The sequence below is a fragment of the Pocillopora verrucosa genome, chromosome 2 (genome assembly GCF_036669915.1).
Source record: "Pocillopora verrucosa isolate sample1 chromosome 2, ASM3666991v2, whole genome shotgun sequence".
Classification (NCBI taxonomy): domain Eukaryota; kingdom Metazoa; phylum Cnidaria; class Anthozoa; order Scleractinia; family Pocilloporidae; genus Pocillopora; species Pocillopora verrucosa.
The window spans coordinates 399,085-506,222 of record NC_089313.1 but is presented as its reverse complement, the minus strand read 5'-3'; the positions used below and the strand labels follow the sequence as shown (position 1 = coordinate 506,222).

The following is a 107,138-nucleotide window of genomic DNA, read 5'->3' as shown; positions in this document are numbered from 1 at the left end:
TGCATAATTTTTTTTATGCCATGTGGTATCGAAGAAGTCAAATTCATCCCTGCATCATCACTTAAGATTCTTCGTCAATGGAAGGGATATGCAAATCAAAATCAAGTGGGTTTTAAAATATTTGAATTGACCAGAGATGCAAGTTCTTTTTAAATAATTAAAAAGTGATCGATAAACGTCAAGTATTTGTCAAAAATCCAAAGTGTTTGAACCCATATTGCAATTTTGTCACACACTTTAAGAGCTATTAGTCTTGAAAGTCGAGGGTGAAAGATTTTTATCCCGCCTTAATCAAACTAGCGAAGAACAAAACAGAATTTACTTGTTTGTTGAGTTAGTAATTTGCATATACGACAGATAACAGGTGAAACTCTCGTTTAGGAGTAAAAAATCCTTTCGACTTGATCTTGCATTGGGTTACAGAGAGAGAGAGACGAGCGAAAACAACCATCGTAGAGCGAAGAGATTGATTAAACACCATGTCGAATACTGTGGAACCTGGATTGGCGAAGTCGACAGGAATTATCAGTGTCGCAGCCGGTGTATGTGGCTTTGGAAATTGTATCTGTGGATTTATTTGGCTTGGATACAAGGGCTATGGAGGCCATGGTCTGTGGTCAGGCTTTGGCGTAAGTTTAAGTTATAATTTTTCTTATTCTTCAATATTGTGTTCTGTTGGCAACGTTGGTATTAGCAAGACTTAATAAAATCACAGCGAGTACGTGCACAAATACAAGGTCTAAGAAATCTTATCGCCTCCATTTTATGCCAACCCGTCAAGCTATTGTTGAAAGATGTAACGAAAAAAATGTTCCTCTCAGCAGACGAAGTTTGCGAAATATACTTTGAACGACATTTTAATTCACCTTCGCGTGAAACTTGACTTTGTATTCTCTTCAACAAAGCCCGAAAATAAATACGAACTTCTCAACCATTCAACTTTGAATAGCAGTTCATTTTTAATATACTCGAGCACGCGGCTGAGCCTGTATTCAATCTAATCTATTTTCAGCTTTTTATCCCTTAGAATCCAAGACGCTTATGTACAACAAAGTCATCACTTAAGTCCGGCAAAATTCAGTTCGCAATGGAGAAGTATATCGCCTCCATTTCGTACTCCTAGCGCAAAAGTGCGGATGCAACAATTAATTCAGCCTGTACATAATTCAAGCGTCGATGACACGTTTATAGATAAACACTGACAAAAGTGATTGAGACCTCCATAAATTTCCCAGACGTGCACATATGATTTTCGGGGCATCAAGGCATTCTAAAAGGGGTAATTTATATTGCTCGGGCGGTCAATTTTCAGACTGAGAGGATAAAGCGAACTTGCGTAAAAGGACAGCTTTGTAAACAATCGTTTAATCTATAGTATATCAAAAATATTTTTCCAAGTTAACTTATATTTGACAAAATTTCATCCTCGCGAGAGATCTGATGAAATGCATCCTCTGAGAAGATTCGGAGGGTTGACGTCATCAGGCAGAGAATGCCGCCGTTCAACGCCCTGTTTCAGATTTGGCACGCTACCAAAATGTTTTTAATGTATTCATTGCATGGATACGTTCTCTTACTCGTTTGCACAGGTGACATAACGCTCTCTCATTACTGACATTTCTACGTACATGAACAAAATGACGAGGTCTCTACCGGCAAGTTAACCCTTTAACTCCTACATCAAAATTGTCATTCTCCTTACTGTCAACCATACATTTCTTATAATGTTAGTTCAGAGAATATAGTATTTGATCGACTTATCCACAAATTGATATTTTTCTTTATTTTCATCACTTATCTGGTTGATATTTTATTGATATTGTAAGGAGAAATTCTGTTTTGGTCTCTCATGGGAGTTAATAATAATAAGGTTAATAATTTACATCAAGATATCAATTCTAATGTAGACATCCCGTTTTGAATTAAACCAAGTTTGTTTTTATCATCCGACACTTCGCTCGATTTTCATGTGCTGGTTTCATGCGCAGAGATAAGTGAGAGAACTTGAGTAGAAAAAACAGAATTAAACATAACTACTGATTCTCACTCTAAAAATAGCATCCATGTATTCTTAATACTGTTCTATGTACATTTCCGCTGGTGCCAGTCAGGACATGAGGAGCTCGTTTAGCAATCGCTGAGTAGATCTTCTTTTGAAATTGTCGACCATTTCCTTTATTCTCATGACCTTGATGTTTGATTCAAGGATGCTAACGTAAGGAGAAATGACTTGCTAACTTCCATAAGGGTTTACAGGGCTTATGGAACGAAATCACAAATGACAACCTCCCCAGTGATACGAGTTCCCCAAGGGTGGGGGGATGTTTCAGTTCGATCTTCCTTAGCAGGACAGTGAGGGGATTACGATGGCTAATACACCTTAAAGGATAGGATAAAGGATAAAGACGATTAAGGAGAATTGACAAATTAAAGCGAAGTTTGACTTCAGAAGAGCGCGACGTTTGACTTCAGAAGGGCGCTCATTGTTCATTTGTCTTTTTTTACAGTTACTCTTGGCCGCTGCAATGGGATTGTTCATATGGCGATATAGAAACAAGGGTATCGTAAGTGTCATTAATGTTTTTATTTTCGTAATATGTAACAGGAGATTGTTTACATTTTATCAAATACGATGACTGTTTCTTGTTTCTTTGATCTTTATGACTGCTAGACTGCAAGAGAGAAGAATGGTACTGAATGAAAAGAATTTCTTACTTTTCCAGTTTCATCAAAATACATTTAATATCAATTAAATTATTTTCAGTAGAAGTGTAGAAATCGATACAAACTACACAAAAAGCAGTTTTGAAAGTAATCAATGTAAGCCCAAATAAAAAAATTTTGAGAAAGAGTACATTAAAACTGAAAAGTAGCTTAAATGTCGACTTACATTGTTACAAGAATTACTCTCTTTCTTTATTCAAATTTAATGTATCTCTTTATTGTCGTCGAGATCCTTAAAGTTGTCCACATAGGCCTCTGTTCTTTTGACGATTCGTTTTGCATCCCGGCTGTGCTTATTTGGTTTCCAGTAAAGGTTTTTGCCATTTGGAGCATTAGGACCGCCATAGAACGCCACATCACTGTCTAACAAATTTAGCCGTTTTTTAACAAAACTGCGTTCTAAACTATCTTGAATTTAGCTGAATCTTTAACTGAACCGGTATTAATTTTTGTGAACATTGGCGGGAGGACCGAAAGCTAGAAGTGCAAGGACATTTATTTACTGAAACAACGCTCTTATAGAAAATACGTAAGGTTCACTATTCGTGTAAAACCGCGGTTTGGGGCAGACCTCGTGTAAATAATCGGCCCTGAGTGTTGAAGTAAAGGCAAACTTTGATCATAGGATCAACTTAAAAAAGATGAATTGATCCACTACAAAGAAACAAAAAACATGCTGATTTTGTCTTTTGTTCTACAAACTGTTTGAGTCGTGTTCAACTCAGCAGTTAGCACATCAAACTGTTTCAACAGGCAGAAAGTGAAACATTGTAGAATTATTTCGAAGCCTACGAATGCTCTAGTATCAGCACGAACCAGCGTTCCTCTCCTCTTCACCATTTGATATTAAAAATGTTAGAAAGCCAAGGCAAAAAACAGGGGAGAAATATCACGTACTCATCTATGCACTTTCAATAATTTTGTTACTTTGTTGTTGTTCTTGTTGTTGTTATTTTTTTTAAGGACTGTCTGTTGTTTTCTTTGCAGATGGTAGCTTTCCTTGTGACGTGTATAATCTTGGTGATTGTTGTGGGGATCCAGACCATTATTGCCGCCTTGGGATATATTTTATGGCGTCTGTTCAGGGACGCTACAGGCTGTCATATCGTTGCTGGAAGATGTCACTGTCGAGCCACCGACGGACAAAGGATTCCCATGGATCGTAAGTACCGCACAATTCAGTACTTAACAACAGTTAAGGACGCTCAAGGACGTTCTCGAATGCGGAAAGCTCGACTCTATCAGCGGCCTCTTCGTGAGAATCCTTGACGTGACGGGTGACATTTTTGCGAGGCAAGCGCGAGGTGAGACACGCGCGACAGGAGCTCTTTCCTCGCGAATCTCACCCCTCACGCTCGCTTCGCGATGTTCTCCCTTCCGCTGAAAAACAAAAATTGATGCACATTCTATAAGTTAGAAAAGACTTCCTTATAAAGTCTTACACGATCTCCCGTATGCCACAACCTCCATTTACGGACGATATCCCTCTAAATTCATGTCTACCCACAACGGCTGAGGGTGAGTTGCCTGGGCGTGGAGGGGAAGCGGTTAAGACTTTGAAGAAGCTTGGGTATGGGTGTGTCGCTTAGACCTTCAAACCTTGACCCGTTTTAAAGTCTTCAAAAGAAAAGACAAGACCTCATCCTTTCTTAGAATAAGTTTGTTCATTCCTAACCATTTCTACGGCAACAATTGTGGAACATCATCCTTAGAGAGCATCTATTAGCATTCCGAGACGGAAGTTTTAAAATTAGAGTTAAGGAGCAAATATTTAGTAGCACCGCGCAAGTAATTAAACTGTGGTACATACAGTCAAGTTAAGGACCTTGTTTGAAGCTTCCGATCAAGAAGTACACTCTATTCAGGATGATAAACAGCAAAATGCAATTAAACATGACGAAAATGTTCTCCTGGGGGAGGAGGGGGGATATGGACAGTGGGACAGTGTCAAATTATTTAAAAAAGAAACGTAAGACTGGGGTACACTTCAGAGTAACAAAAAAGTTAATGCAGATCCCTTGTTTGCCAAAAATTATACGTGAAATTCATTTATCGGTTGATTTCTTTGGTTGAGGCAATTATTTAATATACATTTCTATAAAATTAAGCCCAGCAGAACCTCCAACCTGATCACTAGCCTTTAAAAGACTGTAACTGTTTCATAGAGACTTACTAGATCCTTTGCTAGCAATTTTCGCTGCTGTCTTTTGTCAGTGGAAACATGTGACCCGATCACCGCCATCGACAGCCTCTTCCTGTCAATGACAATTTTTTCCGCCTTTGGTACCGTCATCTCACTTGCTGGCTCTGTTCTGGGATGTATGGGAACATGTTGCGCAAGAACTCAGGTAGTAAAGTTTGATCGTTATATTTGTTTATCTTTAATCATTTTCTCTTGCCCAGTAATTTCATTCCCCGCTGACTTAGCCTGCGAACTACCCTCATCATTAGCACTACAGGACAAGTTTCTTCACTCACGAGAAATCGTGTGCCGCGGTGAGGGTTCTGCAAGGGATCGTACAATGAAAATGTCAGGCTTCTGGCAAACCTTTACCTGTCTCATCTCTCGTGCGGAGAACGCACGTCCTGCAGACTACAAGTGACTTTGGGCGTTTGTGCATCAAAAGAATTGCGGCCGCACCGCATGCACCCATGAATACAAGCCATGGCAATTTGAGGGATTGTGGGTATCACAAGCACGACAGAAGAAAAGAATGAAGGGGTTAAGTTTCTAAGGAAACTGTGGTGCTGCGTTGGTGGGGAAGCATAACAAAATAATCTGGTTTTATTAACTGAGTTGATAATGTAAATTGGCCACTGTAAAGAGTTTCAAAGCTGACATTTCAGGCGTTGGCCCTTCGTAAGAGCGAATGAGCGAATACTATTAATCAGTTTACTTCATGCTTTAATGACTGTTTTTGTTAGTAATGGTTTAATGGAGTTCTTATCTCATGAGCATCTCCGTTGAAACTACAATGTCCAGTTCCCTATTTCATTTCTATTCATTATAGCAGCCTGGAGCAGTCGTTGTAGTCCAGCAGCCATCCGGTACCCAGTCTACTGTGGTCTACACTGCCCCTCAGTACACTGGAGAGGGCTACCCAGTCCAGTACCCTATGGCTCAACCTGGACAATATCCTGCACAGAATGCTGCAGCCCCAATGGGCCACTATCCTCCACCCCAGTACTCTGCCACTGCACCAGGTGGAGTACAGCATGGAGCTGAGGCAATACCACCCAAGGCATAGTGGGACATTTGAAGTCTAAGCCAGTGTCTGGAAAGGACAGTACCTTTTGCTTTTGCCATAAACGTATGGCATTAATTTGTAGAACAATAGAACAAGTTTCCAACAAAACAAGACATAAATACTTTTCCTTTAGAAATGTGATGTTTGAAGATTTATGCCAATTTTGTGCACACAGGTTCATTTGGATGAGATCATTCCATTTGTTACATTTTTTCTAGATAAAAATTTCCTAAAAAGTATCTGTGTACTGAATTTAAGGAGAAAATTTACCATGTCAATGGCTTCACTGTTGAAATAACAAAAGGCTTCTCTTGTCCAAGTTTCATCAAGAACTTCTCAAACTGCAATCAAACTATGCTAATATTCAACGTACTTTCCTTTTTAACCTTTTGCTGCAAACCTTTTGAAGAATTAGAACTATATGTTATGCTGTTTGTAGTTAAAACATATTGGATATAGTTTGTCATAGAAACACTTTGAAAATAGCTGTTGATTGTAATTAGATATTATAACAAATTGTCTTGTCTACCCATTAAAGTTATTACACTCTACACAGTGAGGATGTTAACTTGTTCTTTCTTGTGACATATTGGTAGCATTCAGGCTATTCCTTCTGATCAAATGTGTTTTACTTGCATGAAGCACAGCATCATTGCTGAACAATTATTTCATCATTTGATTTTGATAGAAATCATCATGCTACCTATTAGCCCGCTCATAGAAAAGCATGTAAGCACAACTTGATAAAGCTTGATCTCGTGAAGTCACCTCCACTAGTTCATCAGATGTGTAAAGCCATTTTGAACCCTGCTCATTGCCCTGTGGCAATTCAAATCTGCGATAAGTAATATAATGGCCATCATCAACAGTTCCCATATGAACAATAACTGCCATCAGCTTGAAAACTGCCTGGCTTGTACTGTAAGAAAAAAGAAATTCTTATTAGCAAAGCTATTACAGTTCTTGACCTTTGCAATGAGAACAGGGTTTTCCAAGCTCTCTCAGCATTATTACTTTCATAATAAGTGCTCGTAAACATCACATACATCTCATTTCACCCTCTTTGACCCTAATTTGTCCCCCAAGAGAGACTAGCATCTAAGTTCTCCTTGCAAGATAGCAAGAATAAATAAAATGATCACCAACTAATGAAGCTGTTGATTTTGAACAAATTCTCCTTGTCAGCACACTATGAAATGTATGGAGAACAGTATTGAGAATAAGGATACTGTTGTTTGGGTGTTAAAGGTTAAAACTCTGTGTTTCATAGATCAATTCTACTGAGTTGTCAAAAGTGCATTATGAATGAGATAACCTGGGACAGCCTTATAGCCTGAGAATATAAATGCTTTTGCCCTTTCAATCTGTTCTGAGTGTCAAAAGTACATACACCTGGACTACGAATTTTATTGTAATGAAATACACTCAGTGCAAGTGGATTATTAAAAAGAAGTATTAAAATATTATTCAGCTAGTGTCCTAAACAAAGAAAAAGCAAACAATTGATGATGAAAAATGGACAGTAAAGAGCACAAACTTTCTTTCACTCTCTACACCCTCCCTAGACATTTCCTAAGGTGCTGACAAAGAGAAATAATGTAGAAATCAAGAGCTTCTTAGTGGGTGATCATTCCCTTTATTCTCTTTACCTTGATTTTTTTTTCAGGGGTGAAATTGTTAGGAGAAATTAGATGCTAATCACTCTTAGGAGTTAAATGGTTAACAAAAGAAAAAAAAATCAGTTGAAAAGAGCTAATGGAATTTTTTAAAAAAATTATTTTCAATTTACCTCTTTTTGCCTGCATTTGCAAAGGATGTAACCAGTTCATCCAAATAATCATTAAAATCTCCTCCATTGGCTGCCGAAAGTTGAAGGCCTCCATTTGTCAGGGAACCCAACTTCTTACTGGGATGTTCCTTCCCTTGGTCTTTTTTGGGAAAGTTGTCTGAGTCTAAGGGCTCATATAAAAAGGGCTTCATGTTAAGGAACTCTGGAAACTTGATGAATGAGTTATTTTTGAATGGAATCCCATTAGAATGCCAATATGTCCTCTGAATGTGGAAGCAGAGACATTGTGGTAGCTTAAAAATTGACAAGAAAAAAAGTGTCAGAAGAAGGCATCAAAAAAGCTGCTTTAGCTGATTTTGCCATTCCCAGCGAGACAAAATCGATATTTGTAAGTTAGTACTTAACCCTCTGCATCCTACTTATCAGTGTGCATATTCTCTACAGTGTTCACAATTAATTTCCTATGATAATGACAAGGAGAATTTGTCAAGCTAATGATCATTCACTTTCTTCTCATGACTTTAATGTTTGATTCAGTGGTGATACTGTGGGGAGAAACTAATAGTTGGTCACTCTTTTGGGTTGAAGGGTTAATAATCAAAAGCAAAATGATGCAAAGTTACTTTTCCAAGAGTAAGTCGCTTAATAAAAGTCGTGCGAATAGAGCTGGTCGAGTCATCTGTGTTTTGTCGCTGTTGACATCCATGACATTCCACAGCATCCACTGTCTCTGAACACACAAATCTGCGCAGAAGATCCTCTAATCTCAAGCCCTTCTGTAACAGAATTACAGAGCAATAGTAAGACTGTGTAGTTTAAAGAATGAACGACACAGAAGTGCTTTTGGTCGGCAGTGAGAGAGGAAAAGATCATTTGCTTCACTGCTCATAAATACTGCTACTAATTTGTTTTGAGGCAAAAAAATGATCACAATAAAGTGGACATGTAGATATGATAATAATGAATGTCAACAAACTGGGATGTGCAAATGAAGAGTGGAGATGAAGCAAAACTAACAAGCTAGAAAAAAGAATGCAGGCAGAAGTTGTTATCTTGGTCTAACGCCAAATCATCATAAATACTGTGGCAGCTAAAGGCTGGGGAGAACTGACAATCAGACAATCAGACAATCAGATCTTGAGAGTTGAAGGGTTAAGCTACAATACCTGGAAAGTTGTTGGTAGACTAAGTGACAGGCTGTCATAACTGTCAAACTTGACGGGACACTGTAAAAACACAGAACAATTATTAAAATACAAAGAAGTAGGGAATAGTCCATTGATTGTCAACATCTAGTAAAGTTTTAGAGGTGACTCAGAGCATGGTTAACAAAACGTAAGTCACAGAACACCTTTTAAACAAGGTTACCATAGTATAAAGTGACAATGAGCATCACATTGGAAAATAAAAGAAAATATATTAACGGCTACATAAGTGAAAATATCAATAGCACAGTAGTTATCAAACAATTGCTACCTCAGTTTGGTGGGGAAAATTATAAATGAGTCATTTACCTTGGTAGCACACTGCTTACACACCAACTGACTTGCCAACAAGCCATGAAATGGTAAATGAAGTTTTTTACATTTTCTACTGAGAGGGACTAAAAGCAAATAAACATCAGAGTTCAGGAGAGATTTTAAATACATGCATCTACATTTAGAGAGGAAAATGAGAAAATTCATGCTGATGAATCATCCTTGGGCCCACCAACATTTACACAGCATTATTGTTTTCAAAACACCAAATAGCACAAAACTCTTTAATTGAGTGAAACAAAAACATAAAATTAAATACCTTTGTTTCTGTGTACCATGGATTTGTTGTCGTCAATGGAATCATCAGTTTTCTGCACAGGAAGAGTGGTAGGCACTTACTACACAAAACAATAGCAAGAATTGCAGTGGCCTAATATGTAGAATACTTTACTCCAAGTCAAAAGAAAAAGGTTCACGACCTTGCTAGGTCATCAAGTTTTATTCTAAGGTGAGACACTCTACCCTCACAGCACCCCCCCACCCCCCTTTGCCTGGGAGTATAAATAGGTACTGAGAACTGTTAGGGAAACCTGATGATAAAATAAAAGGGGGGGAGGAAGGGGGGTTAACTTGTAATGGACTGGCATCCCACTCTGAGAAAGAGATGGCTTTCTATGTAAACCTAGCTTTATGCTACAGAAAATAAGGTTAGCTCTGGTCAAGAAGGCCATAAGGGTTGTTGTGTATTCATTTAGTTCAGACATTCACTCTCTAATTGCTTTCTGTATTCTGTCTTTATTTATCAGTCAAGCATCTAATAAGCTGGTACAATCATGTTACTCGATTAAAGAACATTTACAGCATTCCAGGGTGTGAAATTGTGCCTAATACAGGCGCCAATGCAACTAAATTTTTCACTTTGGCAACCAAATCCTGAAAATTAGTCACCAAATTGGCGACTAGAATGTTTCATCATAGCCTTACCTAGAGATATAGTAAATTAAAAAGATTTGCAAAGACAAATCCGCGGCAAACTTCCTCGTTAAGTTTGTTTCCAAAACGCAGCAGATGCATCTCGATCAATAACTAGACGCCATCTTGGATATAGGTGAGCTTAAACATTGCATATCATCCATCCTAGTGTCCCCTTTGTAGCACGTTAAAGATCTTTTCCCTTACTTAATTTCTAGAATGATGACAGCGTAAAAAAAAGGTTTTGTTTGTCTTTCAAAATGGCGACCAACTTTTTTAAATTGGCTACCACTTTGATGAATTTAGGAGCCAAGTGGCTATCAGAAAAAAAAAATTAATTTCACGCCCTGCATTCGGTAGTCCCACAGTGATATCAATAATATCAGTGCAGAGTACTTTTACTTTATGCTCAATATACTACGAGGTTGGAGTGAAGAGGGTGCACACCTTCAATCTGGAAAAAACATGTTTTGCTAGCAATAACCAATTTCAACATCTATGACAAAGTTATAGAGCAGAGCACTTCAAAAAGCTGACAAACAGCATCAAGTTTCAAAATTCACTCATCACTTACTTCTATAATCGCAATATCACTGAGGTCCATCACATTGGGAAGATCTCCCTGTGAAATGAATGCTCAATACTGAAAATTGACTGTCTAATTATAAAGAGAGTACCTTGGATAATCATTTATACAATAATTAAAATTAATATGACAGAGCAATGACTACTTAACAAAACACAATTACAATTTGTGAAATAATTCATAGCTGGTACAAGAGGATGTTATTCTCACCATTTCATCATTAAGAGTTGAAGAAAGTACATGGAAGAACTCATGGGCATCCTAATAAAGGAAAGAGTATCATGTGGTGTCAATTTAAAAAAAAAAATTAAACAACAAAAAAAGAATCTCTGTGGAACACCCATAGTACTGTTTAAGAATTTTTTTAAAAGGTGGAATTCAGGTGAGTAGTAAGATGCAATCCTGTCACTGCAAGAATGTTTTCATTAGACAAATAGTGAAAAAGCCTCACAGGTCTAATGAGAGGGAGGGGGATGGGAGATCCTCTCTCTGGATAAGGCACTGTGGTTTATTTGCTTACCTGCTGGTCTGTAGGTATGACCCAACCATGTGACCCAAGAGCATTTAATACAAAATCAGGATTAATGACATCATCTCCTTCAAAACAACCAGTGTTTAGAGCTACAAATAAAATATACATATTATGAGGACTGATCATAAAGATATAAAAAAAAGTTATACAACAACTAACAATAAAAAGCTGTACAAACCAGTAACTAGTGTTCTCAACTCTTTTCCTAAACTTGAGAAAGTTTTTCCATCATCATCAACAGAAAAATCTTCTAACCATGCCACAAATGATGGTAAGAATGCAATTCCCTTGAGATAAAAAGAACCATAAGTTGAATAGGAGACTACTGAGTAATATTTAAATAGAACTTTTAAATTAGCAATGCAAGTTCTCCACCATAAAAAGATGGCAGTCCACACCCTCTTTATAAAAAAATATCCCCTTTATAACTAGATGTCACTCCACCTGATATCTGTCTAGGCTTGAAATCCAGATTTATAAATACAAACCTGTAATATAGAATTCATAAAACAAGTATTGCCAAGATTGACAAGACCTGGAGGGCGATCTGTTGATATAACAGCAAAGTTACAATTATGGACCGCACTACAACATATACATCAAAATTCTGGTAAGATGTTTACCTCTTTTATATCAAGATTTTTGAGGCATGTAGTTTACACTTTAAAATAAAAGCAGTTCTAATATTGCTTTTTCTCTATTCATATAATTATTTTGGACAAATGTCATATTAGTTATAACGCCAGTCATTGATCACGTTTCTTAACTGAAGCTCATTCTCAAACTGAATTTACGAGCAAAGTAGCTCAAACATCGAGGTAATTTGACATCAAAAGCTTCTTTACTCTTGGTACACACGTTTTTTAAAGAAAGGGGCATCCCATCTTTCTCAAAAAATTATCACAAAGTTACAAAGATCAATCGACTGATCGACTGGATCAACTAATTTCAACTCAGCTGATGTTTGATATAGATGCTTTGTGGCGTGTTTTTGATCTCGGTTAAATGGTTAAGGAAGTAACTAGTATTTACCCCGCCTGGATTTTTTCTTTTCCTTGCCATCAGGAGCCAAAAATACGTAAAAACTTGCTCCTATTGCCGCAGCGGCTGCAAAAACTGTCGCACATCGCCCGTCCATGCTTTTCACCCTGTCAAGTTTGAGGACCATTACACAAAGTAGTTTTGGTTTGAGAGCACAGCGCTGTACAGCAGTGCATGCAAGAAGAAACAGAGATGGCGGACGAGAGTGGTTCAAAAGTAAAGAAAATTACATCTACTGAGAAACCAGTTGTTCCTCGTAATCCGACCGAAATACAGAGGATGAAGTTAGAGAAGCTTTTGAAAGATCCTGTGAGTTGTAGTTTTTTAAAGCGAGGCCATAAAGGTTAGAAACACTAGATAAGTTTCTATAATGGTATTACCGAGTTAAACTGTGAACTCACGTCATGCTTTGCAGGATAAAACAGTTTCAATTCCTGATCGACCAAAGGAATGGAAACCATCAGATGCACCTGAATTTATTCGATTTGTAATGGGTAAGGTTTAATCACTAATTTTAAAACTGATTATCAGTTTACGTATCATGATCAATGATACAAAAAGACTGCAGACAAGTTGTCTTTTCCGTTCTTTGGGATTTCACACCAAGCTTTCCCCAAGACTGGAACGTGCCGTTTTCTTGCCTTCCTCCTCTAAAGGAGTTATGTTCTTATCAAAGTGGTTGGAGGCCAATGACATGTAGTTCCTTAGGAGTTTCCGAAAGTCCCAAACAAAAAATGAATGCCTAAGGATTTCATTTTTACTCATTTACTTTATGAGTTTCAGATTAATGTATTTTTCTCAGGAAGGGTTAGGAATTATAAGGTATTTCTTTATTTTTAAAATATTCATTGAAAATCTTCATAGATCATTGAGGTTTTATTTAGCTACCAACAGAACTTTTTCTGGTATTTAGCAGTTCTTAAAGGATCAGTGAGTGTGCTTGGATTTTTTTTAATGTTTTAAAAAGTAAGAGAAAGTTGCTCTTTCATTTTGTTATGCAAGGTTCAAGTGCTGGGGCTGGTAGTGGAGAATTTCATGTTTATCGTGCAACAAGAAGAAGAGAATACAACCGAACAGCATACATTGAAAAGAAAGCAGAAGAGGTACAAGAAGACATTAATCCTTTACACCCTAACATCAACATGCACATTCTCCATACTGTTCTCTACAAATACCCTAAGGTGCTGATAAGGAGAATTTGTGTAACAATCTACAGCTTCTTTGGCTGGTGATCATTTCCTTTATTCTTGTGACCTTAATGTGTGATTCAGGGGTGATATTGTAAGGAGAAATTATGTGTTAGTCACATTTAGGGGTTAAAGGGTTAAATAGTTGCAGTTTTTCATATTGGTGAAATAGATCAAATTAATCAAGAAAATTGCACATTTCTTAATTAATGTGGTTAATTTTGTTGAAGATTGTCTTTTCTCTGGTATGCTGTTTGTCATCTTAAACTGATGATAATTTCAACTTGTTTGCAGTGTATATTTAGTCCTTGACAGATGTTATTATTTTTAGCATGAACTTGATGAAAGTTTTCATAAAAAGCTTGAAGAAAACCAAAACAAGGCAGATGAAAAAACAGCAAAGAAAAGAGCCAAGAGGTGAACAGTTCTCCCCTTTCACAGACACACACTTTTATTTTCTTTAAGAAAACATAATTGATTTCCTGCTTCAAATATGAATGTGCACATTTTAATCTTGATCAACAAAACAGTAGCAAGTATGACAATTTGTATCTTACTGTTAGTAGGCACAACAGCCCCTCAGTCACTTGTATTTTATTCTATCTTAACAACATTTCCTGATGGATATGCATTCAATGCTATAGAAAAAAAAAATTTTTTAGAAACTTAGACCAGCATTAAAATGTAACTATGTTTAATCAATGGGGCTGCTGAGACAAGCTGTGCTCGATAAGCTTAAGTGCATCACCAGCCACAGATATTTGTGCATTTTGTTTTCCTACAGGCAAAAAAAGAAGCAGAAAAAGTTAAATGCAAAAAGGAAAAAAGAAGATGTGAAAGAAAAGGATGGTAAGTGACTTGATGGCAAATTAGTACAGTCTCAGCACTAAAAAGCACAAAAGAGCTGATTAGAGTGCTTTTTATCAATTGTTATTTCATTTTTCAGGCCATGATAGTAAAAATCGTGCCAGTAGCAGTGATGATGATGATGATGATGATGATCAGGAGGAAGGGAATGAGCCACACTTTGTTATAGGAGGAAAGTAACTTTAGAAGTTGACAAATGGCAAAGATCAAAGAGTGATTTCCTTTAGCTGCCATCTCCTTTTCCAAGCTATTCATTCACTGACAGTAGACAGGCTTTGAAAAGTGGAAACTACAACAGTTTAAGTGAACTGTTATGCAAGATGCATGAATACTATACAAGAGTCATGTTTTTAGTGTGACTTTAATTTGTTTCAAATGGATGACAGACCACAGAAAAAAAGATTGACTATTAAAACAAATTTATGGCTGGTGGTTTCTGAAATAGCTAATGTACTTATTACCAGCAATCATGCTGTTGGCAAAACTTCAGGTAATGCCCTTGGAAAAACAAGCTAGTGGGAACTTTATTACTGCCATGAATACAGGAGTTTAGGTTTAAAGATGAGCTTCTTAAATGTAAACTGAATTGCAATGTTACTCGACTGTATGTAACCAAAAGTAAGCGCTGGAACTTTATTCAAATATGCCACGATAACACCCTCTCAAGGTGAGAGAGATTTGTCTTTTTTTAAATCACATAGCATCGAGGGTGAATTTTTACCTGTTATTTTAAGTCCTTGAACATTTCTTACATGACAGATATTTATAGATATCCAATAAACAACACCTACATCAACTCACTAAAAACACCACAGAATTTTGTTTGTTAAAACAGTGTTCCTATTTGAAAAAGTCAGTATGCTGCTACCACAATGGTTAGAAGTCTAGGTTGCAGCATTTTTGTTATGCAAGGTGCGGCATGGTTTCTTTTTTCCCAACTAGTCCTGCTGATGTAAATGCAAGCTTGAAATCATCCAAATCTTAGCATCTTGTAATAACAATAGCACACAGCCTGCCTGTGAATAGTTTTACCAAATTTGACAAAGGATCCATCAGCAGGAGAAGTAGTTGAGGAGATCTTTCATTTTAAAACTATTTCTGGTTCTCATTACTGAAGTTTGACAAATCCTTGCAAATCTTCAAGAAACTTGATATAATGTTGTTGTTCCATAGCTGTGCTATAGTCACGCAGCCATGCAGCAAAGTGGTTGTCAATTCCTCTTTCAGCCAACATCTTAAGTAGCATGCCATAAAGATCCTGTTCAAAACAAAATTGAGTGCATATTGGAAGAAATACCATGAATTGCACTTCAGCTTGTAAGAAAACAGATTTACCAAATGGATAGACCAAGAGCATACACTAAATTTACCAGATTTTCTACACTCAAGCAATCATTCCCTGCCATGTACCATTCATGGCCTATGTTACAAATTTAAAACTTAAATTAAAAAATTCCTTACACCATCCATGTTTTCAGTTTCTGCACAATAGGAAGTCTTCCCTTTGCTGGTACCATCTACGACAGCGACATTGACGATATAAAACAAATCAGGGCCCTCATCTTCCTCAGAGTGTTCCTCTTCAAGTTGGGTGTTAAACTCACAGTAGAACTGTAGTGTTTTACCCTAAAATCAAAAAATAAATAAATAAATAAATTGACTACATCTATAGGGAAAGTTTGAATTCTTACACCAACTAAAAATTTTTCTAGTTTTCAGTGGCCTACAAGAGTATCCAAAAATTTATCCATTTCACTACACTGGAGGATTCAGAGCAGAGATCTGGTGTTTCCTGTCAATTGGTGTAAAGTTGATTTTAATAACAATAATTCACTTATAAATTAATCTGCTGAAGAATGGAAGATTAAAAAATTATGCTTGTTATCAAATGAAAGAGTATACCACAGAGGATAAGATGACAGGAGATGCAAGCAGGAGAAGGTATGGTTTATTAAGGGCAAGCATTTGAGAGAATTTTGGCAAAGGACTGGTTGAATCAAGGCTTAATTTGACATTTCAATTCATCTGCTGTATAACTTGTTTCAATGGAATGCTCATAGTTTGTATGTGGGTTAAATAACAACACTACTGTAAAGTAACAACCCTTCTGTAAAAAACAAGAAATACAATCATTGTTCTCTCAACTTACAGCTTTCTTTACGATTTCCACAGTAAATAAAGGATATGAAACAATCTGCAAAATACAAATAATTACAGAGTAAGTTTTTCAAAAGAGAACAGGAAAATATCAGATTTAAGTTCACAATTACCTTTCCAGCCACTTCACCTTCATCATCTGAGTCATTAAAACTTGCTTCATCATGGTTTGTATTTTCATTAATGTCAAATGACACTACAATCCTGAAATAAAGTATTAAATATATAAGTATAAATCAATGCTGACATCTGAGTTTTCAAGTATTCAAATTTTTTCAACTCTGACCCATCTGGAGTGAAGAAGATAATCATGGAACATGTTTGGACTGTTTTACATACTTGAGCTTTTGAGAACTCTTTACAACTGCATGTGAAGATTCTTTATTTGCACCCCTTTAATAATTTGCCAATACAAGTTACTGTGGGAGGTCCTTTATTATATGAATTAATTAAGAATCTTAACAACACAGGTCATTTTCAATTTGATTAGTTATAAAAATGAAGTCCAGCAGACCTTTCTGCATTGTGTTCCCTCTCTAATTTAACATGTGTTCCATCCAATGCAGCCTATTTGAAGAGAAAAAAAAAATAGACAGTTATCAAAAATCAAATAGACTACTGCAAGACAGATTTGCAATACCACCAACTAGAGATTGCTTCAAACATAAAAGTTTGGGCAGCATAATTGTTCATTTTCTTTTGGTCCAGAATATTGTTACCAGAATTAGTTCTCATTGCAAACAAAAATACAATTCAAAGACAGGACCTCACCTTAAACAATTCTGACATTGGAACCTTGGGGGCAGCATCTCTTTCACTCTGTATCTCACCTTTCAGGAATTTGATTATTTCACTGTCAGCTGGCAGAGAAAGAACAATAAAAAATAATCAGCTAAAGATGTTTTGCAATTAGTAACCAGTGTCAGATTTTGCGCTCTATTGTTCTATCTTTTACTACGTTAATATTTGAGAAGCATCCAGCATACTGCTACTACTGAATGATATCCAAATATCAAATATCTTACAAACCTTGTTTTAGATAGAAATAAGAGAAATGATAGGTTTTACAAGGTCTATCATGAAGTTCGTATGACATGCATCCTGCATACTGCTAGGATCAGCAATGTCCACAGCCTAAGGTTTGTAGACAAAAATAAGAGGGATGGTAAGCTTTGAGCTCGGTAAAAAAATAGAGAAAGATGTTTTTCCGTCTTTTCACAAGCGTGGGACAAAGAAAAAATTCCGAGTCCCCATGAGGAATTGAACCTCAAACCTTCAGATTCCGTGCTGCGATGCTCTACAAATGAGCCACAAGAGACTACATTGTCAGCAAAGTCTATCAGGAAGTTCATATGACATGTGTCTTGCATACTGCTAGGATTAGCAATGTCCATAAGCATAATGTTTGTAAATAGAAATAAGGGAGATGGTAGGTTTTGAGCTCAGTAAAGAAATGGAGAAAGATGTTTTTTCATCTTGCCACCAGCGTGGGACAAAAAAATTCTGAATCCTCATGAGGAACCACACCTCAGACCTTCAGATTTCGCACTCTGATGCTCTACCACTGAGCCACAGAGACTCCACAGTGGGTTAGGTCTATCACGAAGTTCATTTTACATGCATCCTGCATACTGCTAGGATCAGCAATGTTGATAGCGTAATGTTTGTAGATAGAAATAAAAGAGATGGTAAACCAAGAAAACCTTGTTTTCTTGGTCTGCACTGTAAGCCCCTCTTACCTAGAACAATGCCGTAGTTCCTTAGCTTGGAGAACTGTTAGCATAATAAATTATGGCATCATAGGTAAATCTACTCCTTGTGAGTATCATTATCAAATATCCAGTGTTTCATAAAAGTGTAAATCTACTTACAGTTAACATTAGTCATCTGAGCTTACACATTGATCAGACACATGTCTTGTTCAATTAATTAAACGAACGCCCATGGACTTGTCATTTACTTCTTTAGTGAAGTTCTAGATTCTTACCTTGAGTGTGTTTGTGCATCTGACAAACGCAAACTTGCGAGCAAGCACATGAAACAGGGAGGATTCTTGGTTTCTGAGAGGCACCACGTGTAGTTGCTGCAAATATAGACCTGGATCTACAAGAGACTACAGGGCTATTCGCTACATTCCTACCCGCAAGTAGTCGTGTGGACCTTGAAATGAACAGTCTGGCCAGTCCTCCAACAGTCGACATCTTAACAGAGCAGCAAAACGTACTTTTTTGTCGAGAACGAGAAAACGACGAAGATTTAAAACCGGTGAAGTTTTGAAAAGGCTCGGCAGCACAGTGTGACTGTGCTGCCGAGCCTTCAACAGAAATATGTATCGATAAATAGCTTACCAAAGAATCACACTTTTTTTTTTTATTTTTTTTTTTATTTCGAGGTGAACTTATAAAATTAGACTGAAATAGAGTTTGTATTCGTTTCCAACAAGGCCGTCTCTTTCTTCACTCATCCGGAAGACTTCAGCCTACTATCGGCACGACGTAGCTGTTTAACTATTTTCTCGTTTTCGAACCTTATACGAGGAAGAGATAGAAGTGTTACTGTTTCCTTTCGAAAAAATTGTTTAACGTCGTCATTTTAGGGGTGTTGTTTCTTGAAAACGGTGTTAATATCGTGTATTTACGTTTACTGCGTGGGGATAGATATTGTCCACCATGTGACCACAATTGATGGCAATACTTTTAAGTGGCACAATTTGGATATTTTAGCGAATTGGGTTGTTATTTATACATCGAAAATAAAGAAAATTATCGAGGGATTCCGAATTGACGCCAGACAAAACATTGGCAATGAGAAACTCTTCTTTTCGTAGTGAATATTTGATTACTTTTGTTTGTCTTTTTTTCCTATATTTCTGTGAAATCTTACTGTAAATTACTAATCCATCGTTTCTGGCTCTAAATTTGCCAGATAACGATCTTTCACTTCAAAATATGCACAATGGTTGGCTTTTGAGCATAACACCTGTTTTTGTTGTTGGTTTTACCTATCTGGGCATTTTCCCAAGTCCAGTCCATAGTTACTTTGTACAATAAATAGCGCCCTCCTTTTCAATACCGCCTTTGACGTCATACCAGAAGAAACCGCCAGCGGAGTCTCTTTGGGCGCCATCTTGATATTGAATTGTGTAGTTTGTAGAATCTAGATCCATCGAGCTTTCTATCCACTTGTTAACTAAACATTTTTGCTAAAATAAGTTATTTTAAAGATAGAAAAAGCTCTATAGGTTATGGCTGATGGTGAAAAGCTTAATGTCGACAGTATTATTCAGCGACTTTTGGAAGGTTTGCTCCTTCGAGATGTTACAATCGGTATTCATTCTAAAATTTGCAGGGTCTAAATTTCTCTCTTGAATTTCAGTGCGTGGCTCAAGACCAGGAAAGAATGTACAGCTTACAGAGGGAGAAATCCGAGGGTTGTGCATCAAATCAAGAGAAATCTTTTTGAGTCAGCCAATTCTTCTAGAACTCGAAGCTCCTCTCAAGATTTGTGGTGAGTGACTGTCGGCGGTGCCGTTGAAATGTTCTACGCCCAAACTTTCCGCATCTGTGTTTAGTTCTACTAAACTTAAACTACGATTCTTATTTATTGCAGGAGACATTCATGGACAGTACTATGATCTCCTTAGACTGTTTGAGTACGGCGGTTTTCCACCAGAATCAAATTATCTCTTTTTGGGAGATTACGTTGATCGAGGAAAACAGTCGTTGGAGACGATATGTTTGCTTCTAGCTTATAAAATCAAGTATCCGGAAAACTTCTTTCTCCTTCGTGGAAATCACGAATGTGCGAGTATAAACCGCATTTATGGCTTTTATGACGAATGTAAGTAAACAGGTTATGCATTTTCGAGTGTGACTGTCGGTCGTTAAAGTTTGAAAGTTAGGATTTCTTCAATGTCATTACGCCTGTTTTGAACTCCGAGTTCAGTGATTGAATTACGAAGCTTTCGTCTCGCGTGTATGAATAATAGAATTTAGCTTCGCGTCTTCTTTGTTGCAGGTAAAAGAAGATACAACATTAAGTTGTGGAAAACTTTTACGGATTGCTTCAACTGCCTTCCTGTTGCTGCGATTTTGGACGAGAAGATATTTTGCTGTCACGGAGGTATGCTTTCTCTCTTACGTTCTGAATTCTGTTCAAAGTTTCGCCGATTACGAGTTACAGATTTCTTCTTGATGTTTGTTTGGTGGCTACTATAATTTGAATATGTACAGACAAAGGCAAAAGATATATAAATGTTTTCATGGTTTCGATCCAGGTTTATCGCCCGATCTGCAATCGATGGAACAAATTCGCCGCATTATGAGGCCGACCGATGTCCCTGACCAAGGTAAAGCGAAATGCAAATCTCAATGTGCGCCATTTATGGAGTAATTTGTGACTAATTTAATGGCTGGAGATTAACCCGTCGTACCTTTAAGCCATATTTTTAAAATGGAACTTTTTGTTTCGATGGTTGTCAGAAACGGAAAAGACAGGAACTTTCTCGTTACTATCCGATTAGTTCTTGTTGAAAGGGTACCTCAACCGTGAAGGTCTCTACATTGATAAAGGAAATTCATAGAATTGTTTCGAAGCTGTCATCACGTTTTAGTATTAACGTCTAGCATAGAAACTGTGTAAATTGTGAAGGATTGTTTCGCTTCGACTCGCTCTGTCTTAAACAATTTGAATTATTGATAAGAAGTTTGACATCTTTCACTTTTAAAAATGTAGTAAAAACAATAGCGAGATTCCTTCTCCTGCGTGTGAAAAAAATTTCACAATTCAAGAAATTTAAGGTAGTCATGTAAAAGTTTCCTTACACTTATGAATTCATGTTATTGTGGATAAAATTATTTTGTAATCTTTTTGTTAATCTTATCCTGCATTTCTTGGTTTTTAGATTTTTTAAATTTAGAAGTTTTTATAAAGATTTTAAGGGATTACACCTCAGGGCTCTGTCTCTAAAGAGCACCATTATTTTATATTAGTATATATTATTTTTCCAATGATAACAAAGTGATTTCATGGGTTAGATTGGATTACACCTCAGGACTCTTTCTCTATAGTGTGACATTATTTTACATTAGTACATATTGTTTTTCCAATGATTACAAAGTGATTTCATGCGTTAGATTGGTTGAGTGTATTTATCACATCTTACCACAATCATCTGATATGACGTGATTGTAATACTGAAAAACTGTTTTGAGATGGTGTCTTTGCAATTTTTTTGATATTTGTGAAGACAAAACAAATAAGATGTAGTTGCTGATGTAATCATTTGCTAAGTTATTTGGCAGGTGATTGTATGGTAAACTGCATTGTATTGTTATATTGAGATCAATGTTCGTGCAGTCCTTGAAAATTCTGATAAAAGTCAACATTTTTCACCTTTCTGGAGTAAGTAATTGTTAAATCTTCATCAATTTACTCATCAAATTTATCGCCCAGAAATGTCTTCCTCGTTGCCAGAATGATTACTTAGTTTATTTAGCACATCCATAACTGTGTATCCACTTCTTGTTTGTAATGTTTGACTGGAAAAAAAAGATGAAGCAATCACACAGCTCATCTAAAAAACAAAAAGGAAAATTCAAGATGGTGAATAATTTTCACTGGATAACAAAAACAAATTTTGTAGGTTTTTGGTCGTGTATCTGACAACTAATGTACAAGTCTTTACTAGGCCCTCATAAGTTAAATTATAAGCGGTTTCATTATTTTTGCTATGTACGGTAGTATTCAGTGAAGTACTGTAACTTAGGAATCACTGAGTTTGTCCTCATAGCATTTGTAATCTGATGTAAGACATACACAGTACATCCTTGGGGCATTGAAAGGGTTCGATCATTGTAGTGTTGTCTAAAAAAGTTATTTAAGATTGAAAGATAGATTGTTCACCAAACACCTTTAGAATGAGAAACCTACTTAATTTTGAGTGGACTTATCCAATTTGAAGTAACATTAAGTAATGGGTCAAATCTTCTCATTTTTTAGGATTATTATGTGACCTGCTGTGGTCAGATCCAGACAAGGATGTCCAAGGATGGGGTGAAAATGACAGAGGGGTTTCCTTTACCTTTGGTCCAGATATTGTATCCAAATTCCTTGCCAAACATGATCTGGATCTTATTTGTCGAGCTCACCAGGTGTGTACAGAATAGTGATAAATTAAATAGAATAATAAAGATGGTAAATTTGATAAAGAAAAGAGAGATGTTTTTGGTCTTGCCATCAGAGTGGAACACCAAAAAAATTCTGAGTCTTCATGAGGAATCAAAACCTCAAACCTACCAACTCAGTGCTCCAACAGTATACAGGGCACTTATTATGTATGAACTTTGTAATGACCTTGCTCACCATATAGTCTCTGTGCTCAGCAGAAGAGCGTTGGATTGCATAATCAGAAGGCCTGAGGTTTGATTCCTCATAGGAACTCAGAATTTTTTCTTTGCTGCTCATTACAAGATGAAAACCATCTTCCCTTAAGATACAGTAGGGTGGATTGTGTAGTAATGAGACAACTTGCCTCTTACCACAGTGTGTTGGTTCAATCCCTGATCCAAGGTCACTTGTGGGTTGGGTTTGTTGTTGATTTTTATCCTTGCCCCCCCTTTTTTTCCCTCCTGGTCTTCTGGTTCTGCTCCCTTTTTAGAAACCAACCCTTCAAATTGACCAGGAAATAGTGGACCAAAGCAACTGCAAGGATGTCTTGCTAAAATCCAATTACTGTTATTGTTATCTTTATAATTATGAATTATATTTAGCATTTATCTTGTACTATGTACATCTTGAAATGTAGCATTGATTTTGAAAGTTGTTTGTGTGCAATTAATTTCAGTTTTCTTCATCTTTACCTGTACTTATTAGTGTTAGCTAATTCCTTCCATTTTGGTGATGGTTAACCCTTTAACTACCATGAGTGACCAAGACAAAAATTCTCCATAAAATATTAATGCAAGCAGAAACATGATGAGAGCAAAGCAAAATATTAATAAGGGTATTGAAAGTCAATCCATTGCCAAATTCTCTGAACCAACATCACAAAAATTGCATGGCAGGACAGTAAGGAGAACTATTAACGAGATCTGGGAGTGAATGGGATAGAGTTAACTCAAGTGTAGTAGGTTATTGTAGAAGCCATTGGTTTCATATATTATGGGAAGGTTGGAGGATTTTTAACAAGTCCTGTTTGATGGCAGCCACTTCATCCTCTGAAAAGTTCCTCAAGGAATTCCTTCTGCATAAACCTTTGGCAGTGCCTGAGTAATTATTTCTGCATTGTTACTCGAAATTTTACAATCATTGCAAGTGTATGATTAAGTTTGTGTAACACTTCATTTCATGTCATTTTTTTTTAATTATAACAGGTTGTGGAAGATGGATATGAGTTCTTTGCTAAGCGGCAGTTGGTAACCTTGTTTTCAGCTCCAAATTACTGTGGAGAATTTGATAATGCTGGAGCCATGATGAGTGTGGACGAAACCCTTATGTGTTCATTTCAGGTGAAGATTTTTCTTTTGTTGGTGTCTTTGTTTATGTTTAATTTTTTACACTGTGCTTTATCAGATAGCCTAATAATAATATTTTCATTACACAGTTTTTAAGCCCTCTTATCATTTGTTATTCATCATATAAAGACATTACAGCAGATTTGCACACTGACATGTGATATCTGCTATTTACATATTTTGGCTAATTTTAACTTGACAGATTCTAAAACCTGCCGACAAGAAGAAGTTCCCCTATGGAGGGTTGAACTCTGGCCGACCAGTAACCCCACCACGTGGAGGACAACAAGGAAAAGGGAAAAAGAAATGATACTTGTACCATAAGATATTTGTTCTGAACTGTATTATAATATTGTTATACAACCTAGTTATTTTCTAGAGTAGCATGGATAGAAGTTATGATAGTATACACAATTGAAATGTCGTGTAATAAAACAGAACAGGATGCAGAGAAGAGATTATTTCAATGCATACGATGTGAGCAAGCTTGTCCATATGATTATATTCTTTTTTCCTTTGCCGTTGATATTTTTTATTTGTAGGATAGAAATTTAGTTCTTTGTCAAACTATTGCTGTAAGTGCATCACTGAAATTTTCAGTGAGACATTTGTCGAAGTTGGAATGTTAGGAAATTATGACTTCAATATAGGCACAGGTTTGAGGCAAGACCTCATAACTGAGGAAGTTTTGGTATCTCCACAAGACAATTATGCAAAGATTCATGTAAGTTCTGGCAGATAGCTATGTATATACAACAGAATGGAAATCAAGTCATTATTTGAGTTAACCACAGCCCTAGAAATTCTAGAACTTCTGCTTAACAGATATAATACTTTCACACTTTCAAAGCATACTATTGTGAAATATTTTCTCCACACTCACTCACCCCTCCCCCCCTTACTAGAATATACTTTAAGCCATGTTAGGCTGAACTTTGTATCCATACTACAGAAAGCCAAATCATTGGAGAAGTGTAAAATAGTAGCAAGGGAATTTTGCTATCTTTTTGTAACAAATTGAAGATAGGTTTTGGGTTTAATGGGAAAGTATTACATGTAGTTTATTTTATGTATATGATTTATACCTATAATTGTGTGAAATTTCCATCAACCTTTCCTGCAGTACTTGATCATTGCATAGAACTATTATGAATAGTAAAAGATAAGAACATTGATTTATCCAAGATCTTGTTGCTGCCTTAGAGGAATTAATCCAAACAAGAGTATTGTTGATGAAAACTGACTTCAACTTCAATTCATTTTACGATCCTGTAGTAATTTTCAATAGATGTTAATGCATGGTTACTACCCCTTATAAACAAATGGTCCTGGATTTGGGAAAATATTCTCATGCAAAAAAAACAGATGAAGCTACAGTTTTTCTCTAAGGATCATATAGTTGCAATGTTTTGAAATTAATAGTTTTAACTCCTGTATGTGTTAGTGTAGGATTTGTAGAAGGGAAGTGACTAATTATTTTTTTGCCTGGGTTGATGATTATTTGATCATCATGGTTGCATTCTGTGTAACCTAGTTATTCTATACTTGTGTCAAAAGTACACTACACATTTCACTTTACAATATTTTCCCAACTCAGTCTTTTGTAATAAAAGTTACCATTGTTGTTACTTCAATGCAAACTTGTGATTGTGATTGTTATTTCTCTAAGTTTAAGTTATGATTACTTCAAGAGAATATTTTAGTGTTGTTTTAATATCAATGAATTTATATTTATATGATGAGCTGAATTATGAAAGGAATTTGATTGGTACTCATGATCTATTGCAGGACAGATGTACAGATAATGCCATCGATAACAACATTCTGCCTTTATATCTTGTAAAACAAATAGATTTCATGTTGTTGTGGGTCTCAGAATAATCTAAGAACATCAGTGACTTACTTGGCTGCACTTTGTGTGCTATTTTTTTTCTGGCCACATTTTGACTTCATCTGTGATCTATCAATGAATAGACACACACAACATGGAATCTACAAGCGAAAGTGACGATTGGCCATAATTGTGACTGTCAGTAAATTTGTCAATGGTTTCAATACAACAATGAAATGTTTCTCCTATTTTAATCCATCACTACCAGTTATTTTAATTATGTACATATAAGGGAATAAAATTTGTATAGATTACATCATTGTCTTCTATTTCCTTTGCTTTCTGTGTGAGGAGATTTAAAGGATTGGACAGTTCTTTAAGAATTCTTCCTTTAAAAAATATTTAATGAAATTCTTTAACTTTTGAAACATACCCTCTGATTGCGTTGAGATTTTTTCCAATATCTTTGCTTCAGTGATATGGATGAAACAGGATCCTGAAACCACATTTATTTAATGGAGTACCCAACTTCAAATATGCACCTAGCCTGTAGGTAGGAAAATGTGATATGTACCCACTCATCCCCCCCTCCCCCCAAGTTAATTACCTGGTGCATGAAAGCATGGCAATGGCAAACAAACCAGACTGAATCTTTTCAGTATTTTTAATTAATATAACTACATCTAGAGAGGTTTTTAGGAGTGTTAAGTATTTATACTTGACACTAATATTTGTTTAGGAGCAATGTCAATTAAAAAAATTTGGCCTTACTTCTCTAATATTCCCTGTCTTGAAACATACTTGGATCAGAGTTCGTATCCGAGTTAATGCACATCTACCCCTCCCCAAATCCATAATTTGCCCTAAATTCATATTGGTTGAATTTTGTTGGTTTAGTTAGGGAAGGTGGGAGCATAGTTGCCTAGATACTGACATTGATCCTTTAACTTGATATGTTGACCTCAAGGTTTCACTTCAAGCTGAAAGTAAGTTATTCCTATAAAAAATTGGCTCAAAATTTTACAAAAAAGCTCCTCAATTGTGTTTACTTTCCTTGAGGTAAGAAAAAAAGAGAAAATAAGGTAAAAATTGTTTGAATGCCTACCATTAATCCTAACTTTTCAAATGAATAGAAAAGATAATCACTTTCTCCGAATGTGATTTTTGTACATTTCTAGTTTGACCTAAACAATATGTCTAACAAAATGATTGCATTTATACAGATGTGTGTTTATATTTACATTATGCCATGTAGGGGACTGTAAGATAACAAAATATTTTTTACAATGTAAATATGATAAATAAAGTTTCACCTTGATATTTTAAATACTTAATAACTTAGAACAAGCTGATGGTATCTAGAACTGAATAGTCCTCACTCAAATAAATAACTAGTGATATTCTGAAACTGTTATTTTCTTAAAGAAACCAAAATATTTTTGAAATGGAAATAAATAGTTCTACCTGAATTTGGAGTTTGACTCAAGAAAACCAAACCATCAGAGATTAAACATTCATCAAAAACTGGTTCTCAGTTTATTTTCTACCTGTCAGCATTGATTCGTTTGTGAAAGGTAACACCACATTGACCATTTAAAATCTCATTCTCACTGAAACAAGAAACCATTTTGAAGCCAAATCTACAGAAAATTAGCTTAAACTGCACCATAGCTTACAAACAATAGTTTATGCACTATAGTTCTCTTCTTTAACCTTTTCACTTATAAGAATAACAAGTATCTAAAGTCTCTTTACATTAGGACTGTTCAATCACACATCATGGCCATGAGAATAAAGGAAAAGAAAGAAAACTAAAAAGTTAAAAAATTTGCCTTGCCACTATCATAAGAAATGCATGGAGAATAGGAGAATATGCTGATGTTAGGTTGTAAAAGTTTATGTCCTGTTACTCAGGCTTCTAATTAATGCTGTGGAGGATGTGGAATGGGCCCATGCAGAGAATAAGTCTGCTGTCCAGGGGGTCCATGGTGTATGACTCCACCCATGTTCAAGTCTGCACCAGATTCCATCTTTGGACCTCTGCCCATTATGTCCTAAAATTATTCCAAGGAAATGTGGTCAATGAAACAAGACAAAAGCAAGCTTACCTGGAGAAAATTTACTCAGTAGATACAAACCTATCAATACAAAACTTTTCACAATACACTAGTTCTGTTTAGCTTTATCAGTGGTCATTCAATGATAACCATACATCCCTCTCATTGCAGACTTCTTAGCAAATGTTCTTAAAAGTGCTTGTGACCAAGATTATTGTTATTGACCTCAGAGGCTTCAAAGACAGAAGTCTATTGCTTTTACTCACCATGTTTCTGAGAGGTGCTTGACCATTAGTACGTGCCAGAGGTCCAAACAATGGACCAGGAGGGCCGTAGTTCATTTCCCTCTCATGTAACACTCCCTCCAAGGACCCTCTCAAGGGAGCATCTTGATTTCCTCGCATAGACCCAGGAGGATATGGTTGAGGTACATGATGTGGTGTCGTGTCACGTGGACTTTGAGGTGGCTCAGGTGTTCTTGGTCTTTCAAAAGCACTTTCAAGAGCTTGGCTCTCTGGACATCTTCCCATCCGGGGGCTGGTTGTAGATACCTCAGGAGGAGCATGCCTCCAAGGCCCTAAGCTTACATGCTCCCAAGGAACTGGCCTTTTCCCATGAAGATCTAAAGCACCTAATTTGGTGACACCAAGGGGTCCCAAACTAGCAGGATTAAGGGGTGGAACATTGGCTCTAGGAGGAGGGAGGGGTGATGACAGCTCTAATTGTCCTTTCTGTTTCTTCTTTTTAGCTTTGTCCTTTTTTTTCTTCAAACATACAGCACGATTTTCTTGATCACCTTCAGTATTGTTGTGAGTGGTAATGATACGGGTGTTTTCTGCTTGAACATAATTTAGCTGCGCCAGTTTTGATGGATACTTTGGAGGTGTAACAGTTTTTTCTGTATTCTTGTGAGATTCTGCAAAGAACTGCCGAACAAACCTTAACATCAAATACACTATGTCATTAAAACTCCTTTTATTTGACTTACAGTCAGTGGTTGTCAAGCCACCACCCATAGTGATAAGGAAAATAGCAATGAACTACAGGACATAAATACAATCAAATCATTAACAATGTGTACCAATTTACCTGAGGTTGAGAATCACAAGTATCTTCCTGCCATTGTTTTTTCTCCTTGTCTCCATCTGGGTAGTCTGTTAAGTCATCACCATGAACTATGTCCTCATTATCACTGCCAAGACTTGACACACTAAGTCCAACACTAACACTGCAATTATCAGCATTATCAGGCTCACTGTGTACACTTGATGCACTGCCACGTCCTTGCTGCAAGCGTGCACTGGAATATTCCAACTTTTCCTCACAGTCAATCTCTATATCTCCATCTTCCATGTCAATAATTTCCTCTTGCTGATCTTCAGTGTCAAGGTTACTGACTACAACTAAAATATCTCCATCCCCAGTCCTCAGGTCAAAACTTGCAGCTTCATCCATTAAGTGTCTTGAATCACCATCATGATGAAATTTGCTTTGCCTTGTAAGTGTACTCTGACGCCGTTTTGGGTTTGATGGCCTACTCTGCTCTACCCTGTTGTCTGCTTTGTCTAAGGCCTTGGTATTATGATCTGAAAATTTTTCTTTTTCTTCATGACTTGCCTCATTCATTGCTGAATCCCCAAGGTGCCCTGACTCCCCCTGTACATCAAAACCATGAAGGTCAGACACATCACAGTTCTCCGCACCAACAGATGCCTTGTGAGGTTCTTCTGCTGTTGCAGCTGCTTCATCTGTAGACGGAGGCTGCCATGAGTTTACAGGATCCACATTTTGACTATAAAAGGAATAAGTTCTTATTTCATGAAATCTGGTTAACACCTTGTTCATTTGATGATTAATTTCTCTTACTAACTTTCTACTGAATAATTTCATTATTTTAATATTGATAGCTCATATGACAAATTTGCGTCCAGAACAACTGTAGATTTCCTGGTTTCAATGAAAAAGCATCTTGTTATATCACATACCTATAGTTTATATATGTTTAATCTTACTAAATAAATCATCCATTTCATTTGTAATATTTTCTAGAGTTAGTTACCAGGGATAACTTTCATTTTCAAAATTTCTTCAGTAACAGCTACTATAGGAGACATACTCCCATTGAAACACAAGGTGAAGTAAATATAGCATCAAAATTCACTTCAGTTTGTTTCACTTTTAGTTTGACTCATTCAGTCAATGAATCCTTTTTAATTAAGTAAGTTACCTGTCAGGACTTGATGGTGTTGATACAAATGCAGCCTTTCCTGTGTGCTTGTCATTGTGTTGAGAATGAGCTCTGATCACCATTCTACAATAATTGAGCTGTTTGTTATGGATGTAATCAACTGCAGTTGCACCAAAACAATCTCTTACCAGGAGGTCTCCTGCAAAATGAAATTTGAAGTGTTGTCAGTCTTGAGCTGACACAATTCTTTGTTCTTGTCTGCCATTCCAGCATTTCCCTTTCCTTTTATCAGCTTTAATATGAACTTATAATAACTTCAGTGACACTGCTAATGATACTGCCACTATCAAAACATGGCCATCACAATCAAAAGTACACAAGAAAGGCTAACAATGACCTTTGGAAGCACAGAGGGAGGGGAGGGACGAGAAGCGCTAAATAGTGAAATGGGGGCACTGCAAAAGTAGCAAGAGAAGCCTTGGGAGAGGATATATGACCTTATTTGGTTACTGCCATGATGGGTGATGACAATGTTGATGATAATTGACAGTCCTACAGATTTCCTTACCTCCTCTTTCAAGGAGAAAGTTCACAACTTCTGCTTGTCCACAGATAGCAGCAAGATGAGCTGCAGTTCTTTTTGAGTTATCTGTATCCTTTAGTCCTTCCAAGTTTCCTCTCACTTTAAGAATGATCTCACAAGCAGCTGCAATCCCTGCCAAGGAGTGTCAAATAATTTATATATTTTAATTATTAAACATAGCATCATCATGCAAGTCAACATTTTGAAAATAGTAAAGGATTAGATAGCTTTGTAGCTGCCTTAAATGCTAAAACTTGCACCATTTACTATACCAAATAGATCAACATTTTCCATATTAAAATCCAATAGTCCATTTTGCAGTTGTGTACTTCAGGTTGCCAGGCCTTTTAACAAGAGTGAAGCTAAGGATGACCTTGTTATTATACAAACCTTGCTACTTTCAAAGGTAAATTACCTTGTTGTTATGCTAACTAGGTACTGGTCTCTATCACAGCAAGACCACCTTTAGCCTCACTCCAAATCAAAGGCTTGACAACTAAGTACACAACTGTAAAATGACCCATTCATAAATATCTATATCATAAGCAATTATGTGACCAAGCAGAATGAAAAAAAACCATAGGGCTTTTCGTTCAGGTTACCTATTCAGTATTTTTTAAAAATATTATCATGAGAATTACTAGATTTTCATATAAAGTAAAGTAATTATAACTTATGGATATAGTCTGCTAAAGAATTATCAAAATGACAAAAATTAAAAAGGCAGGTTAATTAGAATGATGAAATTCAACTTATGAGAGTTGAGAGTCCTTTTCAGGCAGTAACCAGTAACATTTACCACCTGTAGTACCTCTTATTACCGTTTAAAATTGCTTGGAATTCTTGAAATTCAACAGGTAAAAGGATAGCTTTACCAGTTTGAAAATTTATTTAACCTGTCATGCTTAAAATAAGGGAGAACACTGTGAGAGTACATGACACAAGTCTCGTGTAATATTATTTCATTTCATACATTGACTCAAACAGGTGTAGTCCTTGCCTTTTTCTGCTGCTGTGTGTAATACTGTTTTGCCTTCATTGTCCCTTAGAACTGCAGACTGAGGGGTTAATAGAGCCTAGATATTTTATAAAAAAAATTATGGATCAATAAATTGAAGAACAACAACTAATGTAGGCAATTATTAAAGTGGCAATCAATGAGGGCTTTGGTTATCTATTACAATTAACTGACAGTCATTTGTGACAGCTAACATATGAAATGATTATCTCAGACTATAGATTGATGTAGAGAGCAATCCTCCTTGAGAGATTATAGGTCAAAGTTTTGTCAACAACTTAATAGTACAATGGTCTGAAATGCTGCCTAGCTCAAAATATACAGCAGTCTTTTATAGTGGTAAAGCCATCTGCATAATTAGATAACTGCCTTTTAAAACAACAAGTCAAACAATGAACACAGATACTTTCATTTACCTTTAGACACTCCAAAGATCCCACGCCTTTGACAGCCCAGTGAATCACAGACTGACCATAACAGTCTGTATCTCTGAAGATTGCATCTTCTTCAGGATCAGTTCTTGCCAGTGCATTTTGTAACATCTGAAGATTGCAAAGCTGGTCAAAGTAACATGCCCACATGGCTGGGGTTAAACCTTCACTGTCTGCAGCATCCAACTTCCCTCCAACCTGAAGTAATAACTGTAAAGAAATAAAAATGGATCATTCTCAAACATAAGCTCTTTATAGTTACATCCTACTCCCTAGCTAATCAAAGATCAGAAAATGAACTTTTTAAATTAAAGCCAACAGCCATCTTCACTTTTTTCTTTCTTCTGAATTTATTTCAAATGATGTTTGAATGAACTCCTCACAACTGAAATCACCTATTATGCCACCAGCAGCCAACTATAAAAAGGGTCATTTTAAACCTTTCAAATGATAGATATCACTTGTAGCTGCTAAACCTGTGTAGGGAGACAGCAAGTCATAACTCCAGTCTTATTAAGCCCTTATCTTTATTTTCAACTTTAAAAAAAAAGTGACCCTGTGCTCAAGTGGACCCTTTTCAGGTCTTAATGTGTCATTTTTTGGCCTGTCAACCTGGCCTAGGACAGGGATATCTGCCTGTCGAAGATACACACTGTTTTTGACTTCCTGAAGCCTGCATTATCATTTATAAATATTTTTTTTTCAGCCACAGCCAGACCAAGTACCTTGGGTGTGCTGAGAGAGGGAGACATTTCCATTTTTGAGATATAAATGTGTTTGTTATGTTACCTTTAAATTATCCTCTGATGGATTTGCTGCTGCCCAGTGAAGTGGTGTCCTGCCTTGATTGTCTTCAACATTATGAGAAGCCTATACAAAGAGGAGAACACCATCATTCCCATAGTGCTGGATTTGGGTGAATCAAAAATCAAATAGAAATGGTCAGAAATTCCAGCAGACCTGTGAGAAGAACATTATAGTCACCTTATTACGAAGCAAAAGAGGCAGGGCAGTTGTGTTATTGATGTATGCAGCCACATGAAGTGCTGTTGTGTTATCTGTGCAACAAAAAAAAATAATAGAAATAATAAACATCACTTCTTTTAATGAAATGTACTCCAAAATTGAACGATAGGAAATACAAAGTAGATATCAAGTTAAATTATACCCTACCCATTTCCCAATAACAAAAAAAAATACCCAAAACAAGTGGTGGTACCCCAACATATTCCTAAGGCAAACATCAAGGTCCTTGGAATCTCATTTATGTTTCACTGATCCCAAAAAAAATCCTCTCCCAAGAGTTACTAGATAGTATACTTGTACATGAAAATATGCTTTTCATATGCAAACAAGTTAATAGAGGGCAAAAAGACATTAAGCACTGGTGTGTACCTACTGTAGGTCAATTTAAGAATTACTTTAAATAGTGTAAAAGTTACATTTATAGTTACTGTAGTTTTTGTAATATATATAGTTTATATCTGATACCATTTGCTTTGAGATCCAGATCACAGTCAGCTCTTATCAGTACTTCCAAGCACTCTGTATGGGCAGGTGTGTTGCCATGAACACAGTACATTGCAGCATTACGTCCTAAGCCATCCACTTGATTGACAACTTCGGAATCTTAAATGTAACATATTTTAAGTAACATATGGTCAGTGACATACAGTCAGCTGGTTGTAGTTTTGTGTATCAGGTATGATCACTTTTGTTTGGAGAAAATAAACTTTCCTTCAACAGTGACCTAACTTTTTTGATGGAATGATCTGACTTTGGCTGGAGATATCTGACTAGGGCCCATATGACAATAGGGTGAAGCAAGAAGTTACGTAATTGTTGCTCGTGAAATTGTTATAAAAAAATATAGCTTAGGATGAGTCTAGAGCACCATGACCATAATCAACTTAACCGTCATTCAAAATGAGGAGAAACGTCACTAGAAGCCTAAGAGATCTTACAGTGGGAGTAAGCAAACAGCTTAGGGTGTGGAAAAACAGTTTTGTATCTAATTGGTCCAAGAGGCACAAGTTTGCCATGTCGGTCACAGAATTGGAGGAAAGTTAGGCACAACCAAATTGCAATCCTGGGGCTGTTTTGACACTGTAATGAAAACGGGTAGTCACGACAACCTGTCATTCATGAAAATATGACCAGTTTATCAATATCTCCGATCATTGAAACGCAAATTAGCTGAATTACAAGGCGAGGACTAAGAACTGTACGATACTAATGCACTTGACTTCTGTTTTTATTTCAAGATAATTTTATTTGATACTTCGAACATTTGTAATAAAAGTGTACTCGTTAAGTACTACGTAAACATGAAGTTTTCATTACTCTGCATAGAAGGTAAACAATGGCGAAATAATTTCTTGCTTAGCATTCAATTAGCAATTAGCGTTACCTTTCTCTATGAGTTCCTTTAAAAGCTGTGAATCTGCAGACTTTGTAGCTTGCAGGACGAGAGGCAATGAAGAAAATTCATTTGTACCGAGGCTAGCAGACAGCCTGGGTGATTCCAAATTGTACCACTTCCATTCGAACTGATCAGGTATTCCACAAGCTGGACTCACTGGGCTCACACCCCCATTAAAAACCAAGCTTCCACTCAGCGATTTGCCATTAAATCTTGGTGATGCACCATTTGAAAGACTTCTGCTACGAAGTTTTTTGTAGTATTTTTGCAAGTAGAACAGGACAAGATGCATAGAATCCCTAAGTTCAGCTGTCGATTCCTCGCACGAAAGTTTCGAAAGAAACTCCTGAATAAGCCCCGCTGTTTTCTGGAAGTCTGTGACAACAAAACATGGCAAACATGACCCAAAATTATCGGAAAACTGATTTGATCCAATTAACACAATATTGAAAAGCAGGAAGTCTTACCTCGTTTTTTTATAGCCATCGTTTGGAGGCTTCTAATTACGTCCTCGAGCGCTTTACGAATGTCTGATCGCGCGCGAAAATAAAATTATATTCAGCAATATTTTTACAGGCCACCATTTTGGACTTACTTTAATCGTGACCACGAAACACAATATCTGAATACAAGAACCCTTTGTCAAATCGACTAAAGGCAACAAAGTCAAATCTGCGCCAGACATGCAAAGAAAATAATGAATTGTGTAACTGATTACTTTCCCCCTTAAACGAGGAAGAAAACAACGTTGAGATCGCATTGAATTATGGGATAATTTTTATTTCTAAGATGGCGGCCCTACGCTCAAAATCAAGGTCATTTCTAGAAGCTATTCCACGCTGTTTTTGCGGTGGCAATTATTTGTTATCCACACTAAGGTATCGTCTGTACTCAAATTATCAAACACAAGAGAAAAGTACGCATTTTGGTTTTGAAGAAGTATCAGAGCAGGAGAAAACTCAGAAAGGTAGACAAGATCAGAGGTCTTGATTTTTTTTTGCTTCACAAATGTGCAAATTTCCCTCTTTCAGATGTCAAATCACCATCCCCACCCCCCTTAGGAGCCGCATGGACAGTCAGTCTCTATTTATCTGTAATACCTTACTTTTGGCTTATTATGTGGATAAACATGATTTTTTTAAGAATAAAACATGTATGCCTTATCATTCTTCAGAAATACTATGAAGCAGTTACAGTGACTTATATGAATACGTATCTGGGACTAGTTTGCAAAACTTGGCAACTACATGCATGATCTTTTACCCAAAGAGCTCAATATACATGCTAGAATTACAGCTTTGACAATGCAAAAAATAATTGTGGACATGCGAGTTCCAGACTTCTGGTTGTATTGCATACAAATACACGTGGCTCTTCATGCTTAACATCTCACTGAGTTATGTTGTCTTGTGCAGACTGACCTAGGACTTACCATTAACTTTAATAACACACAGAGGTCAAGTATTATCAAGTAATTAAACAAATTAAGTGGGATTATTCAGAATTTATAATTTGAATAAGTAGTCAACACTTTCTACACCTTGTACTACAAATATTTGTTTATCAGTTTACAAGGTGTTTGAGAGTGTAGCAAGTTCATATGACAAAATGAATGATGCCATGAGCTTCGGGATACACAGACTGTGGAAGGACAGGTTAATCACTATACTTAATCCTCCTGTTGGAACAAAACTGTTGGATGTTGCTGGAGGAACAGGTAAACAAAGTTGTTATTAGAGAGAGATGTGGTTCATAATAAATGGTTTGAATCAAGGAGTGAAATCATTCTCTTGTTGGATTGTCTTGATGAGAGTAACCCGAAATTGGATAATTACTCACAAGTGTGTTGTGTTTGCTGTGACTGCAGATTCTAAGTATCAAAACTAATGTAGTTTTAACCCAATATAGAAAATTGTTACTATGGCCAAGATCTAATGTGCTAAACATCTAAACATCTTGTAATCATACCAATTATTAAGTTTACTGTTTTAATCTGATAGGTTATTGCACTATGTTTTGAAATTTTACAGGTGACATTGCATTCAGATTCCTAGACCATGTTAACAAAAAATCAGCAAAAAGGAAACAAAGAGGAGAAAGTATTGACTCCCATGTGACAGTGTGCGATATCAACAGAGCAATGCTGCAAGTTGGCCAACAAAGGGCTGAAAGACTCCATCAATCCTCAGGTTTAAGAGCTGGGTACTTGATTGCTTCAACCTTAAGCTGCTGAGATCTGATTGTAAATCTCCTGTGTAGCTGTGTTATATTTCCTTGTAAAGTATCTGGGAAAATTTGGTATCATTTCAATATAAGCCTTGAGTTTACCCTCAGCATGTGAGTGTGTATTTCTCATTTCCTGTTTTCTTGATGATTTATCGAAAGGAAAATTTTCATGTTAATCACTTATCATATGAATTTGATTCAAGGGCTGAAATGACTTAGCAGATTTGCACAAAATTGTGAGAGGTAATGGATAACAATGCCAGGGATTTCACTTCCAAGTTACTGAATTTATTTTGTCTGTAGTAATGCATTTATGGCAAAATTATCCTGCATTTTCGAAGTGTTATCAGCTATTATACCACAGTGAAATATTGTTGCAGATCAGAGGGGAAAAAAAAGAAGAAAAAATTTTTTAGTCAGAGTTAACATTTTGCCTTACAACTTAGTACAAGAATAGGATGGAATCTTAGTTTGGAGCCTTTGATTTGATAATTCTTAAATGTTTTCTCATAGGAATTTCATGGATTGAAGGCAATGCAGAAGAGTTACCAATTGATACTGCATCAGTTGATGCCTACACCATAGCATTTGGAATCCGAAATGTTACAAGAATTCATAAGGTTACCATTAACTCTGTTCTTTTGTTCTTTTTTACTTTTTCTGGATTATAAGTAAACTGATATGTTTTCTATTCAGTATTTATTTTGAAAATTTGTAGAATAGTTGATGTATTTTGTTCTCATTGTTTGGTCAAAAAATCCAGGGCAAGGTAGCCTTGTAAAAGATAATTTGTTTTAATTAACTGAGTTAAGTGAATTGGCCATCATAAAAAGATTCTAAAGCCAACATTTTATGCTTAAGCCCTTCATTAGTGCTAACTGTTCTGGAAAAGAGTCTTGTTTGTGAGGTTGATGAAGTCATCACTTGACAGCAATGAAATTTCTGATCAGAAAGCAGAATCTTCATTCACAGTTTCCCATAGCAGTCTTCTTCAGGACCACTGTCACAAGGATCAACATTCTATATGATCAGCTGTTACTCGTTTAATAATTTTCTTTCTCTCTTTTTGTGCTTCTCATTAGGCTTTGAGTGAGGCCCACAGAGTTCTTGTTCCTGGTGGAAGATTCCTGTGTCTGGAATTCAGTGAAGTAAAAAATGAGCTTATCTCTAGGTACCATCAATTTATTGTCTTTGATTATTCTTTAGGGCTTCAATGGAAAACTACATGACCCCCAAAGAACTCCTATGGCAGACATTGGTCAACTTGTCATGTCAGTTGATGGGTTGTATTCTGTTGTGTCTCCCACCAGAAGGCTGACATTTTAAAACATTCCTTTTTTTTTTTAGCTTACCATGTTTTCCACATTTTCCTTCAAAACATTGTGATGCAATATTATCAGGCAAAGAGGAATTATGATGCCAGCCTTGTTTGTGGTTAAGTCTACCTAGATGCACATGTTATAGATTGTTTAGTCAAGTCTTATATTTCTTACTTGGATGTCTGATATAAATTATATTTCTAACAGTGCCTATGAGAAATATTCCTTTGATGTTATACCAGTTATGGGGCAGATCATAGCTGGAGATTGGAAATCTTACAAGTATCTAGTTGAAAGCATTAGACAATTTCCAAATCAGGTTTGTCCCATAAAGTTTGTTGAACATTTTACATGCATTACAAAGTAAAATTTTCAGTTTATCATCCCCTCATACACAGCCCTCTGTGGAAACTCATGTATATCTTCCGTTTCTTTGCATTAGTGGTTCCTTCCTCTCTTCCTCTGGGATGTGATTTAAAGAGAGCATTTGGAGCTTGCTTCCTTTGTGCTTGCATGCATTTCTGCTTGTTACTTTCTTTACTCAGCTGCCTTACCCCTCTCAGAAGTGAAGAGTTATTTGATGTGTCTGCAGCTCTTTAATGTGTTTATTGAAGAAATGTAATCATATGATTATTCAAAAGCAAATCTCAATATTTGGTCTCTGTTAGCAAGATCAGGTTTGAAAGCTCCACTGATGAGCAAGAAATGAGCTTTTCACAGAGGAATTTCAAACTGTTGACACTGTTGTTTATGTACATGGATTAGTAATGTTGGAATTTGTCTGACTAGTTACTTTTTTTTCCTTTAGGAAGAGTTTGCAAATTTGATTGAAGATGCAGGATTTAGTTATGTTACTCATGAAAACTTAACCTTTGGAATAGCAGCCATTCACTCAGGCTTTAAATTGTGAAAACATTTGGAATTTGTGAATAAATATTGTGATCTTTTATAATTGTCGACTTCATTTTTTATAACATGACCATCTTGAATGAGGCATAACTAAATGTGAAAGATTTTCAACATATGGCATTGCAGCAGGATTTGATCCAAAAAATTCAGATGGAGAGGGTTGAAAAAATTATTTTTAAAAGACAAACCATGACACAATTGGGGCAAACTTTAAAATAATTTATTAAATCGAAACTATATTTGAAATAATATAAAGCAAAGTCAATTTTAAAGTCCAGATTCTAAGCATAGCAACTACAGATGAACAGAAGATTTGCATTAAAAAAAAAAAGAAAATTGTTTCTGCTCTCTTAAAATAATATTCCAAGAGCTTGCATTGATAGTATGGTGTATAATAGCTAGTGTTAGGTACAACTTGCTTAGGTGTGTCTAACAAGACAGTGGGAATATATATTAGCTAACTATTATGGTGATAAGATTTAATACAACATAGCAACCTTCACTTTGTACAAACTCTTAAGTTGTAAGTCTCTACAAGGCATTTTATATGGAGATCCAGCGATCTTTAGAGTCAAATCAACCAGATTTGAACAGAAGAACAGCAACCTGTCCAAGGTAGAAGTAGATGAAATGCTTTGTTTCATGGGTGACATAGGAACCAAAGTTTCTCCCAACAATACAGTGCCATGTAGGGTTGTACTTCTTGTCAAACTCTTTCTTGATGTATGCTGCTATGTCTTTCTCAATGTTGAATTTTTCCATAGCCTGTGTGGCACACTCTACAGCGTCTGACTGCATGTCCTCAGACATGTCGGCATTTTTTATTACTGCTTTTCGATCGGTCATCTGCGGCAACCAAAAACGTTCTAATTAGTTTTTCTCTCCACGCGCTCATCACCCTTCCCGGTGACCACGCCTATGGGGTAATCGAGGAAAGAGGCGAAAAAGAAGAAATAGATAACTTACCCTGTCTAAAAACAGTTTTCCGCAACTATCACAGATCTTCGCCACCGAAATTCTCTTTATCAAACACCTTTCTCAAACAAATACAACATTGCTTCCTTGGTGTCTTAGACCCACGCCGTGGAACACCTAATTTACTATAATGCGTATTGTTCATTGGATAAATTCCGTAGCTTTTTTCGGTAGCCTATATCAACCCAGGGTACATTGCGAGAAATGCCTCTGTTTGCGTGATCAGGTCACACGCCTAGTTCACACTCTTCTCATGACGATTCAAGTCACGCAGTAAATAAGCTTTACTTTTTTTGTTAGATATCGGCAGACTGGGTAAGTCCTCAGCCTGGAAAAACTGATTTTAATCGAATTCGAATCAACGATCTTTACTACACATTTTTTCAATGCGTGACCTTTTTTTTTTAGTTTAAAAGATGGAAACAGTAAGTAACAGCCGAGAGGCAAAAGCCCAACCTTTCCACCCCTTTCCTAAATCTTGCAGAAGTTGTCTCCACATCTTTAGATTTGTAAAACTGCACATTAAAGCGTCTTTCACGACTGTCGATGTGTACCTTAGAGAACTATCTGTGGTAAAGCTGTGGCCCGTAATTACATTAAGAATGTAGTTTATCGTAAGGTAAAACTGAGAAGAGATTAATTCAATCTAGATCATGTGTAACATGCCCTTACAGATCCACAAGTCTGTCTTCTCTGCGTTATAAATCAGATCGGTAAGATTTTGTATAAATGTTACAAGAACTTACATGTGCTCTCTGGGTTTGACTCTGAAAGGTTTCGAGAGGAAATTGCTCCATTACCGAGCCACGAATCGAGGATAATTTTAAGGAATTTTCCACTGTATGATAAGTGTGGGGCCGGTGGCACCAGCTAATGCAGATTTCCCAATTTAACCTCCGGGATTTAGAAAGTATTATGTCAATAATAAAGTAGGTAAATAAGTAAATAAGGTTTGACAGTGTCAGTCACCTGATTGCATTCTTAAATAAAATTCTTAAGTCAAGTTTTGTAATTAAGAGTTGCGACGCTGAGAGGAAGTCGATGGAGATTTATTGAACTCCTCCATTATATATTGAGACATTTCAAGTGTTATTAGAATTTTAGAGCGGCAAGTTTCCTGAATTCCTGAATCGAGTTTCCTAGCACTTGAATGAAAAAAAAATTAATAAATCCCGGTTGAGTTTTGTAAATATTGCCCGCCATTTGCGGAACGGGTCTGTCTTCGAACTCTGAATTATGTTCTTAAAATTCACCCCATTTCCGGCCACTCTACGTGCACGGAATAAAGACAAAAATTCCAAAAAAAAAAAAATTGCAAGGGGAGAAGAAATTTTCAGAATTTAAAAATTTCGGGAAAATAAAGACAAGCTCGAAAGACAGGTATTCCTATAACTAAATGGGCTTGAGTCAGGTCTGAATACTACTATGGAAAATGGCATGTTTGGTCTGAATGATAGTAAGGATTTATGGAACAAGGCAGCACACTCACACTGAAAATTCTGGTGTATTCCCTGGGAGAGGGAGAGTACATCTTAATTATCATGGACTTCCTTTTCACTTGTTGAAATTATATGATGACATGCTTACCCATCAAATTGTTAGTATAACAGAAAACAGGGCATGGGAGCTATGTCCTTCACTCCAAGACAAATTTGTTCCATGGTTCACAAGTACAAGAAGGTTTGTGTTAATCCAGTTTTGATGTAAGGTCAGATTGTAAAAACACTACTCAACTCACCCAGAGTTAACTTTCATATTAAACTAAAATAACCTTGAAAAAATGTAAGGTTATGCTTATTGACATAGTCAAGAGAAATTAAAAAGCCCTCTTTGACTTCTTCCTTAGATGACCAAGGTCTGCTCACAAAACAGATTAAAAAGACAGAAATAATCAAAGAACATGAAATGTTACACACAGAATGATAAATAAGTTTATTTCTCATTTAAGTTAAGGACTCTCCACTTATAAATAAAAAATTATATTAGTTAAACCTTATATTTGGAAAAGGAATATCAAAAGTCATGTCTCACACCAAACATCCTTATATTAGTATTTGCAACACAAAAAAAAAATTAAATAAAAATGAAAATATATTTACACAACGGAGATTTAGGATATATATTTTAGTCCCTTTGTTCCTTAAAGGACAATCTCTCTTTTAGGTAGCTTCATATTCTCAGCCAGACTTGAACAGAAGAACAGCAACCTGTCCAAGGTAAAAGTAGATGAAATGCTTTGTTTCATGGGTGACATAGGAACCAAAGTTTCTCCCAACAATACAGTGCCATGTAGGGTTGTACTTCTTGTCAAACTCTTTCTTGATGTATGCTGCTATGTCTTTCTCGATGTTGAACTTTTCCATGGCTTGTGTGACACACTCTATGGCATCTGCCTGCATGTCCTCAGACATGTCCGCATTTTTAACCACTGCCTTCCTGTCCGACATCTGAAAATAGAACATAAATCAAACATTAACCCTAAGAGTAACTTGCATCTAATTTCTCTTTATAGCATCACCTTTCAATCACACATTTAGGTCACAAGAATAAAAGAAACCAACACCAACTAAACAAACTCTTGATTGTCAAAAAAATTCTCCTTGTCAGAACCTTTAATAAGAAAGATGTGGTGAACAGTATAGAGAATGATTCCTTTGCTTGCCAATATTCTTCAAAAAATCTGACTTCTAGTGAAGTTTGTTGACAAGACAAGACAACAACATTATAAGAATTCTAAATACCATAAGCACCAGAAAATAATAAAATTCCCTGGTCAATGCAAATTAAAAAATCAACAAAGTTAATTGTAGTTTCTGTTTCCATAGCAACCAAGAAAACAAAATTAGAAAATTAGCCTGTCTAGAAATGCAAGGTGGCTGTTTGCTTTATCAAGTGCTAATTAAAGAATAAACTGAACCATATTACATTAAGTCAAAACAATGTTCATAAAAACAGAATGTCTGCCTGCATACTGATCTACCTTTCACATTTACTGTCCAAATTCTTTTCATTTATCGATCATTTATGGTTAACACGTTAAAAAGCCTAAATACGAAAAAGACAGCGAGTCATCGATCGATAGGCAGCATCCAGCTGATGATTTTCCTTCGCTCAAAAATGTCATGAGGAAATATAATGAGATATAACTCACCTTGACTATTTTAAAAAATATTCTATGAAAATATTGAGGGAATTATCGAAGAAACAAAACTCTCCTTCTTTGATCAATTGCTGAAAAAACTCAAATATTAGAAGGATATCATCTGAAAAGTGGGTTGCTTCCTGCTTAATTTCGATTGGATACGAGCCTCAAAGCTGAAGATTTGATTCGTCAATAATTAGAATTATTTCCACAGCCTATATCAACCCAGAATCCTACGCGTTTCTTTGCGTCACATTAATAAAGCCCCTGCTATCTCGCAAGGACTCCCTTGATCATTGGACGCGTGGTCAGCCATTTTCGAAAGAGCTTAGGCGTCCTTCTTGTGTGGCTCTCGTTTTCGAGAAAAGTTACTTGCTTTACAAATGATGAACCGAAGTAATAACAACAGTAGGCGAATTTACGTCGGAAATTTACCATCTAATGTAGATGAGAGAGATCTGGAGGATATCTTTTACAAATACGGCGACATTTCTGATGTTGACTTGAAGATTCCTCGATACGGAACTGGTGGCACGCCGTTTGCCTTCGTCGAATTTAGTGATCCAAGGTATGGAGATCTGACATGATGTCTTCAGTGACCTAATACAACTTTTTTTATCGACAATTCTTGTCAGCACTCAAACTCTCACTTTGCATCAGTCCATTTTCGATGCTAAGATGGGTTTGACTTCCTTCCCGGAACCTTTCTTTTGTTCTGCAATAAGCTCTCATCTCTAAACTTTGTTTCTTTTTTTTTCCTTTTTCCTTGTTCTTCAACCTTCGCCATTCAGAAAAGATTATAAGTCTGGTATTTTCAACGTGGCTGTTTACACAGCTATGCTGTTTATAGTGGGTCAGTAAATGTGTTTAGTGTAAATGGCTTGGCAAAAATGAAGTTGGAGAATTTTTCGAATACACTCTTTCCTTGAATTATTTTGCGGGTTTTTTCTTTAAGATTTTCCGTTTTAATTTTTATTGTAGTTAGAACCATATAAAATTTCAGGAGGTAAAAAATCGTTGCTTTATTTTTATTTCTCTAATGTCACTTTGTACAGAGATGCAGAAGATGCAGTGAGAGGGAGAGACGGATATGAAGTTGATGGACAGAGGATCCGTGTAGAATTTCCTCGTGGTGGCCGTGGTGGAGGTCGCTCTGGAGGTGGAGGATTTGGAGGTGGAGGGGGAGGAGGAGGAGGCTATGGTGGTGGTGGTGGAGGAGGTGGAGGTGGTCGTGGTCCTCCTCCTAGGCGCTCTGATTACCGTGTTATGGTCTCTGGTTTGCCACCGACTGGTAGCTGGCAAGATCTCAAGGATCATATGCGGGATGCTGGTGATGTTCAGTTCACAGATGTTTTTAAAGATGGAACTGGCATTGTGGAGTTTTCTCGGTATGATGACATGAAATATGCCTTGAAACATCTGGATGATTCTAAGTTCCGCTCACATGAGGTACACAATTTTAATTGTTACAACTGCCAGTCTTGTACAGTACTTGGTTTGTCTTTTTCAGAGAAAAGTATGTATAATTGTTTTCATCATTTTTCTCTTTCTCTAGGGTGAAGTTGCATTCATCAGAGTCAAACCTGACAATCCAGGACGTGGTTCACGAAGTCGTAGCAGATCACTTTCAAGGAGCCGATCCCCAAGAAAAAGATCCCACTCTCGTTCCCACAGTCCACGTCGGTCTTATTCACCAAAGAAATCAAAGTCACCCTCAAGATCACCAAAGAAGAGGAAATCGGTCTCTCCAAGGCGTTCCAGATCCCGTTCTCGTTCCCGTTCATAGACATAAACTGTTTGCTGTGATGTATTATTTGTGTTGTATTACCACCAAGAAAAGGCTTTCACTTTAAACCCTTAGTTGTAGAAAAAGGACTCTTTTAATAATTCTATATTGTTGTGGCTAGTTAGATCTTTTACTTTTCCATGGTATTATTTTCAGGACAGCACAAGCACTTTCTGATATTGGAAAGGAAAGCTAGGAATGAAACATGTTTCAACAGTTATGTTGCTAAAGAAATCAAACTGGATAAGGAAACAGTGGAAATAAAATGACTCTTGGAACATTAGGACATGTTCTTTGGACATGGTATGCATGGTTTTAAGCTACAGTGATATTTCTTCAAGACCAAAAATACCCCTTTTTAAAAAGCAGACATTGTTTTGCACTTGTATTAGAAATACAACTTAGTTTTAAGTAACACCACAAGTTTGTTTTCTTTTCACCTATAGTTCACTTTGTATAGATTAGTTACTCTTTATGGCAACTTATGATTAAAAGATGAATAAGTTAATAGATTTGTTCAATTTTCCTAAAATTCATAGTCAATTAATTACAAGCCAGTAGCAATTTTCCTCCAGCACACTATTAAATGTTTGGGAAATTGAAGGGAAAAAGACTATTTTCAAGCGATTTTCATTGACAAGTTGACTTCTTTACAATCTTGTGACAGATAAAAAGCTGTCGTCCGGAGGAGTCCGGAACCTCTCATGTCAGTCAGTGATCACGGATCATTAGGATAGGAACTGGAGGTCAGCTCCAGTACAGTTTTGGGACAGAACACCGGAAACAATCAGGAAATCAAACAATCAGGAGTCAGTTTTTTGGAACTCTTTCAATCATCTGGATAAGGATTTGGATCTTAACTCATTTGGTAGTTGCCAACAATTTTGGAGGAAAATCACAGTTTGGAATGGAGGAATAGCAATCACTATCTTTCATACAAAATGGTCTTATACAGTATTCTTCTTTGGAGGGTAACCTAAATCTGGTATGAATTTTAAACATTCAGTTTTGTTTGAAAGACCTCAAATTTAGCGGAGTGAAAGCTGATCCCCAAAATTTCTTGATTCAAATTTGGACAAATTCACTAATTTTTGAAGTTTTCAATGAAGTTTTTCTGTTTTCCCCCAACCTTTCTGTCATAGTTATCTTGCTTGTTTTGTTTTTTACTACTGACTTTCTTGCTTCAGGTGCTGGGTATGCTATGCATTTGTTTCTAGCATAGAAATACAAGGGATTTTAGCAGACACAGCAAAAGTGTTTTACATTTATCATTTAGTTTTCCTTGCAAAGTGACAGCACATTGTGCTCTTCACTGAAATAAATTTCTTTCTGACTGAAGTAGTGGTTGATTGTGTGTGATCTTACTGCTAGTGTTGTTGTGGGACTAAGAAGCCTATTTATATTGCCAAGTGCATTGGTTAGGTAAGGATTAGATACCTATTGGGTGCATGTTGAAATTTCCAGGAAATAAGGCAATGCAAGGACATATTTCTTAACTAAAAGTGTGGCAAGGCAAGTTTGGCCTGAAATATTAGTGCTATGTCGCAATCCTCACCTGTTTAAATAGAAAGAGAGAATGGTGGATTTGATGGAATTTCATCCTCCAACTCAAGCAGACTAGAAATAAGCAGGTAATTTAGTGTTAACAACTGGGTTGAAAACGTAAATTAGCCACCGTAAAGAGTAAAAAAGCTGACGTTTTGAGCGTTAGCCTTTCGTCTGACGAAGGGCTAACGCTCGAAACGTCAGCTTTTTTACTCTTTACGGTGGCTAATTTACGTTTTCAACCCAGTTGTTAACACTAAATTACCTGCTATACTCTCCCACCAATGCAGCGCCACAGTTTCTTTAGAAACTTACCCCTTTATTCAGACTAGAAATAAGCATATATGCTCCAACCGTAGAGGGCAGCATCATAGTATTAAGTGGTCACCCTTTCCAAAGCAGTCACTTATCAAATTCACTTCCCTCATTCTCTACAATTAATTACACCTCTTTCCTATGCTCACCACCATGCAGAATTGCAAATGCAGAAGTCTACAGAAATGCAAATGAATGCCTAGATGTTGATATTGATCCTGTTTCCCTTTATTCCATGCCTTTCCCTCTGATAATAAATGGACCCTTCACACCCTGCTTTGACAACTTCAGTGGACCATTCTTCAAAGAAGAGATGGTCACCCTCTGGAATTCTCACTTTCAAGTTTGTTTTGATCCACCTACTAAACCCTGAGTAAACATGTCACTACGCAAAAATCTGAGTGTGGAGTAACAAAGTATCTTAATGCATCCTGCATGAGCACAACTTGAGTACATCTTGTACTTGTACAAGTCAAGTACAAGGAAAGAATCGTCCTAGCGCATATTAGGGGAAAGTGACAACAATAGGTAGTACTGGGGATGGACAAATTCCTTTCAACAGCTATGTCCAGACAAAAGTTGAAAACCCTTTCACGAGACTTTACACATACCATGCGAAAATTTACATCCAGAAGTCAACAAAACGCAAACAAATGCCTAGATGTTGATATTGATCCCGTTTACCCCTATTCCATGACTTTCCCTCCAGTGACGAACGAACCCCACCTTGTTCTGATAATTCCAGTAGCCATTTTAATGGTTATCAGCGGAAGACTGGGACTCGAGGCTTCGATGTTTCAAGATGGAGGTCGGCGACGAAATCCGCGAGAGACAGTATGAAAGCAGTTTGTTGCTGTTGGCGGACGAACTAATTGACATGGTGCTATCCTGCCCTTTAATAGATCATAAGGACTTATGCTGCTGTGCGCAAGTTTGCACACGTTTGAACACTATTGCAACTGGAAATGAACTGTGGAAGAGGAAGGCCCTCTCTAGGTAATTAGGCTTACGTAAGGTAAATGTGTACGTGTAATTGGAACAAAAATGAGAAACTTGGTTTGCGTGGAAAATCAAAGGTATTCTCCGACGTAAAGCTGTTATTTCTCAACCTAGATATGTCCCATGACTAAGTAAAGACTCGTATCTTCGTCTCTTTTTTTTTTTTTTTTTTTTTCTTTCGCTTGTCCCAGCTGTGTTATTCTACGCATGAGTTGACAATTTATTGAGTTTTGGTATAAGCTACTTGAGTATGGGATATAAGCCAGTGCTCCACACTTATTCCTTCTCTTTCCTGGGAGTATCACTCTGGACCAGACCATCTCGCTGACTCGGTGATCATGATTGAGTTCAGAGACCATCTCCTTGGGTACAGGAAGAGAGCCAGCGCAACTCCTGGCTCCTCCTGTCTCTGGGGAGAATCAAATACCAGGCAGGCTCAAGAAATTACCTTGAATTCTAGCCTGGCTCCATGAGTGGACGAGATGAAGTGAATTTTGTGTTTCGATTGGCTACTTGGTTGGTTAAGAAGGTTCCATTGCTTTACATATCAAATTTGAAAAAACACGATTGACTTTTAATACTTGTCTCCTACAGATGGCGGTTTTGGAAAAGCATGCCCAAAGAAAACTGGTGTGCAGTTTACAGAGACAGGCTGTTAACTGAACTTAAAATCCTTTCTGCTTTAGAGAGTATGTCAAAGAAATATTACAACAACCCTGAGGTTCACAGGAGAGAGTTTGACACATTTGTGTATTTAGGAAATGAAAATCCTGCCATGTCGTGTCATGTAAACAATACTCTGAGTGAACTTTTACAAGGAAATGATTGGTAAGAGACATAGTTATCACAATGTCGTGACAGCTTTAATTAACTTGCAGTTTTTTTTTTTATCAGTTAATACATATTGTATGAATGATATTTTCATGCTTACTGAACTGTATAAGAATTCGTTTCCCTCAAAGCTGTTTTTTTTTTGTTTTTTTTGTTTTTTTTTTTGATAGATATAAAATGTTTCAAAACAGATGAAACATTGGCTTAATTTGCACTTTTTAAAGAACATCATAACTACTGTGACACTTTAAATATTGGTATGGTTGACATGTCACTAAAGAGACTGATATTTTGCAGCTGTTTTTGCTTTATAGTGAAGTCAATTTGACACACAGACACTATGCCAGAAAAGTACAGTCCCAGCTGAAAATTTTTTCTATTAAGGACGAGTGGAAGAAATTTCTGGCATTACAAGAAGAAGAACAACATCTTGAGAAAGGTGCATAACCTTTTTTTTTTATTTGGTGAACTTTTCTTTTTATAATTTTCAATCATTAATCAATTGATATTAATTGATTCTTTAAATATTAATCACGATTGGGTGTTTATGGTTTGGTCTTAAGCAAGACATATACCTCTTACTGTGTCTCCTCTGACCTTCAATTAACCCTTTTACATCCAAGATCTCATCAGTAATCCTCCTTACTGTCTGCTATACAATTCTTATTATGTTACTTTAGAGAATGTGGTATTGAAGCAACTAATAATATTTTTCTTTACTGTTATTACTTGTGTGATTAATATTGTATTGATATTGTGAAGATAATTTATTTTTTTAATCACTAATGAGTGTTGAAAGGTCAAGGTAAAGGAACTGCAAGCTTTTAAGCTGCTTATCAAGTTGAAGAGATGAGCATCTTTTCCTAATGGTCTTATTGATGTTTCATGTGGTAGAATTTGGACTGAGCTGTAGCAGCAGTAACACTTACTAAACTTTCTCATGTTTTTATGTCAACCTTCACATTAAATTTTCTGGTTACAGGTGCTATGTTGGTTGTAAGATGGATTCTCAATGAAGAGGATATAAATGAGAATGAGACTTTCTCAGAACTTGATAGAATCGCACAGATGGTAAAGGAGAATCTGGATGGCTCCAACAGCAGTACACACACAGCACCCTTAATCCCGCTGGAGGAGCAAATGACACAGAGTAATGAGGGGCTCACCTCAGTTACACATCCTGCAGCTTGTTTGAGAATATTGGCTTGTCTGAAGCAAGTTTTGTATCATCAGCTTCAGTTTAAAGGCTGTGTGGATGAATATTATAAAAAGGAGAACTCGATGCTCTTTCAGGTATAGTTGTCAACTCAGGTGGAATAAAGCCAACCTCCATTAGGAGGAAAACTGCCATGGAATCTCTTCTCTTAACCCTTTAACTCCCAGAAGTGATAAACATGTCATTTCTCCCTATAATATCCCTTTATTATCCAGCAAATAGGTAATAAGAAACTCAAACTTATCAGTTAAAATTTGTTATCTTGATCAAATTTTCCTAACTAATTGATAAGGAAATGTGTTGCAGCTAGTAGGGAGAAATAGCTATCAGATCTTGTGTGTTAAAAGGTTAATAGACAGGTATTTCAAGATAAAGCAAAGCCATTGTGAAGCTGGATAATTTTCTTGGCCTATTTCCTTAAATTGTTTCTCTTTGTTGTTTATTTTTTACAGGTTGTTAAAAATAGAACTGGTAATCCCATCACTTTGTCAGTTTTGTTCACTGCTCTTGCAAGGAGACTTGGGGTTACATTAGAACCAGTGAGTACATAAAATTTCTCTTTTTCAAGATTATACTGGGTAATTTTGTCATCATTCTGAATGAACAAGTGAAAGCTATTGAAGTGCTTTGAGGTACAGACTGAGATGGAACACAACACCCTAGAACAAGTGTTCAACCTCTAGTAGCTATGACCAGAAGCCCTGTCCCTCTATTTCTTCATTTTTGAAAGTCAAAAACTGTGTTGCTAAATGCTGCTGTTTAAACTTACAAGAATGGAAATTGAGTAGTAGTGTATTGTTAAAAGCTTGGGATATTCTGGGGCAGAGCTACCTTCCATACATTCTCATAAATGAAATGGAAACAATGTTCTCGCAACTTGCAGAGCAGTCTCACTGGAAATTGTCAGGGGACAGCTCCATTGCAGAAGAGCACTACTTGTTTACAAGGAAAAACATGGCTGGTTATGTTGTAAAGATCTGAAGACGCTTTCCATTTTGTAACTAACTTCAGGCCAGGATCAATACTTTAAGGAAACTTTCCTTAAAAAAGGACAGGAAGAATGGTGGCAACTAAATATTTCCCACTTGTAAATAACTAGCTGAGGTATATGAAGGGTTTGACAGGTTATTTTTAATTACTTTCCTCAACAAACCCCTAATTTAAAGTGACCACAAGTGCACTTATATATATATATATATTCCCTTAGCTCCAGTTGGAGCATAGGCCATTAACCAGTTCCGTCCTCCTTCGGGTTCTGTCCTGGGCAAATCTTCCTAAAGTGGCCCAAGTGTGGCCCCAGTTTCTCATTTGGGACTCTACACCTCTTCTCCAGGAGTTCCTGGGACGACCCCTCTTTCTCTTGCCCTGGGGGTTCCAACGTAGTGCCTACCGGGTGATGTTGTTAGCCGGTTTCCTTAGGATGTGACCTATCCATCTCCACTTTCTCTTTGAGATCTGAGTTATGATTGGTTCCTCGCCTGCTAATTCCCACAGCATCTCGTTCGTTACCCTGTCAGTCCAACTGATTTTTAAGATTCGCCTAAGGCACTTATTGACGAAGGTCTGCAATTTCTGGGACGTTTGCTTAGTTGTTCTCCACGTTTCTGAGCCATAGAGGAGGACTGCTTTGACATTGGTGTTAAAAATTCTAAATTTGGTTCTCCGTGAGATGACATGGGAGGACCACACTTTCCTCAGCGTATTGAAAGCTACTCTGGCTTTGTTTATCCTGACCTTGAAATCTTCATCGGAACCTCCGTCAATGCTGACTACACTGCCTAGGTAGACAAAAGATGTTACTTCCTCCAAGATGGTATCCCTCACTTTAACTGGTCTGTTGTTGGTGCAGTTGACCTTCATAACCTTGGTCTTATTCACATTCGGATGCAGGCCTAACTTGATGGAATTAGCTGTTAGCCGTGCTGTTTTGTCCTGCATTTGTTGGTTGTTACTTGACACCAGGGCAATATCATCAGCAAACTCTAGATCTTCAAGTTGCTCCAATAAGTTCCACTGGATCCCATTTCGCTGTTCTCTAGTTGTTTCCTTCATGATCCAGTCCATAGCAAGTAGAAACAAAAACGGTGCCATCAAACAACCCTGCTTGACCCCAGTGTTGACCGTGAAGCTATCTGACAATCCACTTAGAAGTGCACTTAGTGGAGGTTTTTCTTTTGAGCTGCAACTTACACTTCCTGATGAACACACTTCCCACCTGAACTTGCATTTGCTTTTTGAAGTTACTGGCATCCTCAAACAGGCTTTGCCAAAGCAAAATCAACAAACAGGCAAAGGAATGAGCATATCCATAATATACAGTTTTATTAGGGAGGCCGCTGACAAGCCAGTGAATTGTCTATTGTACAAGTTGTGAGATCATTGTTCCTCAGTTCATAACCTTGTTGCTTCCTTCCCATCCTGGGATATTCATTTATTTTTATGGTATAAAATTTTTTTGTTGTAATATTTTAAATTATCGTAAATCTGATTTTACAGATAAATTTTCCAAATCATTTCTTGTTGCGGTGGAGATCTAACATGGACCCAAAGTATGTCTTATACAAGTTTTTTATTACTTCATACTGGTAGAATGATAAGTATAATAGAAGTTCCTTGGTGTGTCCTTTCTTTCCTCATAATTATCTACGTTTAGGACTTGATTTAACCCTTTAACTCCAGGAGGTGATAAACATGTAGCTTCTCCCTATGATATCTGCACATTCTCCAGTAAACAGGTGATGAGAACATTTAAACTTATCAGATAAAATCTGTTATCTTGATCTGACACTAAATTTCCATAACTAATTGACAAGGAAATGTTTAGCAGTTAGAGGGGAGAATGTTGACTACTAAATCTTGGGAGTTAAAGGGTTAAGTTCATCAGATATTACAATCAATGTAGTATCTCCCTTACCAAGCTCAAGTACTGAAACTTCTGTTTTGGATAAGAGAATTTCACTGCCTTGTATTTTTAAGGGCAGATCCTTCTACAGTATATAGGTACATTGACTGCTTCAATGGTGGAAATTTCTTAACTGAAGCTCAATGTGTGGATATGCTTTTATCACCCTTGGCAAATGTACGAAGTTTTGGTAATGCACTGTTTGTTAGGGCTTCGCCTACACAGGTACTTTTGATAGTTATTGTTACCACTGTAACAGTAGTTATTTTAACTTAAGACACTGTTAAGTTGATTTATAAAAACCCTTCAGTCTTAGCAATCATGTTATTTGAAAATTTTTTTAACTTTCTGGACAAGTATTGATAAAACCCAATATAGTACTTTACACATGTCAACATCTGACACATACCAAGTTTTCCTTATGTGTGTGTGTGTCATGTTTTTAGGTATTTATTCGCATGGTGGCCAATATCATAAATAGCTACAGAATGGAAGAACACCCAGGTGGTCGGTAAGACACATGTTATAATTAGTGTTTTCCCTTATTTTGAGCATGACATGTGAAAGCAATTTTAAAAAATTTTTAAAAAATTGTAGAGTCTGATTTTGGATACTAGTATTCTATTATGGCCACAAGTTTTCATATTTTAGATGCTAATACCTTATTTTAGACACTAGAATCAGATTTTAGACTCTAGTGTCCAATTTTAAATGCCAGTGTCTGATTTTGGACACTAATATCCCTTGTATTTGTGTCCCTTCAGGTCATTTCCTGTGTACTGGTTCTTTTTTACTCTGGGTAATTCAAATCATGTTTGTAAATTCAGGACATTAGTCACAAATCAAACAGTCATTGGTCCAAAAATCTAGTTGATCTTGAAATATCTGTGTATTTTGTGTGTTTTTCAGTCTGTTATGTTATCTTTGCTTATAACCCATCCAATTTTTGCTCATACTGCAACTCACACAGAAACAGATTCAATTTTTCAAATAATCAACCTATAATCTGGGGTGGTATACTTGACCTGGACTGCCTACAAGCTCTTCATTAAGAGAAACACGCCACAAGAAGACAACGATTCTTTAACCATAAGTTGAGCTCTTGGTCAGACTGATTATCACTCTAATTTCTACTTTAGATTGAGTGGTCTGCATTCTGCTCTTGACCTGATGCTATTTCTTGATCCTAATGATGAAGACAGTAGACTGCTGTTGGCCAGAATACAGGTTCATCTAGGTATTGACTTAGAAGAGGTTTGTTTTATTTCACAATTTCCTTGATTTTATAAATACTTTTAGAAGGCTTCTTGCTAATGGGTATCCATGTATAAGTGTTATTAACAAAATAGCATAAAGAAGTCTTAGGACACCTTAGCAGCGGCCAAGTTAAATGGCCCAAGAAAAACTACAAAGAAGTTTTTTGTGTGTGTGCTCAAAATAATTTGTTAATTTGGTGTTACAGCAACTTTTCAGTAACTTTATTTTTATTTAATAAAAACTCTACTAATAATTCTGAATTACAAAATGGTGAAAATTCTAGGATAAAAACAAGCTGGCTATGGTTTTATCTTAACCCAAAATTCATTTACAGGCAATTGACAGTCTTCAGATCCTACAAAGCAGTGCAAACCAAGTGCGTAAGGGAATATTGGATAATCTCCTTGAACGAGCCAATCAGAAAAGGAGAATGCAGGATTTGGGAGAAAATCTTCCCCCTCCAGTACGGCAAGAGATGTTAATTTACAGCAGTACATTATTGTCATGGCTTTTCATCCAAATCTTTTATATTTAAGAGTTGGAGAAGTTACATGATGGCTTCCACAACAGGATACTTAATGATCTGTAGGACCCAGCAGGCATAATGTTCAAGTTACCATCATTTTACCATACAAGCCAAACAGGGAAAATCATGGCTCTGAGATTCGAAGGGTGTTAAGTTATAAAACACTAAAATCACTGAGTTCCATTACACAGTTGGAGACTAAATTGGATATTATTTGACTTCACACTTTCTGTTAGCATTCACTTGAAGTATCTTGTGAAGTTGAGTAAATTTTTGTAACAGAGTTATTTACTTTCCTTGAGGTTTTCTTTCTTCTAACAGCATCCAATGTCTAAACTGTTGTAGGGTTGATAATATAGCTTCTTCCAGTAATGTTTTGTTGTTTCATTTTGCATAGAAACTAAGATCTGATCCAAGGAATTCTCAAGTTGGATTTAAAGTTGGAATGGTGATGAGGCACAAGCTGTAAGTTATGACTCAGCACAGTATGTATACTGGGTAGTTGTTCAACAATGCCGTTGACTAAAGACAAAGGGTCGCACTTGTGATACAAGTTGATGACATGACAAGGGAAACCAAAGGAACATCCAAGCAAAAGATGCTAGGTCACTAAAGAAGTTGACAAAAGAAGGGGGTGGGGGCTGAACCCTTATTCCAAACACCCTTTCCTCCCCCACATGTCTATGCAGGCTAACTTATTGTCATTCTTGAACATTCTCCTCAGGTATCATTATGGTTGTGTTATTTATGGATGGGATCCTGTTTGTGAAATGGATGAGTCCTGGATTCAGCGAATGGGTGTTGATCAATCACCTGGTGGCCGCAATCAGCCTTTTTATAATGTGCTGGGTGATGATGGCTCACAAAGATATGCTGCACACAGTAAGCTGAATCTCTGGTTAATCAACATAATTTTCAAAAAAAGTTAGTGGAATTTTTATAAAATGGAAGGAAAAAACAATGTATGATCTAGCTGGCCATTAGGTAGTAAGAAGAAATATCAGAAGAATTTCAATGATCTTCGTCGCATGGGTTGGTACACAGGTATTTTTTTTGGTCAAGTATGTGCCCCAACAGCTTAGAATTTAAAACTCATTTTAGAAATAATTATCATTCAAAATTATACCCTGTTTTGCAAAGAGGTCAATTTGTAAGAACTCTCACTAGAAAGTTAGTTGCATCTGAAATTGTGATGCTTTGTTCTTTTGAAATATTTCACCCAGTTTTTAGAATCACCTGTAAATGGAGACACCTTTATGGTGTCTCTCCCTTTCTCCAGATCAAGGCCATTACCTAAGCCATATGTCTTTCTGTTAAATATTGATGAAGTCTTAAACTAATGAAAATTTAAATTCTGTGACACTTTCCCTCTTCATGCATAACATAGTGGGATTGTTAATTACTTCAATTTCCTTGCAGTTAATCTGAAAGAAGATCCTAATCAGCCTTTGAACCCCCATCCTGAACTTGGAAAGTACTTCAAAGGTTTCACCAGAACCAGATACATTCCAAATGAATGTCTTCAATGCCAGTACCCTGAGGATGTTGACAATTGATCTAAACTTTACTATTCATTTCAACAAAACATATTTTCAATGAAATATCTGTGTACTTAAGGAAAACACTCTCACTGATATGATGTTATGTGCAATATTATATCCCTACACAGATTGGTTTTTATAAACCATAAATTCCAAGATTTTCTCTGGTGAAGGGCTAACACTCAAAATGTCAGCTTTCATATTCTTTATGGTGGCCAATTTATATTACCAGTACCCTATTATACTCTCCCACCAACACAGTACCACAGTTTCTTTAGAAACTTACCCCCTTTATTCATAAACTCTTATGTTTGGTTATACTCAAACTGTCCACTTTAACTGTAGCCGAAAGTTGCAATGTAACCACTGTATTATAAATGTGTAATATTTTTTATTGACTCAGGAATTAGAGTGCCATGGACTCAAATGTTATACAGTAATAGCCTATTTATTTCCTACATTTTGGAGTTAAGAAACTAAAACAGCTACTTCTTATCTACAGGAATGATATTTATTCTTGAAGGAATAAGTTTGAAGAGAACCCCTTTAGGCACTAAGCCCTTTAGGCACTAAGCCCTCTCACCTCTAGAACTGACCAACAAATAATTTCTTGTACCAAATCAAAAAGACAGCTGATTGGATAAGGAAAAAATGTCAATTTGATTAAAATTTCATCTGATAATTTAGGAGATCTATGCCAGAAAGTAAGAAGATTTGGCAGTAAAAGGGTGATTTCTACAACTTGTTGCTCTCTGTTTGGTGGAATCAAATATGTATTTTAATAGGTAATTTAGTGTTAACAACTGAGTTGAAAACGTAAATTAGCCACTGTAAGGGGTAAAAAAGCTGACGTTTCAAGCGTTAGCCCTTTGTCAGAGCGATTGGAGGAATTGTAGGTTGTGTGTGGGTTTATATGCAGAAAGTGGAGCTATGCCATTGGTGGGAATAGGGTGATGAGAAAATGTATGTATTTTATGTATGTATATGTATTTTAATACTCATCTTAAGAACAGAATTATAGCCTTTTGGACAGTTCCTTATTTCATCATCTTTAAATTAATTGTACTAGAAAAAGATAAGGAATATATAAGCAAAAGGATAATTTTGTATTGGAAATACTAAGAACCTCGCTATAGTGTGTGTTATGTAAGATACTGCATAACTGTCTACAACACCATTATTGTCTTTGATTAAGGAGTTCCTTGGCTTCCTATGTGATAGTTGTTGATTATTTCATTAACATTGGACAAGGCTGTTACAGACAACTATTTGAATTTCATTATCATGCAGTGTAAAGAATATGGTCACTTTGTACTGTATAGAACATACATGCATAAGAGATCATGTAAACTAGAAAATATTCATTTGGTTTAAAATGAATTTATGAGCAGAGAGAAATAAAGAAACACAACAAAGTTCTCTCTTGTTTGGATGAGAATGATGTATTGCATTGTACAAGCTATTTTTCTCATGTACTTAATATATTATTAGTCATGTTGGCAGATTTTCTATCAGCTAACAATTTAACAACCTTGTCCCCACCTCACTTTGCCCTTCAGCTGGTACTGAGAAATGTTCTACCCTTATTGGCAAAGCTAACCTCGCCCCTCTCCCCTTCAAATTTACTTTTTTAAGGTACACTTTTTGTTATCAGGTCTGCCTTAAGGGTGTGCAATTAATTCTTTTCTATCATATCTGGAGAAGCTCGCTGTCCCCACTCCACCCATGACCCATCATACACCATAGTGTCCCTCTTTCCACATAGATGTGCTCCTAAAGCTATGATGCAAGCTGTGATTCCTGACCCACAGGTTGTAACAAGTGGGTTTTGAAGATCAATTCCTGCTTCATCAAATACTTTTTTCAACTCCTCTGGATCTTTCATTAGCTTTGTTTCGGGTTCTAAGAATTTGGCATAATGGAGACTTTTTGAATGTGGAATATGACCAGATGGAAAGTTTGGGCGTGGCTCTGTTTCAGTTCCAAGGAACCTGCCAGGAGATCGTGCATCGGCTACTTGTATGTGTGGGTCTGAAAAATTGGCTTTCACAAAATCAAAGTCACAGAACATGCCTGGATTTAAGGTAGCTTTGAATGGTCCACCATCTGCTGAAAGGAAAGCGAATTTATTCATAAGTATAGTTTCCCAAGTTTTTTAGAGCGGATGATACCTGTGCAGCTTATTAACGAGAGTACACTTCCAGGAGAAGAAAGGAGAATTTACATACGAGTTACCTACAAACGAATTCACCTTCAATTTCGACTACATCCTCTGGACCTGATGAAATAGGGTAATCAGACTCGGCCTTCCACTTTAAAAATCCACCATCCAAAATCGATACCCGATCGTGCCCAAATGCACGGAACATCCACCAAACTCGAGGAGCCGAGAATAACCCAACTTTACTGTGATCATAAACAACAACATGGCTATCGTTGTTAATTCCTAGACTTCGAACGTAATTTGAGAAATCTTCGGTTTTCGGTAACGTGTGCTCATAAGGTGATGACTTGTCGACACATTCGTCTATGTCAAAAAACTTAGCCCCTGGGATCCGATGAGCTAAAAATTCGTCCTTTGGATTACGATTTTCTGATGGGAGATGCCAGGACGCATCCAAAAGCCGCATACATTTTGTGTTTTGAAGCATCAGTTGGCGAAGCCCCTGGGCTTTAAGAAGGGTCTGCACAGACATAGTGACGAAGAGAAAACAAGTACCCCAAATACAATAAAATTGATTCGAGATTTACACGGCGTTCCACGTTCTAAACGTTGGATAAGGAAAAGAAATACTGGTGACTAGTCCCCAGACTCTACGCTAAGAGACGTGTCAAAATGGCTGCTTTGGAAAAGGTTAAGATTTTAGTAGTTGGTGATTCCGGAGTCGGAAAAACGTCTTTGGTTCATCATATATGTCACGATGAATGTCTTTCAACTCCAGGATGGACAATAGGATGTACTGCAGAGGTAAAATTGTATGACTACAAAGAAGGAACGCCAGCAACGAAAAGTTTTTTCTTGGAGTTCTGGGATGTTGGAGGCTCTGCAAACCATGAAAACAGCCGGTCGATATTTTATAATGGCGTCAATGGATTGATCCTTGTTCATGATTTGACCAACAAGAAGTCATTCACAAATCTAAGGCGTTGGTTAGCAGAAGTGTTAGGGTCTGGGAAAGAAGGGAATGGCTCCTTTAGCGCTAAGCAGCCACAAAAACAGCCTTCAAACAGAGACAGTTGGTTTGAGTTCTCAATTGACATAGGAGAAGGTTATGACTCAGAGCAGTTTGCTGGAAACCAAATTCCTGTCATAATTGTGGGTACTAAACTAGATCAGGCAGGAACTGCAAGAATTCTTACCTCATCCAGGGGATTGAATCTTGCAGAGGAAATTGGAGCTGACATGATAAATCTGAACTCTACTGATATAAGACAACTTAAATCTGGATCTCTCAATGCCAGAAAGCTGAATGCTTTCTTTGATAAAGTAATTGAGAGGCGATTCTATTCCCGTGAAATGCCACAAGTCCAGCAGTCAACTGGTCTTGCCGAATCACCTAAATTTTATGATCGTTCAAGTAAACGTAAAATGGTTTAAACATTCTTTCAGGAAGAAGACTGCAGTGATTAGATCACATTTAATTGTAAATTCCTCTGGAAGAAGTTTCTTTCAACAAACCTAAAATTAGCCTCTTTTTTTTCCTTGCTTTGTCAAATATATTTAGCCCCTCAGCTGACTGCTTATCAAGGGCCACTGAATTTAATGTAACTTGTTGAGCTAGATGGATTTATTTTCAGTAAACTCTCGCTTTCACAGATTATGTTTTGAAAATTCACATAGATATATGACTGAGAATTGGGTTATACTGAAATTCTTTTATTTTGTCATTTGCAATTTCTGTGGTTTTCCTGACCTTCTGACTGTGTAAAAGGGTTGTTTATTTTACCACATTACAATGTACCTAACACCTTGATTAGGTGATATATATGAGGATTCCAGGAAATAAATTGTGGTTGAAATTGATTGCAAACCAATGGTTAAACAAAGACAAAAGTTTCATTCTTTTCGCTGGACATGTCATCTTATAAATAACCCAAGATCCTTTAATCCAATGGATATACCGAACCAATGACTATATTACATGGTATTTTCCTTTTTCAAAGAGAAGGTAAATATGACATGACTGGATGAACGAATCATTCATCATCTTCTGTTGATTTCCGTTCGCGCAATCCCCTGCGAACCTTGACCTTTCTTTTCAAAAATGATCCTTCTTGTTTTTCTACTGTTGCAGAATCAGATACATTTTCTGTCTTCTCTGTGGAATCGTCGGAAGCTTCCTGGTCTTGCAAGTGATCAAGTTCGACCGAATCCTCGGGAGACCGAAGTGGGTTCTCAGCTGAAGACAGCTGTGTTTTGGGAACTTTGGCCCGAGATCGTCCAACTACATATTCCGCCATAACGTTCACACCCTCCACAATCTGTGAGCGGGGAGGTGTCTCATCGACCTCCATTTTATGCTTAATGGCTGATTTCGAGAACACATGTTTTTCAGTCATCTCCACATCGGACTCTGAATTTTCTTTTGGAGCATTTTCTTTCCTATTGCGGATCTCATCCATAAAAGAGAGAGCAGCGTGTCTATTTAGTGCATCACCAGACATTCCAGGAATCTTATCACTCCCATCTTCCTCCAGACTGTATTTGGTCCATTTCTCAGGGTGCAAAATATGATCTGGCACACGTCTTGGCCGACTCGGCAGACGAGCGCCATGTGGTTTACGCTCGATTTCAATATCATCAGCTTTTTGTTCTGGTTCAAGCTTGTCTAGGCATCCAAATATGGAATTACTGCGACCCTGGAAATCACTATCCCCAGATATTCGTAGAAAATCCTCCTTTTTCTCCGCCATTACACTATCCTTGAGATCACCGATCGCACGTCCTTTCCGCCATATTGGATTCCAGACCTCCTCGTTTTCCCTCGCTTGGAAACAACCGCCTCGTTCTTGAGTGTTTAGATGGCAACCAAAATGGCGGACAGAATTTAAAAATAGTTATAACACTAACATGACCGAAAGCTTTCCCTCCTTTAACGTTACTGCTGCGTTTCACTCGCAGCTCAACACTTTATGCATCCGAGAATTTCCTTGTGGCTATGGAAGTTGGGTGAGCAGAAATTTGAAATTGTATTAGGCTTAAAAATAACATGACACTCTGTTTCTAAATTAATAGATTGCACATTTTGTAGAGAAACGTTTGCGTGAAGATATGATCTGAGACTAAACTATTTGTTTCATTTTGATATAAGAGAGCGCCTAATGTTAGCAGTAATATAAGTTTGAAGAGCACTGGTATACTGAAGGGCACAAGATCATCTGCAACAGTACCAGCCATTTTAGCAGGTAACTAGCTACGAAGTAAGTACGTGTAAGAGATTTTGCAAACTTGGTAGGGAAATTTGGGGCCGAGAAATCAACAATTTTTCTACTGGAAAGTTCCCTTGTCCCAAATCTTTACCATTGCCAGCATAATTCATATAGTTCATGTACTTCTTTTGAACAGAAGGATATTCTTTATACATGGCTGCTAAAATAGATCAACTGTCTACATAATTATGTACATGTACGTACCAAACTGTTGGTTTTCTTGACTCTCTCTTAAACGTGAACTTCTGAAATCCCTTTCCTCTTTTTAATACATATACCTCCAAAATACTTTTTCTTTCAAGCTACATTTTCATTAATTGCATCAATGTAAGGCACTGTAACGCGTACGTCAAAATCGTAATTGCAGAAACAACTTCAGTACATTTTTAACAATTCCAGCCAGTTTCACTATAAACTAAAATAGTTAGATTTTGTTTTTTTCTATGTATGATGAACTGTCCCCATTCGGAGATTTCATCACTGCTTTATAGTAGGCACATGCAATAAATGAAGGGGGCAAGTTTTTAGAGAAACTGTGGAGCTGCGTCAGTGGGAGATGTTACACAGGGTAATTTAGTGTTATCAACCCAGTTGATAATGCAAATTGGCCACCGTAAAGATTTCAAAAGCGGAGGCTTTGAGCATTAGCAATTCAATCGCTCTGACAAAGGGCTAATGCTTGAAACATCAACTTTTAAACTCTTTACAGTGGTTAATATATATTATCAACTCATTTGATAATACTAAATCACCCTGTTCTACAGGAAATAAATACTGACATTCATTCCTTAATTAATTTATATGCATATAAATGAAAAAATTCACTTATTCATTCATTCATTCAGAAAAAAAGTAGAGGTCCTGTATCTTGCAATTATTTCTTTTTTTTCCTGTTCCTTGATAGAAAACAGTGCTCAGTTGGAGACAGTTGAAAGTCTTCAAGAGCTGGCTGTAAAGAGTCCTTATGGTGTGGATTGTACATGGAGCAGTGAAGCTGAGAGTTTGCGTGAAATTGCTGTCAAGACACCAGATAAACTTACAGAAGCTTTTATTCTGAAATTCTTTAAGTCCCTTAGAATTGTTGATAAAAAGGTGGTTACATCATGTCTTGTCGTTTAATTTACCAATACTTGTCAACTTGATAATGAAAATTAAATTAAAACAATTTTTTGAATATCCAGTATAAGTACTGCCTGTTTTCTACTGATAATATACTGTTATTGAATGATCAAAGCTATTGCTAAGATCAGCTCTGTAGTAATAGACAATGTATGTGTTCTGTCTTACTAAAAAAAGTGAAATAAGTATCACATGAATTTTTAATGGAATTTCATGTATTGTTGATTGTTGTAACAAATGATATCTAATTTATGGGTTTTTTAGAGCAAATTTCATTTGATTACTAGTAATATTTTAGTAGTGTTTTTAAGCCAAAAATCATTGTTGGTCAATTTCCATTCATAAGTCATATTGTGTCTATTTAATCAGGTCACTGAAATTGATGATGGTCTTCTTCAACTGAGAAATCTAAAACAACTTACCTTGAGTGCAAATTTAATCAGGAATATTGATTCAAAGAGACTTCCAAAGGGATTAGAGGTATGTTCCTTATATTCACCTCATAATGATTAAGAAATATGGTTAAATAGAAGAAACCAAAAAATATTTATATTTTTTACAATTCTACTTTATCTCCTCTGTTTAAAATTGATGAAAAAATAAAGAACATCATGAAAGCTAAAGGTCTGTGGAAGTTGAGGATGTCCTAACGGTGTAATTTTTACTTAATAAATTGAAATCGAGAGCCTAAAATTCAAACTATTCACTGTTTTCTATTTCCAGGAGTTGGAACTTGCAGCCAATCAAATCTCAGACATCAGTCCTTTGTGTGTATCCCCCCCACCCCTTATCCATCTGGGAATCAGCTACAATCTGATTTCTTCTATCACAGGACGTATGAAAGCAAATTCATGGTACTTATCACAACATTTTCACATCTAACTATATTAGATGCTGGACAAACTCTTTACCCAATGGTTATCAATCTCTTTGCAAACTAATACTGGCTTCATGCTCTCGCTTGAAGCCATTCTCACTTTAAAAACAAGTAAATCACAACCTTGTCCACACCTGTCCTAATTATTAGTTTACTGAACTTAGGAATAAGGTACATGTTCATTCTCCAGCTGGATCATTGTGGTTCTTGGTTAGGAAACCTGACCCTGACAAGTGCCTTTTTTTCACCCAGGGGGAACACATCAATATATATTTAAAAAAAGAATTTTTGTACATGACTCTAGGAATTTTGAAAGTTACTTAATTCATATTTAGTCTATGTGGTCATCAGATGAAAACTACAGACAAACTGCTTTTAAAAGATTATTAAAACTTTTTTTTTCCTTGATTTCCTATTTAGGCCACAACTCTTATCTCTGGATTTAAGCTTCAATAATCTTGCAGATTTATACAACACCATCAATGTGCTCAAAACGCTACCAAAACTGAAGAACCTTGTTCTTCAAGGAAATCCTTTAGCAGTAAGTTTTCAAATATTTGCTATTCTACCTTCCCTGGGTATGACTCTTGTAGAACAGCATTTTGAGAAAAAAATTGGTGTATTTCATTGCTAGGTATATTTTTATAAAATTTTGCCATCAATTTGTTAACATTGGCACGTAAGAGGCATTTTGATTTTAAATCAGAAGGGTCCTTAGGAGAGACAAGCTTCAAGTTATCAGGAAGACACAGTTCTCTGGGTTGAACTTGCACAGCTGCTTAGCAGATGATAGTGTCATTTGATTTTCAATTGTTTCCTAAACTAAGTGTCTTGCATTAATTTTTGCAGCTTGTACCAGGTTACCGTGGTTACACAATTGACTCCATTCGTCAACTGACAATTCTGGATGATATCAGAATATCAGCTGATGAAAAGCATTTTTTTAAGGGGCTCTCAAAACTGAAAGGTAGGCCTCTGTTTCTCTCCATTTGAAAGGTATTGATCATTAAATTTTAGAAGTATTACCATAAGTGATAGTATTAAAAGTAAAGTAACATCAAGCATATGGCACTAGGTAAATCTTAAGAATACTCATTGATCTTTTTCAGATGTTCCAGTTGATGATGCTCAGATACTGGTGTCCATTAAGAACATTAAAGGTGTTAAAATACCTCCAGAGATTGAGGTCAGTTTAAACTGACTGCTATTACTACTGGTTGGAGAGGGTGTATTGAATAAGATTGCTCTATACTGAAAAGTTTAGGGTTTGAACTCAGACCCTCTCAACTTCAAGGCCAGCTCACTTATCACCCAATGATTTTACTTCCTCCAGATCAAAATACATTTTTAATCCTTTAACCCCCATTATCATAAAACTTCACCTTGTGGTTTGAATTTGTTATCTTGGAAAATGTTACAAAAACAGACAAGGTTATCAACTAGAGGGTGACCACAAAAATTTGTGATATTGAGCATCTTTTCTAAGTTGACATGCTGGTATTAATTTGTTATAAAATGGGGGTGTAGTGCAGGACACTCTATCAGTTAGGAACAGCTATTGTGTAACCAGTGCTACTACCATTACATTTCAAATGACTTTTGTTCTACAGGATCCTGAAATAAATACAGACTACCCCAAGACTGAACACAAATATCATGTAGAATTCCACTTCCTTAAAAGTGCACCCACAACTGGGTTGTGTGAATCACCTGCCCTGTCAGTACCAACCATCTCCATCACTGCAGATGATGCACAGAGCGAAGTCCAGGAAGAAGGCACAGTTGAAGAAAATGAACCTAATGAAAACTCTGGTAAGTTAGTTTGTTGATAATTATAGTTAAACTGGAATGTTTTTAATTTGGATCATAGCTCTAATGGTCTATGAGTGAATGACTTGCCAACATTGACAAGTCTTTTCTCCTTACTTGGCTGTATTATTAATTGCCTCTCTCTCTCCCCACCCTCAGTACAATATTGATTTTTCTCTATCTAATGTAACATTTGTGGCTGTTCAGTACTGTTTTTTTCCTCAGTGAGGGTACCCAGTTCTTTTGCCTCTGATGGTAAGATTAGGTTATTGATCTTGCATGGGAATTTATTTTACACAAAAATAGGCAACATAACTGATGATCCTTTGCAACCTAACCTATTACTGCTCCCTAAATATTAATCTCTCAAAATTAATTCACTTGGGTGTCAGAAGTTAGAAGCAGTTCTATGCCAGAGAATCATCCCATGGTTGATATATGGAGCAATGGGCAGAAATGCTGAATCTTAATGCAATTTACAGGCATTCTAATGATGTTTTTCTTTGCATTAATTCATTATCAATAATATATTATTCCTTACAGGTTTGTTCCAATCAGTAGCAACAAGAAGTTTACCATGGAATGAGGACTGTATAGAACTTGACTACAGCAAGAAGTTCCACACTCGTTTGTTGGTCCAATTGAGAGACTTCATTAAAGATGGAATAACTTTCACTGTTGTTAAAACCAAACACATGTATGTTGTGGAGGACCCTAATGCAACAGCACAGAGTGAAGAAACCAAGCTACCAGCTTCAGCTAAAAGTAAGATAACACACTTCTTTGTGGTGCTACTACCGTGAAAAAATTTGCACTTCTCAATCTCTCTTGATTTCCAATGCTATTTTCAGCTAAGAGGCAAAATGCAAATTATTACAACTCAATTTAAAAAAAGGAAGCCTGTTGAGACAGTGCTCTGGATGCTGGTGTGAGGTTTTCATGGCAATGTACTCTAATCTGCTGTTTTTTGTGAGTGGCATATATATAACTTCAAAATCAAGTTGTTGTTAGGAAGATTTATCACTCAAACCCATCAGTATTAAACAAACTTATTTATTTAGTAATGAATTATTGCAATGTATGAGTATTTTGGATAATAGTTGATTAAATATTTTCTCTTCTCTCTACCCAGGTCGACCAGGAAGTAAAATGCAGAAAGTTCCCAGCAAGGAGAAGAGAAAAGAGTCAGCAAAACCAAAAGAGAAGGTTTGTAATTGAATCAACTATTCCTCAGAAAAAATTTCATAACTAAGGAAAGAAGTTTTTTCTTCAAGGTTGTGTGTGCTTTCCATATTTAGTTTGATTATCCTCCACTGGAATATTGGTTATGTTCTGATGTGTGAACCTGAAAAGCTGACTTTCAATGGGAATTCAAAGCCTCTTTTTTAACCTTTTAACTCCTAAGATCTCAAGTAATTCTCCTTACTGCCTGCTTTACAATTCATATGGTGTTAGTTTGAAGAATTTGGAATTGGATCTACCAATAATCCCCTGATTGAAATTTTTCTTTATTCTCATAACTTGTCTGATTGATATTGTACTGATAGTGTAAGGAGAAATTCTCTCTGGGTCACTAGTGGGACTTAAAGGATTAACGCAAATGTGAATGTTTATGGGACGAGTGCCTGAATTAAATCTTCCAAACAACACAATGTAAATTTTTAATTTAAATTTCCAGGCCAAGGATGGAAAAGGCAAGAAAAATAAACAGGAAGATATGGAGTTATTCGAGCTTCCAAGAACTCACTACATACTGGGATCTTGTCAAGTTCCACTGAATTCTTTACTGGAAGGAGAACTGGAAGTGGAAACAGAGAGTGTATGTGAAGGGGGAGAGGAGACCGGAGATAGTGATAGAAAAGATGCAGGATCTGGTTCCAAGTCTGATGTTAGTGACAAGAAGAGGCAGAGCAAAGGTTAGTTAAAACTTGGTGTGTGGTGGTTTTCAGTGATATGTAGTGGCCTAGAGGTTAGTGTGCATGAGTCCAGATTAAGAACTCTAGGTAGAGCCCTGACATGGTCCCTTTGTTGTGTTCCTGGGCAAGACACTTCACCTTCATATTGCCTCTCTGCACTCAGGAGTGTACATGGGTAAAACTTCTCTATCCAAAAAATGTGACAAGTACTAAGAGGCTAGCGGTGATGAACTAACATCCAGCCTGGGGCAGAGTAGGAGAGTAGCATTACTCTATCACATTATGCTGCACACAATCATTAACAGTACATGGGCCATGTAGCCTCTGGTTTTGTTATAAATAAGACTTGTGAGAAAGTGAGTTTATTTTTCTCTTTAGATTCTACTGATAAGCCATTGAAAGGGAACCAACGTGCAGGTACTCCAGGAAAAGCAAAAGGCGGCCAAGGAAGGTCAAGCAAAGATGATAAAAAAACAAAAGAAAAAGATAAACAGGAGGAAATTGTGGAAGGTGAGGAAGAATCAACTTCTCCACCACCATTGACAATACAAGTGCAGATCAAACTTCATTACTGGAAATCTGCCAGGGAAGCTGCACAAGAGTTTTTACCACAAGGCATCCCCTCTCACACAGAACAAAACTAAGGTCACCTCCTTGTACCCCACCAAAGGAAAGAATCATTAACAATTAATTTAATTAAAAATGTATTTAATTTTTTACACCCAACTGTTCAATAGTTGTATTTTTCATTATATCAACACAGAATTGTGAAGCACATGTCTAAAAGTGTAGGTTTTGTACATAAAACTATCTCAACTTCGTTTTGTTTTATAGATAAATTACTGCCCTCCATGTTATCAGATGCTACTCCATCACTTTCATGAGCCTTGTTTACCAGAGTCAAGAATAGAAAAGAATGAAAAAATTAAAATTCTGAAAAGTACAAGTAAAGTACAGTAAAAATACTTACTTTGGGAAACATTTTGTGAAGTTTGAGAAGTGTTATGTACAGTTCTGATTGCTGGCCAATGATTATTGCAGTGCTTATCAAACAAAGACTTGCACAACTCATCAGCACCATCACCAGATTGAATGGGCTAATAATGTTTCTGAAAATCCTTGGTCTATTCCAGTTCATTGATGTTAACTGCCAGAATACTATTGTTATCAACCATCAAATCTCTATTTAATATTCTATTTTACTTTATCATTGCTCATATTCTTTTAAAAGTCTTGCAGCAATGACAATTCTTTGCACTTCACTTGTTCCTTCATAAATCTCTGTGATTCTTGCATCGCGATAATGCCTCTCAGCAGGCATATCAGTAACATAACCCATACCGCCAAGGACTTGAATGCTCTGGAGACAAAAACATCAAATGATCATCTTTGCTTCAGGTTGCAACCATCCAGAATTATGTGTACTATACAATTGGAGATTTTTTTTTTCCAACGTAAACTGCACTTGTTGACATTTCAAATACCTCCCCAATGAAAACACACCAAAAAATAAGCATAGTGCAGAAAAGTTAGGCTGTTATTTAAGGAAACCATCACTAAGGGTATATAAGATTGACAAAAGACTTAATTGTGATGATGTTCATTACAAAACTTTTATGGGGATTAACCTTATGCTGAGAATTTAATGCATTCTGTACTGAAAGGGTCTATGGAGTCAACCAAAATATGAACAACAAGTGGTTTTGCTTTTTGTTTTGTATGACAATACAACAAAACCCAGTGTGATTGAAGCTATGAATAAAAATCAATGTGAGCTAATACTTCAAGTTGAGTTATTGATTATTTAAAGGTTATTGAAAAGTGTATGGAAAAAATAAAAAATACCTGATGAGAAATGTAAGTAGCAGCTTCAGATGCTGCAAGTTTTGCCATTGCTGCCTCCTGAGAAACAATTTTCAAGATTACAGTTATTTCAAGGTTGAACCATTGTGTTTATCCTTATCAGCATCAGACCATAAGGGTCCAAGGCTTGAATCTTTGTTTTTACCAAAAAACGATTTAAAAATTGATCCATCTTGATATGTTTATCAAGCATACCTTAGTGAAGTTTTCTCCTGCATCTTTTAGCATTGCTGCTTTCCAAGTCAGAAGTCTAGCACTGTCTAACTTTACCTCCATATCAGCTAGCTTCATCTAGAGAATACAGTAATAAAAAAAAAAGACAGGAAATTTGTGTTACAGAGATCTACTAATGTAATTCTGTCTATTTAAATATTATAACTACCTCTATTGATACTCAAGTTTTAGTGTGGCTATCAAGATGATCTGTTTTCCTTAAAATACCAGTAATTACCTGAATTCCCTGTAAACTTGCAATTGGCTGTCCAAAGGCACTCCTTTTTTGAGCATAGTCAATTGCACATTCTAATGCAGCCTAAAAAACCAGATAAGTTCTTTGATCAGTGCCAAGACAATAATATTGCTTTAATTACCTTATGTTACTTAATGTTATAAACTTTTCATGCTATACTATACAGACAGCAAATTCCAAGCTTAAAACTCTGATTGAGTCGTCAGCATCTTCACTTAATTAGTTACTCTATTACCTATCATGAAAACAAAAACTATGCGTGCTAGGTAAGTGATATACATGTGCAGTATTATTACCTGGGCTATTCCTAATGCTTGCCCTGCAATACCAATACGACCTGCATCAAGTGTGGCCTAAAATTGAACACATACATGTCTAAAATGTGTATTGACTTATATATATATATATATATATATATATATATATATATATATATATATAATATATATAACACTTTCTGTGCAGAAAACTGTTTTAACCCCCATAACACCCTTCTATAAGTATTCATATTATCACTGATTTCTCTATATTTCCTGTGGTGATGACATGGAGAATTTGTTTGACAACCATGAGCTTCTTAAATTGGTGGTTATTTCCATTAATCTCAGGACATATACATTTAACATAAGGGTGATACTGCACGGAGAAGTTCGAAGCCAGTCACTCTTAGGGGTTAAAGGTAAAGGAATGGGTGGGAGTACATTCTGAGATTGCCAAATAAGAGCTAGTCATAGAAAAAGGTTTGGCAAACATTTTACTGCCTTTGGTCTGTCTTTAAATATTTCAAGATAACTGAACAATAAGGGCACATACTTTTGGATCAAGAGTTAGTTGAATTTTCCATTACAAAGAAAATATTGTATCTTTTACATTAAATATTATATAAGCAAATGAAAATCAAATCCTTGAATTAGAAGAACATTCTAACCATTGCTATCTTGAATCCTGCTCCAAGTTCTCCAAGAAGATTTTCCTTTGGAATGAGGCAGTTTTCAAAAATAAGTAAACAAGTAGAAGAGGCTCTTATTCCCAACTTGTCCTCTTTTTTTCCAAGGCTCAGCCCCTCAGTAGGTTTGGGTACAATGAACGCACTGATTCCCTTGTGTTTCTTTGATCTATCTGTTGTGGCAAACACTACTGCTGCTTCAGATTCATAACCATTAGTGATCCAGGCCTTTGTTCCATTTAAAACCCAATGATCTCCTTCTAAGTAGGCAGTGGTCTTAGCAGCACCAGCATCACTACCATTGTCTGAAAATGCAATCAAGACAAAACTTAGTTATCTGAGTCCAACAAATTCCAAAGAGTTAATGGTTTGAACCCAGGGGTAACATGTGATACTGTAGTCTGGTCATCCAGGTGAGTGTAGTCCTGAAAAGGACTGTTGTTTGTAGTGGTGACTGACATTCAACAACCTGAGCAGAATTCATCATCAGAGTCAAGTAAGTGATGATGACTTCCACTCAAGTGGTCTACAGTTCCTCTCATATTAACCACACCCACCCGAACAATCATGTGATCACAAACTATTACTTACCACTCACAAATAAATACTATACCATGGTGAGTGCCTATCTTGCTGTTCTAACCAGTTGTTGCTTCCCATGGAATATAACAATAAAGAGAGTTTTCTGAGAGTGTGAAACATTTTGATTAAAGTAACATTACAGTTATTTCACACATCCATTAATTCTTAAAATAAATACCTGGTTCACTGAGAGCAAAACAGCCAACTCTTTCTCCAGAGCAGAAAGGTGTAAGCCACTTCTTCTTTTGTTCCTCTGTCCCATATTTGAGAATAGGACCAAGATAAAGGGACTGAAAAATAACAAACCACAATTGATTTCCCTTTAGCTCTCATTAAAATACTGTGATACAATTCACCAGATGAAACAAGAATTATTACTTAACAAAACTGTTAACACATTGTCAGTTATTCTAGTTGTGATGTGACTGTTACTAGTAATTTCCAAGGTTGTGGTGTCAATATGGTAGTTCTCATCAATTTTATCCAACAAAAAAAATTATAAACATTGCCAAGTTGATTAAAACCCCATCTCTCAATCCAGAGTAAATTGCACTCTTTGCATAATTATATAACCTATGGATGATATAACTGGCCCAAAAATACCTTGTTTTACACATTACGTATCATACATACATTATTCACACTCATGATAACCCCTGTGGATGCACAGCCACGACTGATCTCCTCCATTGCTATAGAATATGCCAGATAATCCAGTCCTGACCCTCCTAATGATTCAGGAACTTCCATTGAGAGAAGACCAAGTTCCCCAATCTGTTTGACCTATGAAAGAGAGATTTAATGGTAAGTGGACAAATCTTATTGCACTATTATTTTTAGAGCCATGGTTTCATATCTTATTTAAAGTTGGGCAGGAGAGAGGAGGGGATAGGAGTAAGGAAAGTGGGAGGGGGTGGGGGAGGGGGAGGGGAGAAGGAGTGTGGGGGGGGAGGAATGATACTATGCAGAGTTTCCAATTGACTGACTGAATACAAAAAATTAAAATATGGTACTAATGTGGCAACAGTTTGGTGAGACATGTCCCTGCTACATACCTCTTCTTATATACAATTTACATAATTGACCACTAGTAAGTATATTTAACTTACGCAATCTGTTACGCAACCATCTCATGAGTTAAAACCATTGAGAAAATGTGCATTTTCATCCAAAGCAAAGTTCAAATTATAGTGGCAAGAGACAGATTTTCGCATGAATTCTTCAAATAGTAGCCTCGTACCTTTACGGTCTTTACTTAACGAGTTCTTCAAAGGAAAAAATTTAAATTTCATTTCCATGACGTATGGTGCAATGCCAAACTACAGTTTGCATCGTACACCATTGAGAGTAAATGTTTAAAATTAAAATTGAGTTTCCTTTATAAATTTAAGAAAAAAAATAGACATTTTCAAATAACTCTACCTGTTCTATAGGGTATCTATGATCTTTATCCAGATTACCGGCAATGGGTATAAGTTCGTTGTCTGCAAAATCTCGACAAGTTTTTCTCAACATTTCATGTGTTTCGGGAAGTCGAGCAAGACTGGCCACATGTCTTCTCAGTGGTATACATTTATCAATTCTCGACCTCGGTAAAAGGCCGTAAAAAGAACTTTTTGAAGAGATAAGAGAAGAGAACAGTTTTCGAGACATCTTCGTCGCCATCTTTGTTGACCTTTGGAACCAGGCCGTGTAGGTATGTTATGCGTGGATGTGATGTAAGAAACCATCATATGAAGTGCATTGAAGTTGTGTCTGTCTCCATCCTCTTCCGATCCATTGCTTACTGCGTCGTCCAATAAGGTTTGCTGAGAATTTAGGGAGCAGCATGTTTAGCGGAAGATTTATTTCATCGTTTGCTGTTTTAATACCAACTGCTTCCTCGAATTCTAATGTTGCAAGAAGAAAATCATGGCTTCTTTTGGTACAATTCAACAACTATGCTAGCAGCGTCAAAAACAAAAGTCAAACAGGAAGTAGACGTTGCTGGAAGTGCAACAGTGAGATAAGATCAGGGGTAGAGTTCTTCTGCCCCTCTTGCAATATCATTCAAATGCCACCGAGGAAGGTGACTTATTTTGAGCTAATGGGGAGGTAATGAAATGTCAGCTGTTAATTCACCTGTCATTTTTCCTTTCAGCCAATCACATTTTAGATAGTGAAGGTGTAAAAGGTCAAAGGTGAGAATAAAACAAATTTTCCCTAGGACTGGGATGCTGTGGGCTGACAGAATTTGTGTGGCTCCACCAAAAATCTTGAAATTTTTTCTTTTTTAACAGCTGAAAGTGAACAAAACTTAGCATGATGCATCTGGGCTCTTAGCTGTCTTACTTAAAACTTGATACAGTACCTTGATGATGATTGTCTTGGTATGAATTGGTGAATACCACAACAGACCCAGAATATCATATGTTGTCAAGCAGGCATTTATAGGGAAGTGGTTAAAACTTCCCTTTCACAACTTTCAGAGAGGATAGAGAGATACAGGAGATATAAAAATGAATATCTCAGTTTTGTGTTATTGTAAGTCTACTCAATATAATATAATGTGTGATCCTGGGCTTGTACTTGAATTACTAACAAGTTATAATTATTTCTGTTGATACAGTCCCACATCATTTGACATTGATACCAGGCAGCTGACCCAACGTTATAAAGAATTACAATGGAAACTACACCCTGATAAATTTAGTGATCTATCCAAGGTATTTTCAATGACTTTGACAAACAAAGCTGATAAAAAAACGTTTGACAAAATTTTTAGTTTCTAATTGAAATCAATGTATAATTTATAATTATATCAATTTACTTTGATTTCATCACAGAAAGAGCAAAGCTTATCTGAGGAACAATCATCTTTGGTAAATGAAGCTTACCAAACTCTTCTAAAGCCACTTACTAGAGGGCTTTATCTGGTACGTTCATGTGATGTATCAACCCTTTGACCCTAAGAGTGACTAACATCTAATTTCTCCTTACAGTATCACCCCTGAATTACACATTGAAATCATGAGAATAAAAGAAAATGATCACGGACTAAAGCAGCTCTTGATTGTTATCCAGATTCTCCTTGTCAGCACCTAAGGAAATGTACAGAGAACAGTATGGAGAATAATTATGTATGCTGATGTTAGGGTGTAAAGGGTTGAGTTCACTTTTCAACATACAATACCTTAACCCTTCTGCCTCCTCCCCCTCCCCCTCAAGATATAGGTATCAATTCACTTCATTGTCTGTTATACATTTCCAATAACTTTAGCTCTTTGAATATGGTTCTGTATAGAATCAAAGAAAATTACTTAATTTAAATTCAAATTTCTTGTTCTAGTTAAATTTAAATGGAATACCTATAACAGAAGATGAAGCCAGTTCTACTGACACAAAATTCTTGGCTCTAGTAATGGACAAATATGAAGAAATTTCATCAAGTGAGAAAAAGTTGAAGGAAATCAAAAAAGAAAATAATGGTAAGGACTTTTGAGAAAAATGGAATAATGTAAGTCCATGATACTTCTTCAGTTTATCTCCAAAAGAGGCACTTGTCCCAGCCATCATATGGTACAGTTATTTACGAACTTAATTTTTCATTTTTAGGCGACCTGGAAAAGTCTGTTAAAAAGGTTTCAAAGGCTTTTGAGAGAGGTAAATAAAGGTTTTGGGGGGATTTTAAATTATTTATCTCTGCAAATTAGACAGACTCAGTATTGTTATCAAGAATTCATCAGTAGAAAACGTTTTTTCATTTGATTTTTGTCAATTTTGTCTGCTGAATTACTGAACAGTTAAGCACCATAAAGGATTTTATAGTACTTAGTGGACACATAACAAATTCCTCGGCCAATCAGATACGGTTCTACTCTTTTGTGGCAGACATAACTGGATGTAGCTGACTGTGGGCCTCAAAGAAAACAAATGCTTGGCATTAATTTCGGTCTATCAATTAAGACTTCCTTCATCATGATGATAAAACAAGGTTAGGTCTGCATGGAGGAATCTGTATGCAAAAACTGTCCAAAGGACAAAAAATTAACTCAGTAAGTAAAGAATCTGACCACAAAATTAGAGGGCTTAGTTTCAAATTCTCACAGATGACTTGGATCTTCTCTTTTTCCCTCACTTTTGACAAATACTAAAGGGGTGTTACTTAAAGAAAAGATCAGAAAACTCGTATTCATATTTATGTTTATAGGCTTTGTTTAGGTGCTTATAGAAATGTCTGTTTGCCTTCAACTTTATCTCGTGCATCTTGTTATTTTTAGGAGACCTAGAGACAGCAAGGAAGGAGGTGGTGAAGCTTAAATATTTCTCTAAAATTGATGAATTTATTAAAGACAGAGAAGGCTGGGATTGATACGACAAACAGAAAGAAATACCAAACAAGAACAGGCAGCTTGCCAAAAAGGAAATTCAAACTGCAAACTGAAGAGAGACACTACAAAGGAGATTACTCTTGTAGAGTTGCTGTTCTCTAACGTAGTTTATCATCTAAAACTTTCCAAAGAGTGGAGAGGAGATAAGAGTGAGGATTCTCTCTGCGCTAGTTTTTTGATCGAAGTCAAACGACTCAGGCATGAAATTTATTTTATAAAAGAAGTTCAAATATGAGGATAAAGATCCAAAAGAAACGTCAGTACTTTTGTGATCTAAGTTGTTGTTAAGACTATGCAAAAACCACTACTAAAAATCTCCCAGACAATTCCACACAATAGATAAACTGAAAGAGCATTTTGTAGTATGCTGTTGGTATAAATCACTCAAATGTCGTTTATCTTAACTACGGAGACGTTGAAAGGGAATATTGGATAACCTTATTTCCTTGTTATTTTATCATAGTACTTGAGTTATTAAAGAAGAGAGGTCGAAATGGGTGCGAAATCTATAGCTGGTTAGCCACGTTTGTAGCCTCTGTAGGTTTATAGCAATATCCAGCGCGCGCAGTCCTAACACATTACCAATTCAAATAACTTTCCTGTTTTTAATGGGAGGCGTGTCAATCTCTTAAAGAGAAATAAAAAGCGAATACAAGGAAGTATTTGTAGATAAACATTTGTGAAAGCAGTTCCTAGATTGACTAATATTTTTGGGTCGTTTCTCAGACCCTAAGATTCATGCGCGCGGCATGATTGACAGCTGTAAGGCTGACGTTTCGAGCGTTAGCCCTTCGTCAGAGCAATTGACAAGGGGCTAACGCTCGAAACGTCAGCCGTTAAACTCTTTACGGTGGCCAGTTTACGTTTTTAACTCAGTTGATGACACTAAATTACCACGTTATACTCTCCCACCGACGCATCACCCCAGTTTCTTTAGAAACTTACCCCCTTCATGACTGACAGATAACCAATTATGACGTCAGATGATTGTTTCGGTCGCGCGAGTTTTGGTGAGAAATGTATTTACTCAACGAAGATGTGAGTTTTATATGGTTATCGCCCTAAAATGAGCATGGGTTGCGCTCCTAGTTATCCCATCACGAGAAGCCCCGTCGTTTATGAGCCAATCACGTATTTTAATAGAACAGGTGAGTTCTATAGATCGGTTTAGACGTGAATGTCGGCAAGTTACGTTCCAAGTTGCAAAGGAAAGAATATCAATTGCGGTAAAGTATTTATGTACTTAAAAAAAAAGCGATCGCCAATCATTTTTTGCTTCGAACAGTACATTAGTGTAATGGGTTCAGCGAATGAAGAATCGTCATTTCATAGGGTTAACTTTTACTCTTTCTACAAAAAAGGTGTTTTCTTTTAACTAGCAACTGCCTCTCGATTTCTACATGTAATTCAGAGTCCATGATAGCTTTCATTGGGTATTTCCCACAACTCACTCCACATGGAGAAGAAAGTATCAAACTTTGTTAATGATAATAAATCAACATATTCCAAAAAATGGAATTTTTACTTTTTCTGATTCTTCCAGGAACAAGGAAATCACACGGCGAAAACGAACTAAAAAATACGGAATTTCAATCAATTCAAGAGCAGTACTGGGGAAAACTTCTCATGGAACGAAGATTATCAGCTGTGAACAGAAAAAAATTTCTAGGTATGGTGTATTTTGTTTCATGATCGAATTGGCTCCAGGAGAATTCGACTCGTATTGACACCGAGCACTTTTGTTTCATCTTAGCCCTTTGCATCTACTTGTTTTCAGAAATGGGTGAAAAAGATTTCAGATCGTTGATAGAAGAATTTCCAGAATTTAAAGAATCCGACATATCGGACTTACGATTACAATTTCAGACGTTTGATTTAAACCAAGATGGAATAATTGATTTTAGAGAATTGTAAGTATCCAGACTATTTAATGTGTCGTACGTAACATGAACTTACTTTATAATTGTTTGCGTGGGTCTTAAGTCCCTAAGTTCCTTTTTACTGAATACAGCCCCCTTACGTAAACCCCTAAAATCATGCAAACCAAGACAGAATAATTTATAAATTTTTCATCGCACATCGGTAGGCCTGCATCGTAAAACAAGGTTATTATGATATACAATTTAAAACCACGCCAACTCCAACTCCTAATGGAGAGGAAAATGGTTGGACTCAGCAGGAGATCGAGTCATTAGGATTGGTGTTGAATTTCAATTATCCTGTTAATGACTTTAATTATTAAAATAAAGAATCACGTTTATACCATTCTTGTCTAGAGCCCATTATGGGCTCCTGTTCTTGTACAATCGAGTTAACTGAGTTCGGGTTAGCTGTTAGTAAATGACTGAAAAATGGGTTCAATTTCAAGGGAAATCGGATCTTGTTCGAATCAGCGGGATTCTACTGTATTTTCACCTATAATTAAGTACCCCTTTGAGTTCAAGTGTCCCTGACCGCGAGTACTAACCACAAATCTTCATAAGAAGAGACAACCAAAATTCTTCGCTTACCCTTACGCCCCCTCCCCGCCCTCCTCCGCCACCCTTAGGGCCTAGAAATTATTCCTGACCACTTTATTGGACAGCAAAGAAAAACCACTTTTCGAGTCAACCCCACAGTAAACACTAATTCAGTACTGGTATCTTTCATTAGAACGCAGGTCCTCGATGACCTAGGGGATAAGTCTGAGCCTGCCGTACGGGAACAGTATTTCAGTAACATTGATAAAGATGGATCCGGTGCTATTGATTTTGAGGAGTTCTTAGCGGTAAGAAACAAACTTTAGATACAACGGTTGAGTTTTGTCAAGTAGCATACCCTTCTTACTCAAAGATGGTTTCAATATGGAGGAAGGGGGGAGGGGGGGTTGGGGCCCTTTTTAATAATCGACGACTGAAGATATGTCGTTTTGATAGTCGACGGTAAAGTGCTCGGAATAGTGGTCTCACCTCATCCATCTGGGCCAAGTTGTCCATAGAACAGATAAAGCTGTCTAACAGCTAAATCACTATCCACCAGGTAAATGTTAACAAAACGTACTACGATATCCTTCGTATAGAGATTTTTTCAAGTGGATGGCGTCACTCATCCTCCACCCTTCGAACAATCGGGGCCTGGTATCGATTTTCTTGCTCATATAGGGTTCAATAGGTAAGGACTCATTGTGACGAGACTCAATTGAACATGCAGTAAACGTCTCTCACGGTAATCAAACGTTTTTCAGCGGCTTAGAGAAAGATTTAATAATCAACTTAAGGATCAAAATGTTTTCTTTCTGCAGCTCATTTGTCAGCTGCGAAAGACCAATGCAGATTTTCTCCAGTCAAGCGAGTTGGGTCAGATAGGAAGCTTGTGCAAACGTGGCACAGACAATATTCAAAGGGTCAGAAAACTTAGTGCGGCTAAGCAAATGCTCACGGGGCTGTTTTAGGGGAGACTTCCTAACAACAACGTGCAAATTTCAAAACATGAATGACAATGTGATGCAGTTTACTTTGACTATAGTTCAGAATGAATGAAATGTTCTTGTTAATGGTAAACATTTCTATGGTTTGATTCATTCCCCACGATTCTCATAGCTGTGTTTGTATTACGATGCGCTAATTGTATATAAAGCGTTTTCGGAGCTCCTTAAGGAACTTCTCTCAGTAATTTTAATAAAAAAAATTTTCAGTAAACCATGTGGTACTCTTTCTAAACCCATTCAAGATTAACTCTTAAACTATAGAATGGACGCAATTAAGGCAGCCAAACGGGGTGCGACGGTTTACTCGTAATGCTATCTAATCTTGTTTCACAGGTGTACTATGGATAATCATAGCTGCTGTCTGCTGGTAAGAAGGTTCTGTGCGTAAGAAATTTTTGCAATCTTTATTGGAGACCTCCCCCCTCCCCCCCCCCGAAATGGATACCTTGTTATAGAGCAAGGGTTCCGAAATCATGAACTTGCAGTTTTTGTTTGTTTGCTTGTTGTTTTTTTTTGGGGGGGGGGAGGGGGGGAGGGGGGAACAAAAGTATTCAGGGTAGATAGTCCCCCCCAATGGGCGAAGGAGACAAACAATATCGTGCATTTATGGAGCGTACACACACACACACACACACAAAGGCAAAGGTTGTAAAAAGGTTTTTTTTTTCAATAACTAATGTGAAACGAAATAAATTTTCGTATCAACCACTGGAAAATTTCGCCAAACGCGAATTGTTGTCAACGTTAGATGTCTAACACGCCATAAGGGCGTTATCTTACAAAAAAATGTCGAGAATTTTAGGCGACTTCTTAAAACTATTGGGATGGAATTTACGGCAAACTGCTTAAAAACTTACTTGAGAACTTTACTTTTAGACTTAATCAATAAGTTAACCATAGGAAAGTAATACAATAGCAATTCCTCTTCTATAGAACGAAATTCAAAATTACTTAATACTACATTCACTTGCATGCTTTTATATCTGATAAATAGCAACAGAGTCTAAATAAATTTAATCGAGATAATCAGAACCTGAAAGGGAACTATAAAAACTCCTTGTGAGAAAATATCACAGAAAAAGACTACAAATGTAAGAAAAGGCATGGTCTTCTTCCAGCGATTCCCCCTTGTTGTAACTTTTCTGAACAACGTTTGTAAGTTGTATGAAAATAAATCATTAGCAAGGGTCCTTGTTTCATCTTTTGAAAGGCTCTGCCACTTTCATTCCTCAATAAATACTGTATGTCAATCCTGCCAAAGAACTGTTGATAAATACCTTCATTCTCTTGTTGAGCCATAAACCCCTCCCAAAAATCAACGAATGGTCTGAAAGAGATATTATTAAACTTTTCTACAATGATCTAAGTTATTTGACTTTTACAGCTTTGAAGCTCAAATGGTGAAATCCCAAACCTGAAAGAGATCCCACTATAACCTAAAAAAAAATTTAACCTCTATTAGAACAAACATGTTATTCAGGCTCATTGATATTAGAAATTCACTGCTTCTGTAAAGGAATACCTTAAGAGTACTAAGAGTACTTAATAAATAAAACTTCCTGAAAAACACTTTTTAAATATCTGTTCTAAATAACTCTTCCTTGACTTTTGCTTTGTTTTTAAAAAATTTCATCAACACCCTTGTGGAGGAATGGTCATGGAAAAAATTTGTTGAATTTTTTTATATTTAAATACCAGTTCTCACATTGAACAACACCACCACAATGTTAGTTTGTTTCCTTGGAAATGGTATCAAATAAATGCCTTGTTGCAGCTTGACAAGCTGCAAGTATTCTCAATAAAATGGTTAGTAGGATTTGACAAAATAATTTTTCATTTTTAATAAAGAGAAATAACTCCGTAGCTACTCCTGAGAATAAAAGATGAACTATTGTAAAAGTGGTTGTCAGTCTCTATCCTTGAACATTTTCCTTCCTCTTATATTTTTGTTTAACTCTGGTGTTTGCCTAATCTAGCCAACTATTGATTTTAAGTTCCCTTCTTGAATAACTTAATTTTCTTAAGTGTTTAAAGACTCTAATTGTCTAAGGCTGGCTGACCCCTTTCCCCATTACCCCTCAAGAGATGTGGTTGTGCCCTATTATCCCCAAGGGGTGCAATGGAAACATTTCAAACTATCCAAAATGCAAGTAATAAAGTAGCCTTTTACATGCAATTGAGAATGTTTATATTTTAGAATGTGAAAGACTTGTTGAAGATCAGATTTGAAAAAACAAGCAATGTTTGTTAATTAACAATTTTCTGCTGAGTTAATCCTTTTGAAGAGCACTTGAATACTGTCACTTATACCTGACAGCTCTTGAATAACTTTTTCAGATGGGTGTTGTTTACTCATGAGATCATCCAAGTTCTGAAGTCCTGTTTTCACAGTGTTTACTGCCTTCATGTAGGCATCTTCAATCTATGATAACATTAAAAAAGAACCTTTTTTTGTTGTCCGCTGACAATAAAAACTAGTAAATGACCCTGACTATTGAAAACCTCTGCTGGAAACTCTCAAATCTTAAAGAAATCCAATTCATATCAACAGCTTTATTTCCAACTGAATTAAATATCTCAGCTTAGGATGTAACTTTCAATAAAAACCATAAAAATAACATACTGGAATACACTATATTTCTGTAAGAGGATATTTCTCTAAGGTTGGTTTTCTCCTGTGTGTCTTAGGCTTTCAATAAATTTAGTTTTAAACTGGTTTTACATTCTGAACCTTTCATTCTCTACAAACACTGAGAGGTGCTCTCTGTTCTCACGTTTTTGAACAATTAGTTTGTGTCTCACCAATACATTAAATGGTCAATTTTCTAGCTTAGAGACAGTAAAAAATGTATGAAAACTGGCAAACTTTCCCTCCTTTTTGTCATTTTACAATAAAATTAATATCTTAGATGAGCTAATATTTCATCAAATAACACAATCCTACCTTGGATGACTCATCTTTCAACACATCAGGATCCCTGCAAAATCTTTTTGGTTCTGGCTTTTTAAAGTAAAAATAATACTACATTAAATTCCATCTTCTTCCACAGCTAAACAATAAAATTCAGTTTTATATATGAAACCTAAATACCTGCTTTCGACCAGATCTGCTCTGTGGCTGTTGCATATCTCTGATCTGTGTCACTTCACCATTAACATGTGGTTGACCTTCTGTTTTGCTTGGTTCTTTCACAATCACAAGTGCTTCACCTGAATTTACAACTCTAACAATGTCATTAATATTCCATTGCTGAGAAATACAGAACACTTGATGCAAGTTCTGAGCAGGGTTTGAATGAGGAATGTTGTCTAAAGGATTGCTCACATTGCCAACAGTGCTGACTTCTCTTGAAGTAATGTTAATATGATTTGACCCCACACCAGGGGCAACTCTATGATTTGCATCAAAATTTCCTGCTGCTGCAGCTGGAATGTGTGAGTTTAACAATGGAGGAGGTCCTGAGCTATTCAAAGCAATCTTGTTGTTTAGAATTGCACCATTCACAATTCGTGGAGGTCGTAGTAAGTCTTCCATGGCCTTGTAGAGCACTATAGGAGGTGTAGCCCGCAGGTTGTGATTAGAGTAATCAACTGGTAAGAGAGCCTCATGTGACATATCCTTTAACATTCCTGACAGACAGTTTAGTCCAGCAGCTTGTGACCTGTACCAAACTCCACTTGTAGCAAAATCACGGTTTGGTATTTGAAAAAATGCAGAGCAGGATGGGTTTCGTCTTTGAAGGAATAACTTCAATGCTGCAACAGGGCACTGTAAACTTCCAGGTACACTAAACATTTTCCTCCCAATGCCCTTATATTTTTTACTCCTCAACTGATTGGATGATGACTCACTTAGTTTACAAGCTGCATATTCAAGTCCAGTGGTCTCATCAATGTGAAATTCAAACATGTCAGGTGTCAAATCACGCAAGTCATCTCTAGAGGTAATCCCAAAATTGATTCCCACAGCCAGAAACACCAATCTCTGCAGAGATTTTGGAGTCTTGATTCCCACAACTCCAGTGGCCCACAGTTTACGGATCTCTTCCACATTTAAAGCTGAAGCGGTAGAACCACATTCAGAGGAATCAAGGTACTCTTTCTGGGCTGCTTCCAGGTCATGCAATGTCGCATTAGCTTTGCTAAATTCTGGAGAGTGAGTGAGGCTGTAGGACTTGCAATATGGTTCACTCTTAAGATGATGATCAATGGCTGAGCGTATGATTCTCAAGGAACTGGCCCTCTTTGTACCACCATGTTTTAGGTGTGATTCCTTGTAAAACTCAGACAACCAGTTGCTAATCTCTCTTGGTTTCCAATCCTCAAATTCATCCTCCATTCCCTTACACTTTAACCACTCTGTGAACAAAGACAAAAACATTGATTTGACCCTTTTATTCAAGATCTAAATACAAATCCTCTTCACTGCCTGACATACTGTTCTTTTAATTTCTCAAGGGGAAAGTTTGGTGTTCAATCAAACTTAACATCATAGTTGATAATTTTCTTTCTTCTCATACCCTTACAATTGAAAGTGTATCAAGACTCTCTGAAAAAAATTCAACTTTCCTTGAGATAACCCTCATGCTATGAGAATATTGCCAACAGAGATTTTTGTGGACATTACTATCTGCAGTTTAAAGTTTTATACATACAACCTGCTAAAAATATTTCTTTCACTGGAAAAGACATCCCAAAACCAAATACCACATGTATGAGCTGTCTGAGGAGTGAAACTTATGACTATACAATTACTACTTCAGATGCCCTACCATTGAGCTCTAAAGGATTTATGTAAGCAAATTTGTTGCCCTCAATGAAGACAAATGCTAACAACATGCAATACATAGTATTATTTTATTCTTTTCTTTTAATACAGGGTTGTTATTCCATCTAAAACCATTGTCACCAGTGAGATTTCTGCACATAGCCATATTATACTCTGAAGCTGTAGTCTCAGAGACAATCTATTGTTTTTTGGCACTGTTTTCCTTATACAAGAACTGTATGCATAATGAAGTATGGGATTAAGGAGAAATCTTACCACATCCTCCAAATAATAAATCAGCTTCAAGCAAAAAGACTAAAGGAGCGGACACAGTAAATATCAATGAAGTGTGATACCTTTGAATACTCTGACGTGACTGGCGTAATGCCTTGATGTGAGAGTCGAGATGTGTTTACGACCATGGTTTTCCCTTTGATTACTTTCTTCTTCCTGTGCCTCTACGTCGCCAAAAGAAGCATTCTCGTCCAAGTGAAATTCATCATTTTTCTCTTTCTTTATTTCAATATTGGTGTTGTAATTTAAGCGTTCGACAGTCACATTAACACTCTGATCAATGATATTGGAAATGTTAGCGGGGTTCCTGCTTATCACCTCGTCATTTTCGCGATGGTATTCGTCATTAGCTTCTCTGTGATTATCCATATTATTTTCTTCTGCTCTTTAAGAAGCCAAATTTTCCATGATACTAAAAAAAATCTTCATAAGCCTTCATATAACTCCACTACACAGATGAAAACACGAAACCACTTCTCCATTTTCCACCAAAACAAAAGGCCCTGACAAGTGTTACTTAGTAGCCACGCGACCTTTATTTGGTAGCCAGGCTCACAGATGATATCCCTGGACCACAGCTGGATCGTATGGCTCTCTGTGTTTGTTGTTGTTTTTTCAAGTCTTATTCTCTTTTACCGTCGACAACTTGACTTCCAAAGAGACAAAAGGTCCGAATTTGACGGGAAAAGTGTTCTTGTGGTCACTGCTCACCCAGATGATGAATGCATGTTCTTTTCGCCCACCATTATAAATCTCCAGCGATTAGGCAAGGTTCATCTATTGTGCCTTTCGACTGGTATGTGTGTCGAGGCTGACCTTTATATTATGACATAGCCAAGTAATATTGTAGATAAGTGCAAAAGCAAATATATGCCTTTCCTCCTTAGTTTATAACTCTACCCACCCTCCTCCCCCTGGGGAAAAATTTACTTTCCAAGGGTGGGTGGGTACTCTTGTTATAACACATACATTACCACCCCTCCCCATAGGAGACTTATTGTTAATTCTACTTTAAGTTAGATACTGTGTGTACTTGAACTCTTTGTGTCCATTGTGTATGTACACGATAGGTAACTTTTACAAACAAGGAAGTATTCGGAAAGAGGAGTTATTGTCAAGCTGTAGCATTTTAGGGATTCCACCGAAGCATGTCACTGTTATTAATCATGGGTAAGTCTTTAAAGATGTTTGTGTGAACTTAATTTAATTTACAAGCAAGAGATAGCAAGTTCTGTGACAAGCAGTGAAGCTAAGTGGCCCATAATTTTTACCAGCAGTTAGTTGAAAATCATTCCAAACTGAGTTTTAATAAACTGTGAATCTCTTTTTATACTTAAATTATTATTAATCTTTTAGTGACCTTCCTGATGATCCTAAAGCAGATTGGGACACTCAGATTGGAGGACAAATAATCACTGAATATATCAAACACAACCAGATTCAAGTGGTAAGACATTCTGTTTACTCAAATGTTAAAACTCTTTCACCCCTGAGATTTGAATCATTATCCTCCCTTCCAGCTGCAATGCATTCCCTTGTTAAAAAAGTCTAGAGAATTTGGTGTTGCATCTGGAAAAATGCCTCCAGCTGATAAGTTTGTCAAATTCTTATCAACTGTTACTGGATAGTATATTGAAATTATAACAAGAACTTATTTGCTGATCACTTTTAAGAGATAATTGTTAAGAAAATGTACTAATAGGTACATGATGAGAAAATCATCATTCGTCCTATGTACAGGTTCAACCACTTTCTTGGAATTGAGCCATTAAAAAATAATAATAATACAAAAGATATTTGTTTCCATTTTCTTGGTTGTTGTGTTAATTACGTTTGTATTTTTGTATTACACTGCAGGTCATAACCTTTGACTCCTATGGAGTATCTGGCCATACAAACCATATTGCTATCTTCAAAGCAATAAAAATACTTCAAACTGAAGAACTCCTTGGAGAAGTTAATTGTTATGTGCTCACAAGTGTTGGGATTTTGAGAAAGTACATCTCACTCTTTGATCTTCCACTAAGTGTTTTTTCACAGTAAGTAACCAATAAGAGAAACTATATTTACTTTTGAAGTTCTGGGTTATGGCCACATTACCTCCTTTTCTGCAGTATGGTGCAATTTACTGATTTCAGAGAAAAGATTTTTAGCCTTTAACCCCTTACACCCCAACATCAATGTGTAAATTCTCCTTACTGTTCCATGGTGATGACAAAGAGAATTTGTTCAACATTGAGTTTCTTCAGTTGTTTATCATTCCCTTTTTTCCTGTAACTCTTCTGTTTGTTTCAGGGGTGATATTGTAAGGAGAAATTAGACACTAGTCACTCTTAGGGATTAAAAGGTTCAAGAAGGATGTAGGATGCTGGAAAACTAAATTTTTTGGTTCATTTGATTCCTTCTCCTTCAGGCAGATGTTTCTCCTTAGTCCTCAAGATATGATTTTAGCCCAGGTTAGATCTTTTAAAGGATTTTAAATTAAACTAAATTTCTTACTCATATTTTGTATAACTTGTTGTTTATTTTGGAATAAATGTTTCTGTCAACAGAAGGCCATGTATGCTCACAAAAGTCAGTTGCTGTGGTTTCGGAGGCTGTACATCATATTTTCCAGATTTATGCTGATAAATACACTTGAAGAACTGAAATAAGATAGCTCCAAAGAGATGATTCAGCAGTGCTACCAAGACACTCAGCAGTCTCAGATAATCACTGAGAGTGATCAAGATCTCAATATTCTCTTGAACAAAGTATGTCATGATATAAGAATAAAGATCAAGTCATAAAGTATAGTGGCTCATAACTGTGGATACTGGTTTTTGTGGTAGTAAGTGACTAAGAGGCTGGCATTTTCTCCTCAGTGGATTGTAGTTCACATCACAGTCAGACGGTCCCCAGCAGTTTTATCAAGTTTTCTTGCCCTTGGTCAGGGCTCAGATGTAAACCTCTCAATCCAGAGTCATTGGCCTAGCTTTTCAAAGGGCAGAAAATGCTATCCAATGGATAAATCAATAAATGCTAATTAAGTGTTAACAAAATGCAAACATTGCTGCTTTTCACAACAAGGACACCTTCAGCCTCACCCCCCTTCAAAGGCTGAGCAACTAATTACAACTGTAAAATGACCTATTGAGAAAGATAGCTTTAAACTGCCCTTTTCTAGTCACCACTTCAAAATCTTTTTATTTTTTCTTTTCTTGTTGCCAAGCCTTTTCAAATTATTTGTCTTGTTGATTCTCTTGAGGGCTTTCTTTGTGAGCTTTTTCTGAGGTCCATCTTCTGTTGTCATCACAACATCCTCAGTACCCTGTTCTGTTGATGTGGAAACATACACAAGAAGAGTTAATAACTTGTTCTTTCTGACTTGTCGTTCAGATTTTAATGCATACGTACATAGACGGTAAACATTTTAGCCTTATGTTGTAACATAACCACAAGATTTGGATCTCACATAATGCGAGATGTCAAAAAGAGCTCAAAATTTTCCTCTCTGTAACATTCTGTATGAAATGAAGAACATTTAAACTGATTTAGATGTGGTTTAGTTGTATCATTCAGTGTATCATACTCACCTGCAGCTGCGTTATTCATGATCATTGAGTCTTCCTTATCAAATGTTTCTACTTCACTTTTGTTCTCTTCGTCTTTTTGTATGTCAACGAGCATCTCCTTGTCACTTAGCCCAAGTGTCTTCTCAAGCTGCGCTTTTACCCTTGGTTTTAACTGTTCTCTTCTCTGAGCTCGAAGTTTTCTTTTCCTTTTAGACCGAATGCTTTTCGCCATCTTGTTGCAAAACACACGTGTGCGCGGTGCGAGGCTTGGTACCGAGGTTATGAATTTAGTACTTTGTGTATAAGGTTTGACGTGTACCCACCGAAATGCAAATCACGGGCTATCCAAGATGGCGCTAGCTGCTAAAACTGCTAGGTTAGCTCTAGGAAGAACCATAATTGATGCGCAATACCTGGCGGACAGAGTGCTTTTCATGAATAGTAAGTATGAGATAAATAGCTGTAAAATATCTCTTCATTTCAATTTGGAGTTAGTTTTGTACTAAGAAGTACTTTATAATTCAGTGCTATAGAGATTATGCAGGCTGTTGTAGAGGCACGTGCATGTAGTTAGGGCTGACTGGTTTGCCAGCTACCTTGTGTTTGCTCTCTTTAATTTTTTACAGGTGAAATTATAGCAATAAACAAACCATATGGATTGCCAGTACATTGTAAGTGGACATAACGCTTTCATAGTTCTTAACTTTAACTCCCAGAAGTGACTAGCATGTAACTTCTCCCCATAAAATCTATACATTATCCAGCAAACAGCTAATTAGAGTACTTCAAATTACCACGAAGAAGTTTTTGTCTTTATCTAACACCAAATTCTTGTAGCGTTTTTTACAAGGAAATGTGCAGCAGCCAGAGGAGAGAACAATCAGATCTTGAGAGTTTATGGGCTAATGACTTAATTACGATGTATATCGCTTGTGTGTCAAAAAATCTTTGTGTAGAACGCATTGTTTTAATTTGCTGTTATTTTTCATGAGACTATATGCATTTATAGCAGCAGTTGACTTTGAATTTGAAGTGGCGAATCTCCTTTAACCCCCCACCCCCCTCCCCTCTTCTCCTCCCTCATGATCATGGGAAAGGGTCACATAAAGGGAACTACTAATACTTCAAGCTTTTTTAGGTATTTCACTAGTTAAAAATCCTTTTTCTTTTTTTTTACTTTGTTGTTTTGAAGCTGGTCCTGGTGTTAAGATGTGTGTGATGAATATGCTTGATGAATTTACAGAAATAAAAAAGTTGAAGGAAAGACCAGAGCTTGCACATCGAATTGATAAGTGTGTAACTATATGCAGTTTGCTTACTTTGATGATATTGTATCTGTTTAGTTTTCCAAGGTTCAGGTAACTCTTTTCAACCCTTTAACTCCCTCAAGTGATTAACATGTAACTTCTCCTTATAATACCCGCACATTATCCAGCTAACATGTCATGAGAATACTCAAACTTATCAGGTAGAAGTTGGTAGTCTTGATCTAACACAAAATTCTTGCAATTTGTTTACAAGGAAATATGTAATAGCCAGAGGGGAGAATTAAAAATCAGATCTTGGGAGTTAAAGGGTTAAGTAATAGCTGATAAAGTTTGTATATTACAATGGGAGAGAACCCTATATGGTGGCCAGTTTGACATTTTAACTCAATTGATTAAACTAATTGATTTGGTTGAATGCTCTCTTGGCCAAATTATAATTGTTCCAATCCACAGTGGTCCCACTGAGGGCAACCAAAGACAAAAGATGCATCCATTCATGAGTTGTAAGGCTAACTCTGCCAATCCACAAATCCCGTTTCATTTCTTTGAAGAATTTAGTTATCCCTAACACAGTATTTCTTCTACCTGTAAAGAATAATTTAAATTTGAAACTAGAAATAAAAAGATTTTGACATAAAATCAAATAGCTCTTATGCCAGTCTCCACGAGCCATTTTCACCTTGAAGCCTTTCTTTCAAGCTGACAACTGATGAATTTTTATAAGAACTTATTTCTAAAGCAATAAGATCAAAATGATATTCCCTTGAAAACAACATAAGGATAGGAGAGACTTAGGGAAAATGTAGCTCGAACAAGGTTTGAGGATGAAGTGTGAGCAATTTACATAATCATCAATTCAAGTACACTGATAGGTACATATGATTACTTAATTACAGGGATTGCAGTGGAATTCTGTTACTTACCAGGTACTCATTGTTTGCTTATGTTTTTAGAGCGTCAATTTTATTAAAAAAAAAAAAGAGAAAAAAAATTAGCGCTTCTGAGATATGACATGCTTATACACAATCTTGGGATCTTAATCGGTTAAAAAAATATATATAAATTGCCCTTATTTTTAACATTTTGCTATACATAATTTTTGTTAGTTTTTTTTTTCTTCTTCTGCACTGAATGATACTGAAAATCCCAATCAAGGGCAACATACTTGACATATTTATAGCAAATGATTTGTGTACTCTAGGTCAAGAACTGCAGCTACTAAAGTTGCAGAAATGTTCTCAGACAAAACCATTGGTAAGCAATACTGGGCAGTGACTGTTGGAGTTCCGACATTTGAAGAAGGAGAAATTAACATTCCTATTGGGGAAGCTAAACTTGCTGGAGGATATCGAATTGCCACCAAACAAGACCTGATTGGAAAGTCTTCTGAAGTAAGGCAAAAATTAAAAGATAAATAAATAAATTAGTTGATCAAAGACAGATTATTTCTGTGCTTTGACTCAAAGAGCTTAAAACAACTCAGCATGTCTTTTGCACTTTTTAAGGACAATCCTAGTAGCAGATGTTCATGGCTTAAGTCTAAGAACTTGTATCAATGGGAGAAACCATATAACTCAAGAGAATAACCTTTTCAAAGTTATACCTTGTCTTAAGAGAAGTTCTTCAGAATTGAGAAGACTGAATACTGAAGAATACTGTTGGTAGTAGCAATGAAGTTCAGGTTTTCATTCTACAATTTTAGTATAAACTATTTATTTATGTATTTTTTTATTTAGATATTAAGAGCTGCTGGCTTTAAACATGCAAAGACTAAATTCAAAATCTTGGATGCAAATCAGACTACATGTGCTCTTTTACAAGTGGAACCAATCACAGGATTAAAGCAGCAAATTAGAGTTCATACAGCAGAAGGACTGAAATGTCCAATATTGGGAGATCATAAGTTCTCTTCTGACATTCGACAACCACAGGTATACTAAGTTCAATTATGAGTGGGTAGGGGGAGGCAGATACTATTTTACTTAGAGAGGTTTGTGCCACAGCACTAAGGTATACATGAAGTTTGGATTTTGAGTGGTTAAAAGGCTATGCAGTTTCATTTGTTAGCATCTTGAATGAAGTATCTGTCCAGACCAGAAACACTGAAAAGTTGCAGCAGCCCACCAACCTTTCTTGATCACCCTCCCTCCCTACGTTGTGGGAAACTGTGGTAGGGCATTATTACCAGTCAAGGGGAGTTACCATTCTTGTCATATTCAATACTACTGTAAAATGAATAGCTTATGGTATAAATTTGGCAAGATGGCATAATTATGTTTAGTAGCAAGGCAAACAGGTAGTCCCATTGTTTAACAATCATCATCTTTTTTTTCTCAAAGGTTTTACCTCTGCGTTTACTACAACTTCTTCAAATTCAAGGTGTAAAGAATAAGGAAAACCCCACAGCAAAAGGAAAAATTAGACAATGGCAAAGAGCACTGATTCCTCTTCACCTACATGCAAGACAATTAACTTTACCCAACTTTTACAAAGGAAGAAATATCATAATAAAAGCTCCTCTGCCTGACTATTTTGCAGAAACTCTACACAAATTGAAACTTCATCCAAAGAGAAAAAATATGGTGCAGGCTGAGGATATAACAGAGTATAACAGACTGAAGCAGCTTGGAAAGTCAACAAAAAAAATTGTTGGATTTTGAAGAAAACTGATGAGAGGAACCTAGGAATGAATAAAGCAGAAGTTTCAAGGAGATTCATCTTATCCATGATGCCTGCTTTTCCATGTGCAATATCCCCAAAACATTAATTTTGCAGAAAACTTCTCACCATCAAGGCATTTTTAAACCATTCCCAATTGAACTAAAATTAAAGGATTCCCTCTCCTTCACCCCTTGAGAAGGGAGTGGCCTTTTAAGATAAAGCAGGTTATTTAAATTGAAACTGAAATGTGGTTAATATATTAAGTCTCTTTGACTCATTTATAATTGTCCAAAAAATGAGATAAATTTCTCACGGTTTTTCACTTAAGTCAAACCTATGCGACATTGCTACAGACGTACACAATAAATGTTAATGCTATATTTATTTTCCTTACGAAAAGTCTTATTAGTACCACCTTGAAAAGAGGTTCTATCAGAATATATGGCTGGATGACATGGCTGGAAGCTGGTATAAACTAATTGATATCAAAGTAAAATGGAAAACTGCTCCTAAGAAATTACAGTAGTAGAAAGGAATTACAGTTTGCTAATATATGTTACCAAGAACTGCAGTGGGTTGACCGGCAGAGTGCCATTTCCAGCTCTGAGAATAACCAGAGGAAAAACTTAAAAGATCCATTGAAGTAGTAATGCTCAGTAAACTAACATCAAGTACAAACTTGGATGTCTTGTTGTCTATTCCACATAATCAAAGTCTTCTGGAATTCCAAAGCTTTTGTCGATCATTTTCTTTTCCAGCCCAAACTTGCGTTCACACCAGGATTTGATTGTAAACACGTTGTCAGTCCAGCGATTGGCACCTTCCTTCGACATCAGTGTTTCCTTTTGTAAGTTTTCTAGCACTTCTGGGTCACATTCACGATATCTCTCAAGCTCTTGTTCCAGTTCTTTACAAAGTTTTTCTTTTTGAGTCAGCTCTTCAAGAATCAAATTTCTTTCATCCTATTTTGCAAAAATGATCCATAAATAATTATCCTCACAAAAGGATGTTTTAAAATTTACTGAGTCTTCCAATTTTTTTAAATTCAATTAAATGAAATGAAATTTCACTAGGCCAAACATTTGAGATTGTTTTATTCAAGTGCATAACACAATCAAATAGTAGACAATTACAGGATAACAAATGAAGTCATAAAAATGTAAGCTACAACCTATTGACCAATAGACAAAAGATTTATAATTTTAGGTCTAATTAGATTGCTAAACAGAAGGTTGGTGATACTCACAGACTGTTCTCTGCCACTGCCTGCTTGCTTTAGTAGTTTTGTTGTAGAGGCAATTTTCTTTTCACACTCATTGACTTGCTCTGTAAGTTGTGTCAGTTTTTGTTGTCTCTGGGTTTAAAAAAGGAGTGTAGTTTGGAACTAAACTGTGCAATGGGGGTGCATGGATGTAAATCTTGGAGTAAGAGGGGGAAAGGGGAAAAAAATCACAACAGGAGCTTGAATGTCGGCAAGCCAGTGACAAGGATAGAGTGGGAGGTATTTCCTAAAAAATTTTGTTAGTACCAGGGAGAAAAAAAGGTAGAGACACAAATTGATGGTGATGATGATAATAGAGAGGAATGTACCCCTGTCTACCATAACCCTTCTGTTTATTTGGAACTATTTTAATCAGTCTCTTGGGGGCCTCTGATATTATACTCTTCACAATATTTCTGATGCCAAATCTATTGTCAACTTACTGTATGTATTGCTTTGCTTGGATAGGCCCAGAAATAAACAGAGGTACCAATTTTATCAGTATCCACTAGATTGTCATCCACCAAGCTTTGTACAACTTCCTTGACAGACATGGAAGCTTAACAACAACAACAAAAAGTTAACATCAAATCTACAGATGTCAAAGACAACAGAAGACATTTAGATGCACTGCATTTTGACTTACTAATGCCTTTCTCTTTTGGAGCGATTTTCTCCAACTCCTTGAGTAGAAAAAATTCCTTCTGTTGATGTGAAATAAAAAGGAAAGTCTCGGAAACTTGAAGTTTTAAATTGTTAATAATTTTGGAAACAAATTATTTTGGTAGATATCAGGAGCCCATTTGTTGCCTAAAGAGTCTACAGCTGTAATCGATCAACCAGATTGAAATATTCTGTAACGAAGCCAGATAAACATTACCGTAGCTGTTAATAGCTCTGAACTAATGCACTCTGCAGCTTACCCTTTCAAAGAAAAGCTCCAACATTCGTGTTCTCTTCTCTTCCAAACTCAACCCACGCTTTTTTGACTGAAAATAGTCGAAATTAACGAGTACTACGATATGAAATAAAACACAAAGAATAGCGTAAGGTAAGTCAATTTCAAAATGAATCTCAAATTTACCATTTTCCCACGAAAAAATGTCTGACAAAACTCAGTAGCGATTTCTTGCTTTATTCAATATGGCGGGTAAATTTAATTTTGGCGCCAGTCTTCAGACCGGAAGTTTTTGTAGTCCCAATTTAATTTCCGGTAAAACTGCAAGTTCTCATGGGAAGCAGAGTGATAGGCAGAAAGGATGTAAACATGGCGGCAGGCAGAAGAGTTCATAGTTTGTATGATTTAGCAACTTTTACAACAGTTAGGAATTGTGATTTATTCAAGTTAGAGTATCGCTCACTGCCGAATGCCGTTCAGTGTGACATATATCGAACGGTATGTATTTTAATCCTTTCGTCTTACTTTTTTTTCGCTTTGTTACCCCGACAGTTAATGTTTACAAAATTTGTTTAGCTTGTAACTCCATGCGGTTTTGTTGTTATTCAGCTCTTCGACTCAGGGAAGAATGAGGTATTGGTATCCGAACTAAGTGAGTTAGATGTCGTTTCAAAGGCTTTAAAAGCTGGAGACACAAGGTAAATATAAAGGTATCTTTTTGTGTTTACAATTAAGACACTGTTGAGAGCATCGTTTGAAATTTAATTTCATGCCAATTGTGTCACGTCAGATACTTGAACGGTTTGCTACCTGAAGTTCTTCGCGAAAATAGAACTGATGAATGATTTACATAGGCAGTAACTTTTTAGAAGAAGCTAATATTGAAACTGTTAAATTTTACTAAATCTTTTACAAGGTAAAGCAACCCATTTTCAGTCAGGCGGAATCGCTATAAAGAAAAGATAAAAAGAGAAACTCTTTGTTAGTATATTTCGATTCCACTCCACGAAATTTGATCTACAAATATACAATCCTATTTGAAATCTTAAGGTGAATTTAACTTTCGCTGATGTAAAGGGAGAGATTTTCCAAACTTTTGAGTTATTTCCTCGGTACAGGAAATGCTTAACTAAACTGATTAAAGCTTGCATTTAACACGATAAAACACGAAAAGCTTCAAAAATTATTTCTCTTTGATGAAGAAAATCTACACCTATAGGACAGATGCATCCTGGCTCAATCAAAAAATTCAAAACAAAATAGCATCAAACCAAGACTACTTGGTATGAACAGGTAACAGGACAAGATGGCAAATACCTTGAATGCCACTTTAGGCTGAGGAAGTTGTCACAATAAATGTATTAAATGAAAAAGATATTCTTAACAAATAGCACCTATAACTTGTTTACTTGTAATATCTAAGGCAGTATTCAGGTTCTTTTTTTAACTCCTAACTTCTTATCCATTTCACTGTTAACAATTTAGCAATAGTTGTTTACTGATAGATTAACAAATTACCTGTGGGCAATTTGCTGGGAATTTTGGTATAAATTTACATACACAATGTAATTAACAGATTACCTGTAGCAATTTGCTGGGAATTTTGGTATAAATTTACTTACACAATTTAATTAATTAATACATAATGGTAATAGGACTGAGGGTCCACTTTGGTCTCTCATCATATGAGTATTAACAAAATCTGATGACTGTAAAGCAGGAATATGATTTGTTTATCAAGAGTATGATTACAAACAGAATTGGGCGACACAAAGGCCTGTTACCAATTAATCAAAACTATGAAAATTTAAGAAAGAAATAAGCATTTGTTATAAGTTTTTTTTTATGAAAAAACAACAATTTGAAAATTTGAGAAAGAAATAAGCATTTGTTATAAGTTTTTAAAAAAAAAAACAACAACAATTAACCATGTGAAATGCACAACAACAGCGCATGCTTATGACAATTACTTTCCACTTCTGCAAGCATGAAGTGGCAACTATCCTATTACACTGTCCAATTACAAGCATGATGGGCACTGTCATATTAGTACTCAAATCAGGCTGGTTTATTAATGGTGAAATAGGTATTGACTAGGCAGCTGTCCAATGTAAATATTAGTGACATGTCTGGGTCAGAGCAGTTTTCAGCTAAGTATTGAAAGTGATCCTGGATTGCTTTGAGAAGACTCACCCCACCATTTCAACCAGTCAAATACTAAACTTAAAGCAATCTCAATTTGGTCAATTATATTTTCCTGGGCTTCAAGTTGGTTGCCTGTTTTTACTTTTTGAATTCTCATTGGTCAATAATGATGTTAACCTTTGCTCTGATTGGCAGTTATGATTACCTTGGTTTTGGTTTTTTGATCCTCAGTTGTGAACTGCTCTGATGGTTTTTAAAATTCATCAATTGATGTGTGATCAAACTTGGTTTGTTATTTTTCTCCAGGGTCAAGCTTTATGCAGTGTTCCAAGGTTTGAGAGAAGAAGGATTTGACTTATCAAAAGTCCTTTCAGCAGAGTTTGTCAAGAGGTGTCACAAGGCATTCAATGAAGGAGAAACATCAGATCGACATCTCATTCAGAAACTGTTAAAAACAGGGATGTCACTTGGTATGAGTAGCTTCTGAAGTGTACTCCATCCCTTAAACCATTACATCAGGTTTTTCTAAGTGTATGGTATACCTTTAAGGTTCTTTGGATTAATTTCAGGAGCAGTTATACTTGCTTTTTTTATTTCTTCTGTTGACCCTTTAACTCCCATGAGTGACCAAAAGAGAATTAATATCAAGCAGACCAGTGATAAGAAAAAAGAAAATGTCAATTATTAGTTGATCCAATACCAAACTCTCCAAACCAACATCATGAGAATTGTGCAGCAGACAGTCAGGAGAATTACTGATAGGATAGTGAGAGAAAAATGGTTAACCAGTTTCATTGACGTTTTAGGTGGTTTCCTATCAGAGGCTGGATGGTATGATGATGCAGAGAAGATATTAACTGTTAGTCACAAGCTGTGTAACATTAGAGAACCAGATGAATGTAGAATAGCTTGTAAATTTCTGACAAGGTACATGTGGTACTGAATACGTAGGTATATAAATCCTACCTGTTAGAATGTTAGGTGCAGGTATAGTTCAAATGAAAACATGCATGGTAAACTTCTACAAACTGCATTTAGTTTAAGAAGCCCTCAGCTACAACAACAACTGCCTTTAGGGTCAATCCTCCAGAACATGTGGGCCATGGTTACAGTAGACATTCTAGATAAATAAGTATGTTTATAATTTGGTTCTTATAGTGCTTTACCATTCTGTAAAAGTTGTTACCACATGATATTATTATTTATTACTGATAATGTAATGTAAACATCTTTCATAGACTGCTCCATCTTAGAACTGCAAATTGTAAATTTGACTCAGCAAAAGATACCTTTAGAGAAGCCACAGAAATGACAAGTAAGATAGCCAGCAAAAATGAGCTAGACATCAACTTGGCAGTTCTTTATGGAGAAAAATGTGGCCTGCTCTTTGCACTTAGTGATTATGAGGAGGTGAGATAAATTTGCCTGTCTTAAATTCAATTTAGTCAGGGTTGTCAGTAAGAATTGAGTTACTAGAATGTGATACAAACCAGGCGACTCTAGGGGTCATTATTGTCATGCTTCCATGCTGAAAATTTAGCCATAAACATTTGGAATAGCAGATGTGATTTTCAGAGCGGAAACTGAAATGCAACACTTGCTAGCATACTTTGACAACCCTGTTTACTGTAGAGACCAGGTTTGAATTATATCAAGGAAAATGACTGTGAGGGCAAAAAGATAGAGGTGATATGTTTTTAGGGGTTTTATTTCACCTAGGACCAAAGTCTACATTATTAAATAGATTTGTCCTCTGAATAGAGGTCCTAAAGAAAAGGTTCCATTGCTAAATAAATACTAGCAGATATAAGCTAAACACCTCTGAGATATGGAATTGAAAAGTCAAATTATTCTGGCCACAGCGTAAAGAGAATTTGTGTACAGAGATTTTGTCCTTGTGGTTACTTTATTCATTAGACTCTTTTGTCTTTAATTTTCATTATTCACAGGCATACAAATACAGCATGAAGGCCTTACAGAAAATTTGTCCTGGATTGCCCATGAAGGTAAATAGTTATGCTAAACCTATTAATGAATTAATTCATACTTTCATGGAGTATTAATGCAAGATTCTGTTTTTATAATACATCTCTAAGTGCTATATGTGCACAATATAGAAAAATAGAATAATCTTCCTAATGTTAGTGTATGGGAAATCTACAAAGATATGAGATAAGTTTTGATTCCCCAGTATCCAAAATCAGTTTCTTTTATAAAAGTCTAATTTCAGGCTTCTTTTTGTAGGCTGTAGTTGATATTCTAAGAAACGCATCCAAGGTAATGTGAGAGTTATTTTATGCTGATATTTCTTTTTGTCTTGTCTTTTTTCAATTTTGTGAGCATGTTTAATCAAATGATTCTGACAAGACAGAGGCACCATCTGCTTGATGGCAGTTGATTGCGGATGTTTGAAATGAAAGCTACATCAATTAATAATGCAGTCTTTCAGGACTATTATTACCCAGAAAATCACACCATGCAAAATCAAAATTGGTAACAGAAACCCTTCAGAAAATAGGCCAAAAAAAGCACCAAATGGAAATGTGGTAAACTGTTAAATCCAAAATGAATAAACCTCTAAAGAGTGACTCTGCCAAAAAAGTGACAAACTGAAAAACTCGCACATGTGAAAATTGTATGCATAATAAATTCTCACCATGTGTTTTCAAATTTTAAGTCTCAAAGCATGTGTGCTAGTAGCACGTCATACCAGTTTGGTCTTGTCTTGTTAACAATACAATCAAATTTTGTTTTTAGTCTGTGATTAAGTGGTCAGTTCATTATTACCAACACTGTAAGTTCACTGTGTTTGCTCTATATTTATCGTTAATAGTGAATTCAAATCTTGTTTTCCATTCTTTTTCAGGCTTGTGTAGTGAAGCGCAAATTCAAGAAAGCAGAACTTTTGATAAAGCAGGCCATGTTTTTAGCCAAGTATGTCCATTTTAAACTTAAATGACATTGTTGACATTTCAATATATCAAATTTCAAAGATGTTTCAAATGTCTTCAATCTGTGGTCTGATTTAGTTGAGTAGCTCTTAAATCACACATATATACTCATGATTTTACATGTGGTTTTTTTTTTGTTTTGTTTCAGGCAGCATTTTGGATGTGATCACCCAAAGTATGCAGATACACTAATTGACTATGGTTATTATCTCCTCAATGTAGATGCTATAAATCTCTCTGTCAAAGTATACAAGGTAAGGACACTACCTATCAATTTATGACAGTCATTGTTAGTAATAAATCAGCTTTGACTGAAAATTTTTATATCCTAACTTTTTTGGCTTAATTTTTGATTAATGAAAGGTTTTGAAAGTCAGGCTTTTCAAAAAACTTATCATTTATTTAATAAATATCTCATTGTGTCAGCCTATATACTTGTGCCATAACTCTGTCTCAGTATGATTGGCAGGAAACTCATCAGATACCTTTCAAAATTTTCAAGCGCACTAATCAAGCATCAGGTTAAAAGTCCTGTTTGCAAATTCAAGATATAAGCAGTGTGGCATTCTATTGTAGAAGGATTCCCCACCTTCATTGGTCACAACTTTTGATATAATTGTCACAATCACTCTGCTTCTTTGTAAATAGTAACTGTTACATTTTTAACAGATTTGTTGTTTGTGGTTTTTAGGAAGCTTTTCGTACTAGGTTTTATGTCTTTGGATACAACAACTTACATGTAGCAACAGCTCATGAAGATCTTAGTTATGCTTTGTATGTCCATGAATACAGTACAGGGAACTTTGAAGAAGCCAGGTAATATTTTTATTTTCTTTAAAAAGAACAACAACAACCACCAAACAAACAATTGAGCAAAACAGAACAAAGAAAACTTAGATCAATGTCAATAAATAAGCAACTACACACCTACCCCTCCCCTTACCCAACATTAGCCTTAACTTATCATCAATTGACTGTTGTTGGTCTATGGGAGGCGTAGGTGCACAATTGCTCAGATACTAACATTGTTCTGAAAATTTTTGTGCATATTAATTTACTCATACCAGACTTCTATAATAATGTCAGTATTGATTTCATAGAGATGAGGGTGGATTGTCAAAGAGAGGCCCAATTACTCTCTCAAAGTCATTCACAATTGAACAGGCATGACAGTCTGCACTCCCCAGTTTTTTTCCAAGCTGTCTTGCTACAGTTAACAAGTTATGATTTGTTTTTGAGTTTTTGGGAGAAGTTTGGATTGAGTTGTTCATTTTAATAGTTATATTAGTGGAATGGCTTTCATAAAGTTGATTATTTAGGTAGTAAATTCAGGAATACATACAATGAGGGCATGCTAGTCCAGATTACACAGTCACTGTAAATATGGAAATTTTGTTCTTCTACATATTGTCAAACAGATACCATGCAGAAAGAGCCATCAGTATTATCACAAAACTTTTCCCTGAAGATCATTTACTTCTTGCTTCATCAAAAAGAGTGAAAGGTAAATTTGAAATACTGTGTTTTGAGAAACATCTCAGTGTTGAATATAATTCATCATTACTTGTAGTAAATTATGTGAGGAAGCACAAACTACACATACAGTGGTCTGTCCCTTATAATAAGACACATAAGAAATGTTATCATAAGAAATGCTAACAGTAAGAGTTTATTATTTTTCATTATTATTCAGCTTTAAAGCAGTTTACTTTTCTTTTCTCCAGCCCTTATTCTAGAAGAAATAGCAATTGACACTCCAATTAGACAGAAAGAAGAAGAAATTTTAAAAGAAGCTCAGGAGCTTCATTTAGCTTCACTTGATCTGGCTAGGTAGGTGTCTTCTCTGCCCATAATGGAGTGTCTTGAAGCCTGTTCAAAAAAGAAATTAAATGATCAACACCAGGCATTTCTCAGTAGTCATTTTAGTGGAAAAGTTAGATTATACACTACATATTACAAATGGCAGATATTTTATTAGCTGTGAAGTATTCAAGCTAAAAGAAGTTGAGCAGAAGTGTTTATTAGTAAGACTTCAATTTAGTATTTGGTTGCAAATAAAGTATTCAATCAGAACCTACAGCCTCTAATTTGGCATTGAGTAGCCAAAAATAGGAGAATATTCAAATTTTTTCCTGTTAAGCTTCATTCCTTTTGTCTTCTTCCTCTTCTTAACCCTTTCACTCCTGAGATCTCCTTAGTAATTCTCCTTACTGTTTTCTTTACAATTCTTATCAGGTTAGTGTGGAGAATTTGGTATTGGATCAATTGATAATCCTTTAATTAAATTTTTTTTTGTTCTCATCACTCATCTTCTTAATATTTCATTGATATTGTAAGGAGAAATTCTGTTTTGTTCACTCTTATTGGAGCTGAAGGGTTACTGTGTGTCTGGTATCTTAATGTGCATTTAAATTCCTGTGTCGAATATTCCACCATATGACAATGCTTTGAAATTAAGAAATGTTGCCTCCAGGAAATCATTTGGAGAAAACAATGTTCAAACAGCAAAACATTATGGAAACTTAGGACGTCTTTATCAGTCAATGAGAAGATATGAAGTAAGTAATAAAAAAAAAACTTTCTTTGTATTTAGCTTAGGTTTTGCTTTGGGCTCAGTAACTCATTTCCATGGAAAAAAGGAAAGAGGCAAATATTCTTCCTCCCCTTTGCCCATGATTTTCATTATAACTATTTCATTGATCTTTTTTTTTTGTCAAGTTGCCAGGGCAAAGAATATATATATAAAACAGTTAAGTTTTGGTCAGTTGTGAGGAACATCTTCTAGCTGTCACTGATAGTTTGTGAGATGTCGGCCAGCAGATTGCTACATCTTCCAGCTGTCACTGATAGTTGGTGAGCTGTCTGCCTGCAGACTCCAGAATTTAAGTCTGATCTTGAAAGATGACATTGCGTCTTTTATTTTCATCAAAATTATCAGCACGGGCAAGTTAATAACCTGTAGATATTAAAGATGATTGTTTTTTCCTTTCTTCAGGAAGCAGAGGTAATGCACAAGAAAGCAATTGAAATTAAAGAACGAATACTTGGAAGTGAAGTAAGAACAACATTAGCTAAGAGTAGAAGATCCTAGTCGAGCAATGGTTCTAACTGAATTTCTTATGGGTTTTGTGGTGTTTTAGGACTATGAAGTGGCACTGTCATTGGGTCACTTGGCATCATTGTACAATTATGACATGGAGCAATATGAAAGGGCTGAGCAGTTGTACTTGAGATCAATTGCAATAGGTTAGTTGATGACAGAGAATCATCTGTGTATAATTTTAATTTAAACTTTTCTATAGTCAATAAAAAATTAATTTTATATTGGTCTGTATTATATTTCTTCTACCTTGTAATTTATTATTAAGAGAAAGACAAGAATTGTGTGTTCTTTTGCAACAGGTAGAAAACTGTTTGGAGATGGGTACAGTGGTCTTGAGTATGATTACAGAGGACTTATTAATCTCTATGATTCTCAAGGTATGATCCAGTTCATAATCCTTTTTACACAAAGGAAAGGCATTGTCATAGTCTTTTGAAGAGAAATTTCACGGCTCAAACTGAATAAAGAGTTGAAACCTTGTTGTTCTTTTGATAGGTAATTTTGACTTTATGGAGAGATATCATCAAACACTGATGGACTGGAAAGATCTGCGGGAAAACGCATCCAAAGCAGAGTCTGCTCATGACAAGACACCTGACCCATGGCCTACAGGGAAGTTTATACAATATTTTCTGAATCAGCCTGACTGATAATAATGTGACTTTTAGGAAATATCATTGATGTTTAGGCATTAATATTTAAGAAATTGTATCTCCTTGGAAAGCCCAAGAAATTGTGTAAAGATGACATTTGGGATTTCATTCAAAATTATCCTTACGGAATTTTATTATGGATATGCTAGCAAATGTGTAATATAAAGTCAAGATGACGTAAAACTACAAGAGTCATTTCTGCCTTTGTGAGTGATGCACCTGGTGTTAAACTATTATTTGGTGCATTTGCATTAACTAATTTTTGTATGTAAAACAAATTTCAATTTATGGGCCTTGTATATTTTTTTTGGTCGGTTGTAATTGTTGAAAAGAAAATTACGTAGTATATTACGCTCATTTAGGTAATTCTCGTAAATTTAGTCATGTGTAAACCAATGTAAGTATGAAACACGAAATAGAATAGTTATTTTAAAATTAACTTCTTAAACTTTCAAAAATAATTTAACAAAGCGTAATATATGCTTCTTTACAATGATATTGATATTTTAATACTACTGTTAGCAGAAAGAATTAAGTAAAGAGAAGCAGAAAGATTCATGCTAACACTACCAAGCAAAAGATATAGAAAGGTTTAAGGCAAAGAGAGTAGAAAAGATGATGGAAGATAAAGTCAAGAACAGTTAATTTGAACATGTTACTTACTTAACAACCAGTCAGGGATCAGAATCAGTGTTTCTCTGAAACATGGAAAGGGCGTTATAACACAATTTACCTTGAGTGTACGAATAAACGTAAAGGTTTGACAAATATGTTATTTACTACTAAAAAATTAAGGGCATAGTACATATAAATCTGAACCACCTTTGAGATCATGAAGAAAGAAAGCAATCACGCATCCTTTCTATACAACAGAATAATCTCTCTTAATTCTGCGTTCCTATTAATTTTGTAAGGAAAGTGTTTCCATCTTAATAGGAATGGCATCGTTATCAATCAAATTTTTAATTTACGTGAACGAATTGCTTTTCTCCACAAACTTTGCATTTAAATATTTTATTGTGAGCATATAAAACTTTCACAAACAAAATCAAATTGATGGGATCGAAATTAAATGGGTATATGTGTTAATAGTTGTAAAGTAAGACTTGTTTTATAAACGTTAACCTGTGTAGTGTATCAATAAATTAAATACAGTACAAACCAAAAAAGACAAATAAACATGATCAGTATTCACTATGTTCTCAACAATACAATACAGCTTTGAAATATGGTATGTATGATATATATCACACGTGATATATATACACCGCAACTTTTAAACTGCTTCTTTCTTGAATCACACGTGATATATATATACACCGCAACTTTTAAACTGCTTCTTTCTTGAATCACATGTGATATATATACACCGCAACTTTTAAAATGCTTCTTTCTTGAATCACACGTGATATACACTGCAACTTTAAAACTACTTCTTTCTTGAATCATACGTGATATTTATACACTGCAACTTAAAAACTGCTTCTTTCTTGAATCGCATCTGATATATGTACACCGCAACTTTAAAACTGCTTCTTTCTTGAGTCACACGTATAGTACGTATTTAATATATATCCCACGTGATGTATAAACCTCGCAACTTTTAAACTGCTTCTTTCTTGAATCACACGTGATATATATACACCACAACTTTTAAACTGCTTCTTTCTTGAATCACACCTGATATATAAACACCGCAACTTTTAAACTGCTTCTTTCTTAAATAACACGTGATATATATACACCGCAACTTTTAGACTGCTTCCTTCTTAAATCACACGTGATATATATACACCGCAACTTTAAAACTGTTTCTATTTTGAATCACATCTGATATATATACACTGCAACTTTAAAACTGCTTCTTTCTTGAATCACATCTAATATATATACACTGCAACTTTAAAACTGCTTCTTTCTTGAATCACATCCAATATATATACACCGCAACTTTAAAACTGGTTCTTTCTTGAGTCACACCTTGAGTCACACGTGATATATAGACACCGCAACTTTAAAACTGCTTCTTCCTTGAATCACACGTGATACATATACACCGCAACTTTAAAACTGCTGCTTTCTTGAATTACACGTGATATATATACACCGCAACTTTAAAACTGCTTCTTTCTTGAATCACACCTAACATATATACACTGCGACTTTTAAAATGCTTCTTTCTTGAATCACACGTAATATATATACACTGCGACTTTCAAATTGCTTCTTTCTTGAATCACACGCGATATATATACACCGCAACTTTAAAACTAGTTCTTTCTTGAGTCACACCTTGAGTCACACGTGATATATAGACACCGCAACTTTAAAACTGCTTCTTTCTTGAATCACATCTAATATATATATACCGCAACTTAAAAACTGGTTCTTTCTTGAGTCACACCTTGAGTCACACGTGATATATAGACACCGCAACTTTAAATTTGCTTCTTCCTTGAATCACACGTGATACATATACACCGCAACTTTAAAACTGCTGCTTTCTTGAATTACACGTGATATATATACACCGCAACTTTCAAACTGCTTCTTTCTTGAATCACACGTGATATATATACACCGCAACTTTTAAAATGCTTCTTTCTTGAATCAGATATATATACACTGCAACTTTAAAACTGCTTCTTTCCTGAATCACACATGATATATACACTGCAACTTTAAAACTGCTTCTTTCTTGAATCACACGTAATATATATACACTGCAACTTTAAAACTGCTTCTTTCTTGAATCACATCTGATATATATACACCGCAACTTTAAAACTGCTTCTTTCTTGAATCACACGAAATATATATACACTGCAACTTTAAAACTGCTTCTTTCTTGAATCACATCTGATATATATACACTGCAACTTTAAAACTGGTTCTTTCTTGAATCACATCTGATATATATACACCGCAACTTTAAAACTGCTTCTTTCTTGAGTCACACCTTGAGTCACACGTGATATATAGACACCGCAACTTTAAAACTGCTTCTTTCTTGAATCACACGTGATATATATACACCGCAACTTTAAAACTGCTGCTTTCTTGAATTACACGTGATATATAGACACCGCAACTTTAAAACTGCTTCTTTCTTGAATCACACGTGATATATATACACCGCAACTTTTAAAATGCTTCTTTCTTGAATCAGATATATATACACAACAACTTTAAAACTGCTTCTTTCTTGAATCACATCTGATATATATACACCGGAACTTTAAAACTGCTTCTTTCTTGAATCACACGTGATATATATACACCGCAACTTTTAAAATGCTTCTTTCTTGAATCAGATATATATACACTGCAACTTTAAAACTGCTTCTTTCTTGAATCACATCTGATATATATACACCGGAACTTTAAAACTGCTTCTTTCTTGAATCACACGTAATATATATACACTGCAACTTTAAAACTGCTTCTTTCTTGAATCACACGTAATATATATACACTGCAACTTTAAAACTGCTGCTTTCTTGAATCACACGTAATATATATACACTGCAACTTTAAAACTGCTTCTTTCTTGAATCACACGTAATATATATGCACTGCAACTTTAAAACTGCTTCTTTCTTGAATCACATTCGATATATATACACCGCAACTTTAAAACTTTTTTCTCCTTGAATCACACGTGATATATATACACTGCAACTTTAAAACTGCTTCTTTCTTGAGTCACACGTGATATATAGACACCGCAACTTTAAAACTGCTTCTTTCTTGAATCACACGTTATATATATACACCGCAACTTTAAAACTGCTGCTTTCTTGAATTACACGTGATATATATACACCGCAACTTTTAAAATGCTTCTTTCTTGAATCAGATTTATATACACTGCAACTTTAAAACTACTTCTTTCTTGAATCACACCTGATATATATACACCGGAACTTTAAAACTGCTTCTTTCTTGAATCACACGTGATATATATGCACCGCAACTTTTAAAATGCTTCTTTCTTGAATCAGATATATATACACTGCAACTTTAAAACTGCTTCTTTCTTGAATCACATCTGATATATAAACACCGGAACTTTAAAACTGCTTCTTTCTTGAATCACACGTAATATATATACACAGCAACTTTAAAACTGCTGCTTTCTTGAATTACACGTGATATATATACACTGCAACTTTAAAACTGCTTCTTACTTGAATCACACGTAATATATATACACCGCAACTTTAAAACTGCTGCTTTCTTGAATCACACGTAATATATATACACCGCAACTTTAAAACTGCTTCTTTCTTGAATCACACGTAATATATATACACTGCAACTTTAAAACTGCTTCTTTCTTGAATCACATCTGATATATATACACCGCAACTTTAAAACTTTTTTCTCCTTGAATCACACGTGATATATATACACTGCAACTTTAAAACTGCTTCTTTCTTGAATCACATCTGATATATATGCACCACAACTTTAAAACTTTTTTCTCCTTGAATCACACGTGATATATATACACCGGAACTTTAAAACTGCTTCTTTCCTGAATCACACGTAATATATATGCACCGCAACTTTAAAACTGCTTCTTTCTTGAATCGCATCTGATATATATACACCGCAA

The 107,138-nt window shown here is 36.1% G+C and overlaps 22 protein-coding genes across 27 annotated transcripts; 13 read left to right on the top strand and 9 right to left on the bottom strand.

Annotated features, from left to right (window-relative positions):
• Nucleotides 1–228: 228 nt before the first annotated feature.
• On the top strand, nucleotides 229–6,529 carry LOC131782572 (uncharacterized). 2 transcript variants are annotated; one of them, XM_059099320.2, is made up of 5 exons: nucleotides 229–629; nucleotides 2,508–2,564; nucleotides 3,712–3,886; nucleotides 4,939–5,072; nucleotides 5,739–6,529. In XM_059099320.2, exons 1-5 carry the CDS (start codon nucleotides 480–482, stop codon nucleotides 5,970–5,972), a joined length of 750 nt encoding a protein of 249 aa, XP_058955303.2. In that variant the 5' UTR covers nucleotides 229–479; the 3' UTR covers nucleotides 5,973–6,529. The 2 variants fall into 2 exon arrangements, with proteins under 2 accessions (XP_058955303.2, XP_058955302.2); XM_059099319.2 differs by having other exon boundaries at nucleotides 234–629; nucleotides 5,736–6,529.
• LOC131782573 (ubiquitin carboxyl-terminal hydrolase 30) lies at nucleotides 6,484–12,512 on the bottom strand. Of its 2 annotated transcripts, none has more exons than XM_059099321.2 (12): nucleotides 12,362–12,512; nucleotides 11,818–11,876; nucleotides 11,508–11,616; nucleotides 11,318–11,418; nucleotides 11,008–11,058; nucleotides 10,786–10,833; nucleotides 9,559–9,610; nucleotides 9,276–9,364; nucleotides 8,928–8,987; nucleotides 8,385–8,537; nucleotides 7,762–8,054; nucleotides 6,484–6,891 (listed from the first exon to the last, which is right to left on the bottom strand). In XM_059099321.2, the coding sequence occupies exons 1-12, from the start codon at nucleotides 12,495–12,497 to the stop codon at nucleotides 6,672–6,674; spliced, it is 1,371 nt and encodes a 456-aa protein (XP_058955304.2). In that variant the 5' UTR covers nucleotides 12,498–12,512; the 3' UTR covers nucleotides 6,484–6,671. The 2 variants fall into 2 exon arrangements, with proteins under 2 accessions (XP_058955304.2, XP_066018243.1); XM_066162146.1 differs by having other exon boundaries at nucleotides 8,385–8,534.
• A 38-nt stretch (nucleotides 12,513–12,550) lies between these two features.
• LOC131782570 (PRKR-interacting protein 1 homolog) lies at nucleotides 12,551–14,646 on the top strand. Its single transcript, XM_059099317.2, has 6 exons — nucleotides 12,551–12,679; nucleotides 12,786–12,864; nucleotides 13,373–13,473; nucleotides 13,889–13,974; nucleotides 14,342–14,406; nucleotides 14,504–14,646. Exons 1-6 carry the CDS (start codon nucleotides 12,563–12,565, stop codon nucleotides 14,602–14,604), a joined length of 549 nt encoding a protein of 182 aa, XP_058955300.2. The 5' UTR covers nucleotides 12,551–12,562; the 3' UTR covers nucleotides 14,605–14,646.
• Nucleotides 14,647–15,031: 385 nt separating this feature from the next.
• On the bottom strand, nucleotides 15,032–18,863 carry LOC131782571 (complement component 1 Q subcomponent-binding protein, mitochondrial-like). Its single transcript, XM_059099318.2, has 7 exons — nucleotides 18,569–18,863; nucleotides 17,353–17,441; nucleotides 17,096–17,148; nucleotides 16,695–16,785; nucleotides 16,574–16,618; nucleotides 15,886–16,050; nucleotides 15,032–15,682 (listed from the first exon to the last, which is right to left on the bottom strand). Exons 1-7 carry the CDS (start codon nucleotides 18,780–18,782, stop codon nucleotides 15,533–15,535), a joined length of 807 nt encoding a protein of 268 aa, XP_058955301.2. The 5' UTR covers nucleotides 18,783–18,863; the 3' UTR covers nucleotides 15,032–15,532.
• Nucleotides 18,864–19,675: 812 nt separating this feature from the next.
• On the top strand, nucleotides 19,676–26,240 carry LOC131782515 (serine/threonine-protein phosphatase PP1-gamma catalytic subunit A). Its single transcript, XM_059099250.2, has 8 exons — nucleotides 19,676–19,880; nucleotides 19,957–20,088; nucleotides 20,191–20,421; nucleotides 20,599–20,703; nucleotides 20,858–20,929; nucleotides 22,582–22,733; nucleotides 23,955–24,089; nucleotides 24,298–26,240. The coding sequence occupies exons 1-8, from the start codon at nucleotides 19,826–19,828 to the stop codon at nucleotides 24,403–24,405; spliced, it is 990 nt and encodes a 329-aa protein (XP_058955233.1). The 5' UTR covers nucleotides 19,676–19,825; the 3' UTR covers nucleotides 24,406–26,240.
• Nucleotides 26,234–35,350, bottom strand: LOC131782513 (uncharacterized). Its single transcript, XM_059099249.2, has 12 exons — nucleotides 35,093–35,350; nucleotides 34,614–35,000; nucleotides 33,695–33,832; nucleotides 33,188–33,261; nucleotides 32,993–33,073; nucleotides 32,189–32,413; nucleotides 31,755–31,830; nucleotides 30,740–30,886; nucleotides 30,211–30,370; nucleotides 29,073–29,775; nucleotides 28,250–28,909; nucleotides 26,234–27,980 (listed from the first exon to the last, which is right to left on the bottom strand). The coding sequence occupies exons 1-12, from the start codon at nucleotides 35,109–35,111 to the stop codon at nucleotides 27,849–27,851; spliced, it is 2,802 nt and encodes a 933-aa protein (XP_058955232.2). The 5' UTR covers nucleotides 35,112–35,350; the 3' UTR covers nucleotides 26,234–27,848.
• A 49-nt stretch (nucleotides 35,351–35,399) lies between these two features.
• LOC131782516 (2-methoxy-6-polyprenyl-1,4-benzoquinol methylase, mitochondrial) lies at nucleotides 35,400–39,122 on the top strand. The gene is made up of 7 exons (XM_059099251.2): nucleotides 35,400–35,592; nucleotides 36,193–36,342; nucleotides 36,656–36,814; nucleotides 37,365–37,471; nucleotides 37,934–38,022; nucleotides 38,378–38,489; nucleotides 38,979–39,122. The coding sequence occupies exons 1-7, from the start codon at nucleotides 35,415–35,417 to the stop codon at nucleotides 39,078–39,080; spliced, it is 897 nt and encodes a 298-aa protein (XP_058955234.2). The 5' UTR covers nucleotides 35,400–35,414; the 3' UTR covers nucleotides 39,081–39,122.
• A 4,364-nt stretch (nucleotides 39,123–43,486) lies between these two features.
• Nucleotides 43,487–46,320, top strand: LOC131782505 (serine/arginine-rich splicing factor 1). Of its 2 annotated transcripts, XR_009340044.2 has the most exons (4): nucleotides 43,487–43,764; nucleotides 44,252–44,645; nucleotides 44,752–45,285; nucleotides 45,650–46,320. XR_009340044.2 is itself a non-coding variant. In XM_059099239.2 (3 exons), the coding sequence occupies exons 1-3, from the start codon at nucleotides 43,580–43,582 to the stop codon at nucleotides 44,980–44,982; spliced, it is 810 nt and encodes a 269-aa protein (XP_058955222.2). In that variant the 5' UTR covers nucleotides 43,487–43,579; the 3' UTR covers nucleotides 44,983–46,320. The 2 variants fall into 2 exon arrangements, 1 of the variants encoding a protein (XP_058955222.2); XM_059099239.2 differs by having other exon boundaries at nucleotides 44,752–46,320.
• Nucleotides 46,321–47,615: 1,295 nt separating this feature from the next.
• On the top strand, nucleotides 47,616–56,546 carry LOC131782521 (F-box only protein 21-like). The gene is made up of 13 exons (XM_059099256.2): nucleotides 47,616–47,838; nucleotides 48,436–48,669; nucleotides 48,987–49,111; nucleotides 49,655–49,965; nucleotides 50,341–50,427; nucleotides 52,385–52,437; nucleotides 52,865–53,015; nucleotides 53,237–53,301; nucleotides 53,930–54,044; nucleotides 54,382–54,510; nucleotides 54,971–55,038; nucleotides 55,298–55,455; nucleotides 55,993–56,546. Exons 1-13 carry the CDS (start codon nucleotides 47,645–47,647, stop codon nucleotides 56,127–56,129), a joined length of 1,827 nt encoding a protein of 608 aa, XP_058955239.2. The 5' UTR covers nucleotides 47,616–47,644; the 3' UTR covers nucleotides 56,130–56,546.
• A 403-nt stretch (nucleotides 56,547–56,949) lies between these two features.
• On the bottom strand, nucleotides 56,950–58,868 carry LOC131782522 (3-mercaptopyruvate sulfurtransferase-like). Of its 2 annotated transcripts, none has more exons than XM_059099258.2 (2): nucleotides 58,366–58,868; nucleotides 56,950–58,223 (listed from the first exon to the last, which is right to left on the bottom strand). In XM_059099258.2, the coding sequence occupies exons 1-2, from the start codon at nucleotides 58,808–58,810 to the stop codon at nucleotides 57,790–57,792; spliced, it is 879 nt and encodes a 292-aa protein (XP_058955241.2). In that variant the 5' UTR covers nucleotides 58,811–58,868; the 3' UTR covers nucleotides 56,950–57,789. The 2 variants fall into 2 exon arrangements, with proteins under 2 accessions (XP_058955241.2, XP_058955242.2); XM_059099259.2 differs by having other exon boundaries at nucleotides 56,950–58,220.
• A 76-nt stretch (nucleotides 58,869–58,944) lies between these two features.
• On the top strand, nucleotides 58,945–59,747 carry LOC131782538 (rab-like protein 3). Its single transcript, XM_059099280.2, has one exon. It carries the CDS (start codon nucleotides 58,951–58,953, stop codon nucleotides 59,710–59,712), a length of 762 nt encoding a protein of 253 aa, XP_058955263.2. The 5' UTR covers nucleotides 58,945–58,950; the 3' UTR covers nucleotides 59,713–59,747.
• A 348-nt stretch (nucleotides 59,748–60,095) lies between these two features.
• Nucleotides 60,096–61,077, bottom strand: LOC131782537 (uncharacterized). The gene has a single exon (XM_059099279.2). It carries the CDS (start codon nucleotides 61,026–61,028, stop codon nucleotides 60,312–60,314), a length of 717 nt encoding a protein of 238 aa, XP_058955262.2. The 5' UTR covers nucleotides 61,029–61,077; the 3' UTR covers nucleotides 60,096–60,311.
• Nucleotides 61,078–61,147: 70 nt separating this feature from the next.
• LOC131782468 (leucine-rich repeat-containing protein 43) lies at nucleotides 61,148–67,939 on the top strand. Its single transcript, XM_059099199.2, has 13 exons — nucleotides 61,148–61,284; nucleotides 61,427–61,520; nucleotides 62,449–62,636; nucleotides 63,033–63,143; nucleotides 63,387–63,517; nucleotides 63,961–64,081; nucleotides 64,390–64,507; nucleotides 64,650–64,726; nucleotides 65,151–65,352; nucleotides 65,893–66,114; nucleotides 66,482–66,555; nucleotides 67,028–67,265; nucleotides 67,644–67,939. The coding sequence occupies exons 1-13, from the start codon at nucleotides 61,186–61,188 to the stop codon at nucleotides 67,907–67,909; spliced, it is 1,941 nt and encodes a 646-aa protein (XP_058955182.2). The 5' UTR covers nucleotides 61,148–61,185; the 3' UTR covers nucleotides 67,910–67,939.
• Nucleotides 67,940–67,956: 17 nt separating this feature from the next.
• On the bottom strand, nucleotides 67,957–72,824 carry LOC131782469 (short-chain specific acyl-CoA dehydrogenase, mitochondrial-like). The gene is made up of 9 exons (XM_059099200.2): nucleotides 72,548–72,824; nucleotides 71,759–71,908; nucleotides 71,304–71,415; nucleotides 70,526–70,848; nucleotides 69,894–69,950; nucleotides 69,580–69,660; nucleotides 69,324–69,419; nucleotides 69,111–69,167; nucleotides 67,957–68,625 (listed from the first exon to the last, which is right to left on the bottom strand). The coding sequence occupies exons 1-9, from the start codon at nucleotides 72,788–72,790 to the stop codon at nucleotides 68,473–68,475; spliced, it is 1,272 nt and encodes a 423-aa protein (XP_058955183.2). The 5' UTR covers nucleotides 72,791–72,824; the 3' UTR covers nucleotides 67,957–68,472.
• LOC131782470 (iron-sulfur cluster co-chaperone protein HscB-like) lies at nucleotides 72,784–75,989 on the top strand. Its single transcript, XM_059099201.2, has 6 exons — nucleotides 72,784–73,219; nucleotides 73,734–73,830; nucleotides 73,951–74,040; nucleotides 74,454–74,592; nucleotides 74,720–74,767; nucleotides 75,385–75,989. Exons 1-6 carry the CDS (start codon nucleotides 72,954–72,956, stop codon nucleotides 75,474–75,476), a joined length of 732 nt encoding a protein of 243 aa, XP_058955184.2. The 5' UTR covers nucleotides 72,784–72,953; the 3' UTR covers nucleotides 75,477–75,989.
• A 572-nt stretch (nucleotides 75,990–76,561) lies between these two features.
• LOC131782607 (uncharacterized) lies at nucleotides 76,562–79,064 on the top strand. The gene is made up of 5 exons (XM_059099361.2): nucleotides 76,562–76,643; nucleotides 77,039–77,164; nucleotides 77,273–77,405; nucleotides 78,148–78,262; nucleotides 78,776–79,064. The coding sequence occupies exons 1-5, from the start codon at nucleotides 76,562–76,564 to the stop codon at nucleotides 78,923–78,925; spliced, it is 606 nt and encodes a 201-aa protein (XP_058955344.2). The 3' UTR covers nucleotides 78,926–79,064.
• A 539-nt stretch (nucleotides 79,065–79,603) lies between these two features.
• On the bottom strand, nucleotides 79,604–84,520 carry LOC131782544 (uncharacterized). Its single transcript, XM_059099285.2, has 4 exons — nucleotides 84,086–84,520; nucleotides 82,053–83,320; nucleotides 81,906–81,962; nucleotides 79,604–81,383 (listed from the first exon to the last, which is right to left on the bottom strand). Exons 1-4 carry the CDS (start codon nucleotides 84,390–84,392, stop codon nucleotides 81,213–81,215), a joined length of 1,803 nt encoding a protein of 600 aa, XP_058955268.2. The 5' UTR covers nucleotides 84,393–84,520; the 3' UTR covers nucleotides 79,604–81,212.
• A 58-nt stretch (nucleotides 84,521–84,578) lies between these two features.
• Nucleotides 84,579–86,814, top strand: LOC131782493 (N-acetylglucosaminyl-phosphatidylinositol de-N-acetylase-like). The gene is made up of 6 exons (XM_059099228.2): nucleotides 84,579–84,819; nucleotides 85,094–85,193; nucleotides 85,380–85,470; nucleotides 85,881–86,062; nucleotides 86,437–86,479; nucleotides 86,576–86,814. Exons 1-6 carry the CDS (start codon nucleotides 84,582–84,584, stop codon nucleotides 86,675–86,677), a joined length of 756 nt encoding a protein of 251 aa, XP_058955211.2. The 5' UTR covers nucleotides 84,579–84,581; the 3' UTR covers nucleotides 86,678–86,814.
• A 149-nt stretch (nucleotides 86,815–86,963) lies between these two features.
• Nucleotides 86,964–87,830, bottom strand: LOC131782495 (protein LLP homolog). Its single transcript, XM_059099231.2, has 2 exons — nucleotides 87,599–87,830; nucleotides 86,964–87,338 (listed from the first exon to the last, which is right to left on the bottom strand). Exons 1-2 carry the CDS (start codon nucleotides 87,807–87,809, stop codon nucleotides 87,190–87,192), a joined length of 360 nt encoding a protein of 119 aa, XP_058955214.1. The 5' UTR covers nucleotides 87,810–87,830; the 3' UTR covers nucleotides 86,964–87,189.
• Nucleotides 87,773–91,505, top strand: LOC131782492 (pseudouridylate synthase RPUSD4, mitochondrial-like). The gene is made up of 7 exons (XM_066162232.1): nucleotides 87,773–88,018; nucleotides 88,204–88,248; nucleotides 88,770–88,869; nucleotides 89,742–89,771; nucleotides 90,047–90,236; nucleotides 90,582–90,776; nucleotides 91,185–91,505. Exons 1-7 carry the CDS (start codon nucleotides 87,928–87,930, stop codon nucleotides 91,503–91,505), a joined length of 972 nt encoding a protein of 323 aa, XP_066018329.1. The 5' UTR covers nucleotides 87,773–87,927.
• A 680-nt stretch (nucleotides 91,506–92,185) lies between these two features.
• LOC131782494 (meiotic nuclear division protein 1 homolog) lies at nucleotides 92,186–93,919 on the bottom strand. Of its 2 annotated transcripts, XM_059099229.2 has the most exons (6): nucleotides 93,852–93,919; nucleotides 93,691–93,756; nucleotides 93,414–93,471; nucleotides 93,211–93,326; nucleotides 92,753–92,860; nucleotides 92,186–92,468 (listed from the first exon to the last, which is right to left on the bottom strand). In XM_059099229.2, the coding sequence occupies exons 1-6, from the start codon at nucleotides 93,852–93,854 to the stop codon at nucleotides 92,202–92,204; spliced, it is 618 nt and encodes a 205-aa protein (XP_058955212.1). In that variant the 5' UTR covers nucleotides 93,855–93,919; the 3' UTR covers nucleotides 92,186–92,201. The 2 variants fall into 2 exon arrangements, with proteins under 2 accessions (XP_058955212.1, XP_058955213.1); XM_059099230.2 differs by lacking the exon at nucleotides 92,753–92,860.
• Nucleotides 93,920–94,028: 109 nt separating this feature from the next.
• On the top strand, nucleotides 94,029–103,711 carry LOC131782501 (amyloid protein-binding protein 2). Its single transcript, XM_059099236.2, has 17 exons — nucleotides 94,029–94,163; nucleotides 94,275–94,363; nucleotides 96,117–96,280; nucleotides 96,617–96,737; nucleotides 97,049–97,220; nucleotides 97,760–97,816; nucleotides 98,055–98,087; nucleotides 98,677–98,744; nucleotides 98,910–99,015; nucleotides 99,453–99,577; nucleotides 100,180–100,265; nucleotides 100,486–100,591; nucleotides 101,235–101,319; nucleotides 101,757–101,816; nucleotides 101,902–102,007; nucleotides 102,164–102,241; nucleotides 102,360–103,711. Exons 1-17 carry the CDS (start codon nucleotides 94,035–94,037, stop codon nucleotides 102,512–102,514), a joined length of 1,740 nt encoding a protein of 579 aa, XP_058955219.1. The 5' UTR covers nucleotides 94,029–94,034; the 3' UTR covers nucleotides 102,515–103,711.
• The last annotated feature ends 3,427 nt before the right edge of the window (nucleotides 103,712–107,138 follow it).

Bases quoted from the DNA above. Each gene is read 5' to 3' on its own strand.
- LOC131782495 (XM_059099231.2), bottom strand. From the start codon at position 87,809: ATGGCGAAAAGCATTCGGTCTAAAAGGAAAAGAAAACTTCGAGCTCAG. The intron at 87,339-87,598 runs GTGAGTATGATA...CCACATCAACAG, and splicing joins CATGAATAACGCAGCTGCAG to AACAGGGTACTGAGGATGTT.
- LOC131782469 (XM_059099200.2), bottom strand. From the start codon at position 72,790: ATGGCGACGAAGATGTCTCGAAAACTGTTCTCTTCTCTTATCTCTTCA. The intron at 71,909-72,547 runs GTAGAGTTATTT...TCTCTTTCATAG, and splicing joins ATAGATACCCTATAGAACAG to GTCAAACAGATTGGGGAACT. The intron at 71,416-71,758 runs GTATGTATGATA...GTTATTTTTCAG, and splicing joins TTATCATGAGTGTGAATAAT to TCCCTTTATCTTGGTCCTAT.
- LOC131782470 (XM_059099201.2), top strand. From the start codon at position 72,954: ATGTTTAGCGGAAGATTTATTTCATCGTTTGCTGTTTTAATACCAACT. The intron at 74,041-74,453 runs GTACGTTCATGT...TTCTTGTTCTAG, and splicing joins TTACTAGAGGGCTTTATCTG to TTAAATTTAAATGGAATACC. The intron at 74,593-74,719 runs GTAAGGACTTTT...TTTCATTTTTAG, and splicing joins AATCAAAAAAGAAAATAATG to GCGACCTGGAAAAGTCTGTT.
- LOC131782537 (XM_059099279.2), bottom strand. From the start codon at position 61,028: ATGGCGGAGAAAAAGGAGGATTTTCTACGAATATCTGGGGATAGTGAT.
- LOC131782501 (XM_059099236.2), top strand. From the start codon at position 94,035: ATGGCGGCAGGCAGAAGAGTTCATAGTTTGTATGATTTAGCAACTTTT. The intron at 94,164-94,274 runs GTATGTATTTTA...GTTGTTATTCAG, and splicing joins AGTGTGACATATATCGAACG to CTCTTCGACTCAGGGAAGAA. The intron at 98,745-98,909 runs GTATGTCCATTT...GTTTTGTTTCAG, and splicing joins CAGGCCATGTTTTTAGCCAA to GCAGCATTTTGGATGTGATC.
- LOC131782522 (XM_059099258.2), bottom strand. From the start codon at position 58,810: ATGTCTGTGCAGACCCTTCTTAAAGCCCAGGGGCTTCGCCAACTGATG. The intron at 58,224-58,365 runs GTGAATTCGTTT...CTTTCCTTTCAG, and splicing joins GGATGTAGTCGAAATTGAAG to CAGATGGTGGACCATTCAAA.
- LOC131782570 (XM_059099317.2), top strand. From the start codon at position 12,563: ATGGCGGACGAGAGTGGTTCAAAAGTAAAGAAAATTACATCTACTGAG. The intron at 12,680-12,785 runs GTGAGTTGTAGT...CATGCTTTGCAG, and splicing joins AGAAGCTTTTGAAAGATCCT to GATAAAACAGTTTCAATTCC. The intron at 13,975-14,341 runs GTGAACAGTTCT...GTTTTCCTACAG, and splicing joins GCAAAGAAAAGAGCCAAGAG to GCAAAAAAAGAAGCAGAAAA.
- LOC131782513 (XM_059099249.2), bottom strand. The intron at 33,833-34,613 runs GTAACGCTAATT...GTTACATTTAAG, and splicing joins AAAGGAACTCATAGAGAAAG to ATTCCGAAGTTGTCAATCAA. The intron at 29,776-30,210 runs GTAACTTACTTA...TTCCTTTTATAG, and splicing joins ACACCATCAAGTCCTGACAG to TCAAAATGTGGATCCTGTAA.
- LOC131782468 (XM_059099199.2), top strand. From the start codon at position 61,186: ATGACCGAAAGCTTTCCCTCCTTTAACGTTACTGCTGCGTTTCACTCG. The intron at 64,508-64,649 runs GTAGGCCTCTGT...GATCTTTTTCAG, and splicing joins GGGGCTCTCAAAACTGAAAG to ATGTTCCAGTTGATGATGCT. The intron at 66,556-67,027 runs GTTTGTAATTGA...TTAAATTTCCAG, and splicing joins CAGCAAAACCAAAAGAGAAG to GCCAAGGATGGAAAAGGCAA.
- LOC131782515 (XM_059099250.2), top strand. From the start codon at position 19,826: ATGGCTGATGGTGAAAAGCTTAATGTCGACAGTATTATTCAGCGACTT. The intron at 19,881-19,956 runs GTTTGCTCCTTC...CTTGAATTTCAG, and splicing joins TATTCAGCGACTTTTGGAAG to TGCGTGGCTCAAGACCAGGA. The intron at 20,930-22,581 runs GTAAAGCGAAAT...CTCATTTTTTAG, and splicing joins GACCGATGTCCCTGACCAAG to GATTATTATGTGACCTGCTG.
- LOC131782544 (XM_059099285.2), bottom strand. From the start codon at position 84,392: ATGGATAATCACAGAGAAGCTAATGACGAATACCATCGCGAAAATGAC. The intron at 83,321-84,085 runs GTATCACACTTC...CTTTGTTCACAG, and splicing joins TCACGTCAGAGTATTCAAAG to AGTGGTTAAAGTGTAAGGGA. The intron at 81,384-81,905 runs GTAGGATTGTGT...ATGTTATCATAG, and splicing joins TGAAAGATGAGTCATCCAAG to ATTGAAGATGCCTACATGAA.
- LOC131782492 (XM_066162232.1), top strand. From the start codon at position 87,928: ATGGCGCTAGCTGCTAAAACTGCTAGGTTAGCTCTAGGAAGAACCATA. The intron at 88,249-88,769 runs GTAAGTGGACAT...GTTGTTTTGAAG, and splicing joins ATATGGATTGCCAGTACATT to CTGGTCCTGGTGTTAAGATG. The intron at 88,870-89,741 runs GTGTGTAACTAT...ACTTAATTACAG, and splicing joins CTTGCACATCGAATTGATAA to GGATTGCAGTGGAATTCTGT.
- LOC131782494 (XM_059099229.2), bottom strand. The intron at 93,472-93,690 runs GTAAGCTGCAGA...TCACATCAACAG, and splicing joins TGGAGCTTTTCTTTGAAAGG to AAGGAATTTTTTCTACTCAA. The intron at 92,469-92,752 runs GTGAGTATCACC...TTTGCAAAATAG, and splicing joins GCAGTGGCAGAGAACAGTCT to GATGAAAGAAATTTGATTCT.
- LOC131782571 (XM_059099318.2), bottom strand. From the start codon at position 18,782: ATGTCGACTGTTGGAGGACTGGCCAGACTGTTCATTTCAAGGTCCACA. The intron at 17,442-18,568 runs GTAAGAATCTAG...TTTCTCTGCCAG, and splicing joins GATGCACAAACACACTCAAG to CTGACAGTGAAATAATCAAA. The intron at 16,619-16,694 runs GTAATTGTGAAC...TGTATTTTGCAG, and splicing joins AAGGTGAAGTGGCTGGAAAG to ATTGTTTCATATCCTTTATT.
- LOC131782516 (XM_059099251.2), top strand. From the start codon at position 35,415: ATGGCGGCCCTACGCTCAAAATCAAGGTCATTTCTAGAAGCTATTCCA. The intron at 36,343-36,655 runs GTAAACAAAGTT...GAAATTTTACAG, and splicing joins GGATGTTGCTGGAGGAACAG to GTGACATTGCATTCAGATTC. The intron at 38,023-38,377 runs GTACCATCAATT...TATTTCTAACAG, and splicing joins AAAAATGAGCTTATCTCTAG to TGCCTATGAGAAATATTCCT.
- LOC131782607 (XM_059099361.2), top strand. From the start codon at position 76,562: ATGAGCATGGGTTGCGCTCCTAGTTATCCCATCACGAGAAGCCCCGTC. The intron at 77,165-77,272 runs GTATGGTGTATT...ACTTGTTTTCAG, and splicing joins GAACAGAAAAAAATTTCTAG to AAATGGGTGAAAAAGATTTC. The intron at 77,406-78,147 runs GTAAGTATCCAG...ATCTTTCATTAG, and splicing joins ATAATTGATTTTAGAGAATT to AACGCAGGTCCTCGATGACC.
- LOC131782493 (XM_059099228.2), top strand. From the start codon at position 84,582: ATGATATCCCTGGACCACAGCTGGATCGTATGGCTCTCTGTGTTTGTT. The intron at 84,820-85,093 runs GTATGTGTGTCG...TGTACACGATAG, and splicing joins TCTATTGTGCCTTTCGACTG to GTAACTTTTACAAACAAGGA. The intron at 86,063-86,436 runs GTAAGTAACCAA...CTTCTCCTTCAG, and splicing joins CCACTAAGTGTTTTTTCACA to GCAGATGTTTCTCCTTAGTC.
- LOC131782573 (XM_059099321.2), bottom strand. From the start codon at position 12,497: ATGGTCCTCAAACTTGACAGGGTGAAAAGCATGGACGGGCGATGTGCG. The intron at 11,877-12,361 runs GTAAATACTAGT...TTATATCAACAG, and splicing joins AAAGAAAAAATCCAGGCGGG to ATCGCCCTCCAGGTCTTGTC. The intron at 11,617-11,817 runs GTTTGTATTTAT...TTTTATCTCAAG, and splicing joins TTATGAATTCTATATTACAG to GGAATTGCATTCTTACCATC.
- LOC131782521 (XM_059099256.2), top strand. From the start codon at position 47,645: ATGGAGGTCGGCGACGAAATCCGCGAGAGACAGTATGAAAGCAGTTTG. The intron at 48,670-48,986 runs GTAAGAGACATA...TTTGCTTTATAG, and splicing joins CTTTTACAAGGAAATGATTG to TGAAGTCAATTTGACACACA. The intron at 53,302-53,929 runs GTAAGACACATG...TTTCTACTTTAG, and splicing joins GAAGAACACCCAGGTGGTCG to ATTGAGTGGTCTGCATTCTG.
- LOC131782572 (XM_059099319.2), top strand. From the start codon at position 480: ATGTCGAATACTGTGGAACCTGGATTGGCGAAGTCGACAGGAATTATC. The intron at 630-2,507 runs GTAAGTTTAAGT...CTTTTTTTACAG, and splicing joins GTCTGTGGTCAGGCTTTGGC to TTACTCTTGGCCGCTGCAAT. The intron at 2,565-3,711 runs GTAAGTGTCATT...TTTTCTTTGCAG, and splicing joins GATATAGAAACAAGGGTATC to ATGGTAGCTTTCCTTGTGAC.
- LOC131782538 (XM_059099280.2), top strand. From the start codon at position 58,951: ATGGCTGCTTTGGAAAAGGTTAAGATTTTAGTAGTTGGTGATTCCGGA.
- LOC131782505 (XM_059099239.2), top strand. From the start codon at position 43,580: ATGATGAACCGAAGTAATAACAACAGTAGGCGAATTTACGTCGGAAAT. The intron at 43,765-44,251 runs GTATGGAGATCT...CACTTTGTACAG, and splicing joins GTCGAATTTAGTGATCCAAG to AGATGCAGAAGATGCAGTGA. The intron at 44,646-44,751 runs GTACACAATTTT...CTCTTTCTCTAG, and splicing joins CTAAGTTCCGCTCACATGAG to GGTGAAGTTGCATTCATCAG.